Here is a 124,480-nt window from a genome sequence, read left to right on the forward strand (position 1 = left end):
TCCCTGTGACGAGCTAATTGATTCAACAAGGTTCCATGCCTCTTCCTCTCTTATCGATGAAAATGACTGCACACGCTTCGCGCTTAGAAGCTCCAAAACACAAATCTTCCTCATCTGCCTCCAATACTCATTATAAGGGCTAGTGATGATGCCTAAGAAATTATAGGACAAAACTTCAACGGCAAGAACAGTAGGCCTTTGTGAGAAAGCTGCAGTCTCATGAGTCTTCAAGACTTGTTTGGCTAATTCTGGTGATGAAATGGCAATGGCTGATACTTGCCCCAGCTTGAGGTGCATGATGGGTCCATGTTTCTTGGCCAAATCTCTTAGGCTGTGACGTAAAGAGCCAGTCAAATTGTGCAAGTTTCCAATCAGAGGTAGCTTCCATGGCCCTGGAGGCAGCCTAAGAATTGGTGCTCTAACTGTAGGGGATTTAAATCTCTTCCAACGTATAATTAGGGTAACTAGGATGACCAAAGAAGTAAAGAGAGGCAGAGAAGGAACTTGGATTTGGAGCATTATGAACATCAACGGAACCCCTTACCTTGAAACCAGTGGATGCTTGATATATATATATATATGCTTAGCTATAAAGGGGGCTCTATTGACTCAATTGAAGTACTTGTTCCTTTTTTTGAGTAAAAATTTATTTAGTTGTTGGAATAAATAAAAATTTATTTTGATTCAACTACCAATTAGGAAATAATACATGTTGGTATAACGTCTTATTAGGAAATATATATATATATATAAAGCAAAAGACAGAGAATGGTGAAGCATTCAAAATACCAGAAAATACCCTTTGTTAATGCAAACATTAAGAATTGAAATGATTAATTAGATGAGGATAATATGGTAAATTCACACTTTTTTATATTTAAAAAAATTAAAATTAAAATTAAAATAAGACAATAGATCAATCACCTACAACCCTTTCCTTTAGTTTTCTATGTAAAATACCCAATTTTTTCAAATAATACCCGATGACTAGGATCTAACTAAGCAAGTTACCTAATATAACTTAAAATTTGATTTATTGTATTTTTCAGATTCCAAAACTACCGTTATTTATAAGTTAATATGTTATGGGGGGTGTAACTAATGACACCCATTGAATTTGGAAATATTTCCAGATAGTTGTAATGGATGTAGGAACTAATTTAGAAACTTATTTTGAAATTAAATATTAAATTCCACATTAAAGTATTAGTAATCTATTTTTGAATTAATGGTGTTTTCCTTCTATGAATTATGACTAGTAATCTATTTAAAGTATTAATAATTTAAATTCAATATTAAATTTAGGAATTAATGTTGTTTTCTTTTTATGAATTATACGACCAGTATTCTTTTTTATTATAGTTTTATGAATAATAGTGTACATTCTAATTATGTTGAAAAATAATTTGATAATCTATTTATTGTTTTGTTTTTAAAACATTTTTTTTAATGAACCTATTTTTTCTTCAAATATTGTACCTATTTTTTTTCTTTATTACTTGTTTTATAAAAAATAATTTGATCATCTTTTTATTTATGATTTTTTTTAAATGAGCCTATTTTTTCTCTCAAAATAATGTACCTATTTTTTCTCAAATAATGTACCTATTTTTTTTCTAAATAATGTACCTATTTTTTCCCCTAAACAATTTACCTTGTATAAAGAACCTATTTTTTCTCTCTAAATAATGTACCTTTTTTTCTCTAATAATGTATACCTAGTAAAACAATTTACCTAGTATAATGAACTTATTTTTTTCTTCTAAGTAATGTACCTATTTTAATTTATAAAAAATGTGCATAAATTTCAATTATACAACGTACCTATTTTCTATAAATTATTGTGTACGTATTTTATTCTATGAAAAATGTACGAAAATTTCAATTACAAAGTAATTGACCTATTTTTGTTATTTTTTTGGGTAAATAATATACCTATATTTTTATACCTATATTTTTATATTTATATTTTTCATATGTACATTATTGGATATGTAATTTACATATTTTTTTTATTTGCAATTTTAAGGGGCCATATGTTAGAGGGAATGGCAACCAAAAGAAATGGGGTGATTGATATGCTATTAATAGGGAGTTTTAATTACAATTATGGCAGTTAATGAAATGCTTGGAATAAATTATAAATAAAATATAAAGTCTGATGGCAAGGATGTAAAAACATAGGAATACTATGACCTCTTATATCCTACTGGTAATTTAAATTTGAAATTGGATTTTACACATAGATTTATAGAATGATGGGTATATGTCTTGGAAATAGAAATTGTAGGGACCTATATTGGACAAGCCCTAAATTTAATGCACTTTTTTTTTTGGCGAACATTTAATGCACACTTATCTTGAGGAATTTCAACAAATCTAGAAAAAAGTAGAAAACTCAATAAATGTCTACTAACTTTGGCAAAGTTGGCAAGATCAAGCTTTAAGACATAATTATTGTAGGCATTCTAGAAAAATCCTAATAAAAATCTTGTAATAAGGTAATACTATTATATTGTAAACTAGTGGTTATGAGAAGAAAGCCAAGTCGGTGGACTTGGACAATGGTGGCAGCCTATACCTATAAATAGGTGTTGAGCCCTCTTGTATAAGTAAACTAAAGAAAGAAGAGGCCAATAAGCCAGTAAAAGGAAGGAGGCCAACAAGCCTAGTAAACATTTTCTAGTTGTAGAAGGAAGTTAAGCCTAGTCCTCTATAAAGCCCCTACCTATAAATAGGTGGCGAGCCCTCTTGTATAAGTAATTAGGCCAATAAAATAAGCGATTGATGTTGATGTGAGCCTTCCAAAATTAGGGGGTTTACTTTCTTATTTTATGTAGTTGACATATCCTTGTATAATTATGAGATATTATCATACTTGAATACTGTATCTATTTCCTTGTAAAGCACTCATGTAAACTTCTATATATACCTCCTTATGGAGAAAAATACAATTAACCTAAAGTATTCAAACCATATTCATATTTTAGCATGGTATTAGAGTAATCGATCCTAAGTTGTCTCTAAACCCTCAAATTCAAACCCAAACCCTAAATCAAATTCCTCAAATCCAAATTCCTTCTCTCCAATCCAAATTCCTTACCTCCAAATCTTATACACTCATATCAAAATCCTCTTATCAAAACCATCTTTCCTTAAATCCTTCTGCTGCAACCTCTCGCTCTCACACGCATACGGCTTTTCCACCTCTACTCCTCAAATTGTTACTATTCAGAGTGACAACTCCCCGTTCCCTACCGGCATCACCTTAACTGAATCCAACTATGCCTTATGGTCTCAGGTGACAGGACCTGATCCAAATTCCGCTTTGGAATCCGAGCCAGACCCTGTGCGTGTCCGACACCTGGCGAATGTAGGGCACAAATGACCTGTTTGCCCTTCTATACATAGCACGATAAAATAACAAGGTTGACTTCTACCGAAAAATCAGCAGAATTTCCCTTGTAACTGGTTCAATACCAAAACATTTTCACTTGCCAAACAAGTATATATATACAACCAACTGCCAGCATACGTATATATACATTCCAACAGTTCAAATCTCAATCTAGGGCAAAACCTCAGAGCGACTACTAAACATTTACAAAGGAATCAATCCTTTTACAAAACGAAAATCCTACATCAAAAGAAAGGCGCGGAAGATGGGAAACGGCCCGGAGGTGGATTCCTGTGCACGTCTACTACCTGGGGGCACAAAACAACAAAAAGGGTGAGTTGACCTAAAACAAAGTTTAGAAAAATAGCATATGAACATACCAACCCCATTGTAAAAACAGTTATGCAAAACTGAATTTTACTCTTCATTATATTCTACTAAAATCAATGCATTCACATAATTATATACGTATATGCCAATCATACTCAAGGTCAATAAAACTCTCTTAAAAGCATTGAAATCAATTTAAAACTACCACATAGGTGTACCCCTTTAATTCTGTCAATTTCTGATATCCGTCAATTCCCGATAATCCATCAATTCCTGATAATCCGTCAATTCCCCTGGCAGGTCTCGGTAATACAAAGTCAACCCGAGCCACAAATTGGCAGGATTCAGGGGACCGTAGTCAGCCTGATCTGCATTCTGGGCTCCCAAGGTCCGGGCGTCCCCAAAACTCGTAAGGCAAATGTCAAGTGCGCTGACAAAACTGAAGGCAACCTGGATGTCCGTGGACATCATCATATCCGAAGGCAACCTGTTTCTATAACTTGGTACCTAAGGTGGCTTAAGAAAATATAAAATTTCAGAAAGATCTGATGAATAACTGAATTTTTGTTAAATCTGGAACTCTGCAGCCATTTATCTGATATATATCTCAATCTTTACTTTCCATATCTTTTTAGCATATTCAACTAAGCAGCATATAAATAAAGATATTTAACTTCAACAAATCATGCTAGGAAAAACATAATCAATAAAACTTATTCAAGATCAAATAATGAAATTCATTTGCATAAAATCATTTATAAAAGAAAAGTCCACTCACTCCTGGTCCGAGCTAGCTGGACCTCCTGAAGGTCCTTCCTACGGGTCTGCCTGGCCCCGGGTACCTGATTAAACCACCATGAATATTTAATTAATAAAACTGCTCGGTATAAGTATTTAATTAAACCCCTGACCCCCGGCTCCTAGAAGTGTGTGCACTAACTTTAAAGTCATTCTTATGCCCACTTAAGCATTTCGGATGGTTAGAACTGTCTTAAAAAACCCGAGACTCACTAAGTGATAAACTTCCATATTGGTCAATACAGAATCTCGTGGGGTCCACGACCTCCAATTGCCAATCCGGGAGTTCCTATAAGTTCCTCACATTCAAATAACCATGTCCTGCAAGTCTGGTCTGAATCGGATGATCGAATTGACCACGATCGTGTAATCGCATAATTTTCTAAACCCTAGCCCTAGGGTTCGCGATTTCGGAGTATCCGGGACTCCGATTCACAATCCGTTGAATCCTACATGATTCTGGAATTATCTAGAGTAACATATCTGAAATTGATTACGATCCAATGGCTCAACAGTATTGAACCAGGAAATCGCACAATATGAAAAATCCGTTCGAGGCTCAAACAGTATCCAAATTGAGATCCGCGAATTCCTAATTGCTCGTGACAACCTAAGGATCGCATCAAGACACAGTGCCACTGCACTACCCTCGCCCATGTGCCGCCGCACGCTTCTGCAGCGCTGGGTGTCCAAAGCGATTACGCATTGCCGGAAAATCTCAAAACCACGGCTCCAAACTCTTACCTTAGGTATAACACCATATTTGGAACCACTTTTGTTCTTGGACCTACCCCAAAAACTGACCGGAAGTGGCCGGAATCGCGATCCCAAAATCGGCCGAATTTCAATTCGACAATCGAATTAGCTACGCTAAGAATCGATCCAATCCTACCCAACAGGCAGCTAGAGCATGAAAAGTAGGTGAGAAATCATACCTCGCTCGTTGGAATCGGTGGCCGGAGGAGGGAGATCGACGGCGGCGAAGATCGGACGACACCGGCAGCTTCTTCTCTATTTTCCGGCGAAACCACGGCGGCTGAAGGCGGGAATCGGCTGGGATTGGAAGAGGATGACGCCCCGGTCATTTTGGTACCGGCCCCGTCCACAGCCGTGGCCGGTGGCCAAAGTTTCGAAGAGAGAGAGAGAGAGACCGACGGGGAGAGAGAGAGAGAGAGAGAGAGAGAGAGAGATCTGATTTTTTATAAAAATCCCATTTCGAAATAATTATGATTGTGCCACTGAGTTTCTTTTGACCATATCTCTCTCGTTACAACTCCGATTCCAGCACACTACGTGTCTATGAACTCATTTCGTCGTACTCTACGCAACGGTGTCTGTAGAATTGTCAAATTCCTTTTCCGTCAAAAAGTCAACTTTTCGTTAATAAATTATTCCAATGGCACAATTGTCTTTCCTCAAAATAAATTACTAATTAAATTTGAATTTTGGGTTTGAGTCATTACATCAGCGGAGATGATAATTAAAGTTGTTCACAACATGATCAACCTAGATATTTCCATAATCTGTCTCATCATTTTAGCAGGACTTGTAGGGAAATGATAATTAAAGTTCATTGGTCTACTGTTAGGCCCAGAAACGTTGGATAAGCCAAGATGCGGTATACAATACCACTCTATAATTTCTCCTCTATGGGTTACACTTGTGATGGCTGCACGCCCATGTGCCAAGACAAGGCAAGACAGAGACATGATGTAGGCATGGCATGGCACTAGGCAGGCAGCTAGTGCAAGCATATAGCCGCGACGAAATGGGCGCTAGGCGCTAGGTGGGTCGTCCTTTAAAAAAAAATAGTATTGCCGTGCGGTTATATTATTTTTGATACGTGGCGAAATGGATGCTAGGCGCCAAGTGGGTCCAATTTTTTATTATTTATAAATAGTATAGCCGCACGGCTATACGCCAATTATTTTGTAATAAAAATAGTCTAGCCGTGCGGCTATACTTCGGTTTTTATATTTCACACATGGGGAAGTTGGCGCTAGCCCTAGGGGGTCCACCTTTTTTGAGTATCTATTGTCCCCTTTTGAGTTTTTGCTTTTCCAGAGCTATACCCATATAAAGAATTTAACATTTTCATGTTTAATACTCATATTATAAATGTACATAGGTATTTTTTTATGTTTAATACACTTGTTTTTTACAAAATTTTCAATTATACACACAAAATTTAGGTATTATACACATAATTTTAGCATTTTATTGAATAAAAATAATATATATTAAATAAATCATATTAAAATATTAGATAGTTGCCGAACTTATCAGTTGTAATTTGCCAAAATATTGTCAAATAAAACACGTATGTATTTTATTCATATTTTTCCCTGTATTTTACTAACCGAAAGAATGTGAGATGCTAAGATTATTTCTTACTTGTTGTAACAAAAATGCAAGATGGTGATTTTGAAAACTCTTTGCCAACCATAACAACAATTTCAAATAAAGATTTATAGGTATAGTAGTAAGCGGGGTGGTAGTATTCTTCATGTAAAGTATTGTTTGATATGTGAAGCAATTACCAAGAACACTCCGACAAAGCATGCAATTCTCTACAACAAATAATGTGTGCAGTAATAGAATTTAGTAGCATTCGAGATAACGAGGTAGACCAATGGCAAGCATTCCCACAAAAAAAGAAGAACAAAAAATTGAACTCTCAAATTGATTTACTGTAAAATTTCTCTCTCTTCAATATTTGTTTTGGATATGTCGAAAATAGCAAATTAATATCTATAAAGTATAAACAAATGCAACTACAAGGGTCAAATTTTTTATTATAGAATAAATAGTATAGCCGAGTGGCTATGCGCCATAAATATAATATTCTAAACGTATAGTCGCGGGGCTATACTCCATAATAATAATATTTTAACAGTATAGCGGGGAGGCTATACCCCAAAATAGAATATTTTACAGGTATTGCCGGGCGGCTATACTCCAAAATAGAATATTTAACAGTATAGGGTTTACATTAAAAATAATATCTTATAGATTCCTTCTTGGTACAAGATAGGAACTTTTGTTTGTCAAGCACTTCCCATACCACATTTCCAAATGTTATTTCCTCAATTTTTTATTTTTTATTTTTATTTTCCACAGGTGTTGAATTGTTTGTTCACCATAAGTGGGAACAGAATATTAGGTTGTCATTGATTATTGTGTTTTAGAATCCAAGAAGGTAGATTGGAGTCCAAGGATGATGAGTTCCTGATGCCTTTGGTTTGTAGATTCCTTCTTGGTAATTAATTTATCTGAAAAATAATAATTCCTTTATGCATATTCAGCTTTTATCTATTTGACAAATACTCTCTCTCTCTCTCTCTCTCTCTCTCTCTCTCTCTCTCTCTCTCTCTCTCTCTACACAATCTGCAAATAATGGAGTGTGTATGTGTGTGTCCATGCACACGTGTTTTTAGACAAATTTGAAGTGTCGGCAGGCGAAATAGGTGAAACAAAGTTTGCATTTTACGGTATTTTGGGCGGCTGAGGTTTTTGGTTCGTAAAGTTTCAAGCTTTCCAGCCTCCAGTTTATGGCCACAGAGTTGGGGGGCTAGAGATCTTTGGTGGGCATGCATCTGATCTTTGCTGTTGTGGATAGTGCACTCGGTTGGGTTGGGAGGTCTAATTATAGACAGATTTGATTCGTTTCCTTGGCCAGCCATTGCTCATGTAAGGCCCAGTGAATTAATTTTTTGCAATGGAATATCACTACCTTCTAAATTTCTCAGAAAATCTTTGATTTGACAAGCCACCTCCTCCGAAAATCTGACGCAGCATAAGCAACAAAGGTCTCAAGCGAAACCTTGAGTAACAAGAAAAACTGGATTCCACCAGAAAATTAAGAGAAGCTCTCTTAGAATAATGTTATTAAAACTGAATTTCCAGAAACATTTGACAAACCTGTCTAAATACACAATTCTCAACAACCCTCAACCCTTCAACTGCTAGGGGAGTTATTACATAAAACTGAAAAAACAGAATTAATTTGGAGATTAACTACGTAACTCCGAAACTGTCCAAAACAGAATTTATTGGAAAATTAACTACCAAACTTTGACTGCAGTTTTGGAAGGCCAAACGACCTCAGAATGCCAAAATCCATTATATGTCACAGCAAAGCAGTGAGTTAGACTCGTGGCGACGTTCCCTTTCCGAAATGGTATTTTGCATCCTAATCGGAGCTCGGACAACAAATCTGCAAATTCCCACTACGTCCTTTTTTTAGCTCAACCGGGATAAAATCTGTTATCTGTTCTACATCAAAATCTTGGAGATTTTTTAACTGTTTCATACTTGGAGATTTATTTTTTGCATATCTACGATAGCTTGGAATATTAACTTATGATTGTATTGCCTTTAAGAAGAAAAAAAAAACATTACCTGCACTCATAACTTGGAATATTTGTTGCTCTATGATTACGTAAATATGACACCCGCTTAAGTTTAGAAGTAATGGTATTATTTACTCTAGAAATGGTATTATTTACTTTGATTTCAGGTAGAAATTCCAGTTTTGTAGGTTTAGTTAGAAGTAGAATAATCGTTTTGCTTATAGATTTTCTTATCAGTAGTTATTATATGCTCATTTGTTCTTTAGTAGAACAACCAGTACCTTACCTGTTTTTATAGTGTTCCTTTTAACAATTAATTTTTTTTCTTAACTAAAATTTTATCTGAAAACAGAGAGCAGTTCTGGTGAAAACCCTTGATTGTTTCTGAAGGGACCATCTTGTAAACATGAACAGACTCAGTTCAGTGGCATTGTGTAATCTGTTGTTTGGTTTTACTTTCATTTAGCTTGTCCATAGTCATGGACTTACCTGAAAAGACCAATTTAGCCTGTTGAGCTAGAGTTGTTTCTTCAATTATTTTATTTATACAAGCGATATTAAGGAATGATACCTCCCATTCTAATGAGGTGGTTTTTCTCGGTGCTAACTAATGAATCACAAATAACTCTATTCATAAATTTATAAATTTATTTATGTGTATATTTCATTCATAAATTTATTTATTCCACCCACATACACATAAAGATCTTTATCCTTTTTACAAGCAAAATTTTAGTACTTTGAATTAATATATAGGGGGCTGTCATCTGTAAGTATCGAACTCCGGCCAAGGCAAACTTTGTCATGGCCCTTCCATTGTTGTACAACAACTTCGGCCACCGAAATAGATACATATATATGGGGAAGTTCCCTAGCTAGACAGTTTGGCATATAATATATGTTGTTAGCTTGTCAATCTAGTAAACCACTTTATTCACTGAAATTTTGTATAAATATGTAGCACAGATTCATAGTCGGGCAACATAATATAAAGCATTAATATTATTTCCAAACTGAAAATTCACACTATTGATTACTTAGTTGATTCTTATTTGAATGTATGGTATAAATGCACAATATGGTTGCTTTATTTTGCTGAACTGTCAGGCAAGAGACCTATATATGCCATAATTCGCGATGTTCATTTACGACGGAACGAAGGGAGTGGCGATAACAAACAAGTCATTCCTCCTCCTAGGGGTCATTCCCAAAGACTCAGTCATGTCAAGCTCTTCTACCTTTTTCCCATTTGGGAGTTTCCAGTTGAAGTAGTAGAGCAGTTGAGAAAGTGCAAGCTCAACCGATGCAATTCCAAATGAGATGCCTGGACATATTCTCTTACCAGCCCCAAATGGAATTAATTCGAAGTTGGTCCCTCGAAAATCGATGGATGAACCTTGAAACCTTTCAGGTAGAAAGCAATCAGCATTGTCCCAGTGTTTTGGGTCTCTCCCAATTTCCCAAGCATTGATCAGAACTTTGGCTTCTGTAGGTATATCATATCCTCCAATTTTGATTCTTTGAGTTGCTTCTCTTGGAATTAAGGGAGCTGGAGGGTGTAGCCGTAGAGTTTCTTTTATGACTAACTTCAAGTAGTCTAGTTTCTTAATGTCTTCCTCTAAAATACTTTTCCTCTTTCCTGCAAGCAGGTGCCGTACCTCAGCTTGTGCTTTCTCCATTGCTGTTGGATTTTTCACAAGTTCTGATATTGCCCATTCTGTGGTTGTTGCTGAAGTCTCAGCTCCTGCCAAGTACATGTCCTGTAAAAGGTTTGTTTAGTTATGTATATATAGTCCCCTTCTTAAAAGGGATCACGAAAGAGATCACATTAATTCTTGTCAGAACGTGTGTGATTTAGATTCAGTCTCACAACATAAACATTTGTCAGGAAAGAGGATGTTACTAGATAAATCATCGACAAATTAAGCAATTCATATAACTTATACCAGGATGACAGCTTTTATGTGGTTGGTGGTGAGATCAAATTGGAGGCCACCAGACTCCTGAAGTTGTAGAAGCACATGAACTAGACCTTCCTGCAATACTTCATCATTGCTGGTGGTGCTAGGTGCAACAATATTGGTCTTTACTGTTTTCAACTCATGATGATCATCAATGATTTCATCAAGAATTCTGTCAATCTTCCGGTGTATCTTCTCCAGTGCAGGCTTCGTCCTTGTGATGTGACGGAGGAATTTGAGGGAAGGGAACAAATCAGGCAAAGAGAGGACTTCTCCAAGGATGAATGCCTCCTTAATCAATGATCCAAACTCTTGTTGGTATTTGCATTTTTTTCCCAAGGCTGAACGGGCAATGATGCTGACTTGCATGGAGAAAATCATCTCACTGAGATTGATGGGTTGGCCCTGCGACAAGCTAATTGATTCAACAAGGTTCCATGCCTCTTCTTCTCTTATCAATGAAAATGACTGCACACGCTTCGCGCTTAGAAGCTCCAAAACACAAATCTTCCTCATCTGCCTCCAATACTCATTACAAGGGCTAAAGATGATGCCTGAGAAATTATAGAACAAAACTTCAACGGCAAGAATGGTAGGCCTTTGTGAGAAAGCTGCAGTCTCATGAGTCTTCAAGACTTGTTTGGCTAACTCTGGTGATGAAATGACAATGGCTGATACTTGCCCCAGCTTGAGGTGCATGATGGGTCCATGTTTCTTGGCCAAGTCTCTTAGGCTGTGACGTAAAGAGCCAGTCAAATTGTGCAAGTTTCCAATCAGAGGTAGCTTCCATGGCCCTGGAGGCAGCCTAAGAATTGGTGCTCTAACTGTAAGGGATTTAAATCTCTTCCAACATATAATTAGGGTAACTAGGATGACCAAAGAAGTAAAGAGGTGTAGAGACGGAACTTGGATTTGGTACATTATGAACATCAAAGGAACCTCTTACCTTGAAACCAAGTCGATGCTTGATAAATATATATATATATATATATTGTATTTAAACCTCACACTTCTCTTTGTTCACCTCAATACTTATATTATTAAGCTCTTAAGTTTTATTATTGTTTATTATTGTGTACAAATACAAAAAAGTCATCCAACTTAATACTTAACTCTAGTACATCTATACAAACACCTCACACACCCCACCACTCTTCATAGTTTTAGAAAAACACAAACTCATCTACATCCTATTACCAGATTACTCCTCTTTTAAACAAGTAGAACGTTGAGGAGCCTACCTCTTTAAATACTTCACTTGTTGTGTTTCAATGTAATAAAGTGTTTAATCCCTTCACTAATCAATACCATCTACGTCTAGTAGAGTATTATTTTCTATCATATCAATAATGCATTTCACTCACTTTATTTTTAGGAGATCCGTTTATTAAGCTCTCTGTTCTTCCTCCATGTAGCCTGAAGAACAATAAAATAAATATCCAAAGTTAAAAAATTGTCTTTTTACACAATAATAAAACTTAAGAATTTAATGATTTTAAGTATTAGAGTGAACAAAGAAACGTGTGGGGTTTAAATAGAAAAACTCTTATATTTCTTATTTTTTCTGCTAGGTGTGTATTTAGGGGTAGTTTGGGAAGATAGTGGGGTTTTCTTAGAAATTGTGAAATTTTGAATTAGAAGTTGGAGTAAACTTAGAACATGCGGCGAACAAAGAGAAGTATGAGGTTTAAATGGAAAAACTCATATATATACAGAGAGTTCCATTGAGGGATCCCTCAAATAAGATTTGAGGGACACCCCTTGTAGGCCCCTCTCTAGATTGTATTTCACTAATCCAAACACCGTCTATTTTGTAGATACTCATTCAAAGATCATTTCTACAAAAAATTACTTAAATCCGATATCATTTGATCACTTATTTGAGTTATTGAAATTTTAGTACTTTCTTGAAGCACTGTGTTCATTGATTTTGTAAGACACAATTGGATGTCGAAACGGTTTCCGATTTGTCTAATTTTTTGTAAGGATGATCTATGAATGAAGACCTAAAAAATAGATGGTTTGGATCATTTGAAAAAATATTGTAGAGTATCCTAAAGGACGTCCCTCAAATAAAATTATTTGAGAGATCCATCAATAGAAGAGGACTGTATATATATATATATATATATATCCCCTTCTATTGAGGGATCCCATAAATAATTTTATTTGAGGGACACCCTTTAGGGTGCCCTACAAATTTTTTTTCAACAATCCAAACCATCTACTTTTAGGTCTTCAATTATAGATCATCCTTGCCAAAAATTAGACAAATCAAAAACCATTTCGATATCCAATTGTGTCTTACAAAATCAATGAACACGGTGCTTCAAGAAAGTACTAAAATTTCAATAATTCAATTGAGTGGTCAAATGATATCGGATTCAAGTTATTTTTTGTTAGAGATGATTTTTGAATAAGTATCTACAAAATAGATGTTTAGATTAGTGAAATACATACGGAGTGAGCCCTACAAAGATGTCTTTTATATATATATATATATATATATATATATATATATATATACTCAATTAAATTTATTTTGAGTTCAACTACCAACAATGCATATTGATGTGATGTGATGTGATACGATGTATACTTACTTAGATGTTGGTTTAACATCTTAACTAGGAAATAATTAATAATGTGTGGAAAATGAGTAGGTCAAGTGGTTTAGATTCTCTTTTGGATAATTTATGTTAAATTTAATGCACGCTTATCTTGAAAAATTTAGAAAAATCTAGAAAAAAAATTAGAAAACTCAAGAAATGTCCATTAACTTTGACAAAGTTAGTAAGGTCAAGCTTTAAGACATAATTGTTGTAGGCATTCTAGAAAATTCCTAACACAAATCTTGTAATAAGGTAATACTATGCTCGTTTTTTCATTTCCCAGGATCGGCTTTGCCGTAGCACGATATTGTTCGCTTTGGGCCCCCCCTCTCTGCCCTTGCTGTTTTGTTTCTGGGAACTCACGAGCAACTTCCCAGTGGGTCACCCATCCTACGATTGCTCTAGCCCTAACTCGCTTAACTTCGGAGTTCCCATGATTCCAAAGTTAGTAAGCTCTCAAAAGGCCTCGTGCTAGATGGAGGCGGGCATATACATATAAGGCACATCACCTCCTCTTCGTTGGTCGATGTGGTATGTTACAATCCACCCCTCTTAGGGGTCCGACGTCCTCATCGGCACACTCGCACTACACAGCAGAGTGGCTCTGATACCAAATTGTCACATCCTAGGATCGGCTCTGCAGTAGCACGATATTGTCCGCTTTGGGCCCCCCTCTCTGCCTTCACGGTTTTGTTTATGGGAACTCATGAACAACTTCCCAGTGGGTCACCCATCCTGGGATTGCTCTAGCCCCAACTCGCTTAACTTCGGAGTTCCTATGACTCCAAAACCAGTGAGCTCTCAAAAGGCCTCGTGCTAAATGGAGGTGGGCATGTACATATAAGGCACATCACCCTCTCTCCGTTAGTTGATGTGGGATGTTACACGTTTTGTACATTATACTGTACTAACTAATTTTTGTTGGATAATATTAATTTGTTCCGGAGAGTACTGACTACTTATCCATAATATTATAAGGTATTTGGTGCTGTTCCGGATAAATAGTCTGACTAAGTTATATTGTGTTTGGTGCTATTTCGATAACATCAAATCAGACTATTTTTTAACAAAAAATTCTTTGATAATTTAAGTGGAAATATAGACGATATAAACAATATAATTTGTATATATATAATTAAGAAAAAAGAGGGAATATACTGAAGCCCAACAAAAGCAGACAAGAAGAGAATCAACAGCCAGTAGTAGTAACACGAAAATAACCACAAAACAAACCAACAAAGCACAAAAAGAAATTTTTTTTAAAAAATACAGTAAGAAAAACATAGCCGCGTGTATTGTTCTAATCGCTGACTTAGGATGATAATTTGATTATTGAATTGGATACCTGGAAAAGATGAAATACATAAAGAAAAAAACGCAAAGATAATTAAAGTTAATTGGTCTACTGCCTGGAAACATTAGATAAGCCAAAATGCGGTATACACTAGTATAGCAGCGTAGCTATATTATTTTTGACATGTGGCGAAATGGACTCTAGGTGCCAGGCTGGGTTTTTTATGCATATAGCCGCCCGGCTATACTTGGATTATTTTATAATAAAAATAGTATAGCCGCGCTGTTATACTACAGTTTTTATTATAAAAATATAGTATAGCCGAATGGCTATACCCTTTTTGACACGTGGCAACGCAGACGCTGCGCCAGGCAGGTCCACTTTTTTTTTAAAAATAAATAGTATAGCCACGTGGCTCTACTCGGTATTTTTTTTTAAGGTCAGCCGGTGGCTATACTACAGTTTTTTATTATTTTAAAAAAGTATAGCCGCGTGGCTTTACTGTGGTCTTTTTAAAAAAATAATTTTTATAAATAGTATAGTCGAGCGACTATATTCTGTGATCTTTTTGTTTTTTTAAATTGTTTTTCCCAGATTTTTGTTTATCGATAAGGAGTTTAGAGCATTATCCATTACTATTAAGCCATTATCCGAGTCTCTACTGCCCTATTTTGAGTTTTTGCTTTTCTAGAGCTATCACCTGTATAAAGAATTTAGAATTTTCACGTTTAATACTCGTATTGTACACATATGTATGTATTTTTTTATGTTTAATACACTTATTTTTTACAAAATTTTCAATTATACACATAATTTTTGCATATTATTGAACAAAAATAATGTATATTAAATATATTATATTAAAATATTATATAGTAGCCAAACTTATCAGTTGTAATTTGCCAAAATATTGCCCAATAAAACACATATTTATTTTCTTCATATTTTTCCCTTTCTGTATTTTACTAACTAAAAGAATGTGAGAGGCTAAGATTATTTATTAGTTGTTGTAACAAAAATGCAAGATGGTGATATTGCAAACTCTTTGCCAACCATAACAACAATTTCAAACAAAGATTTATGGGTATAGTAGTAAGCTAGGTGGTAGTATTCTTCATGTAAAGTGTTGTTTGAAATGTGAAGCAATTACCAAGAACACTCTGACAAAGCATGCAATTCTCTACAACAAATAATGTGTGCAATAACAGAATTTAGTAACACTCGAGAGAATGAGGTAAACCAAAGGCAAACATTCCCACAAAAAAAGAAGAAGAAAAATTGAACTCTCAAGTTGATTTACTGTGAAATTTCTCTCTGTTCAATATTTGCTTTGTAGTTCTCGAAACTAGCAAACTAATATATATAAAGTATAAACTAATGCAACTAGAATGGTCTTTTTTTTATTTTATTAATAAATAGTATAGTTGTGTGGCTATACACCATAACACCCCAAAATAGAATATTTTAACAGTACAGCCGCACGGCGATACGCCAAAACACAATATTTCGGTCATCCTCTAAAAATATTATATCTTAAAAGTAAAGCCGCGCGGCTATACCCTTTAAGTAGCATAATATGGATTTATCTTTTTTAATTACTTTAATTAGTAGTTATATTTTAGTTATTATTTACTTAGTGAATAATTAGTATTTAAATATTTTATTCAAGAAAAAAAATTGAAAATTTTAATTACTATTTATTAAGTAATATAATTCATAAAGTTAATTAAAATATTTAATTCTAATTATTAACTAAATAAATAATAATTAAAATATAAGTACTAATTTAACTAATTAAATAATGCAAAAGATATTATTTAATTATTAAAAATAAAATAATTAATTAACTGAAACATACTAAATTTATTTTTATTTTAAAAAAACTAACCTCTCACGATGAAATTGCGTCAGCAAGGTAACTTTCGTCGGGAAAGGTTTAATGTGGCAAATATTTGCCAGAAATAGACCTGTGTCAACGAAATTTCGTCGGAAGAGGTTTTTTTAAAAAATATAGCCGTCCAGCTATACCCAAAAATAGAATATTTTAAAAGTAGAGCCGCCCGGCTATACCCTTTAAGTTGCATAATATGGATTTCTCTTTTTTAATTACTTTGATTAGTAGTTACTAGTTATGCGTTAGTTAGTATTTACTTGGTGAAGATTAAAAGAAAAAAGTAGGAAATTCGAAGTCAAAAGACTTTTGTTTGTTGTTCTCCTCCGTCTCCCAAAGCGGGAAAGGCAAAAGCCCTACTGAGTATTTTTCAGGCGGGAGTGTTGCAGAAAAAGAGGATCAATGGCGCCACTGGTGCAAAGCTCTCAACCATGGGTCGAAAAATAGTATGATACTCACTCTCTCTCTCTCTCTCTCTCTCTCTCCAATATATTCACATTTGGGTAAAAATTTGTTGATTTTGAATTTGATTTTTGTGGGGTTTGTCAGTCGGCCGAAGCAAGTGAAAGATGTGGCTCAGCAGGACGAGGTGGTTCGGGTCCTCACCAACACCCTCGAGACCTCAAATGTAACATATATAGCTTCATTTTCCAAAACCCTACTGCTCTTGTTCCTGTTCATCAGTTTATTCATCTGAATTAATTGGGGTTTTTCTATTTTTCAGTGTCCGCACATGCTCTTCTACGGTCCACCGGGCACCGGAAAAACCACCACTGCTCTCGCCATTGCCCACCAGCTTTTCGGGTCTGCCTCCTCCCCGCTCAATCATTTATTAGAATTACAATGGTTCTATATATGCTTTTAACTCTTAAAAACTGTTATCCCAAATTGCTTTTTCTTCTTTTGGAAATGTTCAATTGGGTTGAGTACCTGCGATATTCTTTCTGGGTAAACTAGGATTTAGTTGATATAGGTTGGACTTTGATCACTATAGATGTTGCTTTTATGGTTTTTGGTTTTGTGGTATTTAAATTAAATGATATTATTTGGAAAGATTAAGTATACGAACTACAGCACTATTTATATCCTTTTACTAAAAGTTCAAATTCAAGAACAGGGATTTATTTACCATACACGTTACTTTGAAAATTTTCTTTGATTTTAACCACAATATTTTTGCAGACCTGAACTCTACAAGTCTAGAGTGTTGGAGCTCAATGCAAGTGACGATCGTGGGATCAATGTTGTTCGGACAAAGATCAAAGATTTTGCTGCTGTGGCTGTGGGTTCTGCTCACCGTCAAGGGTATGTTCTCGTACCTGAGAACTCTTATTCCCATGCTCAGTTCTTATATTCTCCATTTCCAATTTTTAAAGATATATTTTCCCGTTCTTCAATGCCTCAGGGGTTACCCTTGCCCACCATTTAAGATCATTATCCTAGATGAGGCGGATTCAATGACAGAAGATGCTCAGGTATGTTTGTTATCTGTTCATTTCTAGTGTTTTTATTTTATTCTTTTTCCTTAAAAAGTATTAAGAATGCCCTCACAATTACTTTCTGCCATGCAGAATGCTCTAAGACGTACAATGGAAACCTACTCCAAAGTCACAAGATTCTTTTTTATATGTAATTATATCAGCAGGTGCACCTTCTCTACTATTTTCTTTGTTTAATTTGGCGATATATAATTCCTTTTTATGTTTTTGCTAAATTTATATTTATGGTAGCCCCAATCTCTTTCTTAATTTTCTATTTGGGGCAGGGGTGATAAAATATAGTTGAGTTTGGGTTTGTTTGGAGGAACTTGCATGCATCCTCATAGTGCGGACTAATCAATTTAGAGTTCTTGATCATTTTCAGTCCCGCCTAAAATGTAAAGTTATCCTGATAAAACCTGTTACAATATTTTGAGATAATACCTTCCTTATGAACTGTTCATGTATACTTATATGTCTATGTAGGAAGGCTCATTGAAATGCTCTAAGGTTTTGTATCATAAAATGTAAATTGTCATTTACATTAGCGAAGAGCAGGCCTTGCAGTTGGTGATCTATGAGGTTGTCTTTCTGCAGGATCATAGAGCCACTTGCTTCGAGATGTGCAAAGTTTAGGTTTAAGCCACTTTCAGAAGAAATCATGATCAGCCGCATATTGCATATTTGCCAAGAAGAAGGTCTCAACCTAGATCCAGAGGTGTGTACATTACTAAATCTTGGATTGGATGTTGTGGTTTGTTGAAAATGGGGATCTTTGCATGAGTGTTGGGTTTCTGACATCATCATACAAAATGTATGATCTACGTTGTAGGTTCTGTCAACACTAAGTTCTATCTCACAAGGTGATCTTCGTCGGGCTATTACATACTTGCAGGTAAGTGGGGGTTATTTAATGAAAATTTGCCTCTTTTTTCGTATTGATATATCTTTTGTTGAAAAACACGAGAGATAACTACCAGCAAGAAACAGAATGTGTTACTGTTGTGCCTGTCTATGTTGAATGGGTTATTTGTCTGGTAGCTTGTTTACGTCAAGTATTTGGTATGTTTTTCGCTTCTTAATTGATGATGCATTTTTCATAAAGCATGATGCTAGTTGAAATTCCATTGAGAATTTCTTTGGCTTTCATGCATCGTTGTCTCTTGAAATTTAGCACCCCAAAATTTCTCCATATTTTAAGTTTATTTAATATTTGTTTTTATGCATATTTTTTGGGGTCTGCGTATGATGATATGAGAATATTGTTGAACTGATAACGGTATGGTTCTTGAATTCTAAATTGTACTTTTGAAATATTGCAGTCAGCTGCGCGCTTATTTGGATCTTCCGTTTCTAAGAAGGAGCTGATTAGTGTCTCTGGGGTAAGTACAAGAGAGGAAAATTTGATGATGATTTTGTTTATCTATTTATATCATGCAGTAACCTTCGATGCTATTGCATACAAGTTTATGTGGTTGCAACAAATGGGCAATAGTATGTTTTGATTTGAAGTTGCATCCTTGCTCAGCTGGTTCCTGTAATCCCAAATTCTAGCAACTTTTGTCAAGATAACCAGTATATGTCTCATTACTATTTAGTATTTCTGTTTCCTTGTTTGTTAGCAACTGAAGAAACTTATTACAGCAGAACATTTATGTTCTTCTGACTCCAGCCATTACCCATTGTTAGTCTCACTACATTGGGGGTCCTAGGTACAGTGATCCTAGGATGGGAGATTTGTATTTGATCCTAGATTGAGGATTTAACATGAAATGGCCTCTCTTAAGAATGAATCCAGATATGTTTTTGACAGCCCAAGATATACTTTTGTTTTATATCAAATCCCTGCCTTCTCCTGATATCTATTATTTGAGTTCTTCAGGTAATCCCGGAGGAGGTTGTCGAGTCATTTTTTGCTGCCTGCAGTGGTGATAACTTTGATTTGGCAAACAAGGAAGTCAACAATGTAATCGCAGAGGGATATCCAGTCTCTCAGATGCTTTCACAGGTTTTACTTTCGCTCTTTTAAATTAATCTAGTGGTCTATCTTTTATGTAAGATTGTAATACTGATACAATGTCACTTGTAGTTATTTGAGGTGGTGGTTGAATCAGATGACATATCAGATGAACAGAAGGCTAGAATATGCAAAAAAATGGGTGAAGCAGATAAGGTAAGACCGGATTATTGCATTTTATAGGCTTGTCAAATGTGTTAGATTTTTAGGTTCAATAATTAGAAATTCGTTAAAAGGACTGATATTCTGCTGGATCCCTAAAAAGGATGTGTTCTCTCAGATGCTGGACATCAACTTTGATATTTTTGGGCATAATATACTGATGATGTAGGCCTATCTTGGGCAAACTTCTACTTTTGCTCCTGTTTATGTGCAGCGTCTCGTTGACGGTGCTGACGAGTACTTGCAGCTGCTTGATGTTGCCAGCAGTGTAATGCGAGCTATGTGTAACATGCCCGAAGATTTCTCTTAGGAATGTTAGGTGGTTTCAGGTAAATTTGTGAACCGGGATGCAGACCCGTATGCTGCTAGATCTTGCAGAAACTAAGTTTCTTAAATTCTGAAGAAAAAAAAAATACTTATTTTGTGAAATAGACCAACCACTTATTGTTTTCAACACACCAGAGCTTTAACTAATTGGAATTAGCAGAGCATTACGTGGAAAACATGATAAGGGGTTATTGTAGAGGATTATGATTTCTGAAAGCAACATGATTAAGTCCCTTTCACGTTTACATAATGAAACCGATCCTTAGTGAAATATGCATCATTTTTGCAAAGCAATGAGACAGAGACAGCGGGGTCAAAATCATGCTTGGATTTGATAGGGGGACACATGCGTTACATCTTTGTTACTGTTGGACAAAATGTCCGTGAAGGAACCCTAATTTTATTTAGATTCACGAGCAGGAAAATCAAAGAAACTTGGCAGCTTCCATGGCAAACTGTGAATCCGTGACGCCATGTGTTACGACCTACCATACATCAATAATTCTGTACTCTCATTCAAATAGAGACAAGTGTTAGCCATTTACCCGTGAAGTATTTTAAAAACGAGTCACCTACTTTGTTCTAAATTGGATGAAAAATAAATTGACATTTAGTTATTATTTTGTTGGAAAATCCTAAATTCAAATTTCCCAAATGAAAATTGTTGAATAAAAAGATTTTTAATAAAACCAATGCCGTTGAAAAACATTTAAGCTTTTTTCAATGCTATGATTCTGTTTTTTAAACCCATCTTTGTGAGACAAAATTTCCCTCCAGATTCGTCTAAAAAGCAAAGAACCAAGCACCAAGCACATCTTTTCATGACTCTTTCAATAGGGTGGTGGAGATTACTACTCAACGAGCAAAAGTCACGTCTAAGACGCGAGCAGCCATGGGACTAAAAGATTCATGTGTCTAATAGTCCAAGTCCACTTGGCCTTGTGCTTGTGCCATGATTGAAATGCTTTCTTTTGGCACTTTGGTCATCTGGATGACTCGTAGTCGTTGATATATTATTAAATTGTGGAATTTGTTTGTATTAAATGTTGAAGGGCACACATTGACAAGAGTTAACCATTGATAATTTGTTGTGTTTATTTGCGATTAATATGTACGTATAAGTGATAGTCATTAGTTAATGCATTGCCGAACTCCTTTGTATCAACGACTCACAATCACGGGCAAGATTTCAAATTCTATAAACTAAAGTCAAGTGCATGTTTGAACCCATCTACGCCTATGGCCCACCCACCCAACTTAATGCCTTTAATCCCGCCGGGACCAAGCTTTCAATTTTCTTGGCACCCCCCTCACACTCACTCCTCTCTATATATATATATATACAAATCCATATGATCCAATATCAACACAATGAAACAAATGGCAATAGATGATTATGATGACTCTTTCACAAAACCAGGAGCAATCCCATTCAAATGGGAAATCCGACCTGGCGTCCCCAAAATCCAAACCCAACAACAGAAACAACCACTACCACCACCTCCACAGCCGCATATTCACAAACACTTTAACCTCAAACCCCCACCATCCGGGTCACTCTTCCTGCCGCCACCGGAGGCCCATACCCGAAGTCGCTCCTTCCGCTCTGCTTCCGCCACTCGAACCCGGTCAGAGCGCTGGCGATTCGAGCAGCCCGATAACATCCTTGCCCGGCGACCCGGACGACCCGACACCGTTTCAGCCGGGTGCTTCATGTCTCCACTTCTGAGGCGGAAGTCAGCGAGCAATAGCAAAAGGGGGAGCGGAGCTAGAACGGTACCCGTACCCGAGTCCGAACCCGACTACACTTCGGACCTTGAGACGCTGGCCCGGTGGTCTCTGTCGTCTCGGAAATCGCTGCTCTCACCGTTCCGTGACTCACCCACGTCCACGTCCTCCTCCTCGTCCCCGCGACCCGTATGCGACGCTGAGTGGGCCGGGTTCGGGCTCTTTTGAAAGCTTATAGTAAAAAGTTTTTTACTGTTGTATTTAATTACTAAGTAATTATGGCAAGCCCAACATGGTTAATTCTTTAATGGGTAAGCTTAGCTCTCTAGTCATACAAGACTAAGAAGAGTACTTGAAGTTTTTTGTTTTTTGTTTTTTTGGTACTAGATGGCAAAAAGTAGGTCAAGTCAAAAGGTTTTGTTGATACTTGATCTTGGATGTAGTTGTGGAATGAAAATGGGAGGGAAGGGATGACCTTTCTTTTTATATACATAATGAAAATAAAGATAGAAGGTTGCCTTTTGAAAGGTTTATAAATACTCCTTTTTCCTCCATAAACTTGACTTCATTAAAACTTATAATAAAAAGATTAAGAAAGTACCCACAACGTGTGTAAAGGATGTTGGGTATGAGAAGTAATACTTATATGTGCATAAGTAAGTGAGGAAAAAAGTATAACTCGCCCATTGGAGTTTTTGGTTAATGAGTTTGGATTGGCTTTCGTTTGTGAGCCACTTACTCGGGAAGAACAAGGTAGATGTTGTGGAGGAGAATATGAAGCGTATTGACTAATGAATCGAACTCTTAACCTAACCTAATTCTAACTCATTTTCCTGTTTATCCTCAACGTCAAACAATACTTATACATGCATAAATATGTGAGGAAGAAAGTTTGAATTGAATTTTGCACGATGACATGTTTTATGAGTTATTAATTAATGGATTTAAATTAGTCTTTGTTTGTGTGTCATTTACTCCGTCTCAATATATGAGGAGCAAAAGAAGATTATAAAGCCTGTTAACCATTCCTCTTCTTCAAACATCAAACAGGTTCCACTAATTTTATTATAAAACAAAGCAAACAGCTTATTGCATTTCTTGTGATTCCTTTTCAAGAATTACTATTCAAAAACAAAAAATTAAAAGGACAACAATTTTGAAACAACTTTATATGGGCCGACCCTTATAAACTGAAAGCCCAACTGAAATCCTATCTTTCATCTTCAAATCACACAACATCCTCTTCCCTCCAAGTCCCAAAGTCCCCAACCAGCACTTAGAACAGCTCCAACAATGAAGCACTCGAAAGCTGAATTAGGCAAGCTTAACCAAACCCTCGTCTCATCAAACCCAGAAATCAATTTTGCATCTTTATTGATTCTCAGTTGATCTTTCACAGAAAGAAAACAAAAAACCCTAAACATGAACCACTCGAAACCTCTGTGCCGCAATTACACACCCAATGTAGTGAACCAAGTCCTCACTGCCATGCTAAAAAACCAACCCTTCAATTCCGAGCTCGCTGCCTCAGCCACCACCTCTCAGCCATGGACCTCCGAGTCAGTTTCCCAAGTCCTAATCTCCATACCCAGATTCTTCTTCCAGTCCCCTCGCTCCATCGGTCGCCAACATGGCTTTCGACACCGCGCTCCATTAAAGCAACGCAATCTCAGACAAGAATCTTATAGGTTCCATAACAACGTGCTCGTTCTTGGCCCAGCTGCCCACAGAGACCTTCACAAGGTTCAGCTGGGATTGGACAAAGCGCTTGAATTCTTCTACTGGGTCGAAACCCATTTTGGGTTTGTTCACAATGAGCAAACTTGTAGGGATATGGCCGTTGTTTTGGCTAGAGGGAATAAATTGAAAGCCCTATGGGATTTTCTTAAAGAAATATCGAAGAGGGGGAGTGGTGGGCTGGTGACTACCCAGACCATTACGTGTTTGATAAAAGTCCTAGGAGAGGAGGGACTGGTTACTGATGCATTGGCTGCTTTTTATAGAATGAAGCAGTTTCATTGTAAACCTGATGTGTATGCTTATAACACTATTATTTATGCTCTCTGCAGAGTTGGGAATTTTAATAAGGCCCGGTTTTTGTTGGAGCAGATGGAGTTGCCGGGCTTTAGATGCCCGCCGGACGTGTTCACTTATACTATTTTGATTAGTTCTTATTGTAGATATGGCTTGGAGACTGGGTGTAGGAAGGCCACTAGGAGGCGGATGTGGGAAGCAAACCACATGTTCCGGAACATGCTTTTCAGAGGCTTTGTCCCTGATGTTGTCACGTACAATTCTTTGATCAATGGCTGTTGCAAAACCTACCGGATCGAGAGGGCTTTGGAGTTGTTTGATGATATGAACAGAATGGGTTGTACCCCCAATCGGGTTACTTACGATTCCTTTATTAGATACTACGCTGCTGTTAATGAGATTGATAAGGCGGTTGATATGTTACGGAAGATGCAAAATATGAAACATGGAATGCCCACTTCAAGTTCTTACACTCCAATCATTCATGCCTTTTGTGAAGCAGGAAGGGTTATAGAGGCTCGGGATTTTCTTGCTGAGTTGATCGATGGAGGCTCGATACCTAGGGAGTATACTTATAAGTTAGTTTGCGACGCACTAAATTCAGCTGGAGAATTAAATTTGCTTGATAATGACCTGCATAGAAGAATAAAATATGGTATAGAGAGTAGATATAGGCAGATAATGAAGGTGAAGCCGATTATGACTCGCAAAGGATACGATAGCATGGTGGAAACTTGACGTTGTGAAGAAACTAGTTATGGTCAAGAACTACAGATTATAGTCATTCTTGGACAAACATTTGGAGGTACTAAAGTTCATGCACTTCCGTTGGCTGGCCATACAAAATCTATTGAAGATTAATTGGTAATGAGACAACTTATTTGATGATCCTTGTTGTCGCATTATAAATTTGTGGCGCTGCTGTTAAGAGGTATCTTAGTTTCAAGCAATTTTCGATCAGCGCCAAGCAGCTCAAATTGCTACAACTCAACTTACTGATGATCCTTGTCGTTGTGTTATAAATTTGTGGAGCTGATGTTTAAGATGTGTTACATGTTTTAAGCAAATCTCAGTCAGCCTAAAGCAGTTTGAATTGCCTGGTGCCATGAGCTGAAAGCTTAGTTCACTGGACAAGATGCTTGGGTGGTCTCAACAATCAGCACAGTTTTGACACAAATGTCTCCTATTGCTTTTGTAATGAGGGAGAGTTAAAAATGGTGCAACCAAGCTCCAAATTAAGGTCAAAGTTGGTCAACTTATGTCACAAAGTTCTTCTCACATTGGGGGTATATGGTCAGGTAATTGGAGAGTGAATCCCTTTGTTTCTGCACATAGGTTTTAAAGCACATGAAAGCCTTATAATACCATCTTATTTCTTTGATAAATATCAAGTTTTAGAGACTTCAAAATTGTATTGAAGATCGCAATGATAGTATATAATCATAGGGTAAATTTATTTGGACCCAACAAATTTTATTTTTTTTTACCCTAAGATTTGTTCCAAAAATACCCTTACTCATGAAGAACCCAACCCAACATCTCAATTTCTCTTTTCGCACAACCAAACCTATTAAAATTGGTTGACAGTTGCCAACAGGGTCTAACTCATCAGAAAAGAATTTTGACTTGACAGACCAGTGATCTTAAGTTCGAATCCCCATGAAACCGTGGTAATGTCTCAAGTTCGAACCCTAAATTGTTGACCAAGCAGTCGTTGTCACAAGCTTCGCCTTTGATAGCACAAAAGAGGCCCTGCACAACTACGCTCCCCGTCTTGACCCTGCCCGCATATACTTAAATGGTAATTGCAACTTGATATAAAATTGACAATGCAAATTTAAAATAAGTGTAGGGTCTAAAAAAAGACTATTGGGTCTTAAAAAAATGTTAAACACAAACTCGTGAATTGTTACTAATTTTAATCCTAGAATCATGACAAATTTGTTGCAACTGAAATATGAAATTTTTTTTTTTTTACTAAATAAATACATTTCCATAAATCATTTCAGGCATAAACGATGAAAGTTAGCCAAAATATGTTAGGATACCCCACCATACTAGTACAATGTATTGATTTTAAAGATCTCGATCGACATTTCCCTTCAAGTTGTTATTAGTCTTTGTCCTCCAAAGATGGGGTAGAGAGCCACAAGTTCTTGTTCCCCATTCATAGCAAGTGACCAGTCTTCTTCTTATTAATTTTTCTTCTTCTGAATCAGCTGCATCATGATTCATGAAATGGGTCATCTGACCCACACAACCCACAATTTAAATGAGAATGCCCCTTCCATCTGGGCATTATCCATGACCTGAAATCTTTTGTTGGGATTCAAAAGTGACTTAAGATCTTCTCGAACTTTCATCGTAATACTAAAAGATAGGGAATATCTTTGTTGAGAGAAAAATTTACATATAACGGGTGTATATACAATTTTCTTCTCATTAACATTTAGTGTATGAATATTATTCACCAAGTATCAAATTAGGCTATAATTAAGTTCCCAATTTATATATTAAATTCTGTTGAATTACTATAAATCTAATCAGAATATTCTCTCAACAAATCTTTTTTGTCAATTAGCACTGTTCATACATCTGTAATTAACTTCATCATTATTATCCTAAATTAATTTAGAATTTCTAAAACCATATAGTAGGAAACCACCCTTGTATTATTTGATAAGTAGTTTGTAGCCACACATATATAAATATATTCTCTTGCTTCATACGGTTGATATTGCGAATTTGAATTAGTGACTAAAGTTTATTTTTGTTTGAATGTGTGATTTGAATTACGAAGATGAATGTAGTAATCAAGTTTGTTTTTACTTAAATCGTACGGTGAATTCTGATATATAATATGTATGTATAAAAATAATCTCTTATTAGATTATCTGATAAGATAAGATGCTTACGATAGATCAGTAACATATATAAATGCTAACGTAGGGTTCCTATAAAAAGGGAATTGGCATATGCTAAACTGTAAAATATATAAACTAATGGTGCAAGCAAATCATAACTAAGAATAAGTTGTATACAATAATTTAGAAAGGTTGGCTTTTTGAAATACATAAATCCCTATTTTTGTTTGCATATGCAAACCCGTGAAAGTGATCGTATGATTTGTTAAAAGTTGACCAAATGAGCTGCATGGATCACACCATTTGCCGTCACAATGCTACTTCCATGCAAATCATGGTTACTAAACATTCTCAAAATATCAAGAAGAAGATGGAAATAGTAGCATTCTCAAAGTAATCGGCACCAATCATATTTTAACTTACGACAAAGTTAGGCCCTAATTTGGAAAAAAAATTATATGTTCTTGGTACACCGCATTGTTGATTTAGTTGTATTCATGTCATTGACCCATTTGGCAAGAGAAGAATGGTCCACGTGGCAGCCTTCTTCTCACCTTTCAATTGTTATTCAGTTGTGGGGGTTGTTAGATTAGTTTGTTTATCAATTTTGGGTTGTTAGATTAGTAGTTAAGCCAGCTGTTTTAGGCGCGAATATTAGTTACAATTGCTAACCCAATTTATAAGCTGGTTTTGTAATGCTTTTGGGGGTAAATTACTTTATAGGGTAAATTACTTTATAATCGTTCTGAGTCAATAAAGTTACTTATTTTACTTACACTTGTCAAGATTGAGATAGTTGGGTTCCAATCAGTGATTGTTAAACGTAATAATGTAGCTGCTGCTACTGAAGTGTTGGCTTATTTGCAACACCATCCCAAAGAAGATGCAACATGGGAAGACTATTACAGCCTCAAAAGTCGATTTCCAGATTTCAAACCTCGTGGACAATGTTGGTTTTTGGGGCCGGGTAATTGATAGTTGCTGGTTTACTTGTATTCATGTCATTGGCCCATTTGGCAAGAGAAGAGTGCTCCAAGTGGCAGCTTTCTCACCTTTCAAATGTTATTCAGTTGTGGGGTTGTGTTAGATTAAGTTTGTTAATCAGTTTTTGGTTGTTAGATTAGTAGTTAAGCCAGCTGTTTTCTGCCCGAATATTAGTTACAATTGCTAACCCAGTTTATAAGCTGGTTGTGTACTGATTTTGGGGTGAATTGTTTTGTGATTGTTCTGAGTCAATAAAGTTACTCATTTTACACAATTAAAAGCCAAAAAAGACGAGATTCAATCTCTAATCTTAGGGATAAAAGCATTCAGTCATATACCTAAAGTCTTGTGTCTGATCGCAGATATAAAAAAGGAGGCTATTTGTTTACTTGAAAATTAGTTTGCATATAAACTATATGAATTTTACTATATACCTACCCTTAAGTTACTGATAGTATGATTGTTTAATATTGTTTTTTATAAGTAAAAATATGAATTAAAAGTATTAAACACATTATTATGGACTGCATTCCATTTACATACAACAAGTAATTTAAGTGTATAAAATGTTTCCGATTCTAGTTTTTTAATACAAGGAAGCTTAGAAGAGGGGTTTATAAAAGAATAAAAAAGCAGAAGTGTACTATTCTTGATCTGATCAGTTGAAGATTGGTTACATCTCGCCATACATTTGCCCAAATTAATTTATTAGAAAATATATTTATATATTTATATATATATATATCCTTTTGTTGGTTTGTTGTTGTTTTTGTTTTTGCTGACTGTTTTTTTTTTTTTTTTTCACTCCAAATGCTTGCATTTTTATTTATTTTTTATCAAACAAATGCTTGCATGATCAAGAGAGAATCTACCGAATTGTACCACTCTTTTGTCAATTCTTTAGACTATAATAAAATGGAAGTACATTGGCCTGCCAAAGCTTGATATTTTAAGTCTTTTTTAAGCTTTCAGACTTATGGGAAAAGAAGTAAAAGAATATGTACTGAAAATAACATGGGTCAAGGTCGACCAGTGAGACGATGGCGGATAAGTTTATTGTCAGGAGGGAAACAGCCCAGATCTGCCCCCGTTAACACAACTTACGACTTTCATTTGTACTATGCTTTCTAAAGAGCAACTCTTCTCAAAATCTCAAACGAAAAGGTATATTCTTTTTTGTTTTTGCTTTTAGTAGGAGGAGAATATATATATAATTTATTTTTTTTTTATTTTTTTTTTTGAGGACTTTTCTTATTGAAATAGGCGATAGCATTTTAAATTCACACACACAACACGGATGCTAAGACTCGAACCCAAGACTTTGCCTGAATGAGTAAATACTCCAAACCACTCCACTAGTGCGTCCTTTGCAGGAGGAGAATATTTTGAGTATTACTGAAAATGGTGAATTTTGCTCGTTGACCAATAAATCCTAGAACTGTTGCCAAAAATAAAAGTGGTGGATAATTAAGTTACTGATTCAAAGAATTTCAGTCAAAATGATTCCATTGACGAGATTGATGGCGTGAAGAAGGCAACAATGGAATATTGTACTTGTTTATTTAAGAAACAATTGAATAATTTTTTATTTAACAAAACGAAAATGGTTAATCATTTTATTAGTCCTTGAATTTAGACTCGATTTGCATTTGAATACCTCAATTTCTAAAATGGTTCTCATGGTCTTTTAACTTCACTTTCATTAGGGCAAATGGTCCTGCCGTTAATTTTGTTAACTTTTTATGTTAAATGTAGGGGCAAAATGGTATTTTTATATTAAAATAAAAAATCATATCTTTAAAATAACAATAAAAGAAAATCATATAAAAGACCAACCCCAAAAAAAAAAAAATTTATTTAAGTTTTGGGGGAGTAGAAATCGGGATAAAGGGGAAGAGAGAGATTTTAATTTTTTTTAATTCATATTTTAATCAATTTTGATACAAAAATATCATTTTGTCCCTACATTTAACAAAAAAGTTAACAAAATTAACGGCAGTACCATTTGTTTTAACGAAACTGAAGTTGAAGGACCACGGGAACCATTTTAAAAATTGAAATACTCAAATATAAATCGGATCTAAATTTAAGGACTAATAAAACAATTAACCCAACGAAAAAACAGACTTATCGTGTCGTTCATGATATCGAGGGGACTCTCGTCTTACTTGTGAGTAAGGCAACTCCAAGTCGGGCCTCTCCCAACGACTCAAATAGCAATATAAATTCTTTATTTATAGGCCCAATTTACTTTTGATTACACACTCTGTGTGCCAATTGGTTGTTTTTGTTTTTAATTTCATTTTAGAATTAAGAAAGAGAAAATATGTCTAGGTGTCTTCCACACCATGAGAACAGGACCCACGTTCTCATTTTGTTTTTTGTTTTTTAAAAAATTTGTTTAATATAAAAAACTGTTAATTTACTATATTATCATGTGTGGTATTTTGAATGTTTCATCGTAATTGACCCTTTAATTAGATAAATTATTATTTAAATATGTTTTTTTTTATACAAGCAATATTTTATTTAATATAATCTAAATTACATGAAGGGGGACTCGAACTGTATGCAGAGTCAGAAATACATTCATTCTAACCAACTTAACTAATCATATATCTATTTTTTGTGGGTCTTCCAACTTAAGTACTAACGATGTGGTTAAGAATCTACCTATTTGGCCATTTCTAATTAAAAAATTGGAAGTGGAAATAATTTGAGAGGGGCAAGAATTTTTGGACTTTACTTGGAAAATAAAGGCATGGATCATGTCGGGTGAGAGACCAAGATTAGAATCATTAGATAAATGGAAGTAGATGTAGCGGCATGCTCACGACATTTTGAGCTTAATTATTCTACAAACTCTAAAACTATGGAAACTTAATTAATATATATTAGTTATAATTAAACTATGTATACACTCATAAAGTCCAAATGAGTGGTCTTTAAACTATTTTGTGATTTCAGTCGCAGCATGGTTCAGACCATTTTTCTAAAATCAATAAACCAAAGGAAATGGTCAACAAACATGCCTTTTTTTATTAAAAAAATGAAAAAATAAGAAGTTATTTTTCCTATTAAGAGAAGCGATAATATACTAAACTCACGCACACTATACGGATGCTAGGACTCGACTCTATTACCTCAAAGGAGTTTTCGTTCTAACCATTACACTAATAGGTCTTTTGCAGTTGCAAGAAATCTTTGATCCGAACTAGATTAATTTGCCAGATGATACTTAGGAGACAAGAAGGGTTAAAGTCAACTCAAATATATGCTATACTACTAGAGTTACAAGCCTCCATGCTTAGATGCTAGTACGGCAGACCACATACTATCTGTAAATTATATGCAAAAGTTTAATATCCTTGGCAACCTTGTTTGTATCGATTTGAACATATTTATGTATTTAATTACTACAAAAAAGAAAAAAGAAAAATTGAGTGTGAAGGGGATCAAAAAGATTGAGGGCTAAAAGAACATGGCATTTGATCATTTTCGCTTCCAACAACAAACAAAGGTAAGATTTCAACATTTGTACTTCTTAAGATTCTCGATGTCATTGCCAGTATATTTATTTATTTTAATTGAATTACAGAAATTAAGGCAGATGATGTACATGACCCATATAGAAAACGTTATCCAAGAAAGCTTGACTTCTTCTACTTGCTGATTAATCTTATGCGACTGATCATGCGATCTCAAATATCTTAATTGACTTTCTTTCTAGCATGCTTATCTTTTTGACAGAGGCGAGACGCATGATTATAATACTCTAAATAATTAGTTAAGATAATCTTTTATAGGAAGTACTGTTGCTTATAAGCGCCGTGTTAAATGTCAAAATTTTTATAGAAATTCAAGATTTTAAGGAAGTATACTTTAAAGTTATTCTTAAAGATATGCTTCTCCGTAAAACGTTTTTATGACTCTGAAATATTTAACAAGGTTTTCTGCTAAACACTATCAAAGACACTTTTAGTTATGAGACTATACGATTTAAATTATTATCCTAGTTGTCTACGTCTATCCATGAGTAATGTAAAGAGAAATTGAGAAAGAAACAACAAGAAGAGCATATCAATCCCACCTAATACCAGACAATATTAAATTGGAGTGTGCAGTCTATCTACAAATTAAAGATATAATATTAGTTATTTATATATATATATATATATATAATAGGCTTGTAAAAAGAAAAATAAGGCATTTAGGTTAGTGACCTGTCGTTTATGCCACGTCGAGTAAGACAAATTAGAGTATAGCTCGCGACTACACAATTGTCTACAAACCAGGGAAGTGGGTGGTTTCACAGTCTCCATGCATTATTAATAATAATATTAATTAATTCATGCAAGAGCTACCTCTATATATATGTACATACATGTTTATCTTTTTTCATATTTCCAAGCATCATTTCAATCAATTACCTAGCTAGCTTATTGACTGCCAAGAGAGAGAAAATAAAAGAGGAGAGAGAGAGAGAGAGAGAGAGAGAGAGAGAGAGAGATGGGAAGCCAAGAGCAGCAGCAGAGAGTGAGTACAGATGGAGGAGCTACACGCATGGCAGCCATCTATGCAGAGGCCACACCACCACCCACCAAACACTTCGACGTTGACCATAACATCGACCCCAAAGATGATCAACAGGTCTGATACAAATCAAATTACATTGGACTTCATTTTGATTATTTTGTCAACAATATATCTGAGTTTGTTTTTGTTGATTAATTCTGATGATCTTTAGAAGCCTGGATGGAGAAAGTTTCTAGCACACGTAGGCCCTGGCTTCCTTGTCTCTTTGGCCTACCTTGATCCTGGCAACTGTGAGTCTCTCTCTCCATATACATACATGTAACATTACATTGTATATACACGAACAATGTTCTTTTGCCGTGGCAACACATATCAAACTGCGAATTCAAACTATTAAGTACGTTAATTTCTTACTTGAATGCGCGGTTTAAATTCATAGTTTCATAACATAAGTCTGGCAAGAGAATATTATCGTGCGTATATAAATATCTCTCTCCACCGCTTATATGTACAAGCGTGTATATATTTTTGTTCCTATTAATGACAAAATTTTTGTTTATGACATGATAATCTCACAGTGGAAACTGATCTGCAAGCTGGAGCCAATCACAGATACGAGGTAAAATAAAACCCACAAAGGCAAAAGGAAAATTAAAAGCAAACATTAAAATAAAATATAAAAAGAAAAATCCTGAAGAGTTGTTTGCATTATTTAGCATGCAAAAGAAAAAGGTTAGAGCAGTGGTCTTATCATAAATTTTGCTATTTTCAGCTGCTTTGGGTGATTCTTATTGGATTGGTCTTCGCTCTCATAATCCAATCGCTTTCAGCAAACCTTGGCGTGACCACCGGTACGAAATAGGACAAAAATATTTCTTAACTCAATAATAGCAAATATATATTTATATATACAGATTTTATCACAAAAAGTTTTCGGTGTTATTAGAAGTGGAACCACTTATTATCAAGTTTCCGATGTATGACTTTATATTCTTCAACATCGTTTATAATTAAAATGAGAGGAAGAATAGAGATAAGATAGAAAGTTTGAGAGAAAATAAACTGAAGATTATATTGTTTTCTTACCATTTAAATAATAGTAATTAATTAATTTAATCTTGAATTTTCAGGAAAACATTTATCAGAATTATGCAAGGCGGAGTACCCACAGTTTGTGAAGTATTGTCTGTGGTTGCTAGCAGAAGTTGCCGTCATAGCTGCTGACATACCCGAAGGTAAAATATATTAACTCAACTTAAAAAATCTAATTTATAATTTATGTTTTTCTGTCTTTAATTTGTATAATTTTTTAAAAAAAATTAAATTTTCTAATATTGATTCTCAATTTTGGCATGTAGTGATTGGCACAGCCTTTGCACTGAATATACTGTTCAACGTTCCGGTTTGGACCGGAGTTCTCCTCACTGGTTTCAGCACTCTCCTTCTTCTAGGCCTGCAGAGATATGGGGTAATTTCAATTAGTCTCATGCTGCAAATTAATCCAAGTTTAAGAAATTAATTTAATATTTTGGTGACATTATATTATATGCATGGGCAGGTTAGGAAGCTGGAATTGTTGATAGCAGTGTTGGTGTTTGTCATGGCTGCCTGTTTCTTTGGTGAAATGGGTTATGTGAAGCCTCCAGCATCTGGTGTGCTCAAAGGCATGTTTATCCCAAAGCTCAATGGCCAAGGAGCCACCGGAGATGCCATTGCCCTCTTGGGTGCCCTCGTTATGCCGTACGTTCCATAATCTTTGGTTAGACAAATACTTATATCGTAAAACTATAATTTAAATATTTCAAATTTGACATACAATTTGACAAGAGAACATTTCTCATCCCATCTCTAATTTATTTTTGACAGGCACAACCTTTTTCTCCACTCAGCTCTTGTGCTTTCTAGGAAAATTCCAAAATCTGTCCATGGCATCAACGTAAGCCCCATTTGTTAATTAGCTTTCATTTTCAATTGCATTAGTACTAGCCATGAATAATTAATGCATATAACTTTGAATGATATGAAGATCCAAGTCGTTGGGTGAAAATCTCCAACAACTAAAAAATATATATAAATTATTAACTCATTGTTGCATTGTTTATATATGACTTTGTCCAGAACACTTATCAATATGTAAATGCATATATATATATATATATATAGAGAGAGAGATTTCATTTGTATACTTTTATAGGACTTACTCCTGATTGTATTTTACTAATTTAAACCATTTATTTTGTAGTTATTCATTCAAAAATCATCTTTAGAAAAAAAATCACTTGAATCCGATATAATTTGACCACTCAATTAAATGATTGAAATTTTAGTTTGATTTTTCTTTGTGAGTGAGAGTTACTCCAATTATAAGTGACATGCATGCTAATTTGGTAAACTGTTTATTTAATTGAAAATAATTGGAAAAAAAGCCCTCATAATTATTATAATATAAGAAATAATAAATTAAAAAAGAAAAAAATCACAAATAAAGTGAAGCTTGCTAATTTGGTAAACTGTTTATTTAATTAACACTAATTCAATGTTATGTTGTTGCAGGACGCGTGCCGATATTTCTTGATAGAGAGTGGATTTGCATTATTTGTAGCATTTTTAATTAATGTTGCCATCGTCTCTGTATCCGGCACCGTTTGCCATGACACCAACCTCTCTGATAAGGACACCAAAACTTGCAGTGATCTTACCCTCAATTCTGCCTCTTTCCTTCTCCAGGTAAAACTCACCACTTAACCTTCATTTGACTATAATCTTTATAAATAAAATAAAACCAATCTTGTATACATGGTAACATTTTGTTACCGATATATATTTGACACGTTATGTTACTTGAATCATGGCCTGTTTGTTATTGTGAAAGTACTTTTTTATGACTCTGAAATGTTTTTTGAAATTTTCACCCAAAAGCTTACATAAACACTTTTAATCGTCATAAAGCGTTTTTAGCACTTCCAAAAACATAAAACGCGAAGAAAAAAATGTCTGACAATGGAGTATTTCCGAATATAAAACCAGATAACTAATCTCTTTTGTATATGCAGAATGTGCTGGGACGGTCAAGCAAAGTCATTTATGCAATTGCACTATTAGCCTCAGGCCAAAGCTCCACAATTACAGGCACATACGCAGGACAATTTGTCATGCAGGTTAGTTTTATGTTTTACTAATTATGTGAACTTAAGCATTTTGGAAAATTACTATAAATTTGTTTGAAAAATGACATAAAAGTGATGCTGATTCACAGGGTTTCTTGGACATTAAGATGAAAAAATGGTCTAGAAACCTAATGACCAGGTGCATAGCAATTACACCCAGTCTCATTGTTTCCATTATCGGCGGCCCTTCAGGAGCAGGCAGACTCATTATCATTGCATCGGTTCGTTGATTGGTTTTATATAAAACTAATGATTGTTTTTTGAACAAATTTAAATTTAAATCGTACTGAAATATAATTAATTAAAGGGCAAACTTTTAATGTATTTTGCAGATGATACTCTCTTTTGAACTCCCATTTGCTCTAATCCCACTACTCAAATTCAGCAGTAGCACCACCAAGATGGGACCCCACAAGAACTCAATCTATGTGAGTGTGGTCTTAATCTTAATTAGTTAATCAGTCGCTTTTTTATCAGAAGAGGTCATGAGTTCAAATCTCACGAAGGTATGTATATTTTATTAACGGATACTTATATTTGAAATTGTGATTTGTGCAATGCAGATCATTGTGGTATCATGGATTCTAGGCATGGGAATCATAGGCATCAACATCTATTACCTGAGCACAGGGTTTGTGGGGTGGTTGATCCACAGCAGCCTACCAAAAGTTGCAAATGTGTTCATTGGGATCATAGTGTTTCCTCTGATGGCCATTTACATCCTTGCAGTCATCTACTTGACCTTGAGAAAAGACAGTGTAGTGACATTTATTGAGCCCACAAAGAATGACCCAGCAGCCCAAAACCAAATGGAAAGTGGGCTCCCCTATTCTAGTGGGCCCCCAGTGCCCTTCAGAGAGGACTTGGCTGACATACCTCTACCCCAATAGAGGGTTATTTGAGATCCCATGCCCTTTAATTGGGCACATTTATAATTACATACATATATATATATGCCTCGGGGTTTTCTTGCCCTTTAAATTGGTAATGGGTTAGAACTAGAGAAGCAGGGGCTTTTTGTTCTTGGTTGATCTTTGCATCAATGTAACATGTATGTTGTTTGTGTTCTGTTTCATTCTATTGGGTAATAATTATCTATGTAAGGAAGAATAATCATTTACTGTATCATATATAAAAGAATGTTACCCATCAGTCTACAGTTGCAAATTAAATTGTTCATTTGAAATTTTGGATCATGATGTTTTCCCTAGTAAAGGGGCTCATCGATTAGTTATCGATTACCAATCTACAATACCTAGCACATTGCACATTGGAGATGTTTTAGTGATACTCAGCAGTTGTTTGGTATTGTCAACAAGATATAGTTTTTTTTTAACGACATTAATTTCTAGATGCATATATAAAAGAAATTCTACATAATTTTCCCAACAGAAGTTACTCTCTTTCGAACCAGAAGATTGAAGCAGAGGTCCAGAAGACAATTCATTTTTAGCTGAATGAAAACAGGCCCTACAAACTGCCGGGGGCATCATGAGTGAAAGAATATTGAAGCACTAAATGATTATTCTTCCTATACAGAGATCAATGTAGAATAAGAAGCTTGTCATACTTTTCTTATGACCAACATTTTGCAGTCAGTAAACCAAACAAAACAAGTTACAAGAGTTATAAATCATTCAACCATGTATTACCAGACACAAGTGCAAAGTGAGTTTTGGGGAGGAAAATTTACTCTTCCAGACAAGACGAGAGAAATGAGCAGGGAAAGAAAAAAAAGTTATCTGCACCAACATCACTTTCAGAAACACAATTATTTTTTGGCTGAATTAATTTCTAATGATCAAATGTATGAACATACAGGCCCTACAATCTGCCGGAGGTATCTTCTATATAGAGAAAAAAAAAAAAAAAAAAAAAAAAAAAACTAAAAAAGAATGTGAGGCAGATTGATCGTGAATGACATCTATGTTATCCACTACTTTCAGTTACAGTGCAGAAAGCAACGACCAAAAGGAATAACCATAAACCCCAAATCTACATGTTTTCTTTCAACCTAGACCAGAGCTAGTACCTGGTACAGGCCTCAACATTGGATGATTTAGAGTCGGCTGGGCAGTCCCTGCAGCATTAAACATGGCATTTGGAGCTGATGAGGATGACTGTATAGATGTCAAGGGCATCCTCGGCCCCAACCCTAACATTGATTGGCGTGGCACAAATGGCATGTGGGGATGGATTGGTTGGTTGTTGCTGTATCCTGATATACTTGGCTGTGAAGCTGAAGGTGACATTATTTGTTGCCTACCGGTACCAGTGTTATTATTAGACATGGAAGAACCAAGACCTGCTAAACCCATAGGTGCAGTGACTCCAGCAGGTCCAAACCGAGCTGACATAAGACGGGCACGTTCACCAGCCATCCTCTGCCTAGTCTTCTCCACTTGTTCGCATTCTTTCATTAGAAAAGTTTCCACTTCTGCAAACTGCTTTAACTTCAGCTCCAATCTCTTCAACTGTTATAAATTTCACACTAGAGATAAGGATACTCATCCAATTCAATTTAAGTATGACTTCCAATGGCAAACAAATAAACCCTGCTTACGAAGATACAGGTTAAACTATGGGAGGCAGAAACTAGTCAAAACAAGTCAGGTGTTGGGGCAATGCCATCTCCAGATGGGCTTTTGATTTTCAGAGAATATTCAGTTATCAAGAGCATATGAATGTGTGTGTTAAAATAATGTCCATAAACTTGTCAACCCCTATACCAACACTAATAAATAAATAAAATTAAAATTTAACAGGGAAAGCAGTCCCTCTTAAAATAAAATAAGTTGTTCTTTTGTCTGAAGTTGAGTTTCAGACCAACGACACAATGAATTACCCCATACTAAAGATCTGAGGATATAAGCCAGTACTCATTTGGGCAATTATTCTCAGAGATGATCCATCCTGGAGTTGTATGCCCAGGATACTTTTTGGTCCATCAATAACCAGTTAAGGCTACCAAAACACACTAGATTAGTTGAAATAAAAATATCCAAGATACTGTATAGTATATACTGAATGCTAATCAGAATGGAATGATTTGTGTTACGACTGATACAACTTACAACAGACAAAGACAACTCCAACCCATACAAGCATGCCGATAGTCCTCTAAATCTTTCAAATAACGACACATCTAAAACTATGATTTTTAAGTATGCAGCTAAATTCCAGATTCTAAAAAGGACCTTGTCCCTTATCCTGATTCAGGCGTTTTAAGAAGTTCAACTCCATCTTCGCCCATCTTTTTTTAAAAAAAATTTCTGATACGAAAATCTCCATCCTCACCTATTAACAACTAACAGGTAGCAACTAATAATGAGAAGAAGAAAAAAATATGGTTCAAGCCTTTTTCTGTTCCAAATAGTAACAAGAAAAAAGTTTCAGAAAAGCATACAAATAAGAAGGAAACAGTTAAATTTAGCAGAAGTTATACCTGATGATTTATGATATTAGCAGATAGTCTCTGAATTTCCCGTTCTTCATGATCAGCAAATAATTTTGCCTTTACTGCAGCAGCAGCAAGGCCAGCTTTGCCAGCAGCCATAACTTTTTCTGCAGGTATTGGAATTGTCCCTGCCTCATTTTGACCCCTAGAACCATGTCCTGCTGTGTTCTCTTCTGAAGTTTAATCCATGAATAACTGGAAGTGAGAGAGAGAGAGAGAGAGAGAGAGAGAGAGAGAGAGAGAGAGAGAGAGAGAGAGAGAGAGTATGAAAAAGAACACAGGAAACTCCATGCCTACCCTTCTGCTGAAGTGAATTTGCAATATTTCCGTGAGCACCACCTTCTCTACCATGTATGCTCTCGGGGTTCATCCTTCATAGGTGAAAAATAAATTTTAAGCAAACGGAACAAAATTTGCAATATCAATGAAGAACATGCAACAATTAGAATGAAAAGCTTTTTGGGGGTTTCCAATGCTTTCACTAGATTAGCAGTACTAGCGAACTCCTCTTTTCCTAAAAAATTTAGTAAATTAACTGAGCTAAAAAAATCCTCTATGAGCAAAAAAAAATCCCAGGGAATTATTTTGATATGACAAACATAAAATGGGGGGCTTTAAAGTTGAATTCCACTGTAAAACATTACAACAAAGAGAAATCACCTATGTCCTGATCCTTCCATCTGCAAAATACTTCCAGAAGCAGATACACCATTGTCCTCAGAAAATACCGTCAATGCTGCATGGGCACAAGATGCGGCAACTCTTGGCCCAACAGAAGAGGCCAGAAATGCAACCTACAAACATTTTCAACAAGTTAGCTGTGTAAGAACACAAGTGAAGTCTGGGAAAACCTTTATCTCTTTCATTAAATGTGCATTTATAACTCAAGAACACATGTTAAGTCTGGGATCTCTGTCAAGTTTTATATCATATTCTTTCGTTTTTATTTCACGGGTTGTAGGGATAAGATATCCTTTCCTCTGTACCTCTCTCTCAAGAATGTAAAGGAATTATGATAAAGTAAATTCTTTGCAACCTCAGAATAACTGTAAATAATGTATGGTCCTAGTCCCAGCCACACAATAAGAGTGAAAAAAGAACCAAGCAAAAGTCTTACAAGACTCCCACAAGCATGTATGCATTCATCATCTGAGTTGGTAACTTAGAAACAAATACACTCAGTTTATTACCATAATTGCCTCTCTATCAAAATATTTATCCTGATTGCATAGTCGGTCTACATCTGTTTGAAGTATTTCCACTATCCAAACAGATGAAAAAGTCGCATCACGCAAGAAATCATACTTCAGTTCTCTTTGATATTGGGGGTGTTAAAAAATAAACAATTAAATAATTATACAATCTTGTTTTCTGTTACGTACTTGGGACAGCACCTTTTCAGAATACACGTTCACATGTTTCAACTGAATTATAAGAAAATAAAGGACCATGATGCATCAGATTAGTCACCTACCAGGGACATGACTGGATTCCCAGAATTCGCAAATGGGAACCTGTTTTCAGAATCAACATCTTGTGGGCAGGATCCTAAAAAGACATTGAGAAAAAAAAAAAAAAGCTGGCATATAAGGTCTAATATACATCAGGATAACTTGAAGGATGAGAACCATAAGTAAATAAGAACACCTGCCGTATCCCCATTTGAGTTTGAATGAAATCCTCCACGACCATCTCTATCTGACGAGTTGGAAGACATGGACACGCCTGGAACTTCAATATTTTCCAGCAGGCCATCCTCCACAGGCAAACGAAGGAAATGAAGGATGCATTGCGCTTTTGACTTTGTAGCAACATGGTCTGCAATTTCATTCCAGTTCTCATTGTACATTTCCATTGCCTCAAGCAGCAGAAGGGTTTCTTGATCAGTCCAATTCTCCCCATCTGTATCACCATAATCTTTTGTTGAATCCACCCGTATGAAATCTATGCTTGAATGACCAACCACAAATCTTCCCTCATGGAAGCAATTAGAGCACATAAGTACATCAGCCTGAAAAATAAGATACCAATCAGTTAGTATAGTGAATAAGAATTCAGCCAAACTATACTAAGCATTAATCTAATTAATTGGGATCAGCTAAAGGATACATCGTCGCCATTCAAGCTCATCTAATTAATTGGGCTCAGATATAAGGATCCATTGTCTCCATTCAAGCTCATCTAAGATGACATGTTATCTTTTAAACATATAAATACAACTCCATCTACATGTTATCTTTTTGTTCATTTAATTATGGGCGTTAAATTTTTGTGTCACATGTTGGTGTAGTAACTTCCTGCAGTTTCATTCATCCTTTGAAGGAAAAATACTAACCTTTGATAAAATTATGGACAGGAAAAACATACTATTATTGAGATGATAGAGATGTACCTCCTTCTGTGACTGATAGTATACATCGGGAAGAGAACAAGAACAATGATTGCAATGATTTTCCGATAGACGCTTCCGAATTGTGTTGTCCAAATCAGAGACATCATCATCATCATGACATGGCAAAGACGAATAAACATCAGCTGCCTTAAGCCTACATCTGGGCTTGTCAAATTTGATTAAACTATCAATGGATTTTAGAGCAGCTGATGGCACATGAATTTCACCATTTAGCTCCTCCCTTAAGTAGGAACTGCCACTCCAAGGCTCTCGACTCGGTGCTACTGCACAGTAATTGATAATTCCCCAGTGATCCAGAAAACGAATTATTCGAGTCAAATCATCAGAACTTAGACGACCTGCTAATGCTAATCTACTGCAATCAGAAAATGCAAGTCTCTTCTCTGGATTTTCCATGTATTTAGCAACAATTTCATTCCTACATTGCATGTATATCTCAGGAGTATGATCTGATGATTTTCCTGAGAAAAAATGCGGTACCACTTGTCTCTCTAGTCGATGCACTGTGGCTGGTGAAAACCAATCTGCTAACAGGAGAATTCCACAAAAACAGAAATCCATATTTATACGCATATATATACTCAGAAATGCATAATAAGCATGTAGCTTTAACAATCCACCTTCCAAGCATTTGATGAAAAAAAGGAATCAATTATCTTGTTAAGGCCCTACAGATGATGGAAAATAAAGAATCTACATGATACCGAGTTCATATCAAGGAATCCAAGGCCTATTTCCAGAGTAAGTTCCAAATCCTTTTTAGAGACTAGCTTCCTCTAAACCCAAAAGTAAATCCTTTGTCTGGGTGCAAATCAGAAAAAAAGCTCCCTTTATGTCCTTTTCAGATCATATAAATGTTATAATTTGAGTCCAGGTCAGCACCACAAACAAGTGACAAGTGTTGACTCAGATCAGTTAAATTATTTGCCTACCATGATGATTCCACATAAAAGAGTAGTTTACCGGTGCACAAAATGCTTTTTTTCAGATAAAGAAACCTCCTAAACAGTTATTAAATATCAAATAGCAATCTCATCAAAACTTTCCAACTGTTTTCTAATAGAAGATTTGCAGCAAACAAAATTCCGACAATTAGTCATTTCTTCAAATTAAGATCCTACAGATGATAAAAAATTAATTGCACAAACCCAGCAGCAGTTCATAGTGAAAAACGAGTAGGCAACAATTAATGCAACACATCAAATACCAAAATTCCACTCAAGACACGACGTAGTAGAATTCTAAGCGTAACCGAATTTTGAAAACAACCCAGAATTCAGGTAGAGTTTATTATCACATAAAAACCCAGAAACTCTACAAACTTTAGCAACTCTTTGCCACTTTCTATAGCTCACAAATAACTAGACACAAACAAATAGTTAACCAACATATACATACCTGCGTGCATTGGAACCACATGAACTCTGTTCCCAAACCGCTTAACAACGCCACGGCCTTCCATAATCGACGGCGGAGTGACCACGTAAGACGACCCGGCACCATCTGCACGGTCCGGATCCAACGCCGGACTATCGGCGGGCACCGCGGACAACGCCTGGAGCTGACCATACGACACATTCTCTAAGACAATCGGGCTGGTGGGGCCCTTGGCGTCCCCGCCGCTGTGATTGGCTCGCTCGAGCGCCACAATTGCAAGAACGGACGAGTGGGGCCTGTTCACGGTGCGCAAAACGACGGGAGGGAAGTCGCTTTGGCGGACCCCACCGTCGAGGACCTCGGTCTCGTGAGGGCCGGGATCCGGTGCGGCACCGGATTGGGGGTTATGGTGGGGATCCTCTGAAACGTCATCGTTCTGTTCGAGGTCGTTGTCTTCTGCGGCAGCAACCGCGTCGTCGTCTTCTTCGTCGTCGTCCTCACGTTTGCCTCTGCGAATTTGGGGGTCGCGCTTTCGCTTCCTCCATTTGCCGCGGGAGTCTGCGAAAATTCAAACATTGTTGAAGTGAAAAACCAAAATTATGAATTGTGAATTGCTGTGTATATAATTAATTGCAATGTAAAAGTTTGAATTTTTAGAGAGAGAAAGAGAGAGGGTTTTAGGTTTGAGTTACCTGAAGGGAATGAAGGAGAAGCTGGCATTTTTAGGAGAGAGAAGGAATTGGAGACTTGCTGGGACTTTGATTGGCGCAAAAATAGAATCAAAGGCAGAGAGACACACACAGACAGACAAGGGACAGAGAGAGAGTGAGACAGAGAGGGAGAGAGAGAGTGTGTAGGGCTTCCCTTCTCTGTTTTTCAACTGTGTGTGTTTTTGCTTTGCTGAGCAAATTCTAGTTTTCAGGTTTTTTCCTCCTTTTTTTCTTTTCTTTTTGCTTTTTCGCTTCTTTCTTTTTTCTTTTTTTATATTCTTACCGCGCGTGTCATTCATGCACTAAATGAGTAGTTTCGATAAAATTTCATGTTAGTGCTCGCAACGCGTGGCCTTCATGCACTGAATTAGTAGTTTCAGTTCAACGAAACCGTTCATGTGTAATTTATTCTATTTGTTTGCAGCGCATTCCATGTATTGAATAAGAAGTCTCGATAAGTTATTTGGTTAAACAAAATAGCTCACACTAATAATTTCTTATATTTTACATGTATGTGATTTGGTGTAGTGTCGTATCACGGCCCTTATTGTTCAACCACTAAATAAATAGTTTCGATTAAACGAAATCACTCGTGTGTAATTTCGTGTCAGTGCTCGCATCGTGTGACGTTCAAGCACTGAATTAGTAATTTCGATTAAACAAAACAGTTCATGTGTAATTTATTCTATTTATTTACATCGCGTGTCATTCATGTATTGAATAAGTAGTTTCGATAAGTTATTTGGTTAAACAAAATTGCGCACACTTATATTTGCTATGTACATGGTGTGGTGTAGTGACGTATGTGCACTAAATAAGTAACTTGGTTAAATGGAAGCACTCATATGGATCTTTTGCTTTTTCTTTCTTTTATGAGCTTGTGGTGCATGCGCGTACATGCATTGAATAAGTAATTTGGTTAAACAAAATCACCACACATATGTAAGGACGCGACCATTAGTTGTGGTTGCATATGTGTGTTCCACTTCCACCTCAACAATTTATCCTCACTCACATTGCCTCGATAATTTCTCATAGTCACTTTTGATGCTCAAATTGGGTTCAAGTGTCATCTTGATTCTCATTTCTTCCAACATTTACCAATTTTGTGTTTTAACTATCAAGATTAGTTAAAGGGAGAAAAAAAAAAGAGAGCATAAAATAACTATTTTATTTTCCTTGCCTTTGTAGACACGAGAGAGGACATGGAGACCCACATGTACATGAGATTACGGGTTTGGAAATGAAGCCTTTATTGTGGGCTGCAAATGTGGTGAGATTATTCCATTGCATTTGCATGTATATGCATAGAACACACATAAGTCATTTATTTATTTTTCTTTTTCTGATGCATTCTTCTTTCTTTTTTCTTTTTTATATGAACGAAAAAGTCTAAACTACTTTAAATCAATCTAATTTACAAATAGAAGAACTTGAACTTGGGTGCAAGGCACCCTCACTACCCTCACCTGGCATTGCTAATTCTTTTCTATAATTTGAGCACATTTACAAAGATTAAACACGTGTTTTATACATGGGCTTGCCCATGCAATGCATAGTGATGAAGCCAGCCCAATACCCAATTCTAAATGTACCTTTTTACCCTCTTCCTTCCCCCCCCCCTCTGGGTTTGGAGGGAACTTCTCTGCAGACCTAAAATTCCCATTCCTAAGTGCCATTTTCATGCTCTCACTGAACCTGAGACCCCTCTCAATCATGAGCAAGAGACAAAGACCCATTCAATCTCCTCCATCAACCCCTCCAACCCCACAAACCCACAACCCCAAAAGACCCAAAACCATCCTCAAACCCACCAAATGGGTCCCACTCAATCTCACCCAATCCGAGCTCTCCTTGCCCCTCACCTTCCCCACCGGCCAAACTTTCAGGTGGAGACAGACCGGCCCTCTTCAGTACACAGGCGTTGTTGGGGCCCACTTAGTATCCCTCAGGCACCTCGAAAACGGCGACGTTTCCTGCTGCCTTCACCACACCACCACCTCCGAAACCAATGCCAAGTTGGCCTTGCTCGACTTTCTCAATGTGGGTATTTCTCTGGCTGGCATTTGGGAGGTTTTCTCGGCCTCGGATTCGAGGTTTGCTGAGCTCGCGAGCCATTTAGGCGGTGCGCGCGTGCTTAGGCAAGACCCAGTTGAGTGTTTGATTCAGTTTCTTTGTTCTTCAAATAACAACATCCAGAGAATTACCAAAATGGTAGATTTTGTATCTTCGTTGGGGAACCATTTGGGTTCTGTTGGAGGTTTTGAGTTCCATGAATTTCCATCTTTAGAGCGCTTGTCAATGGTCTCAGAGAAAGAGTTCAGAGAGGCTGGTTTTGGCTATAGGTCTGTTTTTTATCACCACTCCATATATTTATATTGTTTGCTTCATATGCATATATTTATATTTGGATTCTAAATCTTACCCATTGCTGTTATTGTGAGCTCATAATATTGAGATTTGGTTTGTTGGGTTGGTTTGTATGGGCAGGGCCAAGTACATAACTGGCACTGTAAAAGCTTTGCAATTGAAACCTGGTGGAGGAGCAGAGTGGCTTTTGTCTCTGCGTAAAACGGAGCTCGAAGAGGTGATTGAAACTCTTTCCACATTGCCTGGAGTTGGTCCTAAGGTGGCAGCATGTATAGCTCTTTTCTCGCTTGATCAACACCATGCCATTCCTGTTGATACACACGTGTGGCAGGTATGCTCTTTACTGCTTGATGTTTCTACTTTACAAATCGCATATATGTCATTTGGTGCTAGACAAGTTAATAGCTTGATGAGTTGTTGATCAACATAACTCTTTTAGCTTAGGGGTTCTTTTGCTAATGTTTAACAGTTATGTCTTTGTGTTTTGAAAATTCATAAAGTGCTGATGTGTGGATGGTTTTTTTCTTGATGGGCTGAGTAAGATTGCTACTAGATACCTCATACCTGAGCTAGCAGGTGCTCGTCTGACACCTAAGCTCTGTGGCCGTGTGGCGGAGGCATTTGTGAGTAAATATGGGAAATATGCTGGCTGGGCTCAAACTCTGCTTTTTATTGCTGAATTACCTTCCCAAAAAGCCCTTCTACCAGCACATTTTTCGAATGCAAAAGAGAGTAAAGCTGCAAAGAAGAAGGATCGTAAATCTCCACTTTCAGTAGTTGATTAACATGACTTGACAATTGGAATCTGCATGTTTGAGTTAAAACCTTCTAGTTCGATGATTGCATCACACTGACAATGTGCAAGATGATTTTCTCCAAAACAATTTAACTCCTCCTCGCAAATCAGGACTCAGGAAGATGAACAATAGTGAAATATAAGCTGCTTATTGGAAGGTGAGGTCCAATTGCATTCTATGAAATTTGTCACCTGTTCCTTTCAAAGTTTATGCGCTCATTCTCATTCATGTGTACCTTGCACTTTCCTCTGTATCATTACTGCTTGCTAACATATATTTCTAGGCGGTCATATTGTTGAGAATAACTTAGATTGGAATTGATGATTGTTCAAACATTATTTGTATCTGAATCGAGAAGTTGTAGATACACCCACATTATTTTATGAATCAAGTGTCTATCTTTTTTTGGGTAAACAGCCAAGTGTCTGTCTCACCGCTGGTTTAATGTAGGAACTTGTTCGGAGGTACATTTAATTATTTGGAATTTTTTTCCTTAGTATCAGGTGCAGAAATGAATCATTTGCCAACATGATTAGAGAAATACTTGAATGAGAAGCTTAGCAACCAACCAAAATTTATTGCCAGTTTAATATAATGACACCTCAATCCAAAACTATACTCGCATCATGTGCATTGTGCATCAACCAACAAAGTTTTACTGATGCTTGGGCATGGATCACCAAACTTTTGTAATGATACTGGGATGGAACATCTCCTCTTCCCTAGACAAGCCTGAAAATTTAAACCATGATTAGCACATGTAAACATGGAGAAGATAATAAGTTCTTTTGTGTTTTGGGAAACCAAATGAAGCACTGAAACTATGCAAAAAAAGGAAAAGAGATGCTCACCTGCTCTACAATTGCTTTGGAATTAGATGAGTGGCAGCTTCCGGTGGCATAAGTTTTACAATCACCAGAAGGGTTGCCAAAGCTTGAGAATAAGACTTTGGAGATGCTCTTCTTTGGAGGACAACTGAGTTGAATTTTTGGCCTTCTACCAAGTTTCGTTTTAGTGTTATTCTGATTCTGAGTTTTCTGAACCAACCATTTGCTCACTGGGGGTAAATGTGTTTCAGACACATGCCCACATACTTGTGTTATTGAAACTTTGTCCAGTGAAATTCCAAGGGGGTCACCGTTTTCTTCTTCCAGGAGAACTAATAGGTTCCCGGTAGGCTTGAGGAACGATCGAGGTACATTGTACCTGAAAATTGAAAGGTATAATGTTGTGTGCCCAAAGTACTGAAATAACAACAAATTTATAAAGTTTTTATGAACTGCATAGCATACCATGTCTGTGAAGGTTTGCCTTTTGGGGTTTGGAAGGAGACCCAAAATCGACCGATGCTTTGGCCGTTAACCCAGGCTTCACCCTTTCCCATGGAACCAAGATTTAATGCAATAGAGTCATGTCCTGCTGGTGCATCAAATAGAATCTGCCAAAAAGCCAAGAATTAAAGAAGTTATGCAGAGTAGAGACAATAACTTAGAGCACACCTATATAACGAAATCTAAGATATATATCTCAGTTAATTGTGCAGAATTTGATTTCTTTAAAATTCTATTTTGGCCACATTTTGCAGAACGTAGATTCAAAGAAGAATTATGTACTTTTACCTTGTACCATGTCAGTGGTGGATGATCAGAGCTTCCCAACTTACTCCATTGAACTTTACTTGATCCACTATCGCTATGGATTTGTAACTTCTCTCCATCCAGCCCAACCTTCATCAAATAAAATACAAATTTATGGAAGGGACATTTTTAAGGGTAAGCAAATTCAGCTTTACATTTAGAGATACGATATGCTGAAAAGAAAATCACCTGATAGCCCCATGAGATTTTGCTGAAATCTTGATCTTCAACCCTCACTTCATGTAATCCACCCACTTTACGCTCTAGATATGCTCCATTATCCTTCACATAAGAAGTAAATTTGACTTAAAATTCCATGCAGACAACATTAACAAAATACAAACATAATTGTAACTTTATACTGTGTTTCTTTGCCATGATCATTGCATAAAAAAGTCATGGAGAAAATAATGGAAAAAGAACTGAGATCGAAAATTACCGGTAATCCGACCATTGCACTAAGCAAGGAGATATAATTAATCCCTTTACTCAGAGTAACAGTTTGCTCCAAGGAAAAACTTTCATTCCTGTGCCTTCCATGTGCAGATCCTAAAGAACAACAGAGCCTTTCCCAATAAGTATGTGAAATTGGTGATAAATGAGGAAACATAAGTGAGATACAAATTTTACCTGTAAACACTCCATTTACAAACGTATGCAAGACATGTCCATGCGATTTTACACTTAATGTAGATTGAGCATCTGAATCATGCTGAAAGCTGCTTTTACACAATGAATTGCAAGGACATCAGTAAATGGCATGGTTCGGTCAAATTCAGCCAACTCCTCATTTCTAGTTAATGATTTACCTGAAAGTGTACCAAAGGTAATCAGATTCATCTTTCGTTATACTTATTTGCTCCGGTAATGTGCTTGCTCGCAATGTGGTCTTCTCGAAATTTGGAATAGCTTCTTTGTACTCTTCCCAGTTTTCAGCTGAATCAAACTTTTGAGCTACCTGCCATGATCTTGTAGCATGTTGTGCACTTACCTGTTGAAGGAGCCATTTCAGTAACCGAAAAATACATATGAAATATCTAGCTAATTTGCTGCTGCTGTGTAGAGTTTCATGAATGATAAGGTGTGTCTATAATATGCTTTGATTTTATATATGTTGAACTCAAACATGACATGAAATGATAAGGAGCATTACCTTTGCAGTGTTGAAGGCTACTTTTTTGCAGTCTGGTAGGATACTGATTGATTTTGTTGGCAATTGATATGAAGATTCTTGAAAGAGGACAGTGGCATGTTTAGGTCCCTTGTTCACCAAGAAAGCAGCACATTCTCCTGATTGTTCTTCGAAGACATAAGCCTGGTGGAAAAACATTGAAACCGGTATGTTTTATTTTACTTAATTAGTTATGTACTTGCTCCAAAGAAACTAATCACTGCAAAGAAAATCAGTTCTCATCAATGCTCTTACATCTTGTAGTTGGCCCAAAGAGATAATAGTTTGGTCTCCAGAAAGTAGAGCACTGGAGGCTAGCTTCACTGCAGCATGCAATTCCTTAAGATGACCCCATTTTGGTTGCCTTATTGAACCTGTAGAACTCATCAGCTAAACAGTTTCAAATACCAAATACAAGAAGATGCAAATATGCTCCAGGAAAAAGATTGTAGAAAATCTTACCGTACTCATCAAGAGGAGCTTCGTCATAATAACTAGTCACCACAAATGCAGAAGCTGTTCTTCCGAAATTGGTTCCTCCATGATACTGGATCAAAACCGTATTGTAAGTGAAAATATCGTGTCGGGTTCAATTTAATTTTATTAGTTTGATGCAGATTTGATGCATATGCTATATGCCAGAAACAAGATGAATATACCATGTAGTAATTAACATAGCTTCCTCTGTTCTTTGCAATAAACAGCGCAACCTGATATGCAATTTCTTCAGCTGATCTTATGTATGGTTCACCACCGTACACTTGGTATCTTCAAAATCAAAAACATAATTTTGGCATAAGTTCAGAAAGAAAGGAAAAATAAATTTTTAGTCAGATATTATGATAAGGACAGGCATATCAGGAACAATGAAGACATACTGGCTTGTCCAGTTCTCTGTCCAAAGTGATGGCTTAATAGGGGAATTAGGACCAGCAAAAGTTTCTCCACAATTCATCCCATTGCATGAGTTGATCTGCAGATTGCAGGATTCAACTTGTCAAAGAATGAGAATAAAACCGAGTTCATGGTTCAATTCGACAATAGAATATGACGACGTAACATGTCAAACTGTCAAGCAAACTTCACAAGTGCCCGTGAAAGCTTAGAAAGGCTATTGACCCTACTATTCAAAGGAAAGAAAACTAACCACAGGGTCTGGAGCATCATCTTGTTTACACATAACCCAGGGCACACCAGTTTGCTGCCCCACTGCCATGGCTGCAGCCCAACGAACATAAGGGGGTCCTCTTTCATGAAAAGCTGGTTCTACCATGTTGTACTCGTTCTCAATCTATGTACATGTATACGATACACGTTTTAATGTTTATTTATTTATTTTATATATGTATAAATAAATAGAGCAGATGATCAAAAAACCATTTATAAGTTTCTGCTATGGACTTAACTTGTGACAATATAATTGGTCCACCTTGTGAAGCATACAAATTCTCTGCTTTCATCATAGTGACCATTTTCGTTGTGAACTTTTCCATTTCAGTCTGCCATTAACAAATTGATAAGGGTGTTACAAAATTTTGATTAAAGAGATAACAAAGATGTTAACCCCATCAACAATTTAAGTTTTTTTACCTTGAATGGTTCGTTATCAGATCGGAAAACAATGCCGGGAATGTCCCGTAACCAAATTGGCAGACCCCTGCATCACCATCACTATAGTGTTAGTTATATAACAATGTTATATTATCAAACGGTCAATTTTCATAATACATTTGGAAAATCTTACCCGTACGACCATTCACTCTCAATGAAGGGTCCAATTCTAAGGCAGACATATAGGCCTTGTTTTTGGACTTCCTTAACGAAGCTTATTATATCCTGTCTTCCACTGAAATCAAACTGCAAAACAAAGATTACCCAGAAGTATTATTGCATTAATTAGATTCTGAAAATGACATGAATTCATTGAAAATTTATAAACTTAGTTGAATATTTTTTTCTCACCTTTCCTTGTCGGGGTTCATGAAGGTTCCAAAACACGTATGTTTGTATCACGTCTATTCCTCCTTCTTTGGCTTTGGCTATCAAAGATGGCCACATCTGAAAATGACATGAAAATTGGAAAATATATACAATTAATTTTGTATAGGTTTAAACCATAGTTTTAGAAAATGATACCTTAAATTATAGAGATATTTAGTGATATACCCATTTCTAGCACTAATATTATAAATAAACCCTACACAATTGAATTCCTATAAACAAACCCAAAAAAACCCAAAAAATGATAGCTAGCCTTATTGAATTTAATATTGATTATTAAATTACTTTGATGCCCTATTGAGTGCTTTGGGTATTTTTATGAGATTTTGGGGTTGGGCTTGTTTTAAGAAATTGATGGCAGTTTTGTAATTTATAAGAAGTTAAAAGCTTTTTTGTTATGTTGTAAATGGGCTTTGGGTGTGTTTCTAAAGTCCATTTTATATAGGGTATTTTTATAATTTGGGCCCCCATATTGGGTATAATAGTGAATCTCCCTAAATTATATGGGTTAGAAAAATGGTTACAACTTACAAATGGGCTGAATCAAATTTCTTTAGAAAAAGAAAAACTAGTATAAAACCGTGGTCAACTTGTATGCGTTCGTGACGAATTGGAGTGCTGGTAAATAAAATTTACATTTGGATTAAAAAATATTTAGATATGAGTTTTTAGTGGACTTTAGATAAGTCTTTATTACATTGCCACTTATAGAAATTTAAGACACATAGACTAGCATGATGCAATGGATACCAATTTATAACTAATGTGAATTTAATAAAGGCGTCATTAACTATAAGCATATGCCACGTCATTAACTATAATATACAACTACATATACAGGGATATACTAGCCCCTGTGGCACATGCTCACGCATGTGCCAATTGGTTTTCTTTTTTATTTTTTATTTTATTTTTAGAATTAAAAAAGATAATGAGTAGTTGTGTTCCATAAAAATAAGATTTATTATCTTATTTTTTTTGTAATTTTAATTTTTTTAACATGAAAAAGTATGAATATACCATATTATCCTCATTTAATTAATAATTTAAATTCTTAATGTTTGCATTAATCAATAGCATTTTCTGGTATTTTGAGTGTTTCTCTGCCTTTTGCTTTATATATATATATATATATATTAATACAAACGATAGTCTAAACTAAATGGGAGGGGGTTTTTCACACATACTATCAATGTATCATGGAGGTTCGAATATAAAACTATTAATTAATCTACAAGTCAAGACCCTTTTCCTATTAAGCTAGATCTCGTTGGCACAAAATATGAATTTTAGTAATTTGTGAATGTTATCATTTACACGCATTTTCCACAAATCATGCAGAAACTAGCTGCAATTTTCTCCGCAAGAAAATATCTTTATTGGAAGAGAGCCCTTGTCTTTTTCTTCCCCTTGTTTTTTTGGGGTTGTGTGGCGGTTTTTTATCTTCTTGTTCTTCCTTTCACTTCCTCAACTAAAGGGAAGAAAACTCTTATTTTCTCAACTAAAGCAGGAAAGACCATTATTATATAAGTCATAGTTTGGCTCTTTTTGCATTATGGATTCTAGACTTTAAGAAGCTTTTTCATTCCTTTGCGTTATCTTTAAATGAGCTTTAAAAAATTATAAATAAATAAATAAAAGAATATGAGAAAATGTAGAAAAATAAAAGGCAGCAGAGAATCCCGCTCTCCTGCTGCACTCACCTACCCCAAAACAATGAGAAATGAATGATTTTGTTTCACAAAGCAAAACCCAGAATTTGGATATTCAAGTAAAAATGGAAATGAAAACCAATCAAGCAAGCAATTATCAAGAACAAGAATATAAATTATTATGTAATGCAATAAGGGTACCTCAGGAGTGCTTCTGGGATAATGAATGGAACCAGAAAACAGAATTTTGTGTTGGCCATCTATAATCAAAGACCTTGCATCATATGTGACACTGCCAGCCTCAGAGTTGCAGACAAGGCTCATCTTTAACAACAAAGCAAAGCTGCACAGAAGAAGCCACACCATCTCCATTTATGCTAGAAAAGCTTGTACAGAAAGGTCTCAAAATTCCTCCAACTCCTTATTGGTTGCAGATTTCTGAGCCCAGAAAAACAAAGTGTTTTAAAATTTTGTAGCAGATTCTTATTGGGATTGTCTGAGATGGCCAAAATTTTAAAAGAGAAAACAAAACTTACTCAGTGGCTCAGAACAGAAGAAGTAGGCACGTTGCATTGGGCCTGCAGAAATCAATTTGTCTCTTTCACTGAGTATGTTTAGGTCTCTTTTTTTGTGTGTAGGGACTTAGCTTTCTCTGCTATGAGATCAGAGGCTTGGACCCTTCACTGGCTCCATGCCTTTTTGAGTTTCTTCAACAGCTCCTCTGCCTAGTTCCTACTACTTATAAAATGTTTGTCTTGTCTTGGTCACCAGGGAAGGGGCTTGGACCCTTCACTGGCTCCATGCCTTTTTGAGTTTCTTCAACAGCTCCTCTGCCTAGTTCCTCCTACTTATAAAATGTTTGTCTTGTCTTGGTCACCAGGGAAGGGCATGTATGTATGTATGTATCATGTATGTATGTATGGACATGTCTAGTGTTGGGATTTTAGACTCGAAATAATAATAACCATTTTTGCTTTCTAGCTAATTCAATTCCATTAAACAACCTGCTCCTTTTGGAATTCACGGGAAATGGAATCAAGAATTACCAGATTTATTTAGTGGCATAGGTGGTCGAAAATATATGCAAACTGAAGCCATTTTTTATTTATAAAATGGCAATATCTAATTGCAGAAAAATATTATGAATCTAAACCACATATTTAGACAAAAATCGACTGTAATTAATAATTTCGATTCGCAGTCAGATAATATAATATTTTCCTATATATAAACACATATATGATATTATCCTCATTATTATGCGTAGAGTTTTTTTTGGGTCGGATTGCTAGAAAAGGTATAACAAGTTGTTAGAGAGAGAGAGAGAGAGAGAGAGAGAGAGAGATATGGTGCTGCAGCACGCCAACTTGGTTTTGCATGGTGGATTTTCCTATATGTTTATACACTGTCACCACAAACAATTTCATGAATTATGGTTTTTTAATATAATTTTGTTGAGTAATATGCCATAATTTGGGGGATTTGTAAAATGAAATTTGAGAATATACATTGGTTAGAAACATATATATGAAATTGCTCCTCAATAAAGGGGAAAATGATATCTCTCAAATAGAAAGATGAATCAAATCCCATACACATTTACTGCCCCTGCCAAATAACTCAAGCAAATAACTGAAATATTAATTACAATTAAGAACGTTTTTATTCAAATATATGCAACTTGGCGTGCACAGCAGACAATTGGATTGGCGTTGAAGTTTGTTGTGACTGGTTGAAAGATTAATGCTATACAAGTCAACTTATTATATTAACTATCAGAAATGTTTTATTCGTAAATTTTATTTATTCAAAACTAAATAAGAAATTATCACATTAATCGATGTTCAGAAGTTTGTCGAACATCTATATATTAAGTTTGTATCTTACAACACGGCATGGGTGGCTGCTTGTTTTAAGGGACAAACGTGAAAGCATACTCAGTGTCAGTCCTCTGTAATTGACTTGCATTGCATATATAACCACCAGCTAATATATATATTATATGGTTCTTTAAAGTAACAAGTAGATGACCAAAAGGGTTTCGAAAACTGAATTACTTGGGCCTTTTGCCATGCATGATCAGCATGATGCATATGTTTTCGGTTTTTCTTTGGCTGTATATCTCAACCCTGCGTGATCACTGCGGTGTTTGGATGAAGCATCTTGCTTGTTACTTATATGTCCACGTACTTTTGTTGTCGATGCACTATCATACCAAGGCTTCACGTTATCTACTTCAAATACAACTATATCCTATAGGTTGTTCCTATCTTTAAGACAGGATTTTTATTTTTTTTATTTTTTTTGGGACGAAAGCTTTAAGCTAGGATTGGGCAAATATTGAGGTACTAACCTAGATTGGGATTTGAGTATTGTACTTGTCTTGCTTGGGTTGACAAATACGGAGATTAGATCTAAGACCCATGTTCAGAGTTACAGTTAAACTCATCAAACAACGGTTAGAACTTTAGTCTAATTTAATTAGAGAAGTTCAATGCGGTTCAACCCACCAATCAAGACTTGAATCTACTTAATTTAACAAGCAAGATAAGCCCAGAGCTAAGACAATCAAGAAGCAATCCAAATAGGAGATAACCCATATGAGATTATTGAAAAGTGCCTAGTTAAGTTGATGGGGAAATGAGAATGAGAATGAGGTGCTTTATGTACAACTAATTATATTCTATATTTTTATACCATCTAATGTTTTCTCTTCATTAACGAGACGAGACGGCACATTGAATGGTTACTTGAGATTGTACATATAACAACACTCGGTTTAATATCGTATGATAGATCTATAAATTATTCCATTCCATTTACCGTGGTGACCAAAGCATTGGAATATTAATTTATACGAGGGGTTTTTTTACATCCTTTCCAACCAAACGTGACCTAGAAGTTTGGTTTCTTATAACTAGATAAAGCCCTTACTCATAACCAAAAATATGCAAAGAAGTTGGGTTGATTTGATAGACCTCACCCTAGCATAGCCCAACAAATTTGGATCCAAAAAATTGGCCCAGCCCATATCAATAGTTTTGACCCAATACAAGAAAATTTTGCAACAAAAAAAAAGGTTGAAGAAGACTGGAAGAGCTGGAGTGACGCCGAAGAAATCAAGCACCATTTTTATTAGTTTCTTGTGTTGTTGAGCAAAAGCATTTTGCACAAACAAAACAATCTCTCTTCACTTTAAGTCTTTCAGTGAAGAGCAATTTGATTTTTATTTTGAGCAACATCCCCGATGTCGGTAAGTTGAAGCATATGCATTATTCCACGCACAGATGCTTATTAGGGTTTTGCGAATACCAAATTGAGATTTGATTTTTGTTTTCAAAAAATTGGGTTGCAGATCTTCGAGTACAATGGGAGTGCACTGATCGCAATGGTGGGCAAGAACTGCTTTGCCATAGCCAGCGATCGGCGCCTTGGTGTTCAGCTCCAGACCGTCGCCACCGACTTCAAGAGAATCAACCAAGTCCACGATAGGCTCTTCATCGGTCTCTCTGGCCTCGCCACCGATGCTCAGACTCTGTAGGTTCCTCCTTCTCTCGCTCTCTCTCTCTCCCTCATTATTGCTTTTGCTTTCTTTTGTTTAATTTTTGGGGATTTTGGTGTGCAGGTATCAAAGGCTTATGTTTCGCCACAAGCTGTACCAGCTTAGGGAGGAGAGGGACATGAAGCCCGAGACTTTTGCCAGCCTCGTCTCCGCTATTCTTTATGAGAAAAGGTTTGAAATTTGCTCCAATCTGAACCCCTTTATGTATAAGCTTAAGAAAATTTGATGGGTATTAAATATGTTAGCTTAATCTGAATGTTAAGTTCTGTACAATTATTTCACGTTAATAACATTTGATGAACTACAGTATAAGGGTTTTCTTCCTTTTTTGTGATTTAGGTTTGGCCCATACTTCTGTCAGCCTGTAATTGCTGGGTTAAGTGATGAAGACAGACCATTCATCTGCACCATGGATTCAATTGGGGCCAAGTAAGTTTTCTTCTCTATTTTTCTGACTTTCTCACAATTTTAGAGCTGCCCAGATGCTAAGCACTTCAAAATTGTTTCTTCACCTTCCTACATAGGATAAATATGCTTGCTTTCTTACTCCTTCTGATTATATGTTTTTACATATATGTTTATGTGTATTTTGCTTCTTAGGGTAATGTTTGTATGTATACATGCAGGGAACTAGCAAAAGATTTTGTTGTTGCTGGTACTGCATCAGAGTCCCTTTATGGTGCTTGTGAGGCAATGTTCAAGCCTGATATGGTTTGTTTCTCTATTCAACTTGCACTACCTTTTCCCATGCACAGTCAAGATTTGTTATTTCATCTGCCCGTATTTTTTTTTTCTTTTTCAAATATGAGATATTCAGTTTTTGGTTCTTTAGATATTCTGGCAAATCATACATGTCTCCAATGTATAATTAACACTCAAGCGCTTGACTACCAGACAATGTTCGAGCGCATTGTGATTCATATATTAATTTTATAAATGCGTTGATTCTACAGTAAGTAATAGAGAATGGGGTTAAATACAAGAAAAATAGTATAAATGAGCTTGTTGCTGCTACTGAAAATAATAGCATAGGGGGCACTACAAGTCAAGGAAAAACAAGCTGAGAGATCTACTATTAGTTGTACTCTTCTTTTCTTTTCTTTTCTTTTCTATCTTGTCAGCAGTCAAGTGCTACATAAACAAAAGCATGCATGCATAGAGATAAACAGTTGGCTCCGTTGCCAATTGAACTTCATTAACAGATCATAGGATTTTGTGGGGTTTAACTCATGGTAGAATTTATTACTTGCTAATAAGTTAAAAATCTCTGTGACATTGTTTGCTTCTAGTACCTGCTAAACTTGCGATCTCCTATTTTATTTTCATACATTATGGGAGCAACTCTAACAACAGTGTATCTACTAATTGTCACTCAGGAAGCAGAGGAGTTGTTTGAGATTGTCTCTCAAGCATTGCTTTCATCAGTAGATCGAGACTGTCTGAGTGGTTGGGGAGGCCACGTCTTTGTTGTGTAAGCCTTTCATACTATTTACTTATTCTTATTATGCAATATCTATACAAACTGTGTTTTAAGTAAAAATAGGTGTATACATGCGCGCACACGCACACACAGAGGGTGGGGAGGCAAACTAAGATTATACTTTTCGTTTTTGTCATTCGCAAATATGCTATGTATGTTTCACCTGAAAATAGTTCGTCAATGCAATAACTCTGACGATAAAACTGGGCTTTGCATAATCTGATTAATGTTATTGGTAAAAACCGAGAATCCTGTTTGTCCTGTAGCCGCATTGTTGTAATGCTTTTTGAGACTGCTATGAAGCTACTTGGAAAGGAGAAGACACAACATTTAACAATGGCTCTTACCATTACATGTAGTCAGTTATCTATGTTGATGATGAAACAGAGCATTAATTGTAGCTAATTCCCTGCCTAGAATTAAATCCCAGGAATCAATTTCTATTGCGGACTGAATTCGTAATCCATTTTACTGGATTTCTTCTGCTTCCTTATATCCTTATTCTCTCTATATTATGAGTTTCACATTAGTACGATGATAAGGGTTATTTGTTTCCCCCTATTATGTGGGAGGTAATACTACAATTTAACATGTGTATTCATTCACTTTTCTGCAGTACACCAACTGAAGTGAAGGAGAGAATCTTGAAGGGAAGAATGGATTGACCTTGCCACATGGCTTGTAGTGATACCTCCTACCTTTCGTTCAGGCCTGCATTTTTCCCTCGTGTTTATGTAGCTTTGACTTGAATGGGCAGCCATAAGTTTTATTGGTGATCAAAGGCCCCTTGTAATGTGGTGATTAGATTTAATGTACTTTGACGATTATAGACAATGGGGTCATTTGATTTATATTAGGTCACTTTGGGAAAATGTTGGGAATCCAGATGTGCTTTTGAAGTTGGTCAGTTGTTATGCTCGTGAATGTTTCTAAAGAAGTTGCACATTTATGCAGTTCTATTTGCCTTTTCGTTTTCTATTCAGCTAGTCGTTCCTTAACCCCTGGCATCTACTGCCATTGTTCCTCTGTTTGGTTGTCCAGTAATACAGGTTGTATTTCAAATTCTTGTATAATAAATTTTTAAACAGAAAACCTTAACGAATTATCTGCCGGAATTTAGTCGTGTGACATAGGTGTTGCACATGACGAACCTCGTTCACTCTGTTTTTTGTGCTCTTATAGCTAGGCCCCTTAAGACCATTTCCACTCATTTGCCATGGTAAAAGGTAAGGGGAGGAAAGAGTTATTACTATTTACATGAATAGTGTATGCCTGGCAATTTTTTATGAAAAATATGGCTAAGTATTTATAAAATATAAAAAATTCTGAAATTATTGGTTTTTTTCTTTTCAATTTTTTTTGTTATTTAAATTAGTTGCTTGATGTCACAATGATGTCACATTAAGTCAGCTTGACCAGGTTACTGGAGCCCAGCTTTTGCTTGGCAAGACTTGGACACTAGAAAAAGCATAATATTTGCCTGTGCAGATTTATGACAGGTATTAGGGTGAAGAGATGCTCTTTGACAAAATCTTGCGTTTTGAGAAGAGTTGGAGAGTCACGCTGGTGTATTTACCATTGCTGGATAAGCATCAATCTTTTGTGCGTTAAGAATCTGATAAATGAATTGAAATTATAATCAGATCAGATGAGTGAATGGATATGTCAATTTAGCAACTCTTCCACTAAATTCTGAACTAATTTCTTGTGGTATAGTGAGTTAGAAGGTGAAAACACACCTTCACTGCATATGGGCTTAGATTCATAAATGGCCTCAAGACTAATGGTTCTAATTTTAGGCCCTTTATCAAAATGGCAAGCCCACTTGTGCGGGAGTTCTTCTGAGGAGAGGCTATAATGAAGAGTTTAAAGTGAGGACGCTATTTGAGGAGGCCAATTCCACCATCAAAACATTTAAAATGTTTAAGTCCCATGATTTCTATACATTTGTTCATAGTGAGATTGACCTCCTTAAATAGCCTCCTCACTTTAAACTCCTCATTATAGCCTCTCCGGTTCTTCTAAATCTTCTTTTGGATCAAGCTTTCATTTGCTTAAAAGAAGAAGCCAAGAACATAAAGGTAATTTCAACGAATTTCTTAAGCCAAAAAAAAAACCAAGAAAAACCACCCCAAAAAAAACCAAAAAAAAAAAAAAAAAACACCCAGTTCATTTCATCTAACGCAATGCTCTTCTGCTATGAGAGTTCAAGTGATTGAAGACCTCTTTAGGTGATCTGCTTTATGTGGGTAAACCCCTAATTAATTATTCTGGGGACCATCGATGTGTCGATAAACGAGTTGACAAGGGCATTGCCTCTGCCTTGAGGAGAGGCAATTGTGTAGGGGACAAGTCTCAATCTAGGACTTTGAATTTTGGAATAAGAGATTGTAACTTATGGGAGATCATTTTCTTTAGCACAAGACACTGAATTAGGAATCTGGAACTCTGAAATCTATGAGAAATGGTTTTCCATTGCTTGCCATGGAAGTTACCTCTTCTCTAAGAAACCACATAAAAAATAATCCCTAGTTCCCCTCATATATCTCAAATGAATTGGGTTTTTGGCACTGTGCTCCTGGAAGAGATTGATCGTAGTTTTTCGATGGATGGCGGAGAAGATCAAAGCAAGCAATCTACCAGGAGAACCCCTTTCACTGAACTCAACCAAGTCAGCTCGGATTTCATTCTAGCCATGGCAATGCAAGAACAAGAGCAGGCGTACACAATGCTCGAAACCATCGAAAGCGATAGCAGCGAAGAAGAAGAAGATGATGCTTCCTCCCCTAATGAAAACTACCATCAGGACGATACTGCTTTCTTTGAAAGCAGAGAATCCGAAACAGAGTTCGGGTTTCTTGAGAACGAAGACAGTGGCAGCAGCAGTGACCAAGAAATGGATGAAGATGATTTTGACGTAGATGAGCTAACTTATGAGGAGTTGATTGCACTTGGAGAGTTCATAGGGGAAGAGAAAAGAGGCCTGCCCAGCAATGAAATTTCCACATGTTTGCAGCCCTACACAAGCAAATCACCATCATCTGTTCAAAGCAAGACCAGCATTGACAGATGCGTGATTTGCCAGATTGAGTATGAAGATGGAGAAGCCCTGGTTGCATTGTCTTGCCAACACCCTTATCATTGGGATTGTATAAGCAAGTGGCTTGAGATTAAAAAGAGCTGCCCAATTTGCAGCACAGAAGTTTCATCAACATCATCATCCAAAACCAAGAACATATAAACTGTTATTAGAACCAGTCATTTCATTTCATTGTATTTATTGGGTTGGTTTGTAAAATTGTAAATGTTCAAGATATCTATTTGTTCTCGCTTCTATGTAATTAATTAATTAGTCAATTGAAATTTGGAAATGAAAATAGAATTTATAAAAGATCATGGCACATATGCTTTATCCGTGATTTAAGAACCCTGTCTTCCTAAAATTTAACACGTAAAATAGGTGACAAATAATCTGATATAAAAAGCATATGTTGACAAAGAAAGCATTAGAGCTTGAAGTGCAAGAAAAGCACAAATGTCAATTTGTCAAGCTGCCTTTTTATCTTATCAAGAAGAACAAAAATGAAACCAAACCAATAGACTAGCATATAAAAAGTATTTGGCATGAATGAACACGAAGACTCTAAGAAAAGTTTAATTATAATTAAAAAGGTTGAAAGTTCCATGGCGCCGCCTTTGCCCCTCGGGATACAGCTGCTGCTGGGTCGGTCTCAGAGCAGGTCTAGTTTCGTCCCCAAACGCACCATTGGCCATAACAAACCTCGGCCTTCGTTGGACATAATTTGGCACATCTAAATACTAAAGTAAAACAAAAGCACCAAAACATGAAAGTCAAGAAGTCTTTGTCCTTTAATGGTGCATGCTTAATTTTTCACGCCATGACAAAGAAAGAATTATGTGCCGGAGTAAGTTTCGATACAATGAACTTGGAAGATTGTCGACTATTAATGTGTGTTGAGTACCACAATAAGTATGTTTATATTTACAATTAACGATTATGAAAAATCATGCAGGTCGATAACAAGTATTGATCACACGTGCATAACTATTCAAAAGAAAACTAGTTTAGATAAGAATGCCTTTTAAAAAAACAAAGTTGTTCGAATGGCTCAAGTTGGAAAACCATCATGACCAAATTTGCAAATTTCAGCGGCCTCCCTTCATTATTTTAGGATTAACACATGGACTAAGATTTTGACTACTTTTGGAGGTGTGGAAAGAAAATAAAGCATGAGACAAATTGGCGGCTGATTTTAGTGCGGCCCTTAGAAATGTGACCATTTTTCATGCGGGTTGCTGGGGACAGATTTTGACAAAAGATATTTAAAAACGTGTTCAATTCACTTGGTCACTTGGCCCAATTTCTCCACAATAGTTTAGGACAAAGCTATAGCTATAGCTGCCCTTTAAAGTGATATTAGATTTTGATTATTTTAGGGCAGGTTGAGATGTTTGTAAGCAAGATTCTTCTGGTTTCACACCCTAGACAAAGTCTTTGCTTCTATTTTTGTTGGGTTTTAATACAAACGATAATTTTAACTACAAGAGAGAGGAAGTTTCTCACATACACACTATTAAAGTGTCATTAAAGTTCAAATTTAAGATCATTACTCTGCAAGTCAACACCATTTTTTACTTAATTGAGATTTTATTGGGATTGTAGATAATTAAAGATGCCCTCCTCTAACTTCAAGATGAAAATGGAATCTCTTTCTCTCTTATGCAAACCCTTTTTAGAAGGTCATGGTCCGTTGTACAATGAAACTCTTTCATCTGTTCGTGCAAATGTAGAAATGAGGATCGGAACGAGAGAGAAAGAGGTTTCGTGTTTGACATTCAACCCTTTTAATATCGCTTGTATTTTAAAAAACAAAAAAAACAAAAAAATTCAACGGAAAAGGAAAAAAAAAGGTTGGGCCAACCACCAATTAGCCCATGGTGCCCATCATTCTTGGTCATAAGCCCATCATATTTTGTTTTGACCATCACTCGTTGAATTCCACCCTCATCATGAGAATAGTGAATCTCAGCCGTCCAATCCCTCTCTGACCTCTCCTAAATACCACCTACTCCCAGAAATTCATTTTCCCAACAAGAAACCAAACCAAACCACCTAAAGAGAGAAATCATCGCAGTTAATTTAGGCATAATTAAGATTAAGATAGCTCCCAATCCTATCCAAATTAGAGACAACAATTTATTTATTTTAATTGACCCATGCCCCTAATAATATATGGTCATAAGGGTAGCCATCTAGCTTATGTACCTTTCATTTATAGGTCACTTTCTTGTCCACGTGTCCAAACAAGCACGAAGTTATCTCGGCGAGTGTGTGCTTTTGGCACAATAATAATAGCTCTGTTCACGGCCACCGAAAGCGGAGGAAACAGAGATAGCCACGTCATGGGAGTTGATAAATCCACGCCCTTTTTTTTTTTTTTCCTTTTGGGTGGGTGTGTTTATCGAAGTGGACAAAAACTTTAGGAGGAAGGAACGGGGAAAAGTGGGGCTGGAAATAACGTGATTTGTCAGTTTCGGTGAGTGCCCGCTACCTGGTACTAACCTTCGCTGGTCCCTGTCGTCGTAAACCATTGACATGTCGTCGGAGGAAAAATAATTACTGAAAAAATCTAAAATTAAAGAGTTTTTTCTGTCCAAATTCTATAAATTGCAGGGGCATTGATTCTTTATCTGCCGTTTGGTTAATGAGAAATGAAGTTTGATGATGTAAAATTATTTTTTTTTTTTCATGTATAGTAGGTTCATACATGAAAAATAATTATATAACATATAAGAAAGTAGGGGGAAAGTGAAGCCCCTTCTCTCTTCTTGAGTTTTGTTTTTCCTCCTCATGGAAAAGTTTGGAAGAATGAGCAAATATTAAATGCACATTTTTCATGACTATTTTTTTCCCATTAACAATTTAGAATTACAATATATATCATTCAATGCATATATATATTTTTTATTTAATATGGATATAATTAGAAAATTATATAAACTTTGTTTTCCATTTCTACTCAAAATAAACATGGAAAATGAAATAAATTGATGTATCCCGATTACTTTCCTAGCATTACCAAACATGGAAAATTAATCTTACATTTCTCATCCTTTGAAAAATGACATGAGAAGTGATTTTCCCTCAAAATCGTTCAGTGAACCAAATGGAGCTGATATGAAATTCAAATTGGGAAGCTATTGCAAATGTAATGGCAAGCACTCCCCATGCCCTTGCAATGATTATTTGAGATTCAACATGATTGTGATGTTAAATATGAGTTTTTAAAAAAGGTTTAATTTCTCAATTTATTTTATGTGGAATGTTGCCTCGATTGAGGTGACATTTAATACAGTATACGCGTCGACTATTAGAACCTAATGCACGACTTTTTTACCTTATTATTCGAAAACGGTGGGCGAAAAATGAGGAAGTGAAAAATTCGAGACGTTTGAAGAATGAATGGTGTGGTTGAGTATATTCATACTCCACCGGCTTTCGTGAGTTTATCGAGTTCGGTTATGGATTCCAACTCTTCAAGTTTGTGGAAGCCCTTTAGGAGATGAATTGACTGAAGAATCGTGACACGTTTATATGATGAAGTTTTTTTTATGTTGATCAATATAATAAAATTAAAATGGCAAACAATCATTCACTATGCCAATGAGGTCTTAACCTAGTGAAAACAACATTGACTTTCAGATTAATAGTCTCATATTCGAACCCTTATAGTACATTGACAACGTATGTGACAGTCCAATATCGCTCGTCTTAAAAAAGTAAAAAATAAAACAATTATTCACCATAGCATACCAAGAGTCAAAATGAGTCAAAACAAACGAGGTCATACTTACTAAACGAACGCATTTGAGTATTATGGTGACACTTTATTTTCTCCCATATGAAAACACACACACACATCCACAACAGAAATATTTTGGATAAAGCAGGCAGCCGACCTATAAAGTTCGTACCCATAACTTGGGATGATCTACATTTGAATTATTATTTTTTATATTGAAATGCATGATGAATTACACGTACACATAACCATATCCAATAAATAGATACATTGTATAATTAAAAAAAAATGCTTTAAGGAAGAAAAACCACAATAAATATTATTCCCACAATTTCCATATTTCCTTATCCCGAGAAGATAAGCTTGCCAACTTTAATCCAATCAAATATCTTTCCCATATTTTTGTAATTTCCAATTTCATATTTTTTTGATTAAGAAAGGAAATAAATAATTGCCATAACAAGAAATTTATCGTTTTAGCCGAATTTAAAATTCAGAATTAAAATATGTGTGGATAATATCAAGGGAGACTTTGAAAAAAAACCAAAGGAGAGAGAAAATTTTTAAAAGAAGCCAAAATGGATAAAATTGCCCTTATTTATTTTTTGATTTCCTAAGGAATCCTTTACATTTGCATGTCTTTAGTTTGAAAGTTGAGAAATTTTTCTGTCTTTTTAAAAAAAACTTTGGCTTTTTTCAAAAGTGAAAAAATTTACTTAATACCAAACCGCAACATTTACCTTTTTTTTAGTTGTTGATAATAACCGCAATATTTACTCCACCCAGCTGTCGACATGCCAGCACACGTGTAGGACGACAGCGCTGACGTGTTCCGTCCAACCCCACCAGCGTACGATTGTCGGCTCATTGACCCGCCGACTGATCTCGGATCCCGAGAACGACCCGGCCCAGACCGACTCACGCAACCGTCCAAAAGAGATGACGTAAGCAGTGACCACAGCGCACCCCATAAACCTCCATCGACACGATGCACCGCACTTCCATGCGCGACACGTGTCCGGCTGCGGTCAGCACCCTTCCAAAAACCAGTCCGCACGGACTGCCCAGGAGAGAGAAAAAAACGTTATCGCCCACGTGTATTCTAGAACAACCACCCTCTCCTTCTGCCACGTGTCCCCTTCTCTTTCCCCACGGCCTCTATATATTCTCCTCTCTCCCTTACGTTTCAAGTTTCAAGTGCCGACTAGCTTGCTTAGTCCAGAAGCCGATAGGAAATTGCCAGTGAAACACACCGCACACTCGAATCAAACGACGCCGTTCAGAATGTCGTCCTCCGATTTACAGCTGCCGCCCGGCTTCAGGTTCCACCCGACGGACGAAGAGCTCGTGAAGCACTACCTCTGCCGCAAATGCCAGTCGCAGCCGATTTCGGTCCCGATAATCGCCGAAATCGATCTCTACAAATACAACCCCTGGGACCTCCCTGGTAATTTTTCGCCTTCTAAGATTCGATTTTGAAATTAAAAATTGAATCTTTTTGGGAGTTTTCTCATTTCTTTACTTGGTTGTGACTAATTTCACATTTCCTGTTAACAGGTTTGGCGTTGTACGGTGAGAAAGAGTGGTATTTCTTTTCGCCGAGGGACCGGAAGTATCCGAACGGTTCGAGGCCGAACCGGGCGGCCGGGAGCGGCTATTGGAAGGCGACCGGAGCGGATAAGCCGATCGGGAACCCGAAACCAGTCGGGATTAAGAAGGCTTTGGTTTTCTACGCCGGAAAAGCTCCGAGAGGAGAGAAGACCAATTGGATTATGCACGAGTATCGCCTCGCCGACGTCGACCGCTCGCCTCGCAAGAAGAGCAGCAGCCTAAGGGTACACACGTTATTCTCTATCGCTACGCTTGTCAGATTAGGGGTAAAATCGTAAATTGGAAAATCTGGTTCATATGACGATGACGGTTCGGTTGACACGACGTCGTTCAAATCGTACTTTTGACTTGAATAATGTTTCTTAATGCCGAATGCCAATTGGGATCGGGCCCCACCCGTCCTTATCTTGAATTGGCGGCCATATAAATTAACGGTAGAGATATAGGCTGATTTGAAATCACCGGCGTAGTTAACTCTAATTTGGGAAAATTGAAATTAGCGTTTTGCGAGGGTGACACAAGCATATTAGTTTAGCAAGATAAAGACTGATATTATGGGGGGCTTGTATGAGTGGTCTAGATTTAATTAACATTTGATTGATGGACGGTCTGAATTTTGCAGCTGGACGATTGGGTTCTGTGTCGCATATACAACAAAAAGGGCACCGTCGAGAAACAGCAGCAACAGCAACAGCAACAGCAACAACAACAACAGCCAACGACGAGTCGTATGAGCAGCGGCTCGGAATTCGAGGACAGGAAGCCGGACAATCTGGCGTGTCCGCCGCCGCCGGCTGCGGTAGCCCCCACTCGCCCGAACGACTACGTGTACTTCGACACGTCGGACTCTGTGCCGAGGCTGCACACGGACTCGAGCTGCTCGGAGCACGTGGTGTCGCCGGAGTTCACTTGCGAGGTGCAGAGCGAGCCCAAGTGGAAAGAGTGGGAGAAGGCCCTCGATTTTAACTACAATTACATGGACACCACTGTAGAGAACGGGTTCGGGGCGCAGTTCCAGAGCGGTAATCAGATGTCGCCGCTGCAGGATATCTTCATGTACCTACAGAAGCCGTATTGATTTTGATATAGCGGGGCCTACAGGATTGGAATACTATGAGTTGACGCATCGGACGGCAACAGGAGACCCAGGTCGATGAGTGTGCGTTTGGGATGCTGTGAGTAGCAAAAGGGGAGGGGGATTCGAGTCGCGGGGTCCACCATTTGGGCCCAAGGCTGGGTGGATTTGGGACCGTTGATATAAAGATGATATATTTTATATGGAAAAGATGATGGGGCTGGTTTTGGAAGATAGAAATATGAAGAAGTTTGGTTTTTAATGTGTACAGCATGTATATATAGATATAAATAGGTAATGTTGTTCACATGATGATTTTGAAGGGGGCCGTCTAAATTCTAATATTTGTTCTTGTATTTTTAGTTTTATGGTAGTGAATTAAATGTGTTCTTTTCTTTTTTCATGTCATGTGTTCTTTTCTTTTTTCATGTCATGTGTTCCTTCTTACCTTTCTCCATATATCTTTACAAAACGGTGGTTTGGTCCACGGCACTGAATTCAACATTTTGACTCACCAACTTTGTAACAAGACTTCACCTTATGCATTGAATGGATAAGCATTAAAGGTGACAAGTATTTCAATTCCGAAAACGCCTTCATCTTCACCCTTCACATGCTCCATTTTTTTTGTTTTGTAAAGAGTTAATAAAAGAAAGTAAAAACAAAAAGACTTGTGCTTATTTTTTAACTTTAAACTAAAATGATTTAGGTTTTGTCGACATGTCTAGTCCAATGAAAAAATGAACTTGATTTGCAGACTAATGATCTCATGTTCGAACTCTCGAGAAATCCTCCTTTTTTTGTAGTTTAAACTATCACTTATTAGATTTTATATGGTATTCAGAATTGCAAAGTCTACTAATAAATAAATAAATAATTGGGTTGAAACTGCTGGTCATAAGTTTGCAGGTTCATATAATCTTGCCTGGAGATATTTGTTGCATCAAGAATGTGCTCTAGGGTTTACAGGCCACATTTCTAATTTTGAGGGCTACTTAGCCTTGGGCTTGGGCTAACATGGTCAAACGAATCTTGGCCCATATCCATTGTTGGTCTGGGATGACATTGAACCCGGTTCTGCCAATTTAAAAACTCTGGCCCAAACTTAATTTAAGTTGGGTCAAGATTTCAATTCAAAATAAACTTCTTTTTGTTTTTTGTTTTTTATTTTTTATTTGGATACAAATCATAACCTATAGTATACTAATTACGGGTATGAGAATTGGCTGTAAGAGGGCACCAATTAGCATAACTTCTTTATGGATAAATCTTCTCCACTATAGAGCCATAACTTTTACTTGCTATTTAGAATCAACTTTCAAGTAGCGTAACACAAAATTATCATAACCCTAAACAATAAGCTTATCTTTCTTATTAGACTAAAAGTCGTTTTTCGTTTTGTCACAAAGAAACCTTTAGAAAAACATGACTTTTTTGTTGAGGTTCTTCAACTGAATTTGCGACAAAACTTCAGTGCTTGATGTAATTAAGTCAAGGATAAATCATTAAAGTAGGGGATAAAGAAAAATCATAATCCCGCAAAGCTTTCCACCTAAACTCTAGTTTACTTTACTAAACGCTCAATTGACTAAATTGCTTACCGGATTTTTAAAAATGAGGCCATCATTTAAATTCACCACTTTCACTAAGAGCCACCCAAGTGATGAAATGAATGATGATGGCTTTTGAGATTGCACGCTGGGTTTTTAGTGGTTTTAATTGCCTCCATTAGCATCATTAATTCAACCTATTTGTAATTCCCACTTTATTTGTCAATCAATTGGTTTTGAATTAAGCAGTGTAGATTGATTAGCTAATTGGTACTGTACCCCCACTAAACATCTTTATGTCCCTCATATAAATTTTCCTTTTTGTTTCTAAAATCACATTTGTTGTCCACGAAATTCTTGTTAGTATTTTTCAAGTTTTGTATGTGTGGCGTGTGCTCATTGCTCGTTTGGGATGGTGAGACAAAATTTCTCCTATAAAGGTTGGCACATATTTACACGTTATCGTTTTTAGTGAAAAATTTCGCGTAACTTAACAGTAGAGACTACATGAATGTGGGAGCAAAACATGGAAGAATACATGAATAACCAGAATGATGACTTTGGCTAATACCAAAAACCATTTGCAATAAAAACTCAATCAATTCTTGTTGGTAGAAATTTCACTTTTTGGCTTGACCTAAATTCTCGCTTTACTCCTAATAGCATATGAACTCATTTACAAAATACACATAAAAACAAATTTATCTCTAATGGTAGATCACTTACCATCACATCCAAAACGCATAATCTTTTTGTTCATCACACCTTATCTCTTATTCTTGGCCGAACCAAAGATACTTGTAAATGTTGTAAGTGGAGGTTTAAACTCTACGGATCAAATTTAGATCCAAAAATCAATTATTGATGTGAAGGTTGAAGATCAGACATGCCCCATGTGTTAAAATATAATAGGATGTGGGGGAGAATCTACCCTGGTATTATCTACAACCACTGTTTGATGATGATGTTTCAAGAGATGCAAGATTTTGGTGCGAATAAAACAAATTGTTATCTTCATTGAATAAATTACTCCATAAAAAAAACACTGCTTCCCTTTTATTTATAAACCCTGCAAATTAATAATAATAGGATATTAATTCGAAGATCTGTGGTCACCTGCCTTCCAACAAACCACATCACCATGAAATATCTGTTCTATCAGATTAATCTTCCCCTATAAATTAAAACCATTCTCTTGCAAAGCATGTCTGCTATGACACTACCACGAGAAAATTATTGTCTTCCTTCCTTAATCGAATGAGACATTTCTTATTTTTACAAATTATAATTTGACACATATTTGTTCGCACATATAACAAAATTATGCGTATTATAATTTGAATGAATCGATTACACTACATCTTTGTATTACAATCACAAGGAAGAGTTACTCAAATGTAAATTGTAATAACACTTTGAATTATGAGAAAATAATTTTGTCAGAATGTGTCGATCTAGAACATTGAAGAGGTACATTTATATTTCTATATATATTAAAAAAATATTTTTTTTGATTGGAAAAAAATAATCAAGTGATATTGATTGATAGCTCATGGATTGGTTGTTCAAGATTGTATTCTTCTTGGGTCCGTACACCTAATGCTTGACCAAATGGCTTATTAACATCCACCATTGTATAATATTAAATTATTTATATAATGTCACACAAATAATATATATATCTAAACCATAGACATTGTTTTCACCAAGATTCATTTCGTAAAATCAGGATTTTGTCTGTGTCACCCCTTCAATTTATGTAAATAAATAATCAAATCTAAACAGAAATATTTAAATTAAACAAATGTGGCAGACATGCAGATTAGTGTATTATTTTTATTTTTATTTTTCACTGATCTCCAGGACGATTAAATAAATTGGGACTTGTCCCACACTGCATCTTGGCGTGCTTAAGGAAGGTTTAAGGCACTTGGACAACACTATTAAATGCAATAAAATCGTTGTAAAGTGGGAAAAGGGAAAAGGAAAACTTTATTAATCAACAATTAAACCTTTACTTTAGGTTGCCAACTCGACATTTTAATTTCAGTTTAAATGCTTGTATGAACACGTCATGAACTTCATGCACAAAATTCGTAATGATTTGAGTGTAGATGTTGCTAAATTAAAGAATCATCAAGCTTAATTGAATGCTGCAGATGAGATGTTAATTAAGTGGCAGCTTTAAACAAAACTTTTTATAACCTAAAATGGATGACATATATGTTATACAACTACTTTGGTTTACATGAATAATGTCCTCTTATCAAACACGTTAATTGTTGTGTCGATCATTATAAAATGAAATCTTAATTATTTATACATGTGATCATATTGACACGTTTAACGAAACTAAAAAGTAATATAAACATACACGAGAAAATTACTATTATCAGTCATATATAACAAATTACATTATAATTCACTCATTTATGTTTCAATAGGTAAAATTTAAACGTGTGATAATATTAAAGATGGGATTATCTTAACTCATTATTGAATCTAGGGTCCATATTTCAATGATTTTCGAAATAACATGCATAAAGAAACCAAGAACCAACACAATTTTTGTTATTTAGAATGTGGGTACAAGAAAACTATAACTCATATAACCCATACCTTCTTCCATGTTTTAAAAAATAACACATTTACCGTTTTACCCTTTGCCACACAGCTTGAATCGAAATATTTAGCCAAAACTAAATTTCACTACATGACAACAATATGGCAGTTGAAAAAACAAAAATATCCCCATAAAAAAAAGAGAAGTAAAAAAAAGAAGAGAAATTAATAAATTAAAATAACGAATTTTCAAAATAAAAGAAAAAGTAATTGGGGAAAAGACAGTGAGAAAGAAAAACAAAACAAAATGCAAGCACACATGGAAAGGAAACGGAAAGACTCGGAGTCTCTCTCTGTGTCACTCTGTCAGCCCTCCATTTCTTCACTCTCACTTTCTCTCTGTCTGGTTCTTCCTTCTTCGCCGTGGCTCTCTCTCGTTAAGGTCGTTCTTGGGCGGGCGCTGAATTGTATTGATTTCGAGGCATTTATGTTTATGCAATTTTTTCTTCATTTTAAATGATTTTGTAGTTTGATGACAGTTGGAAATGGACGTTTTTTCTTGCCCTAGATTCTGTGATGCTGCTGTGATCTGATCTGCGTAGTTGTTGTTATTTGTTTTTATTTGCTTGTGTTTGTGTAAATTTGTGAATAGTCACATTGTTTGTACTGAATTTTACTTGATTAAATTGGTAATTATTGCTAATTGTGATGTATAGGCGTAAAGATCTGACTTCTTGGTTCAATATTGATCGGTGTTTGATGTGCAGAGTGTTGGGGTTTGATTTGGACTGGGAAGGGAGTTTGCATTGTGTGAGCTGGCACTGTAGCATTTGTACTTTTGTGAACAGTGTTTACTTGTTTGTGAAGAGAGAGTGGGTGTGTGGGTGTGTGTGTGCGTCTGTTGATGGACAACTGGGGATTGGATGCTGAGGAACTGAGGTTGTGATGCTACTCAGGCAGAACTGCTGGGTTTTGAAGTAATTGGAAGGAAGGGAGTTCTTCGGCATTTGCATTGGTGGTGAGGTATTTTTAGTTGATCTCTCCAGTACTGGTTTCATTATTATCTATTTTTGCCTATGTTATTTTCGTGTAAAGTGCCTTAATTTTCTTCACAATAAAAGTGCCTTTTTTTCAGAATGCGGGAGCAATCCTTAGGTCCATGATTTTCTCTTTTTTATTTTATTTTATTTTAGTGGAACAAATAAAAAGAGAGGGAGGATAGAATGAAGAGAAGAGAGGTGAGGTAGAGAGCAAAGAGTATATAGAACAAAACTACAAACCTTATATATAGTTTTCAGTTTTTTGTGTTCAAAACCATTCCTTGTATTTTCCTTATTTCGATGAAATCTTGTCAAGCATATGCTGCATCAGGAATCAGGTCACTTAGTTTTAAGGTTGATTCAGTCAATGAACAATTAAAAATGAATAGTTGAAAGGTGGTTTATTTGTGGTGGGATTCCACATTTGATAAAATTGTATGCCTATCCCCATTTTCAGGTGGCCAAGGAGAATTCTAAAAGTGGTGTATGGTGCAAATGTCAAAGTCTCCCTCCCCTGAACAGCGAGAACCCATATCTCCTTCTACTTCTCGCTCTAGGTTAGCTATGCTCTATTTGCTCAGTCTCTTTAACTGTGGTGACAAACTGGTATTCTTAGTTTAGAAAATGAATGCTTCACTGATAAATTAACCACTTAAGTGCTTCGTAAAGCTTTGTACACCAATATTAAAATTGAGCTGGAAAAGCCCAATGAGAAGCCATTTCAGTGGGCTCATTAAATTTTTTATTTTAAAAAATTAAAAATTATTATCTCCTAAACTGTTGACTATTACTTTTCAAGATATTCAAATGAGTTCATGTTACACACAGGGATGGAACAGCAATGGATGATGAAGAAGGTACAATGGCAAGAGTTGCTCAATTTGTCGAGCAACTACATGCCAGCATTTCTTCACCACACGAAAAAGAACTTATTACAGCACGTTTGCTTGGTATTGCCAAAGCAAGAAAGGATGCAAGAACAATTATTGGTTCGCATTCCCAGGCAATGCCATTGTTCATAAACATTCTCAGGAGTGGCACCCCTGTGGCAAAAGTTAATGTGGCTGCAACTCTGAGTGCCCTGTGTAAAGATGAAGACTTGCGTCTTAAAGTACTACTAGGCGGGTGCATCCCCCCATTACTCTCACTTTTGAAGTCTGAATCAACTGAGGGTAGGAAGGCTGCAGCGGAAGCTATATATGAAGTTTCCTCTGGTGGGCTTTCAGATGATCATGTTGGCATGAAAATATTTATTACAGAAGGCGTAGTGCCAAACTTATGGAATCAACTCAATCCAAAAGCCAAGCAAGACAAAGTGGTAGAGGGATTTGTGACAGGGGCTTTGAGAAATCTTTGTGGTGACAAGGATGGCTACTGGAGAGCAACGCTTGAGGCTGGTGGAGTAGATATCATTGTGGGTCTTCTGTCTTCCGACAATGCTGCTGCCCAGTCAAATGCTGCCTCCCTTTTGGCCCGTCTCATGTTGGCTTTCAGTGATAGCATCCCCAAAGTAATAGATTCTGGAGCTGTCAAAGCTTTGCTTCGGCTTGTGGGTCAGGAAAATGATGTTTCCGTCCGTGCTAGTGCTGCTGATGCTTTGGAAGCGCTTTCTTCAAAGTCAACTGGGGCTAAGAAAGCTATTGTGAATGCTGACGGTGTTCCAGTTCTCATTGGGGCTATAGTTGCTCCATCTAAAGAGTGCATGCAAGGTGAGTGTGGGCAGGCTCTGCAGGACCATGCAACACGGGCTTTAGCAAATATTTGTGGTGGGATGTCTTCTTTAATATTATATCTTGGAGAACTTTCACAGTCACCTCGGCTAACTTCCCCGGTTGCTGATATTATCGGAGCTCTTGCATACACGCTGATGGTCTTCGGGCATAAATCTGCTGCCAATGAGGAATCTGTTAATGTAACAAAGATAGAGGATATTCTTGTAATGTTGCTAAAGCCTCGTGACAATAAGCTTGTTCAAGAGCGTGTCCTTGAGGCCATGGCTAGTCTATATGGCAACAACCATCTTTCCAGTTGGCTCAATCATGCACAAGCGAAGAAGGTGCTCATTGGACTCATAACAATGGCTGCTGCTGATGTGCAAGAGTATCTAATACTCTCTTTGACAAGCTTATGTTGCGATGGTGTTGGAATCTGGGACTCCATTGGCAAGAGAGAAGGAATTCAGTTACTTATTTCACTGATGGGATTATCCAGTGAGCAGCATCAAGAATATGCTGTTCAGTTTCTGGCAATCTTAACGGACCAAGTCGATGACAGCAAGTGGGCTATTACTGCTGCCGGCGGGATTCCTCCTCTGGTGCAGCTGTTAGAGACGGGATCTCAGAAGGCGAAGGAGGATGCCGCTCATGTGTTGTGGAATTTGTGTTGTCACAGTGAAGATATTCGTGCATGTGTGGAAAGTGCAGGAGCCATCCCAGCATTTTTATGGCTTTTAAAAAGTGGTGGGTCAAGGGGACAAGAAGCATCAGCTATGGCACTAACAAAGCTTGTCCGAACAGCTGATTCTGCCACCATTAATCAGTTGTTAGCTTTGCTCCTCGGTGACTCTCCAAGCTCAAAGGCCTATACTATCAGGGTGTTGGGTCATGTACTCATAATGGCATCACATGAGGATCTTGTGCATAAAGGTTCAGCAGCTAATAAAGGGCTGAGATCTCTTGTACAGGTTCTCAACTCATCAAATGAAGAAACTCAAGAGTATGCTGCTTCGGTCCTAGCTGATCTATTCAGCACAAGACAAGATATTTGTGATATTCTTGCAACTGATGAGATTGTGCATCCTTGCATGAAGCTTTTGACCAGCACCACACAAGTTGTTGCAACACAGTCAGCTCGAGCATTGGGTGCTCTTTCCCGTCCTTTGAAGACCAAAACAACAAGCAAGATGTCTTATATTGCAGAAGGTGATGTCAAGCCCCTCATCAAACTGGCTAAAACTTCTTCCATTGATGCTGCTGAAACTGCAGTTGCGGCACTTGCCAATCTTCTCTCTGATCCGCATATTGCTGCAGAAGCCCTGGCAGAAGATGTTGTTTTAGCTTTGATAAGAGTACTGGGAGATGGAACTTCAGAAGGTAAGAAGAATGCATCCCGTGCCCTTCATCAATTGCTGAAGCATTTTCCAGTAGGTGATGTGCTCACAGGAAATGCTCAGTGTCGTTTTGCTAGTCTTGCTCTTGTTGATTCCTTGAATGTATTGGATATGGATGGTACTGATGCTGCGGATGCTTTGGAAGTAGTCGCACTTTTGGCTAGAACCAAACAAGGTGTGAACTTCACTTACCCCCCATGGTCTGCCCTTGCGGAAGTTCCATCAAGCTTAGAACCTCTTGTCCGATGCCTGGCTGAAGGGCCTTCTCCACTTCAAGATAAGTCAATAGAAATTTTGTCTAGGCTTTGTGGGGAGCAACCAGTAGTGCTTGGTGATCTATTGATTGCAAGATCAAGATCCCTTGGTTCACTAGCTAACAGGATAATGCACTCTTCGAGCCTAGAAGTCAGAGTTGGAGGAGCTGCATTACTCATTTGTGCAGCAAAAGAGCACAAACAGAAGTCAATGGAAGTACTTGATGTTGCAGGATATTTAAAACCGTTAACATATGCTTTAGTGGACATGATGAAGCGAAATTCTAGCTGCTCCTCTTTAGAAATTGAAGTCAGAACTCCTAGAGGTTTTATTGAAAGAACTGCATTCCATGAAGGGGATGAGTTTGATGTCCCTGATCCAGCCATTGTCTTGGGGGGTACTGTTGCCTTGTGGTTGCTATGCATAATTGGTGCCTTTCATGCAAAGAGCAAACTCACCATTATGGAAGCTGGTGGTCTTGAGGCTCTCTCTGACAAGCTTGCAGGTTACACTTCCAATCCACAGGTATAAAAGAATTAGTTTTGCGTGCACACACACACACACACACACAGACACATAAATGCTTACCATTAGATAGGTTGTTCTGATGAGCACTTGTATACCTATATCTTTCGTTTTGCTGAATTATATGTTTGATCAAGGTATATGGATACTACATAATTTTGAAGAAATAAATCATTGTTGATTGTGGTGGATTTTAATATGCGAGTGATGCCATCTGTTCATCATAGAGAACCATACCCTTATTGAGAGATGCTAAGATGTTTATGTGTGCTACTTACATTCATTAAGAATATTAAATATAACTGAAAGTCTGATCCCTGAAATGCTTTCATACCCCCTGATCTCTTCCTTCCCCCCTTTATCATTTAGTACTGGCATTTTTCCTCTGGTGGTTTGGTTGCCTAAAATACCTTATAACGAACACTATATTTTGGACATATTTTTCTTGCACTAATGAATTTGGATTGAAATCTGATTAGTTGTGATTAGGCGCTTATCTTTGGCATATATTCTGTATATCGCGACCTCTTGGTTTCCTTTCAATTTTATTTATAGGACAGCAACTACAAAGTATCTTATCTCGTTCTACCAGGCTCTCAATAACCTTCAAATGACTCATAGCTGCTTTCCACACAAACTGCTATTTTGGTAGGGAACCCTACCAGTATCACTTGATAGTAACTTTTGAACATTCCTACTTGGCCTATAACACAGTGTATCATCTTCATATGTCACATTATTGGACTTGCACAAAAGGCTAGTGTTTATGGAGCTACATTAGTGACAAGAGATGTAACACTGGGGTTCCCAGAGTATAGCTATTGAACAGCTTTGTAGTTTCTCATTTATAGTTTTGACTGTATCATGGTAGTTGTTGTTTCATGTTTTAGTTGCTTTTTTGGCACATATAAAATATAAATTTTGATATCTTACTAAATTGGTCATCTTTATGAACAGGCAGAATATGAGGATACAGAAGGTATATGGATTAGTGCCCTGCTCCTGGCTGTTCTGTTCCAAGATGCAAATGTTGTTCTGTCTCCTGCAACAATGCGCATCATTTCTTTACTTTCTCTTCTTTTGAGATCGGATGAGGTGATTGATAGGTTCTTTGCTGCGCAGTCAATGGCCAGTCTTGTTTCTAATGGTAGTAAGGGAATAATTCTTGCCATTGCAAATTCAGGTGCTGTTGCTGGATTGATAACCCTAATTGGTTACATAGAGTCCGACATGCCTAACCTTCTTACTTTATCAGAAGAATTTTCTCTGGTGCGAAATCCCGATCAAGTTGTTTTGGAGTACCTTTTTGATTTTGAAGATGTAAGAGTTGGATCCACCGCACGTAAATCTATACCTCTCCTGGTGGATCTCTTGAGACCAATGCCAGAACGTCCTGGTGCCCCTCCAATTTCTGTTAAACTCTTGACCCGTATTGCCGATGGAAGTGATACAAATAAACTAATTATGGCTGAAGCTGGAGCTCTGGATGGTCTGACAAAATACCTGTCTTTGAGCCCTCAAGACTCCACCGAAGCCACAATAACTGAATTATTCAGAATATTATTTAGCAATCCTGATCTCATTCGATATGAAGCATCAGCTAGTTCATTGAATCAACTCATAGCTGTTCTGCGTCTAGGGTCAAGAAATGCTAGATATAGTGCTGCAAGAGCTCTTCATGAACTATTTGACGCTGAGAACATCAGAGATTCTGATTCAGCCAGGCAATCTGTTCATCCATTGGTTGACATGCTTAACTCTGCATCAGAGAGCGAGCAAGAGGCTGCCCTTGTTGCTTTAATTAAGCTGACTTCAGGAAATTCTTCTAAAGCATCTTTATTGACTGATGTGGAGGGAAGTCCACTGGAGAGTTTGTACAAAATCCTGTCTTGTGCTTCATCCTTGGAATTGAAGAGAATCGCTGCACAACTCTGTTGTGTTCTGTTTGATAATTCCGAAGTCAGAGGAAATCCAATTGCCTCTGAATGCATAGAGCCCCTTGTATCACTGATGCATTCTGATACAAGTACAGTTGTCGAAGCTGGGGTTTGTGCTTTTGAAAAATTGCTGGATGATGAACACCAGGTGGAGCTTGCAACGGCCTATGATGTTGTGGATCTCCTTGTTGGATTAGTTTCTGGTACAAGCAATCAGCTCATTGAGGCTAGCATTTGTTCTCTCATAAAGTTGGGGAAAGACCGGACCCCATGCAAATTGAATATGGTCAATGTTGGCATTATTGACAAATGTCTTGAGCTACTACCTGTTGCGCCCAGTTCATTATGCTCTTCAATTGCTGAATTGTTCCGCATTTTAACAAATAGTAATGCAATTGCAAGAAGTTTGGATGCTGCAAAAATAGTAGAACCTCTTTTCCTAGTTTTACTCCGTCCAGATTTCAGTTTGTGGGGACAGCACAGTGCATTGCAAGCACTAGTAAATATTTTGGAGAAGCCACAAAGCCTTGCAACTTTAAAACTTACACCTAGCCAAGTCATCGAGCCTCTTATTTCATTTCTGGAATCCCCATCTCAAGCCATCCAGCAGCTTGGCACAGAATTGCTATCTCATCTGCTTGCACAAGAACATTTTCAGCAAGATATTACAACAAAAAATGCAGTTGTTCCTCTTGTTCAGCTTGCAGGAATTGGAATATTAAACTTGCAGCAGACAGCGATAAAGGCATTGGAAAATATCTCCACAAGCTGGCCAAAAGCAGTCGCTGATGCTGGAGGTATATTTGAGCTTGGGAAGGTTATTATTCAAGATGACCCTCAGCCACCTCATGCACTGTGGGAATCAGCTGCTTTAGTTCTCTCAAATGTTCTGCACTTCAATGCTGAGTACTATTTTAAGGTTCCTGTGGTGGTTCTTGTTAAAATGCTGCATTCAACAGTGGATACCACCATCATGGTGGCTCTCAATGCGTTAATTGTTCATGAAAGGAGCGACAATTTAAGTGCTGAACAGATGACTGAAGGTGGTGCAATAGACGCCTTGTTGGACCTTTTAAGATCTCATCAGTGTGAAGAAGCATCTGGAAGATTACTTGAAGCTTTATTTAACAATGTCAGGATACGACAAATGAAGGTTTCCAAGTATGCAATAGCGCCCCTATCGCAGTATCTGTTGGATCCACAAACCAGATCAGAGTCTGGAAAACTTCTTGCTGCTCTAGCTCTTGGAGACCTTTCCCAACATGAAGGGCTTGCAAGAGCCAGTGATTCTGTTTCTGCATGTCGTGCATTGGTAAGTTTGCTTGAAGATCAGCCAACAGAAGAGATGAAAATGGTGGCAATTTGTGCATTGCAGAACTTTGTCATGAATAGCAGAACAAATAGGCGAGCTGTTGCAGAAGCAGGGGGCATACTGATTATTCAAGAACTGCTACTGTCTCCCAATACAGAAATTGCTGGGCAGACAGCATTACTTATCAAATTTTTGTTTTCTAATCACACACTCCAAGAGTATGTATCAAATGAGCTCATCAGATCTTTGACAGGTAATTCACATTTGCAGTCCTCTGGTTCCAATGCTGATTTGTTCCCCTATAGTCTAAAAGACTAAAGCTAAGCTCATTCTCATGTACATTCTTTGTACATATTTATGAGTTGGTACCATATGTCTTGATAACCATGTTCATGCTGTCGTTTAAATCTTCCATAGTGAAGAGTAGTTCGGTTCGTGTGTATGTGTGTGCTTCAAATACTCTTATCCTTTCTTTCATTGTGTTCTGTTGATTTATTGGATCCAATGATTGCTGTGTCTTGCAGCCGCATTAGAGAGAGAGTTGTGGTCCGCGGCAACTATTAATGAAGAGGTCTTGAGAGCCTTACATATGATATTCATCAACTTCCCTAAGCTCCATATTTCTGAAGCAACCACTCTCTGCATTCCCAATCTGATTGGAGCTCTGAAATCTGGAAGTGAAGCGGCTCAGGATGTCGTCTTGGACACCCTATGCTTGTTGAGACATTCTTGGTCAACCATGCCAATAGATGTTGCGAAGTCTCAGGCTGTGATTGCTGCTGAAGCCATTCCCATCCTACAAATGCTCATGAAAACCTGCCCACCAAGTTTCCATGAGAGAGCAGACAGCCTGTTGCATTGCTTACCAGGTTGTTTGACGGTCACAATTAAGCGTGGGAACAACCTTAAACAGGCCATGGGAGGCACAAATGCTTTTTGTCGATTGACAATAGGCAATGGTCCTCCTCGACAAACCAAGGTAATGGTTCCATAGACTAGTTATGTACAAAAAGAAACTGTCTATTTCATAGCCCCTTCTCTTAAGTTAGGGGATGAGAAATTGATTGTTTACTCCTGGAAAAAAGTTTCTTTTTCTTTTCTTTCTCCTTTTCCTCACTTCATATGAGGTATTAGATTCTGGCTCTTTAGAGCACCTGATCAATCCTGGGCCACAAGTACCCCAATCCCATACATACTGGATATTGGATAATTACCAGGGACCCCTTTGGGGTGGCTCTCAAGGGATTGGCATGATGGTATTTGGAAGGAAATGATTCAAAACATTGTTGCTACTGCAGTGACTTGTCAGCATCTAGATCTGCACTATAATTTTGACATAGCTGCCTGCAAGTTCCCTAATCTTACATTGGTCTTGTAAAGATTTAGCAGTTTATTTGTTTCTTTCTTTGAATCTAGATTATATGTATATGTGTATATATAGACGAGCTTAGTGGATTTGACTATAAATTTACTGTTTACTTTGCCTCTGGATTTGTCAACACGTGTTGAAGCTGCAAAGTGACTTTGTTTCATACGCTTCTTTAATAAAGAAGTTTCATACTGTACATATCAGTAGTGATGTTTATTACTTGTCTATGCTTACAGCTTTTATGTTATACTAAAATGTTTGTCATTAGGTAGTGAGCCACAGTACCTCTCCAGAATGGAAAGAAGGCTTTACGTGGGAATTTGATGTTCCCCCAAAGGGACAAAAACTCCACATCATTTGCAAAAGCAAAAATACCTTCGGAAAGGTAATTAGTTTTCTATTTCGATCAGCAAATCATTTACGAGCAGGATGAGCTAATCGTTCAATTTTTTCATAAGTGTAGGCCTTAAACATATATGATGAGTACCCTTCCTGCCTTGATAATTGGCATTGCCACACTAATAATGTTCAGTCCCACGAGTTTTTCTTTTCATTTTGTGATTGTTTTTCTTTTTTCAGACAACTCTGGGAAGAGTTACTATCCAAATTGACAAAGTTGTGAGTGAAGGAGTATACAGTGGATTATTCAGCCTAAATCATGACAGCAACAAAGATGGATCTTCCCGTACACTTGAAATCGAGATTATCTGGTCCAACAGAATGTCCGACGAAGAAACATGAATGCGTCCTAAAGTCAGGTGCAGCAATCTCCCCATGCAGCTGAGAATGCCAGATTTAAGTATCAAAATGGGGGCGAGGTTGGCCTGCTTGTAATTAATTTTATGTTTTGAAGGTCCAGTTTTGTAGTATGAAAGATTAAGCTGCTTGAGGAAAGTGTAAATTACATTTATTAGCTTGCGGATACGATAGAGTGAAAATGCATTCCCACTTTATAAGGGAATTTAAAAGCTCAATAGAAGTTTGTACAGGTCGGTCAGTCTGTAGGTGCTATAGCAATCCAAAGATGCTGAAAAGATTGGCGTTTGAAATTCTTGCAAAGTTGGAATAGCTTTTTGTTGTACAAGTGTTGTGTTTCCATTATAAGATTAACAATAAAATCCTTAATTGTTTCCTCTAATTAGAGCCATTAATTATACTCATGGACAAGATTCTCCATAAGCACATTTGCAGATGACACAAGCCTTAGAACTCAAAACTTCCCCAAAATTGCCTTGAGGTTTCAAAACTAATATCCGGCATTATAACATCTTGGCATTCTCTCTACTTGAGCAACAGAGTAATGAACCAAAACATTTCTCATAAATACATTGGTAACAGAAATCAAAACCCACAAATTACACGAGCATAACTACTTCGCAGCAGAAACAAGTGCAGATCGAGCTGTCGTAAAAGAAGCTACCAATGATCCAAGTTGCAACCTATCATTGCACCCAAAGGTCAACCTGTACCTGCGATTCAAAATAACTTGTACTGGTTAATGTTAACTGAAGCTCAGCCAGTTCTGACTTTAACCGCATAGTCAATTGGTATTGAACAAAATCCAAAATCCAAAAACTAAATCAAAATTATATTGTATCTTTTAAATTTTAACATGATGGAAGATTAATTAGAAAGCTTGTCGTAATTTTGTTATATAATCTAGAGTATCATATATTTGCAAGCCCTTAAGGCAGCAATAATTTCTGCTAATGCATTATACCAGTTCCATAATGATTATAGCTGCTTGTCCAATGAAATGACTTTACATCTAATGCAAACAATATTATATTCGTGAAAATATTGACATTAATTTAATCTACACAAAGCCTTTTTGAAGCAAATTGATGCACTCTATCATTCATTATATTGTGAACATGTGTATCCATTACAATATTGCAATAAGCTTGTATAGTTCAGAATGAAGAAAACAATAAGCAAATGAAAAAGAGAGTAAGACATGGGCACATACTCTATGTCAGCTAAATCATTAATCAACTGAACTCGAACAACTGGTGGCATCTTAATCTTAAAAACGAACCTATTCAAAGAAAGTAGCATAGATGAGATGAAGCAAGCAAAAATTGTCAAGAACAAATGTAGAAAAATGTGTAAGACTTACATGGTCACTTCTCTTACAATATCTATCAAAGCCAACCCTTTAGTTGTTTTCAAATCAGATATTCCTGCAATAAATGAAGTGTAAAATGTAAACACCAAATAACTATTTCCAGTGGCATACTGCTCTTGCCTATGAGAATAGAATTATCAACAAATAAATAAATAAGATAGTTGAATACGTTTGAAACTCTCAGCAAATGATTCATTCAAAAGCCAGTAGGATATTTGCTCAATGTCTTTGGGCAATGGATTTCCTGTGCAAAGATATACTGCTTCTTCTGTTATCTGCTGCTGTGAAGCCATATGAGTTGACTGTGTACATTGAAATAGGAATCACAGTGTCATTTAAGATCTATTCGTGAAGAAAAAAAAAATCAATTTCATAATTAAAACTGTCCGTTCAAGATAATTTATAAATCATACTTAAATACAAAATACTTCAAGGAAGTAAGAATAATGCAATTTGTTCTTAAATAAGAAATATTGCCGCCGAAGCAAAATGATTAGAGGAATGCACAAGCAGCAAACTTTTGAAACATTAAACACACTGCAAGAAAAAAATCGGCAAGTCAACCCAACCACAAGTAATTTGAGTTTCTGCTACAACAGATTTTACTTATACAGTCATACTCAATCACATTGACAATATTAGAGACTAAATACAATGACAATATCATTTGATTTCATAAGATTCTAACATAACAGAAAAATTCAATTCTCTAACCTGTCATTTTATGAATCGCTGCATAGCCACACACAGATCTTGCACAGAAAAAGAGAGAGGAATAGACAAATCCACAGAAAAGAAACATCAGAGTAGAGATCTTATAACCTGCAAAATGTTCAGAGCCTTTCTCATGTCACCATTGCTAAGCCGCACAACTGCCGCCAAGCCACTCTCAGACACATCAAGCCTAGTCCAATCCACAAATGTCAACATATCAATATATTTCTGACTGAAGCCAGATAGAAAAAGCAACAACCATCCCGTTCACTAGTGAAACACATTTTATGATTCAATCCCCTTAGCTAGTGAATCACATTTTTAGAGATAACTCTTGATGCATTTAAGGCAAAAATAAAATTAAAAAATCCCCTCTAGCATGAACTTGTTGAACAATGCGTAAGCCAAAAAACAAAAACAAAAACTCCAGCAGTACACCTCTTCCCACTTAAACCTGACTTTGATGAAATGGATATAAATAGTAAACTGCTACAGAGGGGAACCTTGTTTGAATACCAAGGGTAAAATCAGTGCAAAACTCAAAAGCCAACATCTACACTTAGGCAAAATCAGAACACCCAAAAAAATGTGAATAAAACAGTACTTACCCTTCAGTTTCTATAACATGTTTGAGTCTCTCTGAAACATGAAACTCCTCCAGTGGAGCAAATCGAAAACGAGTACATCTTGATTGTAATGCTGGAATAATCTTGTTGACATGATTACAGATTAGTGAAAACCTGGTGTTCCTTGTGTATTTCTCAATCACTACACCAAAAACAAAAGTATAGAAGGAAAAAGAATCAGTGAAATAACTTGGAACTGATAAACTCTAGTGCGTTAAAAAAATTCATACCTCTTCGCAAAGCAAATTGAGCATCCTTTGTCATAGCGTCAGCCTCATCCAGCAAGACCAATTTTACAGATGACTTTGCACTGTCACCCCTGAACCCTTGCTAATCAGTTATATAATAAGGTGACAAATGTCCAGTGATTATTAAGCTAAAAAGCAAATTATCTTGGAAATTACAACAGACATAATCAGACCATAAGATTAATTTACATGGCTAATTGTTGAACACGACAACATTGCACTTGTAAATAACATGCACCAACTAGATCAAATAATATCACAACGCATAGCCATCTGTGGTGGTCTGAAATCTTACAATCTGAAGAAGGGAGAAAAACAACCAGCAGACCAAACCTGGATATCACCAAAATATAAACTAATAAGAGGATTAGCACAAATTGAAGTCTTACCCAAATGAGAAACTCTGTGTGCTAGCAAAATCTTGGATCTGTTGTCGCACAACATCAATACCCCTATCATCCGATGCATTCAACTCCAGAATCATATTGTGGTATTGTGCTCCATAGAGCTTGCGTGCCACAGCAAGAATGGTTGAAGTTTTGCCAGTGCCAGGAGGGCCGTACAACAAGAGGTGTGGCAATCTGTTCTCACTAGTGAGCCTATCAACTATTTAATTCCACCACAAAAAAACAAGATGAATGAATCAATAACAAAACAACTAAAGGGAGGATAACAACTTATAAGCATTGAAATTATCCTCATTTATGCTCTTTATAATTGCAGCAACTCATGCAGAAAATTGAAACATTAGGGAAATGAAGCAAAAACCCTAGGCTCTCCTCATTGATGGTAAGCAAGGGAAAAGTGTGCTTCTTTTCTCTATGTACTCCCTTTCTCAAATATATACATGCATACGAATGTAAACACACAAATGAACATCTTTTCGTTCCCACATTTTTTAGCCAACCAAACATTACAGTAAATAATTACAATGGAGAGAAACTAAACAAGCAAAATCAACAAAAACCCTAGAAAGCGCAACACTTGATATGTCAAATCGTGGGAAGAAGAAATTGCTTACTGGTGTCGACAATGTCGCGGTGAGCGGCGACATCTGCGAGTGACTGAGGACGGTACTTCTCGACCCACGGCGTAGCTTTGCCCTGGGAAGGGGCGGCGGCGACAACGACGTTTTTGCCCTTGTTGTTGTTGTTGTTGGGTTTTGGAGATGGGTTGTTATCGTCGTCGATGTCCATGACAGTGATCACCTCCGCCATGGTAGAGTCGACTTCTTAGCTCTTCTCACTGAGAATCGGAGGTTTTTCAGTGAGCCCAGCCAGCAATGGCGCCAACTTGATTTTTGAGCGCGGGATACCCTTTCGTTATTCAATCTAGAAATTGGGCTGTTTGGCCGAAAATAAAAATAAAATCTACATATTGGGCTTTGCTTCTCTGGTAAAAACGTCGTCGTCGCTGTCGGAATTGTTTGGATAAGAAATACTTCTGCTCATAATCGTCTTTATTAAGCGGTTTATTAGGTTTGACTAGAAAACAAGTGATTCATGAGGAAGCATATATAAGTTGATTGAATTTAGCAATCGGGTCTAGTTCAGTTGAAAAAAGTATTTACTTACAGATAAGAGGTTTTAGATTTGAACATCCCATAACATCTTAATTGTGTGTATAAAAAATCTCCCTACCCCTTAATTTAAACTATCACTTATACTAAAAAATTGATTGAATTTAATACACTTTTAGCTATTTAGTGACCCACAAATATTTTAAGTTTTTCTATCAATCTCTTTCACTGACCTTTTTAGTTGTCACCTTTAACAATTTAAAAAGCAGTCCCAAACATATAAGTTGCATATCAAGTGTTTTGGAGGTCTTGATTATAACAATGCCAAACTAGTCCCAAATGTTAATGACCAAAGTTATTTGTTTGTTTTAATCTTAAAAAATTGAGGAAAAAATGTTTACAAAATTACTGCCCTGTGTGATAATTATTTTAGTGTCTATTTATAGAGACTATTTTATAAAAAAAAGAAAAAGTTGAAAAGGTCACATTGGCTATCACACACGGGCAAAGACAAAACTTGACTGAATTAAATATATTCTTCCACTAAAAAACAAGGAAAAAGGAAAAAGCAGAAGAATCATCTGAAGGGCATTTTGGACATTTTACTAGGCATTGAAAATGAAAACCACAGGGCGCAGACAAAAGGAGAAGAAATTCAAAGCACCAATACTAAAACCAAAGTCTTGTTTTTGGAGGGAGGAGAGGAGCGCTCAGCCTCTCAAACACCAACAACCAGCTGCACCCAGCAGACGCCAGACAAGGCTCTCTCTCTCATGTAAACCTCCACTCTCCTCCCACTAACTCTCTCTCTCTCTCTCTCTCTCTCTAAACCAGCTTTTCTCTCTCTACACCCAGCAATGTTCTCCGGCGGCACCTCAAGCTCAAGGTCACAAAGATCCTCCATCTCGCCTTTCCGCTCCCGGAAGCCTGCGGGGTCCACAAAGCCCCCTACGGCGTCGTCTCGGCCGGCCACCCCTTCTTCTTCCACGACGTCGTCTCGGCCCACCCCGTCCAAGCCCTCTCTGTCTCCGCCCTCTTCCTCCGCCAGCCCCAACCCGCCGTCCCCGCCCGATGTCTCCAAGTCCAAGGAAAATGTCACCGTCACCGTCAGGTTTCGCCCCCTCAGGTACTGCTTCTTCTACGATTGGGCTGTTACCTACTTCTCCGTCACCGCGGGGTGCTATTTTAGTTTTCTTAAGAAGAGAAATTGATGTTTTTGTTGAAATGTGGGTTTTGACTTTTGGTTTGGGCAGTGCTCGTGAGATTAACAAAGGGGACGAGATAGCGTGGTATGCAGATGGGGATTATACAGTGAGAAACGAGTTCAATTCTTCCATTGCTTATGGCTTTGGTGAGTTTTTTTTTTCCGCACTAATTTTGCATCAATTATGCTCTTTTTGTTGTTGCTTCAATTTCTGTAGTTATAGACACAAGTATATTTGACTCATAAGCTGCTTTTGGAAGTTATGGACTTTGGCATATATTGTTTTATTTGTTTATCGGCGAGTTGTTAGAAACTTTGGTTTTTTAACTGCCCATCTACTATTTGGGGGGTGAGGGGTGCAGATAAGGTTTTTGGTCCGGCAACAACGACACGCCATGTCTATGATGTTGCTGCACAGCATGTTGTCAGTGGTGTTATGCAAGGGATTAATGGTAAACAGTTTACACTAATGTGGTTTTAATTATTTTGTTGTTTTCTGATGCGGATATTATATAGGAAGGTTAGTATGTAGATGGTGATGGATATCTTGTTGCTGGCTAAAAACTGCTCTGTTTGTATGCAGGTACTGTGTTTGCATATGGTGTTACTAGTAGTGGGAAGACGCATACAATGCATGTAAGTTGACGGAGTCTAGAGTATTTGTCTAAAGTCTGGAGTTGTCCTTTCTAGGCCAGTATTTTCACTAGCTCATTTTGGACTTTATGGCTACCAGCTGTTCATAAATTTTGCATCTGCAATCTATAGCTGTCTCAGACTGATGCACTGATGCCATTTGAAAAAGAGTCCATGTCATAAGCAGCATTGTTAGTTGTGTTTTCTTTACATTTCACCCCAGTGAAGGGATTCCTTCTTATTCTTCCTGCAGTTTTCTTGCTCATTGTGGACCTTACTGTGATAGATATCTTACTGTGACAGATATCACACGTCTTTCAATTTTCCAGTGTTTGTAATTTTTAGAAGTACAAATTTTTACTTTTTATTTTGTATTTCAGGGGGAGCAAAAGTCACCTGGAATTATTCCACTGGCAGTGAAGGATGTTTTTGGAATTATACAAGAGGTAATGGATTTCTCAATTATTAATAATCTTATTTTTTATATATGTATTGTATTTATTTATTTTGAGTTTACATAACCTTTTTATCTTGTTTCAGACACCTGGGCGGGAGTTTCTTCTTCGTGTTTCATATTTGGAAATTTACAATGAGGTCAGTTTTATCTAGTTCCTTTGTCTAAAGCTTTCAGTTGGAATGTGGTCATTGTTGTATATAGTCTTTTGAAGTGTAATTTCATTAGGAAGGGTAGTGATATATTACAGTCTTATTCTTTTGTTCCTTTTGTTTTTCCAGGTCATAAATGACTTACTTGATCCAACAGGACAGAATTTACGAATAAGAGAGGATGCTCAGGTGCTTATGTTCATAAAGGAATTGACACTCTTTTTGTGTGCTTGGCTCTTTCTGTTTTTTTTTGCTCAACGATAGCTCTTGAGAGATCTTTTCCCTTTTGGTTAGGTTTCTTGCATGTTTTTTTTCTTTATCTAAAGTTCTAAACTGACATACTGGAAATTTTGTATGCTATAAATGTAATAATGTGTATGACTCTAGGAGGACAAGGAAATATGAGTATAGTACAGGAAAAATAAGTTTCTGCACATGGAGTTGGCATGAGTATGGTCTTTGGCCACCTAGAGGATTTCAACCTACATAATCATACTCTAGAAATAATTTAGAATATGGCCTTTGGATATAGATAAGTTTTAAAATATGTTTAATGGAAAAGAGACAGTTCCAGTTCTTAGAAATCATCTATCATCTAGTTCATAGTCAATGGTATGGCTTGCCCCAAGCCACCTAGAAAACGGGGGTTGAGTCTCGGAAACTATCTCTCTGGAAACATGTTGTGTATGTCTTGCCCCTAGACCATGCATTGGCGGGAGTCATGTGCACTATGCTGCCCCTTATGCATAGCCCTAATTCATCAATCTTTGCCTCATGTTGCAGTTATAGTATGTTTAGCATCATCTCTTCCTCTTCTCTCATATGCATGATAGAAATTTTTGGCTCTAACTACTAGTTTTTTGGCCTATGTATTCTGGTGACCAACTTTCACCTGGCAATTTAGCACCCTTAACTCTGAAAAGAAGAGCGACTTTCTCATCTTTGATTGATACGTAGTATTATGTTACTTTCAAGGTTTGTCTTTAAATCATTGATTCCTTTGACATTTGCTCAAAACTAAACCTTAAACCATATATCTTATCACCTGAACTGAACCCTTCAGATCTGGTTCTGATTTAATTTCAAGTAATTTGTATCTTCAACCTGTGCATTTCAGGATTTGTAATTAACATTGACTAAATACCCTCCAGTTCACATATTGTTGGAAGTAGTTAGACTGATTTGCCAAAATTGTTTAACCTTATCATTTGAAAGTTTTATGTTATTGGGCAGGGAACCTATGTTGAAGCAATCAAAGAGGAAGTTGTTTTATCTCCTGCTCATGCTCTTTCTTTGATAGCAACAGGAGAAGGTATTAACATGATTACTTTTGTCTACACGATATGGGTGGAAACTTTATTGTCTCTGCTTAATGTTCGTGTCTGAATCTAATATTACGATTTCATAGGCATTGATGAGCACTGCATTCCCTTTGTCATTTTTCTACACATTGTTGTTGCTTTTCCATCCCATTTGCGTATTCCCTGTATCTTTGCCAGCCACTGTTTGTGCTGCTGAGCACCTTTAACATTCATTTTTTCCTTGATGTTGCAGAACATAGGCACGTTGGTTCTAATAATTTCAATCTACTTAGCAGTCGCAGCCACACTATATTCACATTGGTAACTTTTTTTTATTTAATTTCTATGTGATAAAGGTGTCTATTCTGTTACACAAAGCCATATTCTGTTAGGTTGGTGCCTTTTTTCATCTAATCACTCTTTCCCATGAGTCTTTTCTGAATTTTTAATTTACTCAAAACTACTGATTGTTGAAAGGAATTTTAATTTAAATGTAATCAACCATTTAAAAACAAGTTAAACAACCAATTGTAGACTAATTTATAAAAGTTATAGTAATTTGTTCATACGCTTAGCATTTTCTTTGTAAAGCGATGGCAGTGTTATAAGGCTTTCATGAAGTAGCTACTAAATCTTGTATTAATAGCATTACTTTTGGTTCAACTTTTCTAACCTGTAACAATTCTTCAGACTATTGAAAGCAGTCCACGAGGTGAGAATCATGATGAAGAAGATGTCAACTTGTCCCAGTTGGTAATGCCTTTCTCATCTTTGAAATTGCCCACCATAGTTTAGTTGATCTGGCCCTGCAATCTGGTCAAATATTATTTTCATTACAATCTGATGCTGAACCCTATATAATTCAAATTTCCTTGGCAGCACTTAATTGATCTTGCAGGATCTGAAAGTTCTAAAACTGAAACAACTGGATTGCGAAGAAAGGAGGGTTCATACATCAATAAAAGCTTACTCACGCTTGGCACTGTAAGATAATGCTTATTTTAGTCTTTGTTGATTTGCGTTGTACTATCTGAAATTAAAAAAAGTCCCATAATTCCACCTATTAGCATAATTTTGCCCTTCGTTATTTCATGCAATAATTTTTTCCAAAATTCGTTTATGCTGCAATGAAATTTACTAAAAAAATCCTAATATTTTAATTTATCATAATAATATAGTGTGTTTTGTTTTGCACAGTTCTCGTTTTTTTCATCTATCGGTGCATAATTGTGTATATAATCTCTAAATATGGATAGTTAACTTTGTCATGGTTCTTCGATTACTTATCATGGCATGATGTTGGAGAACTGGTCGACTCCAGCTAAATTAACATGAGGTGTAGGGCTCGAGATTTTTTATTTGCCTATATGTTGCACTGGGCAATAGATGTTTTCAGTGCATTTCTCAGTAACCTTTTTAATCTAATAATTGGCTCTTGTTGCAGGTGATTTCTAAATTGACAGATGGAAAGGCAACTCATATTCCATATCGAGATTCAAAACTCACCCGTTTGTTGCAGTCATCCCTCAGTGGTCATGGGCGTATATCTGTAAGTTCAATGCAACACTTCTGGATCATCCAGTGTTCATGTTATCAGATTTCTCTTTGGAACTATCCAATTAGTTGTCATGTAAGGTATCTTTTTTGTTAATAGTTATGTGGTTAATGATTCTGGAGAATGTTCTTGTTATGGTGGTTTTAGCTCATTTGCACTGTGACCCCTGCATCTAGCAATAGTGAGGAAACACACAACACACTGAAGTTTGCACATCGGAGTAAGCGTGTGGAAATCAAGGCTTCCCAAAATAAGGTGAATTGCAGATTTGTTTTCTAAAGGCGGTCAAAGAAGGCCGCAAGTGGAAGCAACCGATGCTTTGGTCATTCAGTTTCTTTTTTTTTTTTTTTTTTGGCGAAGTGGAGCTAATAGAAATTATGAATACATGTAAATGTTTCCAATCACATTTTTGTTTCCTTTTAGATTATGGATGAAAAGTCTATTATCAAGAAATATCAGAGAGAGATTTCCAGTTTAAAGCAAGAACTTCAGCAATTAAAACGTGGTATGATGGAGAATCCAAATACGGCTATATCTACTCAGGAAGACCTGGTTAATTTGAAGCTTCAGGTTGGTGCTACTACATTGGGAGAGCTAACAAATATTAGCATACTTTCGTCTGTATTTGTTACTGAAGGCTTTGGGTAGAAATCAATAAAAATCCTATCCTAAGGTCCTTAAGTTGGATCTTTGAACGAAGTCATGTTCTGTCTTCTAATTGTTAGATTAGAGATGGATGGCTGGGATGCATTGTGGTTCATCTTAGGCTTTCTTCATTTCATTCTCCCATATTTAGTCAGTCTGCTGAAAATTTAAGGACCTTAGGAGGGAAGAACTATCTATATAACAAGGGGCTAGAACCATATGATATATATATATATATATATATATTTTGCCTGACGAACAATATGATAATCTAGATTGGAGTGCAATGTTACAATTCCTTGAGGTGCAAGCTACAGAATGTTTGAAGTCCCTATTGCCATCCATTTAGAACAGCTAATTTTCACTCTGGATTCAGTTGTTTGTTGTTTGCATCTAATAAGTATTGTTTTGTCATGTAAAAGCTGGAAGCTGGTCAGGTGAAATTGCAATCAAGATTGGAAGAGGAAGAAGAAGCCAAGGCAGCTTTAATGGGAAGAATACAACGACTGACTAAACTAATCTTAGTGTCCACGAAAAATACTATCCCACCAAGCATATCTGAACGACCTAGTCATAGACGGAGGCATTCTTTTGGGGAAGATGAGGTGTGGGATTTTCAGCGGTTAAGATGGATTGCAGATTTGCTGAATTGTATTTTGAGTGACATCTATTGGCAATATGTTCCTTGTTTGTTAGATACCATTGACCCATTTTTTTCTGCAGCTTGCATATCTGCCTGATAAGAAGCGGGAATACCTGGTTGATGATGATGCTGGAAGTTATGCTTCTGAGCTTTCAGTGGAAGGAAGGGATGAGATCACTAATCTAGATGAGTTGGTCAAAGATTACAAAAGAAACAAAAGACGTGGAATGCTTGGATGGTTTAAACTGAAAGTAAGTTCAGGTTTTTTCCTTTGACATATGAGTTGAATGTAGACACCATATATTTATGTTGTTTGTTGGAGGAGGACAAAACATAGGATTTAGTTGATGAGATGACATTCCTCTCCTTTTTAAGCTACAATTTATTTTGTCTGCTCTGGTGGCCCATCATATCTGTATATAACTATCTATCTTTAATAATATACACTACTAAAACGTGTATTTTCATTTAATTTATGCAAGAGCAGATTAATATTTCATTCTTAGCTTTAATTGATATTCTACTGATTGAACTCACCTAGACAAAGCTCAAATGCTTTCTCTACAGAAACCTGAGAATGTTATTGGATTATCACCTAGTGCTGATAGTGAGAGCTCTACAAGTGGGTCACCAGCACCTTCTTCAAAATCATCTCAAAATAGAGTCAAGTTCAGTGATTTGAAGGATGGAGGAAGAAAGTCTGTCAGTAGAAGGGGAGATGATTATACCATTATTGACCCATTTCCGGAAAGAACACAAGCAGGTGATTTGTTTGGTGCGGCTTTTGGAGGTCACCGTTTGCCTCGGGTGAGTGGTCCTTGCTATAAATAGATAAACATCTGATTCAAGTGAATATGGGTCTATATATAATAGAGAACAGGACTTGTGTGTGTGTGTGTGCGTGTGTGTATGCATGCAGCTGCTTGAAGTGTATTTGTATGAAGCATTCAAAGTGTTGCATGAAGATATAATGTTAAGGGATTACTATAACTACTCTTCTGCAGACGGGGTCCACTATTACAGATCAAATGGATCTTCTTCGCGAGCAAGTGAAAATGTTAGCTGGGGAGGTGGCATTGTGTACAAGTTCTCTCAAAAGACTGTCGGAGCAAGCGGCTAGAAACCCTGAAGATTCACAGCATAGGGTGAGACATCACTTTAAATCTAAAAGGACAAATGTCTAAATCTGATTGGTATTCCTGTCTGAGTTTTTTTTATTGTTATTTTGGTTAAAATAGGAACAAATGCGAAAGTTGAAGGACGAAATTAGTGAAAAGAAGCTTCAGATACGTGTTCTAGAGCAACGTATGATTGGATCACTTGAGATGACTCCACAAATGGCAAATAACAGCGAAATGTCTCAGGTAACTGTGCATCTTTATGCAGATGGGTTTCAAGAAAGCTGGATGAACTGATTTTACTACGTGAAAAGTTTTGGATTGCCAGATGATAATCTGATAACAATATTTCAGGGCTCTACAAAATTGAAAATATGAAAAGGGTGTTGTTCTTCCTTGTTTTACATTCTACTCTTAGCGATTGTTAATATAGTTGAACTTTCCAATACCATTTCAGCAGAGAATGTCCTATGGCTACATGTCTCCTCTTATCATAAGGCCCTTCGGTCATTTTCGTTTGACATGATTGAATTATCTTAATTTAACAACACAAGAAACAAATCATTGATTGGGGGATTAAATATAACAAGATCAATATGCAAGGGACCTAATCTAGAAAAGAAAGAAAAAATCTACTCTCACACAGAAAAATCTACCTGAGCTTAATTGACTATTATTTTAATGTCCTAATTTATTGGTTAAAACTGCATCTCATATGATCCTTCTATTTTTATATAATAACTAATCAGTTTCTGGCCTTTATAGTAGAGGTCTATATTGGTTGTGTTGACTGTCATTTATTTGGTTCCTTAACAATATGCTTCACGAAAGCATTGCTGGTTTTCCAATTTTTATTTAATTATTAATGCATTGTATATGCTTTCTGATCAGTTTGCTACATTCCCATGTAGGCTCTGTCCAAGCTTACTACACAGCTAAATGAGACAACTTTTGAACTTGAGGTTTGTTATTTTTAATCTTTCATAACATATTTCAATTATGAATGCTAAAAATATTCAACTAAGTTGATCACTCTGTCTTGGGATGATCATTCAAGATTAAGACAGCAGACAATAGGATACTTCAGGAGCAACTACAAATGAAGGTAAAATATAAAGATTTGTAATCCCTTTTTATGTACTTGCATTTCTGTCTTTAATTTTTTTAATCATATTGTTACTTTTGCAGATTTCAGAGAATGCAGAAATGCAAGAGACGATTCTTCTGCTAAGACAACAGCTCAATTCACAACAAATTTCTGATAGCGAGGCTACCAGACTAGAGACGTGTTCCAAAGAACTAGTGCAAAAGAACAACGAAGAAAGAGAAAGGTTTGGTCTATGTCAAGAAACTTGTGCTGATCAAAATACACCAACCAGTGTGATGAGCTTAAACAGAATCCTTTCCCTTGAGGACTCCAAAGAGTGCAACAAAGATGCATATTTGAATTCCCAAATCCATGTACAGGTTATTCTTGTTCTTCCTGGCATCTTCAGAATGAAGACACCCAATATTCACCCTTTGTCCTTTTGATCTTATTCGTTTTACTTGATGGAATGATGATATGTTTTATATTGCTATGTTGTCACCAGTGCCCTTTTAATTTATTTTCTTAGGCTTCTGAAATAGAGGATTTAAAGCAAGACAAGGTGAAACTGTCTGAGGAAAAGGAGGGGCTTGAAGTTCAGAATATGAAACTTTCAGAAGAAGCATCATATGCCAAAGAGTTGGCTGCAGCTGCAGCAGTTGAGCTTAGAAACTTGGCTGAAGAAGTAACCAAGCTTTCTTATGAAAATGCGAAGCTGACTGGTGACCTGGCTGCTGCAAAAGAGGTTCGGTGCCAATCAAACTGTTGTCAGAGGCCCACCTCATATGATTTTAAGCGAAATAACATAAATGGAGCTCGAGCCGGAGGCCATAAAAAGCCAGAGGATGTAGTTTTGGTCGAGGAGCTACAAAGGCAACTTAGTGCAAGATGTCAAAGAGAAGCTGCTCTGGAAAAAGAACTATCTGAAAGAGACCAGATAGAAGATGATTTACGAAGAACATTAGACAAAGTAAAACAACGTGAAGTTGATTTAGAAAATGAGCTGGCAAATATGTGGGTGCTGGTTGCGAAGTTGAGAAAGTCTGGCATTAACGCTGAGGATGTGTCACTTCAACCTGAAAGTTCACGTATAAGAGTTAGAAATGGGTTTCCGCCATGTAATGTTCATTCAGATGTTATGTTCAAAGACAATGAAATCCGTGAAAACCTGAACGAGATGGGCACATTAGAAGATTTAAGAGCCAGCTATCAGAAAGAAAGGAGAAGATGCAAAGAGCTAGAATGCTATATTTCTAGACTGAAGGTATGTACTTTAGTGATTTATCTTTGGGGAAAGTACAGATAGCCATCTGCAGTTTACCCCAGTTCCATGAATGATCTGGTTGGTTATCTGTGACGTGTCCCTCTGTGGTTTCAAAAATCTTATTGACTGTCAACGGCAATTGGTCATCCATTTATCTCCACCCTTCCCTTCCTCCCTGAACATGAATAGAATAATACTATGACACATGTTATCATACATCAGGAGCTGTTAATATTTGAAGCTGATCTTATGAATGAATAACAGCTCTATGCTACACATAATCTCATTTACATCATAAAGTCCTCAATTGAGCACTATAATTGAAATATGGATCAAAAAGTGTATAAAAATATTATTAATTTTCAGGGTGAAGATGTTGCTGGTCTGGATGTCACAGCTCTTGAAGAACTGCAGAACCTTCATGTTGTGGCTATAACGAAGATTTGCCATGCAAAGGTGATTCTCTGTTTGCTTTCTACTGATGTGCTTGTTGCGTTAAGTTGATCAACAACTTTGCTGTTTTTTTATTTTCAGTTACACAATAGGTTTTTCAACTCATGTTGGCTATCTTGTTCAGTTATTACATCTGTTTCTTTGCAAATTAGTTTGATGTTGACCTGGTTTTCTTTTCTTTTTTGGCTGACAATGTTTTGGGATTCCTTCTAATCCTTAATTTTTACTGATAATGTATCTTATAATAAGCAGTGCGCGAATCGTGTCTTTTAGCACGCTGAGCTCAAACATCATACAGAATCTATTGACGCACGGATTTAGATATTTCAGGTCAGTTTTTTATATGGTTCTTTTTCATTAGCAAATGGGAATTGCTATATTGCTCGTATTGCCCATATTTCTATTATGAATTATATTTGAGACAGCACTTGTAACTGTAAATGGTGCAGTGCATCTTATCATTTTAAGGGGTGAAAATATTTCATCCGCCGTGGATGCCAAGCTGAGTTTGTGCTCATTGATAGCATGTAAATGAATAATTAGTGTGATGTGCTTTATTGGTTAGTGTGCACTTCTTGAACTTGTAATGGTTCTGATGAATCATACTCTGCACTTCTTGCAGGTAATTTGCAGGTGTAATCTATTTTGTACAGAATGGAACAGTAACCGGATTGATTTATGTCTCCAATTACCGGCTTCCAGGCACAAATCAAGGAAGAGCTTAGGAAACGATCGATGAGGAGATGCAATTTTCTTGTAACTTAAAATTCATGCTACTAGTTAGCAGCAGAGATGGATCAGATCAGGGATATTGCTATACATGAATTTATCCAAACGCATGTATTATCACGTACTGGGGTATCCATACCCGCTTACATTTCCCACTTTGTAAGTTCACAAAAGACAACTAGAACTAACTTCTTCTTTCTTCTCTCTGCTAGAGTAGTAGACAAAAGAACTATTGTAAAACTCCTGTAACCAAAATGTTGTACGTATCTGCTACATATTATATATATATATATTTATTTATTTTGGTCTTTGGTCTTGAAGCCTTCTCTGTATACCGCCTTATTGATCATACAAAGCATAAGCAGGACAATGCTGTTCCAAGATACCCAAATTAGCTGCAATGGGCTGAGAATTACCTTCAGAGTATTCACGATCCACACTGAAACAAAGAGTTCTCTGATGAGAAAACCCTCACCATTTACATCAAAGAGAAAAGGAAATTATGAGAGAACGGATCAGGACTTGGGAAGTCTATTGCAATTTGCAGGTGCCCATCCAATTCGCTGGTTTTCATTGTCATATATCAGCATTTTATCTAGCAACATAATGTCTACAGAGGGAAAATAATAGATCAGATTTTGCTCACAGGACAAAAAAAACAGTCAGTAGGTATTGGTTCTGTTAGTATTCGCTACCTCCGATGATATTCAAATTTCCCAGTCCTACTTCAGAGCCATTCAAAATCCCGAAGCACACATTGCCATGTTTCTGGCAACAAAGAAAAAATTAGATACGGGTTTTTCCAGTGTTTTCTTCTCTTAACTAATGGTAGCTGGGATAGAGTTAAAATAAATGGAAACAGTTGGGGTGCTCACCGAAACTATAAGATAATCTTCGGGTGATAATTGCAGCTGAACATTCTTGGCATTAATGAAGCTCAGTGCTAAGGGCTTGAAAAAGTTCTTCGCATCACCAACAGATTTGAAAGGCTTGCGGCCTTTCCAGCAGATTGGAAGGGATTTGTCCTCATTTGTTTCCTTTATTGGCTTTCCATCTAAATCATTTCTTACCTGATCACATGAAATGATGGTTAGTTTTCCATATAAGTTATTAACAATTAACTAAAGGAAGAATGGTCTCCTTTGTTTCTTCCTCACCAGATTAACTACCGCCTTGTAAGCTTGGGAATTGAAATAAGTGTAGGAGCTCCCACTGTCAAAAACAAGAGAAAGCCCCTTAACACCGGTAGACTTTCCATTGAATACAAGTTCTGCTGGTCCAGAGGAGTAGTGATTTCTATGAAATTGGCAAAGATGCATTACACACGAATTAGAAATAATGGTATGTGATCATTTAAGAACACTTAATGCTATATGAGAAGGTAAACAGGATAAATTATGACTACTCACTCCATGGAATTGCGTGACATTGGTGTCCACATGACTCCAGAAGATGAGACAAGATCATCCCCGAAAAAAAGAAATCCTCCTCCTTGCCCACTTAGACAGTGACCCACCACATTACGCGTTAAACCCATGCGACTTAGTTGTGACACAATGCTGGCTTTGCCATTGCCAAGGCCGATGACTCCTGTGGTGGGAGGTGTGTTTGGACCAGGATATTTTTGATCATATCCACACCTGCAGACAACAGGAAGAGAAAACATTATAAGAACTTAACTCAGAAATAGAAAGTGCTGGCACTTTAGTTGCAGGGCATTAACTTAAGTTTGATTTATTTGTACATTCCTAAATGAAACGACCTGAAGTTTAAAAATGGGAAAGCTTACAAAACTAACAAAACCTCAAGATTTCAAATAAATAAATAAATAACATGATCAGTATAAAAATTCTGAAATGCTGGCAACTGGTGTACAAAAAAAAAAAAACACTGAATACCCACCCAAAGGCCAAACGAGGACCAAGTTGAGAGCCGTTGGTGAACTTCAGGGGGAAGTAATCGTTAACCATCACACCAAGAGATGATCCTTGATCAGCATATTCAACCTCATAGTCGCATTGATCATCTGGGGTCTTGCATGGGTCGCTTGCTGGTGAGTGGAAGGCAACACAAAGAGGGTCTCCACATTGCAGATGGTTGTTTTTGGGTTTATAAAGATATTCACGGGGCTGCAAATGCACAAACAGAGACAGAAAAACTGAGTTGAGAACATGGTCATTAGAATGTTAGTCTCAGAGTCTCAATATCCATAAAAGTTTTACCTTGGTACAACCGGTACAAGGAGCATCACATTGGACCCAAGTGAGGTCACTGCCAGTGTCAATATCGAGGTCGAAGCGCTTGGCTGGGTAGCCTATGTTGATGGACACAGAGTAGTACCTGCGGAGTGAAAATACAATCAAATCTTGAGGTCATTCACCACATATTGAAAAAAAGAAAGAAGAAAAATATAAAAATGGAGGCAAAAAGAAAAGCCAGAACAGAACACCAATTCATAATATCACCAAAAAAAGTATTTTAAAAGCATTAAATTTAATGGACAAGAAAATAGAAGCTTCAAATTCATAAAAATAATCATGCAACAAGTGGAAAACAATAAACATATTAAAATTGTAATTCTGGCAGGCATATGCGTAGCTCATATGTAGTGCAGGAATACAACTAAACTATGAAGGGAAATGAGTTACCTAAAGAAAAGAAAATGAAAAAAGGGATCGGACCGACAGCTTTTCACTTTTATACAGTGAAAGATTAAACTTTTTGAGTATGCTATTAGATAAAAAGCTTCCAGAAGAAAGTGAGAGATCTAAGAAAAAGTTCAGGCAATAAAAAAAGAAAAATCAGAAACTGGAAAAGGGTATTCAAAGTATAAGCAGAGGATTAAAAAAAATACAAGGCAGAGTCAAAAAAAAACCGAGCAGTTGTTAAAAATGAAAAGGTGGGTCAAGAAACTTCAATAGATTTCCAATTCTAATAACATGTTTAGTGAATATATGAAAGATTAAAGCTTTAACCCGAAACCAAGTCCAGGAACCCATAATCACACCATCAACAACCAATCTGAGAAATTCAAGAAAGAAAAACAAAACAATACAACAAGAATACTTGATAATGCAATAAAAAAAATTGAAAGGAACAAAACTTCAAACCCCAAAACGAAAGAGGTGCGAAAAATCATACCCAAGAGGATACACATTTCCATGAAGAGGAAAAACAGCTGAAGAACCAAATTTATTCGCTTGGGCCGATTTTTTCTTTGTCTGGGGCTGATTGGCTGCCGAGAAACAACATGGGAAGGTTACAGACAAACCCAGAATGAGCAAGGCCGTCAATGCAAATACTCTGTTCCTTTTATCACCACCCATCAGAATCTGTGAGTGGCAGATAACCTCTTTCTCCTTTAGACGGCTCGGGTGGATCAAAATCCCAAGAAGGGTTCAAAGCTTTGTAGTCTGCTGAAAATCGAAAATTTAAAAATTTTAAAAATTTTAAAAATAAAAAAAAGTAGTAAACTCTGGGGATTCAACTCTCAGTACAGGTCCTACTGGCGTGTCAGCGTTGGAAATTGGATATTGGAAGTTTCACAGCGGGAGAGAGAGAGAGAGAGCGCAAAAGACCCGCGTCCAAACCGCGGAATGCTTGTCGAGGTAAGATGTTGAGAAATGTCCAGATTACCATTCAGATGTTGACTTGAATTCTGGTATTTGGAAGGGCAAATTAGTCATTGGAAATTTGGAAGGAGATAAATGGGTCCCACTTGGATTTGGGTTTTTTTTTTTTTTTTTGTGAATGCGGTTGAAAGTGAAAATAACAAAAGTTGAGACTTGAAAGAGTCCTTTTGGGTTGGTTTGACTGTTTTTATTGTAAGGTGTTTAGATTTTCCTTTCCTTCAATGTATTCTTTTGCTTTATAGTTCTTAAAGATGACTTGTTTTGGGTTACCCTGAAGGTGTTATGTATCAAATCTCAAATGATAATATAAAGTAAGCAATGAAAGGGACAAACTTTGGTTGTCTTTGGCTCTGCACCAAATTACCAATTAGATGTTGTGGGTTGAATTGATGCTATAAAAAGCTATGTGCATATGCCATGCCAAGGATAAGTAGAAAGGCTCCTATCCATTTTGGCTTTCCAAAATAGGGTGCTACTTGAACCCTTATCGTACATGGCATATATATGTCAGTAGGCAATTTGTATTCTAGGTAAAGACCACCCTTCCTCCTCCCATTCCCCCATGACCACCATCCTCCACTCCCAGACCAACCCCTACCCCCACCCCCACGACACTCCCCCCACCTTTCTTTTTTGTATTTTTCATCTCCCGAACCCAGCCCACCCCTCTTCTCCTCCCATTCCCCCATGACCACCATCCTACACTCCCAGACCAATCCCTCACCTAGGGATGGCAAAAATCCTCGCGAAGGCGGGTCTCCATCAGGTCCCTAACCCTAATGGGGGAAGATTTCGGGGCCAAATGGATATCGGGTACGATGATCCCCTAACTTAAAAAATCCCTGATGGGTATGGGGAGAGGATGGTATTGGCGTTCCCATCTCCGAAGCCGACTTGAAAATATATATATATATATATGTTTATATTTAAATATATAATTATATTCGTCAAATTATAATATTTATGTTTAAGCCTAAGTTAACATCCCTCTCCTAATTCTTCCTAATCTTCTTCGGAATTTCACATTGAAGTGATTTTGAATAGTTGAATTGAACTTTATAGTTAGTTTGGATGTGTTGAATGATAAATTAATATGAAACATAATGTTAAAATGTATGATAAATTTTTTTTATGTAAAAAAAAAAAATCGGGGATTCGGGTTGGGTATGAGGGACAGGGATTCCCGAAACCTATTAAACGGGGATGGAGGTGGGATGGAGAGCGAGGATGGGGATGGTATTGTCATACCCGGCCCCTACCCGACCCTTTGCCATCCTTACCTTCACCCCATAAACCCCTTTCCCTCACATCCCCCTTCTGTTTTTTTACTCCCGAGCCCATGCCCTCACCCACCACACCCCACCCCCTTTTGAGTTTTCTTCTCCTCCTATTCCGCATGTAACTATCACCCTCCACCGTCAGACCAATCCTCCATCCCCAGATCAATCCCCACCCCACAAATCCCTTCCCCTCTTCCCCATTCTTTTTATTCTCTCTCCTCAGCTAAGACCCATCCCTAAGCGAGATTCACCCCCAACCATCCCCCAACCCTTGCCCCTCCCAAAAGACCCATCCCCCAGCCCTTGGCCCCCAAAAGACCTATGCCCTAACCCTTGCCTCCATACCTAGACCCATCCCTCCCCTCCTCCTCGATGGCGGCAATAGATCCCTGCTCCGCCCCCTACCCACCCACAAACCCAGCCCGCACCTGCACACACAGAGAGAGAGAGAGAGAGAGAGAGAGAGAGAGAGAGAGAGAGAGAGAGAGTATTATTTGATTTTTTTTTTTTAAATTTTATTTTTAACGTACAAAATGACCATTTTGCTCTCATATTTAATGGCAAATTGGATGACATGTTATTGATTTAGACAGCAGGGGGGAATTGGCGAAAAAGAAGAAGTTCATATCCTTAATTTTCTATAAAAATAAAATATAGAAAAAGGATCGGAGTAAATCGAAAGTTAGGTACAAGTTTAGGGGCAAATCACCAATTAACCCTTTTATCTATATATATATTACTTTTTATAAAAGGGATATCGAGGAGAGGGAAATCGAACTTAGGACCTCGGTTGCAAGGGTAAATGCTCTTAGGCTATCTCCAATCCAAGGACCTAAACCCAAAATATCCCAAATTATTGCCCAAAACTTCTCCTAACCCAAGAAAGTGAAGGGGCTAAAATTTGGAAAAACCTAAATTTAGACCCACATATCAGTCCAAGTATTGCATGTACCCAAAACTATTTAGTGGAGCCCACCAACAAAAAGGCACAGCCCATGTGCATCTGAAAAACAGTGGGACTCGCGCTGGGCCCAACGCCAGTGGCTTTGTCTGCTGGCTCATCCCACGTGTCTACTCCTGGTCAATTGGCCGTTGCAATTCAAATGCCTTTTGTTTTGTTTTGTTTTTTTAAATCATGCAAGTAACTTCAGAAAGGAGTCTGTTTACTTTTTAAATCATGCAATTCAATTGGCCGTTGCAATTCAATCCTCCTTTAGTATTATTATTATTTTTTTTTAATGTAGTGTGTTTACTTTTGGAATAAAATTAAATTTATAAAATTTCAATTTTTTTTAAGTTAAATTGTTCAAAAAATTAAATTATGACGTTATTTAAAAAGATAAATGAAGAAAATTTTTCCATAAAAAAATAATAATAAAATTGGACTTAAACCATTCTTAAATAATTTAATAAAATTGCGGACCTAAAATTTGAGTCCAGAGGGTTGAGAGAAAAAATAATTTGAGTCCAAGCAAAACTCAAATAGTCACTTTTTGGAGGAGGAAAATTTAAGTTTAGCCCCTCATGGATTGGAGAGGCCTTAAACACTTTTAACTACAAACTCTTGCTTTTATCTATATTGGAATAAGGAGAGGTGCTGCAAAGCCAACACGTCATCATGGAAAGTCAGATTCTTGGTCAAACCTTATATGTGCATTGAATTCTCATTTTCTTTACATTTTCCCTTGGGCAATCCAATTGAAGGGAAAATGTATCAAATGAGATCACTAGAGCCATTGTTCATAACTTTGCAACCACACTCTAATATGAACAAAATTCAACATAGATAGCACTGTCTCATGAAACACCTAAAAAACAAAGCAGCCGCTGGATTCCATCACCTTCTTTAGCAAGTTGAGGCCTTAGTAACAAAATAAAAGTCATAACAACTTCAGAAAAAATCCAGCCATCAACCTTGCCAGCTGCCGGATCCAATTCCTGATGATCATGTTTCAGATAGCAGTTGTTCCAATTCCTGATCAAAGTTCTCGTCATCACTCAGCAGCTGCAGCTGCAGCTGCTGTGGTTCTAGTTGCTGTTCTCCCTCAGGGAGCTTCTGATTTGCTCCTGTTTGTTGATAAAACACTTCTCTTTGAGCATCCCACTGCCCTACCATCTTCTCCACTGCGTCTCCAACCAGTTCCTTATCTTCTGATATGTGCTTTATATCTTGAACATCCACGACCTTGCTGGCCTCTTTAACAAGAATTCAATTTGAAAGAGGGAAAATAAAGAAATGATTTGAGAGTTGAAAACTAAAAACTACAATAATGCCAACAAAAAAAAACAAGCGGGAAACTAGCATTCAATAATTATTTGAGATAAAGGCTGCTGAAATCATATTACAGGCAGCATAGTGAAACAAATGGAGTGGGGAGGCCTGAGAAAATTATTTAATAACTGTAAATTAGGGGAAAATGCACCATTAATTGCTATTTTCTTGGCCTCTGCATAATCTGTTGACATTTTCTTGAGCATATTCAGGTCAACTTCCATTCCCTGGTATATGTGAGAACAAGAATGGATATTACTATATTAGACACCTAAAGCTAACTTGAAAATATATAAACATTCTATCAACAAGCAAACAACAGGACAAAAGTTCGAGGACTACTTTAACTTACCAAATCCATGTGGAGAAAGTCCTCAATCTTAGTATTAGCAAATAACCTAATTAGTCAAAAGGAAATCAAAGATTCAGTAAGAAAGTTTAGAGAGATTTACAAATATCACAAACCTCTATGTTAAAGCAACAGTTGGAGAGAAAACGTATGTTTGTACATACTCCTTGTATGCAACTTGAACTCGAGCATTCTGTAACTGTGTCAGTTGGTCTACCGTCTCTGTAAAAGAGCCTTCATTTGTGTCTACAGACCCAAACAGGAAAACATTCTTTTCTAGCATCCTTTTCACCAAAGCAGATACCACTCTTAAATCGTGTTCCTTTGCATTAATAACCAGCTTTTGAAGTTTCTTCAGTTCTTCTGTCAATTGGAGAATAGAAATGCACTAAGCACGAAAAACAAAGAAATATGGTACCAGGAGAGCAGCCATCATAAAAGCTTATACCTTCAATAACTATAAGTTTTTAGCCTTATTTGAGAAAAATATAAATATCAAGTGCCAAATAGGAACTCCATATCAGCATCTTGTTTGGGCTCAATACTTGATATTTGATTTGATAAAGCTTGTGTTCAGAAATTGATAAGAAGTTCACATTTTATGTTTCCCTCAGAGAATACACACAGATATCCATGTAATACACAAAGACACTCAGACTAATATTAGTTAAGGAGTAATACACAAAGACACCCAGAGTGTACATCATCTATTGTCAGTACAAGGCATAAGGACACATGCTCGCACAAATAATGCATATCTTATCTCTGTTTCCACGTATTGACTTAATGCTTTGTAGTGCCATTTCATTGAAATAAACCAGACTCAAGATAAAGTTAATTTTAAATCAAGCTCAATTGTTCAAAGTAAAATCTACATACATACCAAGAGATAGATAAATCTTAAAAGGAGGTTTGAATGGTTGAGTCTCATAGAGACAGAAGAGGCAATAGAGCCCCCCCAGTCTGTGTGATAAAGTAGCTGTACCGATTATGTATCCTGCACATAAGCATATGAAAGTTAGTCTCAAGCACTGAGCAATAAAAAAAAAAAAGTAATGGAAACCCCCATCTTGAATGTTTGATGATATTAAGCATGACATACGACGAATCAGGTAGTTGTTAAGACTTTTCCAAAAACCAAGTGGAAGAGATAGGTAAGTGACCCAATGTAGTGCACTGAAAACATCACCATTACTTAAGATAAGAACTTTTACATTGGAAAACAAAGTTGAAAAACCAACTACTTAATAGTTTTCTTTCACAAGTTAAATGTCTCATTTGGTCACCCTAGGTTGCCAACTCCAAGCTTAAGTATTTCTTCAATTTTGAGGCTCCAGATTTATTTACAGTTCACACACGCCATGATTAAGAGCACAGCTCTAGTCACCAGAACAACTATTAACCGAAGTGAAAATCTTGCACTGGCAGCATCCCAGCAGCAAAACTAAAGTACTTGCCTAGTTTAATCAACTAGTAACCCGAGTCAAATGTGCAAGAGCCTACCAATTGAATGGGCATATAATGACTGCATAAAGAAGGCCAAGTTGGTAGAAGGACGTGCCTCGTAAATGTAAGAGAACTTTTTGGAAAGCCATATTCTCTTCATGTCAGCCAAACTCGTTGATTCACCCTGTCAATACCCAAAATCCACACGTGTCAAGAAACATCAAAGACCAAAACCCAAAAATAACCTCCATGTAACCATTTGCAGATAACCCACAAAGAAGATGGTAACAGGAAAATAAAAACAAACCCAATTCTACCTCAGCAAATGCATCTATAAGCTCATCAATGTCATGCTTAAACGGAGTGAGATCCATTGGGACTTAATTTCTCTGTCACTACGAAGCAGAAGAAAATTGCATTAAAATGGGTAATAAAAGAACACAATTTTCAGTACCTAAAACCCAAAATCATTCGGGTTTTCTCTTGATAACGGAGAAAACATGAAGATTTAACAAAGATCACTCTTTTTGTCCAATGTCCATACTTTTTTCTCAGCAAACAATCAAACAAATATATTCATGATAATTGAAGCGAATAAGCAAAGATACAAACACTATATATACCAGTGGGTCAGTGTTTCCAGTCTGTTCAGCGTTTGATGACGGACCCAGGATATGAAAATGGGATGGCTGAACTTTTAAAGCCAATTTTCCTCGGTCAGAATTTTGCCAGAGTCTCCTTCATTTTATGACATTACCCACAGTTTACACAACCTGTTAATCACTTGTATTATTTAAGCTAACAACAAGAGGAAAACCAAATGGCTGAAATCTGAAATAAAACAACGAGTCCAATTTAAAAATCAATTAAAACCCTATAAATGCTATGTTTAAAAGCCTAAATTGAAATTAACCCCTAACAAAAGGTTCAAATGGACACTTAGGGGGAGTTTGGTAACAACAACCGCAAACGATACATAGACATGCCCTCTGAATTTAGAACTAAAATTTGCTAATAACAATGTTGAAGCAATCGTTTAATATGCGAATCTAAAACTGATCCAACCCAAAACTGGAAAAACAACGAGAAGCCAAAATCAAACCAAATTCGAAATCATGAAAAATTTATGGGTAACCCTAAATCAAGCTCACCCACATCCTTAAGACCCAAGTCAGACAAAACCAAAGCTACCCGCATCTTTCATCATAAAATCAAACAAAATAAAAATTGAGAAGAAGAGAAACAGCTCAATCAGCAACGGAGAATGAGAAAGAGAGTAGCTTTACCTCCTCAGCTGGTTTCGAGAGAGACAAAGTGACGGAGAAGGGTGCACAAAATTGGAACTGAAGAATTAAGTTGAGATGCTTGCAATTGCGACGAATACGAGTAGGATGAATGTGCCCAACTTAGTATTCTCATTCTCTCCTAGAACCCTTGTGCCAAGCCATTAGCACACGATAAGTCGAAGTTGCCCCAGGGGGCTATTTGGTTGTTTGGGCTTGGGTGGCTGCGGTGGTGGTTGGGTTACAGGGAGGTGATGGCTGGCCGGGGTCGGGAGGAGAACGGGAGAGAGAGGCTTTATTTTTTAAAATGTTCCTCTATTTATATTTGGAGTTAATCGTTTTGTTAGTTCTTAAATTTAGACCCGATTTGCATTTGAGTACCTCAATTTTCAAAATAATTCATGTGTTCCTTTAACTTCAATTTCGTTAGGACAAATGGTCTTGCTATCAATTTTGTTAACTTTTCTTTTAAATGCATGGGCAAAATTATATTTTTGTATCAAAATTAATTAAAATATGAATAAAAAATTTAAAAAAAACAGTCTCTCCCTCTTTATCCTGATTTCTACTCCCCAAAACTTGAAAATTTTTTTTCGTTGGTTTTATATTTGATTTTCTTTTATTGTTATTTTAGAGATATGATTTTTTTTTTTTTGTTTTAATATAAAAATATTATTTTGGCCCTGTATTTAACAAAAAAAGTTAACAAAATTGACGGTATGACCATTTGTCCTAAGAAAGTAAAGTTAAAGGACCACATGAACTATTTTGGAAATTGAGGTACTCAAATGCAAAATAGGGTCTAAGTTCAGAGACTAATAAAAAGATTAACCCTTATATTTGTATTTGGCAAAAAGTCACTTTTGGTCCCTGTAGTTTGCCACTTTAACCACTTTAATCCTTGTAGTTTCAATTTAATCAATTTTGTCCCTGTATTTTCAATTTCAAGCAATTTAAGGACAAAAGTGAGTTTCCGTCAAATGTATGTAACTTCTGTTAGTTTTTGGTCACATGCCCCTCATGTGGAGGGGTAATTTTGTCCAATCGTGCGCAGCTTAAGGTCTGCCAAGCTACCCTCTCTCCATTCCAAATTAGACTCGATTTTGGGAATTTTCTTGGTTAGGATTCTTCAAAAATTTTGATTGAGGGCAAGGAGAGGGTGAGAAATTCCATCAACGAGTTCAACTTCGTCTTCTCGACTCTCGTCGTCGACTCTATACTCAAATTCACTCTGATGTATTTGTTAGCACCTACTTTGTCTGCTTTAGCTGCCACTCTTCCTTCGATCTTCACCAATTGCCCGGCTAGCCACGTGTTCGAATCAGTCTTCACAACTATTTGGTTCGCTACTAGGCCTGTTGGACTTCGTTGTCAAATGGGTTGATTAAACTGAGGAAGAAGGTTGATGTTGTGATTTGGTCCCCTTGGCTTTGTGGATGTTTTCAGTTTTTGGTTTTTGTGTTTGTGTGCCATTAATGTTTCCTTTGGTGTTGGCTGGTGTTTGTTCGTGCTTTTGGGCTTGGTTGGTTGTTGAATGAAACCAAAACAAAAAATGAGGAAGAAAATTGATATGAATTTTGAAGGAGGGTTTGTGGTGTTGGCGAGGTTGAGATTGCAGTGCAATAAGTCGACTTACAACTGATTTGGTTCTTGTTGTTTTATGTCTTGCTATTATTTTTTATCATAACTTTGAATACTCTGAAGAATGGGCGGGGTTTTGGATCAACAATAAGAAGAAAATCCTAAGAATTGAACCAATTCTAAACCTAGAAATCAAAATTTTTGACGAACCTAACCCAGAAAATCCTCAAAGTCTAATTTGAAATGGAGGGAGGGTAGCTAGGCAAACCTTAAGCTGCGCATGATTGGACAAAATTGCCTCTCCACGTAAGGGGCACATGACAAAAAACTAACATAAGTTACATACATTTGACAGAAACTCACTTTTGTTCTTAAATTGCTTGAAACTGAAAGTACATGGACAAAATTGATCAAATTGAAACTACATGGACTAAAGTGGTTAAAGTGGCAAACTACATGGACCAAAAGTGACTTTTTGTCTTTGTATTGTTTACTTTTAGAAGGAATGAATTTTTTAATAATTAGAAGACTGAATTGCCCCTCTACAAATAACGGAAGTTAAGAAAATTAACAAAAATCGAAGATTGACCTTGAATTGCTTCAAATCGAAATCACAAGGTCAAAAATGACCATGTTGAAACCACAAATTCCTTAGAGCAAGTTCACTGCAACAATTTGGCCCTGGTAAGAAGGGGCCCTAGGCCCGCTATACGACGCCAGCACGCACAAAGCATTCCGAGTAAGACATGGGGGCCACCAATTTGGGCAAGCCCAAAGGCAGATCCAGCCCATGCTATTGCCTGAGTTTGTTGACGCCAACATGGCATCAGCGTGCTTTTCAAATTTGTTTTCCACTGCAACAAGTCACGTGGCAGCACCTGGGGTAATAAAAAACTTCCACTACAATCCAACGACTATCATTTTTTATGTAATAAAAATTGGAAAAAATATTCTTTAAAAAAAAACCAAAAAATTAATTTTTAACGTTTAAGTATAAAAAGTAGAAAATAAATTAAAGTAAATAATAATTGCCCTTGCCCTTACCTAAGGGTGGAAACAAAATTGCGAGAGCTGCCACTATTGTCAGATTTGCTGTGAGAGAAATCAGTTGTGAGATAAAGTAGTTTGGTGTTTGGTAAACTTTTTGTTAAAAGTGTTGTTGATACTAATTCCCGCATAATCAGAAAATGATTGATGCATAATCAGAAAACGGTAATAGTAACGTCAACTTACCCCAAAAAAAACTAAATATTATGTTATAATTGACGTGTCGTGTTTTAAGTCGTTGAATTGTTGTAATGATCGAGACGAGACGAAATACGGATAAATACGTGGAGTCAAAATGCAGAAACTCGGATCCAGCTTTCAATTGTGTCCCATGATTTCTAATAGCTTTCAAACACAACCCATTAGTAAGTTAATATAACTATTCGTTTAGGTTTATTTCACACTACGTTCATCTATTTATTTAGTCATACTTAAATAATTGAACAATTTTCGGTTTGAGTAAAATTTTGCAGTATTGATCTTTTTAGTGAGAAACTAAAAGATAAATAATGATTCAGATCATAAAATATACTATAAAGTGAATGCGGGTGCAAGATGGATTGGAAAATCCGATTTTGGTTGATCCTGATATAAAAATTTCCAATTTTGACAAGTCCAAATCAATTATGACATCTAAAAATTCTGAAATTCGAAAATTCCGAAAAAGAGTTGACTTGGAATTGAAATGTATCTTGAGATTCCGAAAAATTCCAAATTTCGAAATATATTGGGATTTCAAGTTTAAACTACATACAATTACTAATTTCATGTTGGACTAAATATAATTTAATGACCGAATAGACAAATTATTCAATAAAGGATAACATCCAAGCACTAGAATATAATAGATTTCAAGCTTTCGATATAAATTTTAAATATTGAGTCAATTTTAACTATTTAAATAGTTGGGCATGTTTAAAATTTTGAACTAGTTTCCGAAATTTTTTAAATAAATCTGAGTTTTCGGAATTGGAATGAATATTGAAATTTCGAATTTTTTTTGAATTGAAATTGAAATTCCTTAATTCCAATATGATCTGTCCAAAAATCAGCCCTAAACAAATAATTAACGTCCTATTAACTTATTATTTGATAAGCATTTTGAGCGGTAACTAACCTTGGTTTTAAACATCTGCAGAAGTTTGACAACAACAAAAAACATCATGTATTGGGACACAATTACAAGACCGTTTCTTAAATATATGTTTGTCCCTTTCAATTAAAAAACAAAATTCTGTTTGTCCCCATCTTATGTTCACTCATTCATTGATAAAGGTTGACTAGAATATTGTTTTGAAGACGCACATTCACAACACATTACAACCATCTCCACCCTTGAAGACCATATACAACATCGAAAATAAGAACAGATTTCTTGCATTTATCTGTCCTGTTAGAAAAATTCTTCTCAGCAACCGATTTGTGCAACCGGTATCTCACAATAAGTATTTACGTGATTAGCACGTGAGAAATGAGACGTGATCTTTATCTTCAACAAGTAGTTTGGTGATTATAGCACGTGAGAAGTACAAGGTACGTGAGAGACATGAGGGACTGGTTTTACATATATAACAGTTGTAAAGAATTATTTTGTCCTGTCGATTAGCTGATTGTGCTAATTATCAAAGAAGGGCCTTATAAAACGCTGCTAATTTCATCATATTTGGTAAAACACGCATTCTTGTGGATAGAGCCATTCTTTTAACTTCTCTCTTTCTTTCTTCCTTCTTCTTCTTCTTCTTCATCATCATCATCATCTTCTTCTTCTTCTTCTCTTCTTCTTCCAATCTGTGGATGGTGCGTGGATTTTACCCATGCGCCCTCTTCGCAACCTCTATAGAGCAGCATATAGATCCATTGTCAAAAAATTGCGCCACGACAAGAAGAAATCATCTCCAGATCGGGAAGCCAAAGTAGACCAAATTGGAACCTCTATAACCAACGATGTAATCTTTGAGGTAAACATTTGTGTCATCATTCTAATATTGTCAATTAATTGGATCGTACATTCAAATAAGAACACATTTCCGATGAATATATTGCATGAATTAACTAACTAACAACGTAACATGAGAAACAACATTTCTATTATATAAAACTTTCTAACCATGCATTTGAATTCCTTAGAAACCTTGATAATTTATATGCGTATTCATCTATGTCTCATTGTTTATAAATAAGCAATAAGTTTCCATCCATGTGCCAATTTACCTAGTTGCATGCATGCATGAAGATTGATTAATTTGTGTCCTCAATTCATAATATTGTGTCCTTATATATAAATATATTATATATACAGGAAGTCGGTGATGATACACCAAAAGCAGAAAAGAAAACCATGCATGGATTTCATAGCTTTAGATGCATTAGCCTGCAAAGAATGCGACGCGACCATGATACTCCAAGCCCTAAAGCTAAAGGTCACTTCAAGCAATCAAGCTTGGATAATTTCTTTAACATGCATTGTCATTTCTCAAAAAGCTCTAGCCGAAGGAGTCACACCCCCTCACCCTCTCTCAAGAAAACTAAGAGCCGGAAAAGCTGGCCGGATTCCATACCCTCCCCGTCAACCCCCAAGGCCGCCACGTGTACTAAAAGCGCCGACTCCACGCCGGCCCATCCCTCCCTCTCCAAATGTGAAAGCCGGAAGACCCCCATCATGTTTTCCAATTCGTCTGGGATGTTGAAACCCCAAGCCGTTGAGAAGCAGCTTGAGTGCACCTTAGAGGAGTTGTGTTTTGGATGCCAGAAGAAGATGAAGGTCACAAGGGCTATCGTCAAAGACACCGGGTTGGTTACCTTGCACTTGACATAGAATAAAACTAGGGCTTACCTGCATTGTTGACTACATCTCTCTCACGCATGTATGAGACTTCGCATCTCTCGTAGAGTGTGAGACCTATTATTTTTACAAAACTATAATCAGCAATATGATTAGTAAATGTAGGGGATACCCTAATATCTTTTCATAATATTGTTGTAATGTATTCTTTATGGCAGGCAAATGGTTGAAGAAGAGGAAGTGGTAACAATAAATGTGAAGCCAGGATGGAAAAAAGGAACAAAGATTACATTTGAAGGATTGGGAAATGAGATACCAGGTGCCTACCCAGCAGACATAGTTTTTGTGATTGCTGAGAAAAGACACCCTTTGTTTAGAAGAGAAGGGGATGATTTGGAGTTGGCTCTAGAGATCCCATTGGTAAAGGCTCTCACTGGCTGCATCATCTCAATCCCTTTGCTGGGTGGAGACCAAATGAAATTGACCATTGATGACATCATATATCCTGGCTATGAGAAGGTCATATCGGAGCAAGGCATGGCAATCTCCAAAGATGAAGGAAAGAGGGCAAATTTGAAGCTCACTTTTCTGGTTGACTTTCCTACTTTTCTAACAGATGAGCAAAGATCAGATATTCTCAATATTTTAGAGGATTCTTATTATTGACTGGTCATCAGTGATTTTGGTTCTTTTTTCCCTGCATGTTTTCTGTAAAGATTGATTTTATTCTCATGGCACAGATAGAAACCCAATACTTCAACTGTACAAGATAGGTAGAAAGCTCAACAGATAGACCGACTGGCTCTCGTATTTTTTCCATGGCTAACCAAACCTTGTGTCTATGAATTTAAGAGGTTTGGCTTTAGAATTGAATTCAATGGATGCCAAAATGGAACCCACGTTTAAGCCTCTAAGCAAAAACAAAATACAAACACATACAATTTATAAACCTATAGATATTTACCTACAACTTTTACACTTTCCATTTCCCCTTTCCCTTCTCATAAATAATCAAACCTGGTTCAAATTGTAATTATATTGCCACAGCCGGATCGTAATGTCTTTTATAAATATGAAGAAAGAAGAATCGCATGCAGCACAGCAGGATTGTAGTGTCTGTTAAGCCTTGGACCATCCAAACAGAGCGCGGATTATGCTTAATATGCCACCGCCGATCAGAGCCTTAAGAAGTCTTAGCTTCCCCTTTGTGTACGGTGGGTACCTCACAGAAGCATCACCAGCGAAACCTCGATAAACAACTGCCTTCTTATGGCTAAACGCATCAAAGGAGAATTTTCCATGGTATGCACCCATTCCACTTTCCCCAACTCCTCCAAATGGCAAGGATGGAACAGCAAGCTGTACCGATTAAGAATTCATATTATACCAATTAGATTCTAAACTTAAATCACAATAAAGAAATAAATTAGCTAGTGTGTATATAATAAATTTATATGTGAGAAATGGAGATGCCATGATACATGCAGTAATGCCTGTATAAATAACTATGATATCAGCAAACAAAGAAAAGGAAAAGAACGAGGCAAGACTAGGAATGCATAACTACTAAAATCTCATGTTTCAGTATTCATATAACCACAATAACATCTATATGGCCCTATTTGGCATGCATGCATGGATGAACATGTGGCTTGTCTCAATAAGTTGGAGGGAGAATTATTACATGTATGGTAGTGTCATTGACAACCAAACCCCCGGCGGAGACAGTCCTTACAAAGTGCTCCTTCAGCTTCTTATTGTTTGTAAACAAATATGCAGCAAGGGGCTTTGTTCCTGAGTTTATCAAGTCAAAACTTTCTTCCACTCTGTCGACCTGTTACGAACAACAGAGAAGATATTTTGACTTTGATCTCTAGTTTTCAATAAATATAAAGACAGAGATATCCAATCAAAAAGTTCCCACTAATAAAATACTGTAACAACATCTTTCTCAGTGCCATTAGTCCAGCAAAAAGATTCCTAAAACGGATCGACGCCTTCTAAGGTCGCTGCTTTTGTGGCACACGATGAAGATACCATACTTCATTTCCCTTTGAAATCATCCCCAAAGAGTACCATGCTTGGTTTTCTGTTACTAGTTTACAATTCAAGGAAGCTGATTCTGTAGTTTTTGTTCAGTGTGTAGAAAAGTTGCCCAATAGATATTTAAATCAATTAAGAAAGGCTATCTCACATTTTATTGCAAAATGTTTTTGTTGGGAAAAAAAATCACAGAAACAGAATTTTCGGTTCCTACCGTGAGAATGGGAAGCAAAGGACCAAATATTTCCTCATTCATGATCAAAGAGTCCCGTGAGACATCGAGCAAGATGGTGGGAGCTATCCTCCTGCGATAAACACACAAAAAAGGAGCATCAATCACATGCAAGATACATTATTGTGCCTAATATTTCAGATAAAGACCTAAGAAGAGAAAAATCAGAGAAAGAAAAACCTACAAGTTGGTTTTGTCCCTTTCACCTCCCAGGACGATCTTACCAGAAACCTTATCCTCATCCAAGAGCTTTATCAAGCGAGCAAAGTGATTTGAATTCACAATACGAGACAAATCTTTTGATTCTAATGGATTTTTTCCATAAAAATTCTCTAATTCACATTTCAAAGAATCCACCTGAGAAAAAGAGAAATTAATGAAGATGACAAGAGCAGACAAACAAATTCTGATCTTCAATGGCATATGAGGGTAACCTTACCAGCTTAGGAGCAAAATCTTTTGTTGTTACAATGTAATCGGGGGAGATGCAAGCCTGTCCATTATTACACCCCCACTTTCCTACAATTATTCGCCTAGTTGCAACCTAGGAAAAACAAAATACAGAAGTTTCTACATAAGATAGAAGCTGAAATTACAGCACCATTTGTAGCAGCAAGTAAAATAAATATATATATATATATATAAATAAAAAAACTACTGATAGTGTGCAAGAAAGAGAAATTCCATACTTGTAAGTTGATACCAGAATCAACAACAACAGGAGATTTTCCTCCGAGCTCCAGAAGAACAGGTGTAAGGTGCTTTGCAGCACTAGTCATCACTATACGTCCCACTCTTCCATTGCCTACAATCAAATATATTTGTTTTTCAATAAATATTTTATTTGAAGTACAAACAATGATACTGTGCAATTTCAGTGCCTAAAAGTCAACTTCAGATTGAAGACTGCAATCATCCCTCACATTTTCTTCTCTAGAGAAACACAGTGGAGACGTCATTCTAGCAATTGAAGAGCAAATAATAGTTTATCTATGAAGGTTTAGGCATAAGCTCATAGCCAAACAAAACTCAGACATCTGTTTCTAAAAATAATAATAATAAATGAAATAAAATAAAAAGAGTACAAAAGCTCTCAATCTATTTGACACCATATCGTCCTTTGGCAAACCACAAAAAAGGGCCACTTTTAATTATAAATTATCTAAGGTTTTGTTATGGTAACTCTTCGAACTGAAAAACGTAAAAGCTCAACCTCAGATGAAGAGCAGAGCACCAAAGCAGCCCCCTCTTAATAGATTATGCAAGGACCTTACGGTCCCCTGTTAAAGCCATTTGCTATAGCTGCAATACAGATACCTCTCAACTTGAGCTAAAAATTCACTCTCTCTTGCTTCACATCCAAAGAGAATTTTTTTTTAATTCATCTTTACAAAATATTAATATATCTATATCTATAGCATATGCAAGGAGAGCTAAAACAGTGATAGTCATTTATGCAAAGTTCAGCTCATCAAAATCTTCAAGTGTGCAATATCAGACTGGAAAGAGACGAAAATGAATACAAACCTGTGTAACATATTTTGTCCCACTTTTGCTCTAACAGTGCAGATGTTTCAGCAACTGCCCCCTCAACAACTCTTATAGAAGAGCTATCCATATATTCACCTACTAGTTTTGCAAGCAATGACGATGTAGCTGGAGCAAGTTCTGATGGTTTAAGGACCACAGCATTACCAGCTGCTATGGCACCGACAACTGGATCAAGGGACAGCACTGGAAAACAGATATTACACAATTATTTTTATATGAAGACAGAATTAGGACTGAAGAGTAAGATTTGTGAGCTCAGTGCTTAAATATAAAAACACATGTCTGATATTAACGTACAGAAAGGATAATTCCACGCTGAAATTATTAGTATAACACCAAGAGGTTCAGACACTATTTCGGCTGACGAAGGGAAAGTGGTTAGTGAAGTTTTAGCCTGCAGTTAAAGGGAATATTATTCATTAAAATTAATAATAACAAAAAATGAAAAAGGAATGCAAATGTTGAATCAAACTTTAAAAAAATTGCCTGCAGAGGCAAACAATATGCTAGTCAAAGGTTTGCATTAAATAGAGTTTCTGACAAAAACATACCTTTTCTGGCTTCATCCAATTTCTCAGCTCTTTGAGTGCCAACTTACATGAGTTCTTTAACATAGATATCTACATGGAAAACCATATAAATCAATATTGGGGGTCAATAACAAATAAAACATCCATGTAGAGTTTTCATACAGAAGAACTTATTAGACAAGGCCCTATACAAGTTTGGATGACTGTACTGGATAGATAAATAGTATCTTCAACAATTTTACATTAGTAAAGCCAAAACATTGCGTCCACAACCACAAATAGTTGCTGGAAAAGGATGCTCTCCATTTGTTTATCAAATGGGGAGTGACGATTTTTCAATCCAAACCGTCCAAAGATTTGCAGATTTAAAAGTATGCAGTATACTCAAAACACCACGCCATATTTGTTTCTCTCCTATTTATTTACCTATAAATTTCTCAATAGTGACTAACATTTTCTCATGAATAAAAAAAATCAAAGTTGACTCCCAAATTTAACTTAAAACCCAAACTTCAGCAGATATCCCAAGTTGTTCATGGCAGTTTCATTCTTTACTTTTTGATAACACGTAGCATTTTCCAACTAAAAGAAAAATAAATGATTTTGCTTATCTCAGAACCTAAATGGATCCTACATTCCATGACATACTATATTTATGACACCAAAACAGACTTGAAAAGTACCCCTCAACTCACAAGAGTTATTACTGAACACAATAATAAACCCCTCACCCCTTGCCTTCAATTGGATGCATGATGCATCTTATGGAAAATGGAGACATCATTTTCGCTATGCAATAAATTTGAAGTTCTGAGCTCTTCACATCTGTCACAACTCACAACTACATCCAAGTTAAGCAGCATCTTTTTGAGAATTTTCTTGGGTATACCTATGTACTCAGTACATAGACATTATGGGCTTTAAAAGCATTGATTGATTGAGTGTCCACCCATCCAACGGTGGATACTGCCTATGTACTTAGAGCATCCGCAATGAGCTCTCTAAACCACCTCCTTTAGACAAATTATAGGAAGAAATTTAGTTCTTGGTCTGTGAAGATACGTTGTTAGGTGCTCCATTTTATTTTCCCATTGAGGCCGAACCTCCAACCATGCTCCTTATCCACCTCCTAAAATAGGGAGACCTCTAGGAGCTCCTAAATCTGAGGAGAGAGAAAGGACTCTTGGTGACTCCCTATAATTTAATGATGATTTGTTTTATGAATATTTTAACCTTTTAATTAATGCTTTTAATTTTTTATTTTTTATTTTTATAGAGATGGATCATTTATATTGAATTAAAAATTAATTATAGTAGTTATGACTCCCTATGGGAGTATGAGATTAGAGTTCAAATTTTATAAAGAGCTCCTAAAATAGCTTTTGTGGGTTTTAGCTAAATTTTAACTAAAAAATGGGAGCATGCTTGTAGATTAAGATCTTAGACTAACCATCTAAAAACAGCTGAGTTAACCTAATGACTTCCGGTCATTAATTACTCCTATGGCGCATGAACCTTATGCGCCATAGGAGAAAGAAAATTAGAAGTGAAACCAACAAAACAAAAGCAAATATGAGTAAAGTTTTCAAACCAAGTATGTTGGTAACGCTTCACTACCGCAGACCCCACACAATACATACATTAAAAGAAAAAACAAAACAGGGTGACAGAAACACGTTCTCACCAACACAGGTGACAATGACTCCCCACCAAGACAGGTGACAATTACTACAGTTTTTGGAAATTATGACTCGGATTGTTCAGAGTCCATGTAAGGAAAAGTGCAAAATGGCCACCACCATTATATAATTCCCTAACAGACCAATTAAATTGGAGTGACAAATCAATGCTTAATAAAGTGTCGTGATGAACTAAATGCTAGAATGTGTTCATCCAAACAATTCACCAACCAACAAAAAAACAAAAAATTTTAAATAAATAAAATAGAAGAAGAAGAAGAAGAAATTAAGAACCCATGATTCTTCTACAAATTCTAATCGCAACCCATTTCATGATTCAGCATATAGAAATAGATTTTTCATATGTGCCAAAACAGAACACCATGTGTATGATAAAAGAGCAAGAGCATTGAAGAGGAATTGAGCAAGAAATTGGAGGACCTCGTAGACTTGGGACTCGAGCTCGGGCTTGGAGAGGTCAGAGCGAAGAGCGTCGACGATCGCCGGCTCGTTGCTGGTGGTGAGCTTGAGGAGGCTCTTAAGCTGCGACTCTCTCCATTGATAGCTCCGAGTCTTGGCAGAGGACAAGGTGGCTCTCAGCTCCTTCGCAAGCGCCGACGCTGCTTCTTCGTCGAAAACAGGCTTCGCCGTCTGCTTCTCCTCCTCAAACTCCATTGAAAGTCTTCAAGTCCCCGAGCACACAATAAGAGCAAAAACCCAGAACGATTGATGCGGTAGAAGAAGAAGGTATGGGACTATAAATATATGCGAAAGCAGGGGAAGGGTCAAAGGTGGCCACGCGAACTCGTACTGAGTTGGATCGTTGGACTCGGAGTCGGAGGTGTTTGCGTGTGGGTGATGAGAGAAAGGGTGAAGTGTGAAGTGTGAAGTGTGAAGATCTTTATCTGACTTATGGAGAAAGAGAACAAAAATTTGATGATGGAGGAGATGTCATGTCATACACGGAGAGGGAGAGAGAGAGAGAGAGAGATTTTGGGAGTCGGAGAGGATGAATACTCTCTCCAGCTACTTGGGGAATTTATATATTTCCCAAAATATTATGTGTGCTAATTTGTTTTAATTTACAAGTGTGGTTATTTGGTTGGAAGAAATTAATAAGTAATATTTATATTTATCAGAAGTTAAATATATATATATATATATATAGTTATAAACTTTACACCGACAGTGCAAGAAATTGAATGCAAAACGGATTTTGTCCCCAAAAAAATCACTGGAAACCAAATACTGACAGGGTTAAATTTGGCCAAAAAAAAAAGTGACAGTGTAAAAACTTTAATGCAATACTGAACCTTGATAAGGAGGGTCACATACTATTTTTCTTGTTTTTAAAAAATAACAAATCTACCAACCAAAAGAAACTTTAACAAAAATAATAAAAAATAGTTAAGGCATATGTTCAATTTCCTTGGTATGTTTTTTTTTTAATAAATACAAGCGATAGTCTAAATTATCAAGGAAAGAGGTTTCTCACAAACACTATTAAGATGTCATGAAATTTGAACCTGAAACCATTAGTCTACAAGTCAAGTCAAGATCATTTTCTATTGATATGTATATCTTTGTGTGACATAATGGATTGACTTGCTTTGAGAAGGTCTGTCGAATCAATTAAAAAGACCTAGATCAAGAGCTAGTTGGTAAAATAGGATTATCCTTGCTAAATTTATATGAATTAGAAAATTAGTGCTCTTTTAATTACATTGATGTGATTTTCCTGAAGTTCCTCTTAAAAGGCAATCTAAGAATAAAATGGTATATTATATGGTGATATAAACTATTGTTATTTTTATCTATAGAATAAGGGAATTCGACTCTTCTAACATCAAAAAGAGAAATATCACTAAATAAATACATATACGAAATTACAAATCAAATGCATATATGTGTTTATGTACCGTGTATAAACTCCCTCACCTAAGTTTTTTCCATTACTAGTATAAATAACCACCATACTAGTACAAGAAAGTTTGGTGAAACTTTTTGTACTACTACTCTACTACACCTCTCTCTCGTGACAGTATTAACATCACTGGAATGAGTACAAAGTTCACGACTATTATAGTGAATAATCAACATGATTGTCATGCCTATACGATTGGAAGGGCTTTTGTCACAACAGAAATAAAAGAATGGGAGGCGTAGATATGAAAAGCAAACTTAAAAGTAAGTGAATGTATAAGCACTCTTGACCAGGGGAAAAGGAAATTTGAATTTGGGTGCGAAAGCGGGTATACTATTTTGATTAACTGACATAACTCACATTTGCACCATATTTCAAAATAAGAGAACAAAATCGTGACAAAAATGTATTCACATTTTAAGTCTTATTTTTGAACGGAAAGAGCAAGAAAATAAGAGAATTTCACTAATAAACTCGTTTTAGTATTACCTATTTTCGATTCACGGGCGGGCCACACTCATTTTAGTATTATCTATTTCAATTCACGGGCGGCCCACTTGTGTATGCGGTCTTGAGGTATGTATATTCAACCACTTTATGAGGAAAAATAAGTAATATTGCCAAACAAAAATCAACATCAGAATACTTTACCCCAAAACTATATTTATCACAAACTTAATTCAAAGGGATAAATGCATTATGTCCCACAAAAAGGGACCAATTCTCATGGCACACATCATGATTTTTTTTTAAAAAAAATTAAAGACTCAACAACCCATTAAGGAAGTTGCTCACCTCACTTATCTCCAATATTTTTAATATTATTATTACTGTTTTTATTTTTATTTTTGTTGGATATTTATATTATTATTATATTAAAACCTAATAGCATTTTTGGGATTTAAAAATTTTAAAAGGAAGGGCACTTCGGTCATTTGGTTTTTCTTTTTTGGTTTGATTCAGAAATTGAAAAACCAGCCCTGTTGACTCGGTGAATTGGAATTTTTTCCTTCTGGCTTGGTCAATTGATTAAATTATATATATATATATATATATATATATTGCGCTGCGAAATTATGAGATGTGAGATCAGAGGCGAAGAATCAGTTCATAAATATTTCCGTTAAGGTCGGAACTGAACTGAAGCACATACGTAATAAGCACAAGCAACCAACTCACAACAGTTATATATATATAACACACAAAATACCTTTACTATGCTGACATACCAAAATCTTAAAAGCAGAAAATCAATAAATATGGTTTTGCAAAATATATTAATTTTGATTTTATAGTTTTATTCTCACTAATGTGTAGTTGAAATTTCATTAAAACACGTCGAACGGAGAATTTACATTATAATTTTTCCATGTAGTAGTCTTGGTTAGGGTTTGTAAAAACGTACCATCCCTGTTTCACACAAATTTTTATGCTATACAAGACTCACTCCTAGTTGGGGCACAAAATCCATACCCGTCAAGCCATGTCAAGCTAAGCACACAATGCTAAAATAGTTAATTTTTTTTCTTCTTCATATTTTAAAATCAACTAACATTATTTACTGTATTGGGTTGGGATGGTAACTGAACCAACCCCGGTCCAGCCCAGCCTAATCTTCAAATTCACAAAATCAAAAACCCAAAAACCAAAAAGATAAAGATAAATTTAAAATTAATAATTAAAAAACAGAGAGATTGAGAGAGAATTAGAACCTCTTGAACGTAGGCTTCAAATTCAGGTTTGGAGAGGTCCGAGCGAAGGGCATCAACAATTTCTTGTTCGTGGTTTTCTGCGACTTTCAAAATGTTCTTCAACTGCGACTCTCTCCACTCGTAGCTTCTGGTCTTCCCAGAACCATAGCTGCCTCTCAGATCCTCTACCATGGTCAAGGCATCTTTTGAGTCCAAGTGCACCTTCTGCTCCTCCACCGTCGACGCCATGAATATCAATCAAATGCTCTCTGTCGTATTACAAATAAGAGATAGCTAGCTTTGGTGCCAAAGATATTGCATATATATATATGAGAGAGAGAGAGAGAGAGAGAGCATATAATGGGGGTCTTAATTTGTAATTATACGCTTGGATTTTATCTGCTAAAGTCGGAATAGACGTTACAATAGAGGTTATGTCTTTGTTTGCATCTCCTGCGTTTGGCTGAAAATTGCTTGTCGAATATATTTTAGGTAGGTGTCGTTTGTCTCAACTCTCTCAAGTAGGAGTATTGCACGCGTCGGAAATGGGGTCTCTCAGCCAAGTAATATTGCGTTTTTCTTCTGCTTTTCCTTATGAAATTACAAATTCTTTTGGGATAAATATCACGAGGTGATTTGAAAATGTGATATACAAATATGGTAAGAATAGCATAAGATGATATAGAAATATGATATACAAATGTGATGTGGCTGTCCATTGCTACATTTGTATTGACAACTTTTAATTGATGTGGTTGTCTACTTCATCTTAATTGTGTAAATTTGAAAATTGATATCTCGAAACAAGAGGAGGAATATATGCTACTTGGCTACAAGGTCATATGTAAAATGCGGATCGAAAACTAATTCAAAATAAAGATTTATAAAAATTGAGGTGTTATAAAAAAAAAATTTCTGAAGTTTTAAACACAAAAATTAAGGGGGGTGTATCCAATT

The 124,480-nt window shown here is 36.6% G+C and overlaps 19 protein-coding genes and 1 long non-coding RNA gene across 34 annotated transcripts in view; 12 read left to right on the top strand and 8 right to left on the bottom strand.

The window, feature by feature from the left end:
• Nucleotides 1-528, bottom strand: part of LOC117619422 (premnaspirodiene oxygenase-like) — a 6,302-nt gene extending 5,774 nt beyond the window's left edge. The window contains exon 1 of the mRNA XM_034349378.1: nt 1-528. This exon is cut by the window's left edge and continues 17 nt beyond it. Coding sequence (XP_034205269.1) covers nt 1-528 — 528 coding nt within the window.
• Nucleotides 529-9,357: 8,829 nt separating this feature from the next.
• Nucleotides 9,358-11,768, bottom strand: LOC117615980 (premnaspirodiene oxygenase-like). The gene is made up of 2 exons (XM_034345176.1): nt 10,824-11,768; nt 9,358-10,637 (listed from the first exon to the last, which is right to left on the bottom strand). Exons 1-2 carry the CDS (start codon nt 11,766-11,768, stop codon nt 10,023-10,025), a joined length of 1,560 nt encoding a protein of 519 aa, XP_034201067.1. The 3' UTR covers nt 9,358-10,022.
• A 5,170-nt stretch (nt 11,769-16,938) lies between these two features.
• LOC117612594 (replication factor C subunit 2) lies at nt 16,939-20,864 on the top strand. Its single transcript, XM_034341275.1, has 12 exons — nt 16,939-17,081; nt 17,185-17,263; nt 17,360-17,439; nt 17,818-17,940; nt 18,041-18,110; nt 18,207-18,280; nt 18,711-18,831; nt 18,946-19,008; nt 19,436-19,495; nt 19,996-20,121; nt 20,203-20,286; nt 20,507-20,864. The coding sequence occupies exons 1-12, from the start codon at nt 17,038-17,040 to the stop codon at nt 20,600-20,602; spliced, it is 1,020 nt and encodes a 339-aa protein (XP_034197166.1). The 5' UTR covers nt 16,939-17,037; the 3' UTR covers nt 20,603-20,864.
• Nucleotides 20,865-21,936: 1,072 nt separating this feature from the next.
• LOC117614992 lies at nt 21,937-22,886 on the top strand. The gene has a single exon (XM_034343952.1). The coding sequence runs from the start codon at nt 21,991-21,993 to the stop codon at nt 22,573-22,575; it is 585 nt and encodes a 194-aa protein (XP_034199843.1). The 5' UTR covers nt 21,937-21,990; the 3' UTR covers nt 22,576-22,886.
• A 731-nt stretch (nt 22,887-23,617) lies between these two features.
• On the top strand, nt 23,618-25,738 carry LOC117615249 (pentatricopeptide repeat-containing protein At1g77405). The gene has a single exon (XM_034344301.1). It carries the CDS (start codon nt 23,770-23,772, stop codon nt 25,117-25,119), a length of 1,350 nt encoding a protein of 449 aa, XP_034200192.1. The 5' UTR covers nt 23,618-23,769; the 3' UTR covers nt 25,120-25,738.
• Nucleotides 25,739-32,738: 7,000 nt separating this feature from the next.
• Nucleotides 32,739-36,822, top strand: LOC117619433 (metal transporter Nramp5-like). Its single transcript, XM_034349391.1, has 13 exons — nt 32,739-32,879; nt 32,977-33,055; nt 33,344-33,384; nt 33,538-33,616; nt 33,896-34,000; nt 34,124-34,233; nt 34,324-34,505; nt 34,632-34,701; nt 35,319-35,492; nt 35,819-35,923; nt 36,022-36,153; nt 36,265-36,360; nt 36,496-36,822. Exons 1-13 carry the CDS (start codon nt 32,739-32,741, stop codon nt 36,820-36,822), a joined length of 1,641 nt encoding a protein of 546 aa, XP_034205282.1.
• An 865-nt stretch (nt 36,823-37,687) lies between these two features.
• LOC117637874 (SWI/SNF complex subunit SWI3C) lies at nt 37,688-44,131 on the bottom strand. Of its 2 annotated transcripts, none has more exons than XM_034372931.1 (9): nt 43,872-44,131; nt 43,201-43,737; nt 41,782-42,326; nt 41,037-41,400; nt 40,864-40,937; nt 40,050-40,183; nt 39,687-39,760; nt 39,378-39,562; nt 37,688-38,406 (listed from the first exon to the last, which is right to left on the bottom strand). In XM_034372931.1, exons 1-9 carry the CDS (start codon nt 43,897-43,899, stop codon nt 37,942-37,944), a joined length of 2,406 nt encoding a protein of 801 aa, XP_034228822.1. In that variant the 5' UTR covers nt 43,900-44,131; the 3' UTR covers nt 37,688-37,941. The 2 variants fall into 2 exon arrangements, with proteins under 2 accessions (XP_034228822.1, XP_034228815.1); XM_034372924.1 differs by having other exon boundaries at nt 41,782-42,329; nt 43,872-44,126.
• Nucleotides 44,132-45,499: 1,368 nt separating this feature from the next.
• On the top strand, nt 45,500-48,813 carry LOC117620992 (N-glycosylase/DNA lyase OGG1). 2 transcript variants are annotated; one of them, XR_004584934.1, is made up of 4 exons: nt 45,500-46,234; nt 46,380-46,590; nt 46,802-47,213; nt 48,642-48,813. XR_004584934.1 is itself a non-coding variant. In XM_034351633.1 (3 exons), exons 1-3 carry the CDS (start codon nt 45,573-45,575, stop codon nt 47,042-47,044), a joined length of 1,116 nt encoding a protein of 371 aa, XP_034207524.1. In that variant the 5' UTR covers nt 45,500-45,572; the 3' UTR covers nt 47,045-47,470. The 2 variants fall into 2 exon arrangements, 1 of the variants encoding a protein (XP_034207524.1); XM_034351633.1 differs by lacking the exon at nt 48,642-48,813 and having other exon boundaries at nt 46,802-47,470.
• LOC117620127 (beta-galactosidase 16) lies at nt 47,598-54,222 on the bottom strand. The gene is made up of 20 exons (XM_034350586.1): nt 54,054-54,222; nt 53,719-53,955; nt 51,827-51,922; nt 51,609-51,721; nt 51,455-51,521; nt 51,271-51,363; nt 51,012-51,155; nt 50,743-50,837; nt 50,524-50,632; nt 50,327-50,411; nt 50,120-50,238; nt 49,847-50,008; nt 49,503-49,684; nt 49,324-49,412; nt 49,133-49,242; nt 48,883-48,975; nt 48,676-48,783; nt 48,349-48,494; nt 47,908-48,262; nt 47,598-47,788 (listed from the first exon to the last, which is right to left on the bottom strand). Exons 2-20 carry the CDS (start codon nt 53,887-53,889, stop codon nt 47,681-47,683), a joined length of 2,445 nt encoding a protein of 814 aa, XP_034206477.1. The 5' UTR covers nt 53,890-53,955; nt 54,054-54,222; the 3' UTR covers nt 47,598-47,680.
• On the top strand, nt 49,664-51,033 carry LOC117622940. The gene is made up of 4 exons (XR_004585099.1): nt 49,664-49,774; nt 49,855-50,031; nt 50,129-50,429; nt 50,569-51,033. It is a non-coding gene; the product is annotated as an uncharacterized LOC117622940 (long non-coding RNA).
• A 2,346-nt stretch (nt 54,223-56,568) lies between the features above and the next one.
• Nucleotides 56,569-59,535, top strand: LOC117622074 (proteasome subunit beta type-3-A). Its single transcript, XM_034353001.1, has 7 exons — nt 56,569-56,770; nt 56,873-57,054; nt 57,143-57,250; nt 57,419-57,508; nt 57,706-57,790; nt 58,456-58,550; nt 59,176-59,535. Exons 1-7 carry the CDS (start codon nt 56,765-56,767, stop codon nt 59,222-59,224), a joined length of 615 nt encoding a protein of 204 aa, XP_034208892.1. The 5' UTR covers nt 56,569-56,764; the 3' UTR covers nt 59,225-59,535.
• Nucleotides 59,536-60,969: 1,434 nt separating this feature from the next.
• Nucleotides 60,970-61,908, top strand: LOC117614913 (E3 ubiquitin ligase BIG BROTHER-related). The gene has a single exon (XM_034343843.1). It carries the CDS (start codon nt 61,111-61,113, stop codon nt 61,798-61,800), a length of 690 nt encoding a protein of 229 aa, XP_034199734.1. The 5' UTR covers nt 60,970-61,110; the 3' UTR covers nt 61,801-61,908.
• Nucleotides 61,909-66,558: 4,650 nt separating this feature from the next.
• LOC117634930 (NAC domain-containing protein 2-like) lies at nt 66,559-68,472 on the top strand. Its single transcript, XM_034369216.1, has 3 exons — nt 66,559-66,830; nt 66,941-67,218; nt 67,617-68,472. Exons 1-3 carry the CDS (start codon nt 66,668-66,670, stop codon nt 68,070-68,072), a joined length of 897 nt encoding a protein of 298 aa, XP_034225107.1. The 5' UTR covers nt 66,559-66,667; the 3' UTR covers nt 68,073-68,472.
• Nucleotides 68,473-72,483: 4,011 nt separating this feature from the next.
• Nucleotides 72,484-82,853, top strand: LOC117616414 (protein CELLULOSE SYNTHASE INTERACTIVE 3). 2 transcript variants are annotated; one of them, XM_034345727.1, is made up of 8 exons: nt 72,484-72,623; nt 72,949-73,204; nt 73,679-73,778; nt 74,050-77,110; nt 78,068-80,612; nt 80,884-81,338; nt 81,997-82,113; nt 82,308-82,853. In XM_034345727.1, exons 3-8 carry the CDS (start codon nt 73,708-73,710, stop codon nt 82,467-82,469), a joined length of 6,411 nt encoding a protein of 2,136 aa, XP_034201618.1. In that variant the 5' UTR covers nt 72,484-72,623; nt 72,949-73,204; nt 73,679-73,707; the 3' UTR covers nt 82,470-82,853. The 2 variants fall into 2 exon arrangements, with proteins under 2 accessions (XP_034201618.1, XP_034201617.1); XM_034345726.1 differs by having other exon boundaries at nt 72,484-73,199; nt 82,308-82,809.
• Nucleotides 82,854-82,931: 78 nt separating this feature from the next.
• On the bottom strand, nt 82,932-86,840 carry LOC117616415 (replication factor C subunit 5). Of its 3 annotated transcripts, none has more exons than XM_034345728.1 (9): nt 86,466-86,840; nt 85,834-86,050; nt 85,427-85,515; nt 85,179-85,338; nt 84,679-84,760; nt 84,026-84,158; nt 83,848-83,911; nt 83,698-83,766; nt 82,932-83,197 (listed from the first exon to the last, which is right to left on the bottom strand). In XM_034345728.1, exons 1-9 carry the CDS (start codon nt 86,659-86,661, stop codon nt 83,098-83,100), a joined length of 1,110 nt encoding a protein of 369 aa, XP_034201619.1. In that variant the 5' UTR covers nt 86,662-86,840; the 3' UTR covers nt 82,932-83,097. The 3 variants fall into 3 exon arrangements, with proteins under 3 accessions (XP_034201619.1, XP_034201620.1, XP_034201621.1); XM_034345729.1 differs by having other exon boundaries at nt 85,427-85,506; nt 86,466-86,804; XM_034345730.1 differs by lacking the exon at nt 83,698-83,766 and having other exon boundaries at nt 86,466-86,804.
• Nucleotides 86,841-87,638: 798 nt separating this feature from the next.
• Nucleotides 87,639-98,509, top strand: LOC117624563 (kinesin-like protein KIN-7C, mitochondrial). Its single transcript, XM_034355887.1, has 26 exons — nt 87,639-88,089; nt 88,217-88,314; nt 88,530-88,619; nt 88,751-88,803; nt 89,181-89,246; nt 89,341-89,394; nt 89,536-89,595; nt 90,640-90,718; nt 90,961-91,028; nt 91,398-91,460; nt 91,587-91,691; nt 92,152-92,256; nt 92,410-92,517; nt 92,686-92,832; nt 93,330-93,512; nt 93,631-93,801; nt 94,118-94,357; nt 94,555-94,695; nt 94,789-94,914; nt 95,580-95,630; nt 95,726-95,773; nt 95,857-96,135; nt 96,285-97,019; nt 97,386-97,475; nt 97,725-97,802; nt 98,095-98,509. The coding sequence occupies exons 1-25, from the start codon at nt 87,821-87,823 to the stop codon at nt 97,743-97,745; spliced, it is 3,450 nt and encodes a 1,149-aa protein (XP_034211778.1). The 5' UTR covers nt 87,639-87,820; the 3' UTR covers nt 97,746-97,802; nt 98,095-98,509.
• LOC117624571 (aspartic proteinase Asp1-like) lies at nt 98,294-101,807 on the bottom strand. 3 transcript variants are annotated; one of them, XM_034355900.1, is made up of 10 exons: nt 101,699-101,807; nt 101,343-101,617; nt 100,424-100,541; nt 100,104-100,330; nt 99,611-99,841; nt 99,359-99,497; nt 99,077-99,271; nt 98,897-98,969; nt 98,724-98,811; nt 98,298-98,640 (listed from the first exon to the last, which is right to left on the bottom strand). In XM_034355900.1, the coding sequence occupies exons 2-10, from the start codon at nt 101,525-101,527 to the stop codon at nt 98,541-98,543; spliced, it is 1,356 nt and encodes a 451-aa protein (XP_034211791.1). In that variant the 5' UTR covers nt 101,528-101,617; nt 101,699-101,807; the 3' UTR covers nt 98,298-98,540. The 3 variants fall into 3 exon arrangements, with proteins under 3 accessions (XP_034211806.1, XP_034211791.1, XP_034211799.1); XM_034355908.1 differs by having other exon boundaries at nt 101,343-101,614; nt 101,699-101,717; XM_034355915.1 differs by lacking the exon at nt 101,699-101,807 and having other exon boundaries at nt 98,294-98,573; nt 98,677-98,811; nt 101,343-101,656.
• A 2,925-nt stretch (nt 101,808-104,732) lies between these two features.
• LOC117613725 lies at nt 104,733-108,761 on the bottom strand. Of its 7 annotated transcripts, none has more exons than XM_034342301.1 (9): nt 108,467-108,761; nt 107,804-107,918; nt 107,498-107,575; nt 107,238-107,364; nt 106,618-106,731; nt 105,899-106,097; nt 105,738-105,783; nt 105,537-105,612; nt 104,733-105,309 (listed from the first exon to the last, which is right to left on the bottom strand). In XM_034342301.1, exons 3-9 carry the CDS (start codon nt 107,552-107,554, stop codon nt 105,059-105,061), a joined length of 870 nt encoding a protein of 289 aa, XP_034198192.1. In that variant the 5' UTR covers nt 107,555-107,575; nt 107,804-107,918; nt 108,467-108,761; the 3' UTR covers nt 104,733-105,058. The 7 variants fall into 7 exon arrangements, with proteins under 7 accessions (XP_034198192.1, XP_034198224.1, XP_034198210.1 ...); XM_034342333.1 differs by having other exon boundaries at nt 107,804-107,953; XM_034342319.1 differs by lacking the exon at nt 107,498-107,575 and having other exon boundaries at nt 107,296-107,364; nt 107,804-107,953.
• A 4,089-nt stretch (nt 108,762-112,850) lies between these two features.
• Nucleotides 112,851-114,638, top strand: LOC117621205 (dnaJ homolog subfamily A member 2-like). The gene is made up of 3 exons (XM_034351552.1): nt 112,851-113,049; nt 113,391-113,881; nt 114,092-114,638. The coding sequence occupies exons 1-3, from the start codon at nt 112,906-112,908 to the stop codon at nt 114,537-114,539; spliced, it is 1,083 nt and encodes a 360-aa protein (XP_034207443.1). The 5' UTR covers nt 112,851-112,905; the 3' UTR covers nt 114,540-114,638.
• A 9-nt stretch (nt 114,639-114,647) lies between these two features.
• On the bottom strand, nt 114,648-123,905 carry LOC117621190 (aldehyde dehydrogenase family 3 member H1). 2 transcript variants are annotated; one of them, XM_034351539.1, is made up of 10 exons: nt 123,545-123,905; nt 118,251-118,319; nt 117,997-118,093; nt 117,676-117,882; nt 116,838-116,953; nt 116,588-116,692; nt 116,333-116,505; nt 116,131-116,221; nt 115,558-115,707; nt 114,648-115,232 (listed from the first exon to the last, which is right to left on the bottom strand). In XM_034351539.1, the coding sequence occupies exons 1-10, from the start codon at nt 123,770-123,772 to the stop codon at nt 114,993-114,995; spliced, it is 1,476 nt and encodes a 491-aa protein (XP_034207430.1). In that variant the 5' UTR covers nt 123,773-123,905; the 3' UTR covers nt 114,648-114,992. The 2 variants fall into 2 exon arrangements, with proteins under 2 accessions (XP_034207430.1, XP_034207422.1); XM_034351531.1 differs by lacking the exon at nt 123,545-123,905 and adding an exon at nt 120,350-120,950.
• Between the last annotated feature and the right edge of the window lie 575 nt (nt 123,906-124,480).

This window comes from Prunus dulcis, chromosome 1, assembly GCF_902201215.1.
Source record: "Prunus dulcis chromosome 1, ALMONDv2, whole genome shotgun sequence".
Taxonomy (NCBI): domain Eukaryota; kingdom Viridiplantae; phylum Streptophyta; class Magnoliopsida; order Rosales; family Rosaceae; genus Prunus; species Prunus dulcis.

Coding starts and splice junctions, on each gene's coding strand:
- LOC117615980 (XM_034345176.1), bottom strand. CDS start 11,768: ATGTTCATAATGTACCAAATCCAAGTTCCGTCTCTACACCTCTTTACT. Junction 10,638..10,823: donor ACATAAAAGCTGTCATCCTG/GTATAAGTTATA, acceptor AACCTTTTACAG/GACATGTACTTGGCAGGAGC.
- LOC117612594 (XM_034341275.1), top strand. CDS start 17,038: ATGGCGCCACTGGTGCAAAGCTCTCAACCATGGGTCGAAAAATA. Junction 18,111..18,206: donor CAATGACAGAAGATGCTCAG/GTATGTTTGTTA, acceptor TCTGCCATGCAG/AATGCTCTAAGACGTACAAT. Junction 19,009..19,435: donor GGGCTATTACATACTTGCAG/GTAAGTGGGGGT, acceptor GAAATATTGCAG/TCAGCTGCGCGCTTATTTGG.
- LOC117614992 (XM_034343952.1), top strand. CDS start 21,991: ATGAAACAAATGGCAATAGATGATTATGATGACTCTTTCACAAAACCA.
- LOC117615249 (XM_034344301.1), top strand. CDS start 23,770: ATGAACCACTCGAAACCTCTGTGCCGCAATTACACACCCAATGTAGTG.
- LOC117619433 (XM_034349391.1), top strand. CDS start 32,739: ATGGGAAGCCAAGAGCAGCAGCAGAGAGTGAGTACAGATGGAGGAGCT. Junction 34,001..34,123: donor AGCTGCTGACATACCCGAAG/GTAAAATATATT, acceptor TTTGGCATGTAG/TGATTGGCACAGCCTTTGCA. Junction 34,506..34,631: donor TTGGGTGCCCTCGTTATGCC/GTACGTTCCATA, acceptor TATTTTTGACAG/GCACAACCTTTTTCTCCACT.
- LOC117637874 (XM_034372924.1), bottom strand. CDS start 43,899: ATGCCAGCTTCTCCTTCATTCCCTTCAG. Junction 42,330..43,200: donor TGTGGTTCCAATGCACGCAG/GTATGTATATGT, acceptor TTCTCCTGTTAG/CAGATTGGTTTTCACCAGCC. Junction 40,184..40,863: donor GGAATCCAGTCATGTCCCTG/GTAGGTGACTAA, acceptor AAATGTTTGTAG/GTTGCATTTCTGGCCTCTTC.
- LOC117620992 (XM_034351633.1), top strand. CDS start 45,573: ATGCTCTCACTGAACCTGAGACCCCTCTCAATCATGAGCAAGAGACAA. Junction 46,235..46,379: donor GAGGCTGGTTTTGGCTATAG/GTCTGTTTTTTA, acceptor TTGTATGGGCAG/GGCCAAGTACATAACTGGCA. Junction 46,591..46,801: donor TTGATACACACGTGTGGCAG/GTATGCTCTTTA, acceptor GGGCTGAGTAAG/ATTGCTACTAGATACCTCAT.
- LOC117620127 (XM_034350586.1), bottom strand. CDS start 53,889: ATGGAGATGGTGTGGCTTCTTCTGTGCAGCTTTGCTTTGTTGTTAAAG. Junction 50,009..50,119: donor CTTTGGGCCAACTACAAGAT/GTAAGAGCATTG, acceptor TTTTTCCACCAG/GCTTATGTCTTCGAAGAACA. Junction 48,495..48,675: donor CACCACTGACATGGTACAAG/GTAAAAGTACAT, acceptor GCTTTTTGGCAG/ATTCTATTTGATGCACCAGC.
- LOC117622074 (XM_034353001.1), top strand. Junction 57,251..57,418: donor GCTATTCTTTATGAGAAAAG/GTTTGAAATTTG, acceptor TTTGTGATTTAG/GTTTGGCCCATACTTCTGTC. Junction 58,551..59,175: donor GGAGGCCACGTCTTTGTTGT/GTAAGCCTTTCA, acceptor ACTTTTCTGCAG/TACACCAACTGAAGTGAAGG.
- LOC117614913 (XM_034343843.1), top strand. CDS start 61,111: ATGAATTGGGTTTTTGGCACTGTGCTCCTGGAAGAGATTGATCGTAGT.
- LOC117634930 (XM_034369216.1), top strand. CDS start 66,668: ATGTCGTCCTCCGATTTACAGCTGCCGCCCGGCTTCAGGTTCCACCCG. Junction 66,831..66,940: donor CAACCCCTGGGACCTCCCTG/GTAATTTTTCGC, acceptor TCCTGTTAACAG/GTTTGGCGTTGTACGGTGAG. Junction 67,219..67,616: donor AGAAGAGCAGCAGCCTAAGG/GTACACACGTTA, acceptor TGAATTTTGCAG/CTGGACGATTGGGTTCTGTG.
- LOC117616414 (XM_034345727.1), top strand. CDS start 73,708: ATGGTGCAAATGTCAAAGTCTCCCTCCCCTGAACAGCGAGAACCCATA. Junction 80,613..80,883: donor GCTCATCAGATCTTTGACAG/GTAATTCACATT, acceptor TGTGTCTTGCAG/CCGCATTAGAGAGAGAGTTG. Junction 81,339..81,996: donor GTCCTCCTCGACAAACCAAG/GTAATGGTTCCA, acceptor GTTTGTCATTAG/GTAGTGAGCCACAGTACCTC.
- LOC117616415 (XM_034345728.1), bottom strand. CDS start 86,661: ATGGCGGAGGTGATCACTGTCATGGACATCGACGACGATAACAACCCA. Junction 85,339..85,426: donor TCAATTTGCTTTGCGAAGAG/GTATGAATTTTT, acceptor TTTTTGGTGTAG/TGATTGAGAAATACACAAGG. Junction 83,767..83,847: donor ATTGTAAGAGAAGTGACCAT/GTAAGTCTTACA, acceptor TTCTTTGAATAG/GTTCGTTTTTAAGATTAAGA.
- LOC117624563 (XM_034355887.1), top strand. CDS start 87,821: ATGTTCTCCGGCGGCACCTCAAGCTCAAGGTCACAAAGATCCTCCATC. Junction 90,719..90,960: donor TTTGATAGCAACAGGAGAAG/GTATTAACATGA, acceptor TTGATGTTGCAG/AACATAGGCACGTTGGTTCT. Junction 93,802..94,117: donor TTGGATGGTTTAAACTGAAA/GTAAGTTCAGGT, acceptor CTTTCTCTACAG/AAACCTGAGAATGTTATTGG.
- LOC117624571 (XM_034355900.1), bottom strand. CDS start 101,527: ATGGGTGGTGATAAAAGGAACAGAGTATTTGCATTGACGGCCTTGCTC. Junction 100,542..101,342: donor GGAAATGTGTATCCTCTTGG/GTATGATTTTTC, acceptor TTCACTCCGCAG/GTACTACTCTGTGTCCATCA. Junction 98,812..98,896: donor AAATTTGAATATCATCGGAG/GTAGCGAATACT, acceptor TTCCCTCTGTAG/ACATTATGTTGCTAGATAAA.
- LOC117613725 (XM_034342301.1), bottom strand. CDS start 107,554: ATGGATCTCACTCCGTTTAAGCATGACATTGATGAGCTTATAGATGCA. Junction 106,732..107,237: donor ATTATATGCCCATTCAATTG/GTAGGCTCTTGC, acceptor GCTTATGTGCAG/GATACATAATCGGTACAGCT. Junction 106,098..106,617: donor TAAGATTTATCTATCTCTTG/GTATGTATGTAG, acceptor TCCAATTGACAG/AAGAACTGAAGAAACTTCAA.
- LOC117621205 (XM_034351552.1), top strand. CDS start 112,906: ATGCGCCCTCTTCGCAACCTCTATAGAGCAGCATATAGATCCATTGTC. Junction 113,050..113,390: donor CCAACGATGTAATCTTTGAG/GTAAACATTTGT, acceptor TTATATATACAG/GAAGTCGGTGATGATACACC. Junction 113,882..114,091: donor GCTATCGTCAAAGACACCGG/GTTGGTTACCTT, acceptor TCTTTATGGCAG/GCAAATGGTTGAAGAAGAGG.
- LOC117621190 (XM_034351531.1), bottom strand. CDS start 120,583: ATGGAGTTTGAGGAGGAGAAGCAGACGGCGAAGCCTGTTTTCGACGAA. Junction 116,954..117,675: donor GGACAAAATATGTTACACAG/GTTTGTATTCAT, acceptor ATTTGATTGTAG/GCAATGGAAGAGTGGGACGT. Junction 115,233..115,557: donor TCAATGACACTACCATACAT/GTAATAATTCTC, acceptor TAATCGGTACAG/CTTGCTGTTCCATCCTTGCC.